The sequence below is a fragment of the Salmo salar genome, chromosome 10, assembly GCF_965601325.2.
Source record: "Salmo salar chromosome 10, fSalSal1, whole genome shotgun sequence".
Classification (NCBI taxonomy): Eukaryota; Metazoa; Chordata; class Actinopteri; order Salmoniformes; family Salmonidae; genus Salmo; species Salmo salar.
Window position 1 is genome coordinate 102,250,918 of NC_138300.1, and position 144,179 is coordinate 102,395,096.

The window sequence follows — 144,179 nt, forward strand, 5'->3', positions numbered from 1 at the left end:
TGTAACTCCCAAATTTACATCGATATGATTGTTATTATAGGCTATCAATAATTGCGCATAAAGGCGTTTCTACCGCCATTTCTCGCATAATTAATTTGACAACGCAAAAATATCCCACCATGTCGAAACCACAAAATATCTGTTAGCATTTATACAATTGTACCAAACCGCCATACAAAAACTCCGCACTTGGTTTTATTTTCGTAGACAGATTTTGGGCGGAGTAAAATCTCTCGCTTCGCCTCTTCCTTCCTTTCTGGTTTGGATCAACACTTCCGGAACATTTTCATATCAGTGGAGGCGAACTGAACAGGGCTCTGGGAGGCATAGCTTGACATAACCTTTGCCAAATTGACATCTCGACCTTGTTTCTGGCGGAATTGTCACTACACAAACGGAAAATAAATGAGTAAATGCACCCAGGATCACATTGAAAGTAAGTTGATATTTTCACAAACCTCGCAAGCTAACATTGACTAATAGCTAAAGCTAGCCGCTGCTATTCTGAACGACGCCGGCTAGGCTAGGTTTAGCAGCTAGCTTGTTAACAACTTAATGGCCTGAACTAAAGACAGTGTCTGGACAATTAGCTACCTTTAGCCAGCTAGCTAACGAACTACCTAGACAACATTTTGACCACACAGGGAGTGCATCTTGGTTTCACTGTTTTGTTTATGTTTGGTGCCGACAGTGCATTGGGATTGGGAGTGGTTGGTGTTTGTTGCCAGTCAAGTGCGAGTTTCCGTCATTAGTTAATTAACTAACTAGTTATATAGTTTATGGGCTAATAGTTAACATTAAGGATTCGTTTTATGTTCTAATAAGTAAAACGGAGAGTCGCTAGTTTATCATAAGTAACGTTAGCTAATGTAAGCTAGCTACAGTAAGTTAGGTCCAGTATCTGTCTCGTTACTCAAAACCTTGTCAGAACCAAAGTAGCCAGGTGTCTGAGTTGAGCATTTCAGCTAAACAATATTCGTCTTTCCAGCTAACTAATCGAACCCTTCCTGAAGTAGTATGCAACCTACGTTCGCTAACTGGCTATGCTATCTATATCATATTAACGGTATGGTCCTTGATCCTGTCCAGAAGTTAGGGGTCCAAGTAGTTGAGGCTCGTCATAAAATGTACAATAACTTTTCAATGGCTTGTCCAGGTGGCCTAGCCACATCCTCCTTCAAGATGTGACGCTTATAATAGAGGCTATCTCGTGAAATAACTTTAAGTAAGAATTTGGTAAAAAATAATTCTAGTTTAATCTACTCTACAGGTTCGTTGAGGTGTTGGTCCTGTTTGGGTTGGAATTTAAGACAATGTTAACAGGGAAGTATCAGGCTATAACAAGTTGACGATCTACGGAACCCAGGACTCCTTGGAAAACAGTGGCTGAATTGTTACTGAGTGGGCTATCCTGGCTAAATAAATAAAATGAAATTATGAAATGAGTCGAAAAAAGTCAGTCCCATCGCCTGCAGTACCTGCGGTGTGTTACAGGGACCCCCTGCCAGCAGTCTTAACCAATTCAACATGTAGAATCGTGGACGGTTGTCGTCAATAGTTTCACACCCTTCACCATGCCAATCCAAAACTAAACTAAAGCTTGGGCAGTATGTTCCAATGAGTCTTAAATATGAAGACAACCTAGTCAGCCCTACCCGATCAGATCGAACCTCCAGCAGCATAGTTAGCTAGCTTGCACTGGAGATTGATCAAATGATCCATTCAAAGCATGAAACTTTTTATTTTTTAACAACCTTTACTTGCTGATTCTTGACTTGGAAGGCACAGGTGTGGATTAACATTTTTTTTGTGGAATATTCTCTGGGTATCAGAGTTCCACCAACAACTGGAAACAGACATTTTATAAGACACCAGTTGCCTTCCACATCGAGAATGTAGAAAGTATCGACAAGTAGGCCAAAGGTTGGTTGAAAATAAATGTACCATGCGTTGAATGTACCATCGGATCTACCTTAAGTACATTGTACGCTAGTTAACTATGCTGCTTGGAGGTTTGATTCTGATCGGCTAGTCAGAGACCATCGGTGGCAGTCCTGCATCTTTCTGTAGCTTTGAAGAGATGATTTAACATTGCCAATTTTTTCCCCTGTTAATCTAGGCCTGTGGCCAGGTTGTTATATCCAGACAAAATTACTCCTGCTTTAAGTTTACTCTTGCAGACTTCCCAACCTTTCTGCCTGTGTTTCCAGTGTGTTAAACTTGGCGAGCAGGTGTTAATTTTTGTTTTTCTTCACTGCATGTTCTTGACTCCATGGTAACACAGGACTGTCCATGTTACATCACTGTGTAGCAGGGGTTTATCATAGCTGAATTTTTTTTGAAACGCTCTTTGTAACCCATAATGCTCTTTAGGCCTAACCTATATTCCAGAGCATACAGTAAGGTTTAAAATGACACCAAAACTTGCACTCTACCATCAGATACTGTCTTAAAGGAGCCCTGTGAAGGCTCAAATTGAACAGGACATTTCCATCTGTTAGAAAGGTATGAACAACCTGTTTGTATTTTTTATTATTAATTTGTCATAGTTTGAGCTGTCCATTGTGTAACGTTTGGCAACATAAGAACTTCACTCCATGACGGTGTGACATTGTTTCATTTGATTAAACACCGTGAATGGAAAGAATACACAGGTCTCTATAAAAATGAAGTTGTTAGCTATTCAGGTAGAGTGAGAATGCATTTGAAACACACACACATCAAACAACAACAGCAGTGTAGTGGCTACTGTGTCATTCCACACATTATAGTGTACCACATTATGATTCATAATACCCATAAAACCTAGCGGTCAAACAGGGAAATGGTTCTAATCGTTTTTTCACAATTCATGTTTCCCATAGGGGATTTTGGAAACACTTAAAATAAGGGCTGTGTTTTGTGTAGGCTTACCCTGGCGTAACGTTTTGATAACTGTGTAAATCTCTCTAGGACAAGGTGACTATTATCAATATATTTGCCTGTATTTACCTGCAATAAATGAAACGCTAATTAGCTGCTTATGTGGCTATCATAAAGAACTACAAATACCATGATGATCTGATCTAATGTTAGCTGAATGTAGTAATTAATAAATTGGTTAAGTCTCTTTAAATGGACAATTGACAATACCTGTTTGCAAAGGTGTCAGCTAGAGTTGATGTGCAGGACCTTGCAGGGATTTGTAGTCTTGCATCATGTCTACATTAATGCTAATTATCATTTTCGAATCAGAATAAAAAAGTTGAATATATTGATAAGTCACCATGTCCAAGAGGGATGAACATGGTTATCAAAATGTCATGCCAGGGTAAGCCTACATGAAACACCGCCCTTTAAGTTTTTGTAAAATCCCATATGGGAAAAATAAATGTTGGTTAAACGACTGGAACCATTTCCCTGTTTGACCTCTAGGTTTTATGCGTATTATGACACCTACACTGTGGGGCTCTATAGTAGGCTTAACCATGAAGTGGGCGAGGTGCACAGAGCTGGACTTCGCATAACAGCAGGAGCTATGCAGAACCGCTTCAAAAATGAGGAGAGATGGAGGGAGCGTTCCACTAGTTCTGAAGTGGGAATATGTGAGGGTGGTGTGACTGAGTCACTGCAGGCGTGAGACACACACAAACATTCTCTATTGAAACACCAGCCTTTGTCACAATGGCATGTAAAAGACCTGCCCCTGTACTTTTTTATTTGTCCTGCCTTAAGAAAAAACAGCCTATTTTCATTGGGCTGTAACTGGATTGAAGTGTAAAAACCCCTCTCCACAGCCTTGTCACTCCAAAGAACTAGTAAGGCATCAGTGAACCTGAAATTGAAATGAAATCCTAGAATGTCTTGAATTAGTGCACATGGAACATGACCACTCTGAAAACAATCCTTAAAGAAAAAGGCCTGTCAAACATACTGTAGGTCTAAATTCATTTTTTCCCATGATAATTTCCTCCAGTATTGGACTGTGTTCATGGCACTGCCTTTTTGCTAAAGTTCTCCTCCACATTACTGGCATTTCTTGTAGTGTAAATGGTCTGAAGTGTAGTAAACTGGAAGGAGAGGAGATATAATAGTGTCTTGTTCATCTCGTCTTTGTAACGGTTTATATCCGCCTCCCCTCACTTGACTGGTGAATCCCATCTCAAACTTTTACAGGTTTCAATTATTCATGAAGCCCCTCTATGCCGAGTGCCTTTGTCTGATATTACGTCCATTCTCTGTGACCCCAGGTCTGATTGGATGCTGCACGTCAAGGGTTATTTGCACTGATTTGATCGATGTGCCAGACTAACTCGTTTCCATCAATACTCTTCATGGACAATGGAGGGAAAATGCTTTGCTGGGCAGTCACTGTCAGATGCAGTCTGAGCACGCAGATAGGTTTAGCTTGAGAAAAGGGTCTCCTAACCAGCCTTGTAACAAACTATGGCCCTAGTGAAACAGTCAAATGTTTGAAGGTCTTGCATCTAGGGTGCAGGAAGCACAGAACTGTCTTTGTCTTTTGATAGCCATCTCACAGTGACTGCTCCCCCCCCCCCCCCCCCCCCCTTCTATCACTTCTCTGCAAATAGAAACGCTTTGATCCAAGCGCAGGACATCTCTCATAGGAAGCTGGCCTAATTTGTGAGATCCCATGTCACTCAGCTGAATAACAAAACCATATTGTGGTGTACATTGACATATCCCTAGCACCAAGGCCCTCTCCTGCCATTGTCAGAGGGAGATGGAGCAGACAATTGTAGGAAATGAAGGGGGATCTGAAGACATTGACTTTCTTCCATGACTTTCTTTAATTAATTATTAACCAAACGCTTAATGTTTTCTGCAGGTTAGTGAGACCTGTCCTGCTATGTTTCATTTCGGTCTAGTAGTGGCAAATATATCATATACCGTCATGATTACTGAGGCTAGGTCAATTCCCCAAAATGTGTGATGTAGTCTAATTTCTTAATGTATGGGAAATAATTGATTCACCTAGTATGTAGGCCTATCCACTATAATGGTTGTAGTTAATAGCCTAAACTCTCACTGTGTAGATAGTACAGTATATAGGTAGCCTACATATGCCTATTAGTTACAAATATGGTATATTTTCTAAAAGGTCACATTTTAATAATGTTTGTGACTATATTCATGGCAGTAATATCCCTCACATTAGTGCCAAGGTCCTGTAAGTTTGCCTCCACAGACCAAAAAAACACAGGGTCTGTGTCACTTTGACAAGGTCACTAGTGCATATATTTAGAACACAGTTCCTGGTTTGTAGCTTGTTGTCAAGGTGCACGATCTACAGTTGAATGCTAAGGCTAATGTTTACAGCATTAAAGAAATCCTATTCATTATGAGCCAAAGTGCAGTTTGAAACTGCACTTATCTCTGGAGAAGCAAGACTTAAATGGAAAATGAATAAGAACAGGAAACACAATGATTCGTAACAAATGTGAGATTTTCAGCTTAAACATTTTAAACTCTTCAAATCAAAATGTATTTGTCACATAAACATATTGAGCAGATGTTATTGCGGGTGTAGCGACACGCTTGTATTCCTAGCTCCAACAGTGCAGTAGTATCTAAAAACAATACACATGAATTAAGAAATATATAAATATTGGATTGAGCAAAGTCGGAGTGGCATTGACTAAAGTAGAATAGAATACAGTATATACATATGAGATGAGTAAAGCAGTATGTAAACATTATTGAAACATTAAAGTGACTAGTGTTCCCTTATTAAAGTGGCCAGTGATTCTAAGTCTGTATATAGGGCAGCAGCCTCTAAGGTGCAGGGTTGCGTAACCGGGTGGAAGCCGGCTAGTGATGGCTATTTAACAGTCTGATGGCCTTGAGATAGAAGCTGTTTTTCAGTCTCTCGGTCCCAACTTTGATGCACTTGTACTGACCTGTGATGTGTACGCCTAGGAACTTGAAGCTTTCCACCCTCTTCACTGCGTTCCCGTCAATGTGGATAGGGGCGTGCACCCTCTGCTCTTTCCTGAAGTCCACGATCAGCTCCTTTTGTTTTGAGTGAGAGGTTATTTTCCTGACACCACACTCTGAGAGCTCTCACCTCCTCCCGGTAGGCTGTCCTTGCCATTGTTAGTAATCAGGCCTACTACTGTTGCGTTGTCTGCAAACTTGATCAATGAGTTGAAGGCATGCGTGGCCACGCAGTCATGGGTGAATAGGGGGTACAGGAGGGGGCTGAGCACACACCCTTGTGGGGCCCCTGTGTTGAGGATCAGCGAAGTGGAGGTGTTGTTTCCTACCTTCACCACCTGGGGAAGGCCCATCAGGAAGTCCAGGACCCAGTTGCATACAGCGGGGTTCAGACCCGGGGCCTCAAGCTTAATGATGAGCTTTGGAGGGTACTATGGTTTTGAATGCTTAGCTCTATTCAATTAACAGCATTCTTACATAGGTATTCCTCTTGTCCAGATGAGATAGGGCAGTGTGATGGCAATTGCATCGTCTGTCGATCTATTGGGGCGGTAAGCAAATTGAAGTGGGTCTACGGTGTAAGGTAGAGCTGATATGATCCTTGACTAGCCTCTCAAAGCACTTCATGATGACAGAAGTGAGTGTTACGGGGCAATAGTCATTAGGTTCAGTTACCTTTCTTCCTGTACCCAAGAAAGCAATGGTGGACATCTTGAAGCAAGTGGGAACAGCAGACTGGGATAGGGAGTGATTGAATATGTCCGTAAACACTCCAGCCAGCTAGTCTGCGCATGCTCTGAGGACGCGGCTAGGGATGCCGTCTGGGCCGGCAGCCTTGCGAGGGTTAACACGCTTAAATGTCTTACTCACGTGGGCCACGGAGGAGAGCCCACAGCGGTGGCACTGTGTTATCCTCAATGCGGGCGAAATTGGTGTTTAGCTTGTCCGGAAGCAGACGTCGGTGTCCGACGTGGCTGGTTTCCCCTTTGTAGTCCGGGATTGTCTCTAGCCCCTGCCACATACGTCTCGTGTCTTAGCCGTTGAATTGCGACTCCACTTTGTCTCTATACTGACGTTTTGCCTGTTTGATTGCCTTACGGAGGGAATAACTACACTGTTTGTATTCGGCCATATTCCCAGTCACCTTTCCATGGTTAAATGCGGTGGTTCGCGCTTTCAGTTTTGTGCGAATGCTGCCGTCTATCTGCTGTTTCTGGTTTGGTTTGAGTAGGTTTTAAGTCACAGTGGGTACAACATCTCCTATATACTTCCTGATGAACTCCGTCACCATATCCGTGCATTCGTCAATGTTATTCTGAGGCTACCCGGAACATATCCCAGTCCGCGTGATCAAAACAGTCTTTACGCATGGATTCTGATTGGTCAGACCAGCGTTGAATAGACCTTAGCACAGGTACTTCCTGTTTGAATTTCTGCCGATAGGAAGGGAGTAGAAAAATAGAATCATGATGAGATTTGTAGAAGGGATGGCAGGGGAGGGCCTTGTAGGCATTTCGAAAAGTTGAGTAGCAGTGGTACAATATTTAACCAGCGTGAGTACAACAGTCAATGTGTTGGTTGAACTTCGGTAGCGTTTTCCTCAAAATTGCTTTGTTAAATCTGTTGTAATTGGCAACGACCACTGTTAATCGTGTTGCTGTTGCACAGTACCTCACCTCCCTGTCACTTCTGGCCAGTGTGTTACTGACATGCCAGTTTCACTGCTGCCAAATCAGTTAAGGTTTAATCATTTCAATTTTTAAGGGAGCTATTCATAAGGCCTGGTCTGCTGTGTTTGTGGTTCCCTGTGTTGTCATAAACCAACAGAGTCCCAAGCCACAGCCCTTGCATTGAATAGGGAGGTTAAGGGGACTGGCTACTAATGCTGCCACATCTCTCTCATTCCTCTTCATGACCTTGGCAAATTATCGCCAATCTGCACTGCCTCTGTACTTATGAGGTGGAATAAGATCAATTAAGCAAATACTGTCTTGGAGGAGGTTCCCCTAATAGCCACTACCAACAATCTCCTGGGGGGGCTGATAAAGTAGCCCCTGCATGTAATCTGAGATTTATGAGACTGATTTTGAATTTGGTAATATTTGTCTTGCGAGTTATATAATTCGTATCGAGATGGCTGTCAAACATGTTGTGAAGACAATTGATACTGTGGGAGTCATGACATTTATGGAGCCACTGCTTGAAATTTGCTAAATAAAGTATTACATTTTTGTGTGTGCAGAAAACAACAGGATAATAATATTGCAAACATGTAGCCCTAGGATAGGCCTAACACTTAGGCTACTTTACATGGGGCTATGTGAAAAACTTGTGGATAGTGCAGGATGGCACACATCTGAACTGTCCAGGAAGCTTGTCAGACTGGGGATTACCATGGGGCTCTGGGAAAAAGTATAAATTAAGGACTCCAGTGTAGATATACTCTGGTAAACAATATAGTTGAAGTGGTCAGAATGTTTTTTGTGGAGTTCTTTTATCCTGCAGTGGGGTTGTCATGGGTTATCAGTACCTAGTCATTGCATGGTTCATCTCAGCAGGACAATTAAATTAGACTATTTCTGACATTTCCTTTCCCCTCGTTTCCAGGATACCTGTGAAAGCTCTTGCTTCCCACCGAAATGTCAAGGTCACAGTGACAGGGGCGGGCGGTGGCAGAGCCCGTTGCCCCTTTGCCCAGCTGCAGAGCAGCCCCTGTCAGGGAGCACACCCTCCCATTCCAGTCCTCTGGGTGGCACCTTGAGCCATGGAGCACCCACGGGAGAAAGAGGGTGAGAGACCTGCACGCGGCAGCAAGGCAGGTCAGGGTCGCAGCGGGCATTCGCGCCCCTCGGGATCAGGCTCCTCCGGAGTGCTCATGGTGGGTCCCAACTTCCGTGTGGGCAAGAAGATCGGCTGTGGTAACTTTGGAGAGCTGAAGTTAGGTAAGAACAGCCTAACCCTTTAAATAATACATTTGGTATATTTTTAGGTGTTTGGAAATGATGATACAGTATATACTGGATGTATGAACATTTGTTTAAAGCTGAAAATATTGGGCCTTGACTATGTTCTACTCCTCTTGGAAATGTAAAACCTTGTTCACTGATATATTCCTAGTGCCCTCTTTTCACCCTCACTATCAAATTGTACATGGGGCTTAACTGTGTAAACTTTGTTAAACATACTGTTAATATTATCATATCTCGACATGATGATTCAAGTTGGATGCAATGACAGCATCATAATGAGTTCAGGCCCCAGCTAAACTGCCATGGCTGTAGACACCTGAATTGACACCCAGATTACATTGGCAGCGAATATGTATTTCATTTTCATTATGGATAATAACTTTGAGAGCTGAGTGTCTATCCCCCTGTACCTCCATCTAAGATATCTGGGTTGTCTAATGACTATCTTCTCCAGGTAGGACAGTGAGGAGCATTAAGCCATATGAAATGACTGAGCTATAGCCAGAGAACTCAAACTTTACTGTTTGTACTGAAATGGCTCTGTCCTGAAACTGGTTGAAAGACTAAGATTCTCCTTCCCTCTGCTCTGCTGCCGCCCACATGGAAAATAGTCCGGGAGGGGGTGGGCAAGAGAATGGCTCTTCTCTGGTATGCTCAAGGCATGTACTGCTGAAGTTCTGAGGCCTATTGTTTGCCTATGGCATTGTCACTCAGCATGAGTGTGGCTGGGTTCCATAGGCTCATCTACTCACTTTTGAGGGATTTAATAAAGGCCTTAACTCCTGACATTTAAAAAGCCTACTGGGTGCAAGACATCTTAACATTTTATGTAAATACTTAATGACTTAGGAGGGAGTTGTTATTCAGTCCTGTGTTGTCTTTTGACTAGATTTAATCACATTTTACTTTGTTATAGAACTGGGCGATATGGACAAAAATACATATTGTGAAACATTTCCTTAATTTATGTTATTATGATAAATGGAATGGTAAGTTTATAACATTAATGTGCACCAATTTTCTTTTTTTTAATGATCCTTTAAATTGCTACTACTAGTTTGATGGTTGTAACCATCAATTGTCCCTTTAACAATCACCCATATTAGCGAACTAATTTCAAACTTTGCATTTCACTAGTGTAGGCTACTTATCATAATGAACAATATCAGTTAATTTCCTGCGATAAGTGATCGGTATGGTCTGTGTCGATACATTTTTGGTTTATCGTCCTAACTCTACTTTGTTAATCAAGGGACCTCACAACAAATTGTTGGAATTTCAACAATGAACAATCTCAATGTTCAAATAGAGGATTGTATTTGTTATGAATAGAACATGTCACAAGGTGTCTTCATTGAGCTGGTGCTAACCATAAAATAAGCCTCCATGATGTGTATACTAAACCTTTGACATTTTTTTGTCAGGAATCTCAAAATATTAGTGGTCCATTTCACTTTATGTAGTATTTTAAGTAAAGTACTTGAATCCTACAATTATCAATGTTCTCCCACTGTCCTACGTATTCCCCCACACTTATACAAATATCATTGCACTGCTCTGCGCAGGATCATTGCATCCAAACACAAGCCTTGTTGTTCTCACTTTCCTACCTAGTGTCACACTGTTGGCGTCAGCACTTTCATTCTCAGCTTGCCCCGCAAACGTGCTGAATTTCACATGCCTGCAAGGGGATTTATGCTGCACTTCTCTCAGATGACACCTTTTGTATTGCAATATCACTTACAGCAGGGGTCGGCAAAAGGCAGCCCAGGGGAATTTTTTTGTGCCCCCCAAAGTAAAATAAATAGTTAAATTACGAAATCCCTCCTATTAATTTATCTAAAAATGAGTTTCATTCAGGAAATCTGTTGATGTATTCCCACGAATAAAAGAGACATACAGTGCCTTAAAGTATGCACCCCTTGACTTTTTCCACATTTAGTTGTTACAGCCTGAATTTAAAATGTATTAAATTGACTTATTTTTTTGTCACAGGCCTACACACAATACCCCATAATGTTAGTGGAATTGTTTTAAATGTTTTTATTATTAATTAACAAAGAAAAGCTGAAATGTCTTGTCAGTAAGTATTCAACCTCTTTGTTATGGCAAGCCTAAATAAGTTCAGGATTAAACATTTGCATAACAATTCACATAAGTTGCATGGACTCTGTATGCAATAATAGTTTTGAACGTGGTTTTTGAATGACTCATCTCTGTACCCCACACATACAATTATCTGTAAGGTCTCAGTTGAGCAGTACATTTCAAACACAGATTCAACCACAAAGACCAGGGAAGCAGACATTGAATATCCCTTTGAGCATGGTGAAGTTCTTAATTACACTTTGGATGATGTGTCAATACACCCAGTCACTACAAAGATACAGGTGTCCTTCCCAACTCAGTTGCAGGAGAGGAGGGAAAATGCTCAGGGATTTTCCCATGAGGCCAGTGGTGACTTTTAAACAGAGTTTAATGGCTGTGATGGGAGAGCTGAGGATGGCTCATCAACATTGTAGTTACTCCACAATACTAACCTAATTGACAGAGTTAAAAGGAAGACTGTACAGAATAACAATATTCTAAAACATGCATCCTGTTTGCAGTAAGGTATTGAAGTAAAACTGCAAAACATGTGGCAAAGAAATTAACTTTGTTCTGAATGCAAAGGGTTATGTTTGGGGCAAATCCAATACAACACATTACTGAGTACCACACTCCATATTTTCAAGCATACTGGTGGCTGCATCATGTTATGCTTTCCGTCAGACACTGGGAGATGAATTCAACTTTCAGCAGGACAATGACCTAAAACACAAGGCCAAATCTATACTGGAGTTGCTTTCCAAGAAGACAGTGAATGTTCCTGATTGACCGAGTTAGTTTTGACTTAAAGCTACTTGAAAATCTGTGGCAAGATCTGAAAATATTTGTTTTGCAATGATCAACAACCAATTTAACAGAGCTTGAATAATTTAGAAAATAATAATAATAGGGAAATGTCACACAGTCCAGGTGTCCAAAGCTCTTAGACTAACCCAGAAAGACTCACAGCTGTAATTGCTGCAAAAGGTGATTCTACAATTATTGACTCAGTGTGAATACTTATGTAAATTATATTTCTGCGTTTCAATTTCAGTAAATGTGAAAACTTTTCTAAATACATGTTTTCACTTTCATTGTGGGGTATTGTGATATTAAAAAATATTTAATCCTTTTTGAATTCAGGCAGTAACACAACAATGTGGAATAAGTCAGGGGGTATGAGTACTTAAGGCACTGTATGGGATCGTGTCTCAATGTAATCAAGGTATACAATTATGATTTTGATATACAATCTATTTTTGGGCTTAGTTGTGGTCCAATTTGCAGCCTGCAAATTGTTAGAATTATGTTCCTGCCCCCCGACCATCCTTTCAGCCAAAAATTGGCCCGCGGCTGAGTCTTGTTGCTTTCCCCTGACTTAGGAGAGAATGTATGCCTCGCTCACTCTATTACCATCAGAGACGGATCATTTGAGGAAAATAGAGGAAAAAATTACTTTGGCTTTGTTCATTCATTTGAAGTTGGTAGTTTTATGCAGGACATGCACCCAGTGGTAGGCTACACGTGATAGGGTTCACAAACTGCAATACATGGCATTGCACAATAGGCATATGCAGATGCCTAATGGTGCATTAGAGGCCCCTGGTTATTGTCCTCATTTCAACTGTCCAATTCGAACGTTGTATCGCCTCTGACTTTCCAGACGCTTTGTTCAGTCATCACTGTTATTTGTGAAGCATGTGTCTTCGAGACCTATGGGAGTTTAAATGGTTCCTTAAGACTCCTAAAATATTCCTTGGTGGCTGCACTGGATGGTGCCATCTCATCTGTTTCAAATAAGTTGTTTACCCAACCTTCTAATAACCTTTTTTTTGTTATCCAGGTAAAAACCTCTACACCAATGAGTATGTTGCAATAAAATTGGTAAGTATGGAGCCTTATTAGGGTTGGGCAGTATCCTGATTTTGATATTGTCCTTCTCTCACCACGGGATTTACGGTATTACTGGCTTAGTACACAAGGGAACTCCAAAAACACAAGATGAAGCCTATTGGGCATCTCTTACCAGAATGCTAACAAAATAAGCACAATAGCCAATTTCCACGTAGGCTGCTAGCTAAATATGCTAACGAGCGCAAACAAAAATAACTGAATTGCAAAGACAGGCAATCCAGCTCATAAAGTTATACATGTGTAGGTAGTAGCTACCGAATGTCTTTTTTGTTGAATTTGGACATTTGCAAGCCGATTTGAACGAGACATTGTGCAAATGAACATGCTTGTCTGAAGGAAGAACAGTACTGCCTCTGCATCAGCATGTCTACATGCTGTCTGAAGTCGCCAGAGTAATGGGCCTGTCTCCTCTGCTCGGAGAAGAAGGGGAGGAGCAGACGGGCCAAGAACGGACTGGAGAAAAAAAACAAGGAAATCAAGATGACAACAGTGGCAGCTGTACAATAACTTATCCAAAGGGCTTTGACTTTTCAAACATGGCAGAAAGCTAACACAATATGATGCCCCGTCACCTTATTAATTCAGTCACTTACTAAGATAACACGACCCCTGAGTTGAACTTGCTAACGCAGAGTTCTGCGTTTTTTCATGCAGGAAAAATATATAAAACGCATAACATATCTTGCTGCATTTTGTAAGCATAGACCTAAAATACTACTTGTAATTTCTGCTCGGCATCCGACTAATTCTGTGCTTCAGTTGCGCTTCTAAACTCTGAGAATTCACAAAATGGGCATTCTATCAGCAGACAGTGCTCTGACTGGTGTGTAGCTACTTTTCTCCAGTACTTTTCTCGTATTCTTCTCTGGTAAAAACAAAACATTAATGTAGCTGGCTACATTCTTTCTATGATAGGCCTAAACATTAGTAATATGATGTCCATGCATCGTTTTTGCAAAAAATACCTTGCATTTTCATTGTAACCTCATTTACTTGTGTGGCTGCCAATCAAATTGCGTTGCACTTCTGTAGTCATCTGATGAAAATGAAGCTGTTTTCTGCTGAATGAGTTGCACTAATGTATTTTCTGTGAAGGAAAACTATAATTGCATGACCCTGATCACTCTATTAAAGCAAAAAAACTGACTTTCAATATAAAACACGTCCCCTGTCAATACACTGCTGGACCTGCTCCCGCTTTTTCCCATTGTGCTATTTACAATCAAACGTGACTGGCTCAGCTGTTCTGGGGAGCTACTTAATTTTTGTTTAATTAACCGTTATTTTGCTAGGCAAGTCAGTTAAGAACAAATCATTATTTTACCATTTTTAAAAAATATATTTTTTTATATTTACATTTATTTGCTTTATCTTGGCCAGGTCGCAGTTGTAAATGAGAACTTGTTCTCAACTGGCCTACCTGGTGAAATAAAATGAATGTAAACTTTTTTTTATTTTTTTTAACAATGACGGCCTACCCCGGTCAAACCCTCCCCTAACCTGGACAACGCTGGGCCAATTGTGCGCCGCCCTATACTTAAGCTTCATAATGTGACCTGTGAAATGAAGATTGCAATCTGCTTCATCTCCTAATGCATTGCACAAGTTGACTGCAGGTATTTACTTAAAGAGATACAAATATTAAGATGTACTGAAAAACTAAAAAAATAGTTTCGACCGTATTGAAAATTCATCCCGTTGCTGTTTTCAAATACCCCGGTATACCACCCAAGCCTTATTTCTGATTATTTCCCTTATGAGATTATCCTCTTTCTAAAGTGTATTGGCCCAATGAGCAGCTATCAAAATCATGATAAATATTTATTTTAATAGTCAATTACATTCTAATTAATCAATTTCTGAACCTTAATTTGAAAGTGGTTTGTTTGAATGATAATTATTTAAATTAATTTTCATATTTATTGTAGGTGTAATTCATATTGTGCAGTGAATGAAAAGCCCACCTTTAACTGAAGTGTTTCCTTTTTGTGTTATTCTTCCAGGAACCAATCAAATCAAGGGCACCACAGCTGCATTTGGAGTACCGGTTTTACAAAACATTAGGCAGCACAGGTAAGACCTCCACTCTTCTATTCACCCTTTTACCTCCATCCTCTTTTCCGTCTCATTGATCACTCCTACTGACTTGAGGTCACCTCAGATTGGTGAGGTTCTGTATGAAGACTGTGCCTGTTCTTAAAGGGTAGGTAGCATAAACGTAACACATGGATTTGCATTAGTCATGGATTTGCATTAGTATACGCATCAGAAGGCCCAATGCAAAGTTACACCTCACTTTTCTTTTTTTTTTTTGTTATTACATGCAATAGATCAGAATGCCGAAGTCATGCCAGAAATGATTTTTGCTTGGTGTGATGCAGTTTAGAGTACTGGTCAAGCCAGCCTATTCCTTAAATTGTAAAAGCCAACAGAAATAACTTCAAATGTATAACTTTAGATGTGTAACTTAAAATAAAACCAAATCATTTGCAGTCATGACTACTGGTTTCAATTTAATTTTCAGCCAACTTGCATGCAAGTACTTTACAAATATTGTTACAAATCAGCTTGCAAGGTTGCTAGCCAACTAGCCTGCTAACATTAGCCCTACTAGCCTGCTAACGTTAGCCCTACCAGCCTTCTAGCGTTACATTAGCACTTCATGAGTCAGCCATTTGCTATCAACACCTAGCTTACAGCTACATTAAAGTAAGCCGACGCTTTGGAAATACATAACGCCATCAAACCAGTTATCAAATAATGTTACAGGTATATGCAGTTATCTTGGCCAGCCAGCAAAATTGAATTATTTTAGCCAGCCTAGCCAACCACCACGGTCGACATAGCTCAGTAGTAAGCCAGATAACAACATCAACTAGTCTAGCACAAGCCGGAACCCACAGAACACAACAACAAAAAAGTAAAGTGAGGCAAGACTTGACGGTTGCGTTAGCTGCCAAGGAAAGAGGCCCTACAGAGGGAGAGGCCGTTTCACCGACGGAGGGAGAGACCGCTAATCCAATATAGTGAGGAAAATTCCAGAGGCAATAGTCCAGAGACTGCATTGGGCATAGGGGAAGAGTCAACAACGACACTCTGCGCGGCTAACGTTAACCAGCTCGAGCTAGCTAACGCAGAGTAGATTTTCCATATTGCATTGTGGTTAGTTTAGAAGATATTCGGAAATAAGTTAAATATGTAAAACCCCCCAAAACATAACTGGTTGTAGTAACAATCTGGTTACTTAAGTTGCTAAGTATTTTACTACACTGTTAATTTGGTATGTAAAAACTCATGATTCCTACCCTTTAATTGTCGCACTAAAGAAGAATTACCAAGCTCTTCTGTTTTGGAAATTTCACCGTGCCTCAGTGTCTGACAGGTTGAAGGCCCTCAATAGTAATCAATGGCACTGTGTGTGTGTTAGGGCTGCACAATTAATCAAATTCACATCAAAATCTCAATATTGACGTGCAATATCCATTTTGCAAGAGATTCATATTGCATTAAATCGTTTTGAAACACCACAGTCGCATGTGTGACGTCCGATTTGATAATTTACTTTTTTTCTCCTCTTGCAACTGCTTCCCACATACAGCAAGCCTTGCCCCTCGTTCAAGCAGCACAGTTCCTCCTCCTTGCTGTTAGATCCATTTTAAAGTAGAAGTTCAATTAAAAAAAATACAACCAAATCAAACGTTTGGATGTAAATTGAATGTTATCAAAGGGTCCAGACACCTTTTCCGGTCACAACTTGCAGACTTGTTTACGTGCTGCTGTGTGATTTTGTTGCCAACCTTACTTTGCTACCTGACAACTTTACGGTTTTTACTTTTATTACTGTTTTATATTTTTCGTTTTTCCCTCACTCAACTCTTTTTCATTTAACTTTTTCACTCCGGACGTTTTATCTGGACATGGTTCGTCAGGACCTCCAACAGCCGAAGCTAAGTAACATTATATTGATGCCTTCTAATTGCAGTCGCTGTACTCATACAGGAGAAAGATCACCTTATAGCGAGGATAGCTGTGCTGCAAGCCCAGCTTCAGACGCAATTGTTAGGCAATGGTAATTTAAGTGTAGGAAAGGATGAAACGGCGTCTTAAGTACAGATAGTAACGTTAGTATAAATCCCCTCGCACGGTCCCCGCAGCCGGACAACTTTCTCATGGCTTCTGGAGGGAAATACTGTAGGAATGCTCAACCGGTGTCGCTCATTCAGCCGACAGAAACTTTCAACCGGTTCTCCCCATTAAGCATCGAGTCGGAGTCAGAGGCCGAGCCTTCTCTGGTCTCTACTCCTCCCGTTACGGGGTCTGAGATGCCGAAGCCTCCCACCATTAGCTCTGACAAATTGAAAACCCTAGTCATTGGCGACTCCATTACCCGCAGTATTGGACTTAAAACGAATCATCCAGCGATCATACACTGTTTACCAGGGGGCAGGGCTACCGACGTTAAGGCTAATCTGAAGATGGTGCTGGCTAAAGCTAAAACTGGCAAGTGTAGAGAGTATAGGGATATTGTTATCCACGTCGGCACCAACGATGTTAGGATGAAAGTCAGTCACCAAGCGCAACATAGCTTCAGCGTGTAAATCAGCTAGAAAGATGTGTCGGCATCGAGTAATTGTCTCTGGCCCCCTCCCAGTTAGGGGGAGTGATGAGCTCTACAGCAGAGTCTCACAATTCAATCGCTGGTTGAAAACTGTTTTCTGCCCCTCCCAAAAGATAGAATTTGTAGATAATTGGCCCTCTTTCTGGGACTCGCCCACAAACAGGACCAAGCCTGGCCTGTTGAGGAGTGACGGACTCCATTGTAGCTGGAGGGGTGCTCTCATCTTATCTACGAACATAGACAGGGCTCTAACTCCTCTAGCTCCACAATGAAATAGGGTGCAGGCCAGGCAGCAGGCTGTTAGCCAGCCTGCCAGCTTAGTGGAGTCTGCCACTAGCACAGTCAGTGTAGTCAGCTCAGCTATCCCCATTGAGACCGTGTCTGTGCCTCGACCTAGGTTGGGCAAAACTAAACATGGCGGTGTTCGCCTTAGCAATCTCACTGGAATAATGACCTCCTCCATTCCTGCCATTATTGAAAGAGATTGTGATACCTCACATCTCCAAATAGGGCTACTTAATGTTAGATCCCTCACTTCATAGGCAGTTATAGTCAATGAACTAATCACTGATCATAATCTTGATGTGATCGGCCTGACTGAAACATGGCTTAAGCCTGATGAATTTACTGTGTTAAATGAGGCCTCACCTCCTGGTTACACTAGTGACCATATCCCCCGTGCATCACGCAAAGGCGGAGGTGTTGCTAACATTTACGATAGCAAATTTCAATTTACAAAAAGAAAAACAACGTTTTTGTCTTGAGCTTCTAGTCATGAAATCTATGCAGCCTACTCAATCACTTTTTATAGCTACTGTTTACAGGCCTCCTGGGCCATATACATTTTAGTCATTTGGCAGACGCTCTTGTCCAGAGCGACTTACAGTAGTGAATGCATACATTTCATACATTTTTTTTTTATATATATACAGCGTTCCTCACTGAGTTCCCTGAATTCCTATCGGACATTGTAGTCACAGCAGATAATATTCACATTTTTGGTGACTTTAATATTCACATGGAAATGTCCACAGACCCACTCCAAAAGGCTTTCGGAGCCATCATCGACTCAGTGGGTTTTGTCCAACATGTCTCTGGACCTACTCACTGCCACAGTCATACTCTGGACCTAGTTTTGTCTCGTGGAATAAATGTTGTGGATCTTAATGTTTTTTTCCCCCTCATAATCCTGGACTATCGGACCACCATTTTATTACGTTTGCAATCGCAAAAAATACGGACCTGCATTGCTTGCTGTTTGGGGTTTTAGGCTGGGTTTCTGTACAGCACTTTGAGATATCAGCTGATGTAAGAAGGGCTATATAAATACATTTGATTTGATTTTTGTGTTATTACACATGTTTTTGAGAAATTTACCCCAAACAGCAAATCACTTCCTCATCCTTGTTGTGTAGTATGGAGGCCCCAAAAAAACATGAACAAAGGCTCCAAAAACACCCAAATATGTCCTTTTGGTAATAGTGATGCAGGTCTTTAGATGTTGTACACATTAAATTGTCATTTCAAACTTTATCCGCAACGTTATAAGCTATACTTCTCCGTACGTTCTACAGGTGACTGCCAAAATAAAGGAAACACTTGAGTAAATGAGGGATACAAAGTAGAATATATATATTTATATAAATATACACTGCTCAAAAAAATAAAGGGAACACTTAAACAACACAATGTAACTCCAAGTCAATCACACTTCTGTGAAATCAAACTGTTCACTTAGGAAGCAACACTGATTGACAATAAATTTCACATGCTATTGTGCAAATGGAATATATAACAGGTGGAAATTATAGGCAATTAGCAAGACACCCCCAATAAAGGAGTGGTTCTGCAGGTGGGGACCACGGACCACTTCTCAGTTCCTATGCTTCCTGGCTGATGTTTTGGTCACTTTTGAATGCTGGCGGCGCTTTCACTCTAGTGGTAGCATGAGACGGAGTCTACAACCCACACAAGTGGCTCAGGTAGTGCAGCTCATCCAGGATGGCACATCAAGGCGAGCTGTGGCAAGAAGGTTTGCTGTGTCTGTCAGCGTAGTGTCCAGAGCATGGAGGCGCTACCAGGAGACAGGCCAGTACATCAAGAGACGTGGAGGAGGCCGTTGGAGGGCAACAACCCAGCAGCAGGACCGCTACCTCCGCCTTTGTGCAAGGAGGAGCAGGAGGAGCACTGCCAGAGCCCTGCAAAATGACCTCCAGCAGGCCACAAATGTGCATGTGTCTGCTCAAACGGTCAGAAACAGACTCCATGAGGGTGGAATGAGGGCCCGACGTCCACAGGTGGGGGTTGTGCTTACAGCCCAACACCGTGCAGGACGTTTGGCATTTGCCAGAAAACATCAAGATTGGCAAATTCGCCACTGGCGCCCTGTGCTCTTCACAGATGAAAGCAGGTTCACACTGAGCACGTGACAGAGTCTGAAGACTGGAGAACGTTCTGCTGCCTGCAACATCCTCCAGCATGACCGGTTTGGCGGTGGGTCAGTCATGGTGTGGGGTGGCATTTCTTTGGGGGGGCCGCACAGCCCTCCATGTGCTCGCCAGAGGTAGCCTGACTGTCATTAGGTACCGAGATGAGATCCTCAGACCCCTTGTGAGACCATATGCTGGTGCGGTTGGCCCTGGGTTCCTCCTAATGCAAGACAATGCTAGACCTCATGTGGCTGGAGTGTGTCAGCAGTTCCTGCAAGAGGAAGGCATTGATGCTATGGACTGGCCCGCCCGTTCCCCAGACCTGAATCCAATTGAGCACATCTGGGACATCATGTCTCGCTCCATCCACCAATGCCACGTTGCACCACAGACTGTCCAGGAGTTGGTGGATGCTTTAGTCCAGGTCTGGGAGGAGATCCCTCAGGAGACCATCCGCCACCTCATCAGGAGCATGCCCAGGCATTGTAGGGAGGTCATAAAGGCACGTGGAGGCCACACAAACTACTGAGCCTCATTTTGACTTGTTTTAAGGACATTACATCAATGTTGGATCAGCCTGTAGTGTGGTTTTCCACTTTAATTTTGAGTGCGACTCCAAATCCAGACCTCCATGGGTTGATAAATTGGATTTCCATTGATTATTTTTGTGTGATTTTGTTGTCAGCACATTCAACTATGTAAAGGAAAAAAGTATTTAATAAGATTATTTCATTCATTCAGATCTAGGATGTGTTATTTTAGTGTTCCCTTTATTTTTTTGAGCAGTATATATATATATATATACGTAATGTAATCGCTGTTAGATTTTTTTCGGGGCCAATATCGTGCAGTCCTAGTGTGAGTGCTGTCCTCTTTCAGGTTGCTCACACAGAATACCTGAATCTCAGGCATTATATTGCTGCTCAATATTTCGGCTTGCAAGGACATGGTCATGTTTTGCAGGTGTAAAGTATTTTTGTGGTTGTCCGTGTTGTGTTTGGAATGGTTGCTTGGGAATGAGCTTGAGATCTTTCTCTCTCATACACACTTACATTAGTCTCTCCCTCACACAGACACCGCTGTCAATTTGCTACACACTTGTGTCACTCGACTCGTCTTTGAGTCTCAGGCTCAGATGCAGAAAGTAGCACTGGTCCTGTGGTGTTGATGAGACACCTGCAGAACCTCTGCGGGAGGCGACACGTTGCCATGACGTCTCCCTGAATACACTGCTGAGACTGCTGTCGCTTCACTTTAACAGTAATGGCTATTTTACAAACCACACCAAAAATGTTTTTAAGTCTGACATATAATTATATGGCTGTAGTTGTATGTGTTTTTTATTATATTTTTATAGGTCTGGTGATGGTGATCACCTTACTATTTTTCAGAATATTATTCCAGTTCTATATGGGATGAATGCTTTCTGTTTGACACCCACCACCCTACCCCATTCGCTGAAAACAGTTAGAGGGCAGGTTGACGTTTATTCTCATGAATCTTGCCCTGGAGGCAGAACTGAGCGGTTTCCGCTAGATGGGCCAGCTGCAAAGTCTAAACTGGCTATATTGTACAAATTCATGGAAACAAAAATGTGCTTTTTGCTCTTTAATCTAAGATTAGGGGTTAGGCATTCCGGTTAGCCGTGTGGTTCGTTTTAAGATCAGATTTTATGACTTTGGCTGTGCCAGCTAGTGCTCTGCAGACCTGCCTTCAGAACAAGATTCATGACTAAAAACGATAACCTGCTACAGGAAGTGCAGTCAGGTGTGACACAGCTTCCCATGTTACCTTTGCATGCAAGCCATTGAAAGAAGCAGTGTTTACACATAGTGTTACTGTAAGCACTGGGGGAAAGCAGATTTAGATCTCGAATATAAGGTCTTGCACAAGTGGGTTGAGGTAATTTCCTCTTGGATAGTGTTGGCTAAGCAAGTGTCATAAATCAATTAACTGATAAATCCATCAATGGGTACATCAGTCACATTTGTAATACAGAGTCAGCTAAGCAGTCGGGGAGAATTGAAAATTCCTAGGCGCAATATGCCAAAACTCTGGTATTGTTCATCCTATTACTTTTTCTCCATCTTCTTTATAAATAGTGAGCCAACATGTTTTCAGCACTTGTATTTCCTTGACTGATTTTTCTCATTGCTCTCTGTTGTCCCTCTGCAGCAGACATGGTGAGCAATATGTTTGGAACACTGAATTGCAATACATATCGTATCGGCACCTAAGTATTGCGATATCATGTTGTGAGGTCCCTGGCAATTGCCAGCCCTGGTTTGCACTGGGTTTTAATAGTCCCTACTACTGCCTACAATGGCATACACTTCAAACACAGTGCCTACATACAGATAACACTGCCTCTACTTTCTTTACGCAATAGTAAAGGTTTTGTATGTGAGCCTGTGAGGGTATTGTGTCGCTGTAAAAGCTGGTCTGCAACCCATTCTGCCACACTGATTTTTATTTAATTTTTTTGCCACATACTCCATTGATTTCCCGCTGTATCCCACTGCATGTGAAGTGAAAGTTGCATAACATGTCACTTGTTACTCATCTCCCGGCTTTGATCAGTAGCTTCGCCCGGGAGATCCTCTCAGCTCCAGTGTAAGTTTTCACGGCAGTGTTTTCCTCTCTGCTGTGCAGCATTATAAATCACAGATTTCCTCATCAAAGCCTAAATCACAGTAAAGCCTTTGCTTTTGAAAGCAATTTTGGAGTGAATAGTACATCTTGGAGATATTGGTAGAATGCTTGTGGCCTAAAAGTCCCACTGAGTGTTTTATAGGGCTGTGACGATACCAGCATTGCAACGTCAACAAAACAAAGGAGATGATCGTGGACTTCAGGAAACAGCAGGATAGGGAGCACCCCCCTATCCACATTGACGGGACAGTAGTGGAGAAGGTGGAACGTTTTAAGTTCCTCGGCATACACATCAATGACAAACTGAAATGGTCCACCCACACAGACAGCGTGGTGAAGAAGGCGCAACAGCGCCTCTTCAACCTCAGGAGGCTGAAGAAACTTGGCTTGTCACCAAAAACACTGACAAACTTTTACAGATGCACAATCGAGACCATTCTGTCGGGCTGTATCACCGCCTGGTACGGCAACTGCTCCGCCCACAACGGCAAGGCTCTCCAGAGGGTAGTGAGGTCTGCACAACGCATCACCGGGGGCAAACTACCTGCCCTCCAGGACACCTACACCACCTGATGTCACAGGAAGGCCAAAAAGATCATCAAGGACAACAACCACCTGAGCCACTGCCTGTTCACCCCGCTATCATCCAGAAGGCGATGTCAGTACAGGTGCATCAAAGCTGGGACCGAGAGACTGAAAAACAGCTTCTATCTCAAGGCCATCAGACTGTTAAACAGCCATCACTAACATTGAGTGGCTGCTGCCAACATACTGACTCAAATCTCTAGCCACTTTAATAATTAAAAATTAGATGTAATAAATGTATCACTAGTCATTTTAAACAATGCCACTTTATATAATGTTTACATACCCTACATTACTCATCTCATATGCATATAATGTACTCTATACCATCTACTGCATCATGCCTATGCCGTTCGGCCATCACTAATTTATATATTTATATGTACAGATTCTTATTCATTCCTTTACACTTGTGTGTGTATATATAAGGTAGTTGTTGTGAAATTGTTAGATTACTTGTTAGATATTACTGCACGGTTGAAACAAGAAGCACAAGCATTTCGCTACACTCGCATTAACCTCTGCTTACCATGTATATGTGACCAATAAAATTTGATTTGAGTTTTTTTATGGCAAAAGCAAAATACGAAGCAGACCAAACGCTTAGGTCCTTTAAAAACCTGCTGTATGTAAAATATTGTGTGCTATAGTATGGAGCGCTTTTCAGTGCCAACATAAATTGTATTTGAATTTGTATTAGGATATTACCGTTTAAATTTTATATTTTTTAATGTTTAATGCACAAATTGAAAAATGTAATTCATAAATTGAACTTGTTTCATGATTTGATTTGAATGAGCTTACAATTGGCTCATTCATCCCCCTCTCCCCTGAAACGATTCCCCAGGTCGTTGCTGTAAATGAGAATGTGTTCTCAGTCAACTTACCTGGTAAAATAATGATAAATAAATTTGAATCTGAATTGAATATTGTGTTCAGTTTTCAAATAAAATATTAATATAATTTTATATTCAAATTAAATATTTATATTAAGTTTCAATATGGTAGATATTGAATTCATTATTTATGAAGTTTACCAACCATTTCAAGGTAATTATTTATATATATATATATATATATATATATATATATATAGTTGAAGTTGGAAGTTTAAATATATTTGGCTAAGGTATATGTAAACTCAGTTTTTCACAATTCCTGACATTTATTCCAAGTAAAAATTACCAGTTTTAGCTCAATTACCATCACCACTTCATTTTAAGAATGTGAAATCTCAGAATGATAGTAGAGAGAGTGATTTATTTCTTTCATCACATTTCCAGTGGGTCAGAAGTTTACATACACTCAATTAGTATTTGGTAGCATTGCCTTAAAATTGTTTAACTTGGGTCGACCGTTTAGGGTAGCCTTCATCAAGCTTCCCACAATAAGTTGGGTGGATTTTGGCCCACTCCTCCTGACAGAGCTGGTGTAACTGAGTAGGGTTTGTTGGCCTCCTTGCTCGCACACGCTTTTTCAGTTCTGCCCACAAATTTTCTATAGGATTGAGGTCAGGGCTTTGTGATGGCCACTCCAATACCTTGACTTTGTTGTCCCTAAGCCATTTTGCCCCAACTTTGGAAGTATGCTTTGGGTCATTGTCCATTTGGAAGACCCGTTTGCGACCAAGCTTTAACTTCCTGACTGATGTCTTGAGATGTTGCTTCGATGTATCTACATCATTTTCCGCCCTCATGATGCCATCTATTTTGTGAAGTGCACCAGTCCCTCCTGCAGCAAAGCACCCCCACAACATGATGCTGCCACCCCGTGCTTCACGGTTGGGATGGTGTTCTTCGGCTTGCAAGCATCCCCCTTTTTCCTCCAAACATAACGATGGTCATTATGGCCAAACAGTTCTATTTTTGTTTCATCAGACCAGAGGACATTTCTCCAAAAAGTACGATCTTTGTCCCCATGTGCAGTTGCAAACCGTAGTCTGGCTTTTTTATCGCAGATTTGGAGCAGTGGCTGCTTCCTTGCTGAGCGGCCATTCAGGTTATGTCGATATAGGACTCGTTTTACTGTGGATATAGATACTTTTGTACCTGTTTCCTCCAGCATCTTCACAAGTTCCTTTGCTGTTGTTTTGGGATTGATTTGCACTTTTCGCACCAAAGAACGTTCATCTCTAGGAGACGGAACGCGTCTCCATCATGAGCGGTATGACGGCTGCGTTGTCCCATGGTGTTTATACTTGCGTACTATTGTTTGTACAGATGAACGTGGTACCTTAAGGCGTTTGGAAATTTCTCCCAAGGATGAACCAGACTTGTGGTCTACAATTTTGTTTCTGAGGTCTTGGCTGATTTTCTTTTGAATTTTCCATGATGTCAAGCAAAGAGGCACTGAGTTTGAAGGTAGGCCTTGAAATACATCCACAGGTAGACCTCCAATTGACTCAAATGATGTCAATTAGCCTATCAGAATCTTCTAAAGCCATGACATAATTTTCTGGAATTTTCCACGCTGTTTAAAGGCACAGTCAACTTAGTGTATAAACTTCTGACCCACTGGAATTGTGATACAGTGAAATAATCTGTCTGTAAACAATTGTTGGAAAAATGACTTGTGTCATGCACAAAGTAGATATCCTAACCGACTTGGCAAAACTATAGTTTAACAAGAAATTTGTGGAGTGGTTGAAAAACAAGTTTTAATTACTCCAACCTAAGTGTATTTAATCTTCCGATTTCTAGAGTGTGTGTGTGTGTGTATATATATATATATATTTCAACTTATTAGATGCATTGCTTCAAAACCAGAGACAACATCCTGGTGCTTTGTCACCCAGGAAAGGTAGAGGAGAAATGATAGAATCAAATGCTCACTGTAGTAAACACAAACTTATGTCTGTGTAATGAGGGGAACAAATTGATACTGTTATATATTGGGATTAGTGATGGGCCGATATCCGATATTTTCCTTGCCCCAAAAAATATATTAAAAATTTTAGCAGCCTTTTTAAGTGTTCTAGTACAGTTAAATCGTTATCACAAACATGGAGGAAGTGGTCTAACGCACTGCATCTCAGTGCAAGAGTCACCACTACAGTCCCTGGTTCAAATCCAGGCTGTATCACATCCGGCCGTGATTGGGAGCTGTAGTTGGCTAGCTAACTACACTGCTCAAAAAAATAAAGGGAACACTTAAACAACACAATGTAACTCCAAGTCAATCACACTTCTGTGAAATCAAACTGTCCACTTAGGAAGCAACACTGATTGACAAATGTCACATGCTGTTGTGCAAATGGAATAGACAACATGTGGAAATTATAGGCAATTAGCAAGACACCCCCAATAAAGGAGTGGTTCTGCAGGTGGGGACCACAGACCACTTCTCAGTTCCTATGCTTCCTGGCTGATGTTTTGGTCACTTTTGAATGCTGGCGGTGCTTTCACTCTAGTGGTAGCATGAGACGTAGTCTACAACTCACACAAGTGGCTCAGGTAGTGCAGCTCATCCAGGATGGCACATCAATGCGGGCTGTGGCAAGAAGGTTTGCTGTGTCTGTCAGCGTAGTGTCCAGAGCATGGAGGCGCTACCAGGAGACAAGCCAGTACATCAGGAGATGTGGAGGACGCCGTAGGAGGGCAACAACCCAGCAGCAGGTTCGCTACCTCCGCCTTTGTGCAAGGAGGAGCAGGAGAAGCACTGCCAGAGCCCTGCAAAATGACCTCCAGCAGGCCACAAATGTGCATGTGTCTGCTCAAATGGTCAGAAACAGACTCCATGAGGGCCCGAAGTCCACAGGTGGGGGTTGTGCTTACAGCCCAACACCGTGCAGGACGTTTGGCATTTGCCAGAGAACACCAAGATTGGCAAATTCGCCACTGGCGCCCTGTGCTCTTCACAGATGAAAGCAGGTTCACACTGAGCACGTGACAGAGTCTGTAGACGCTGTGGAGAACGTTCTGCTGCCTGCAACATCCTCCAGCATGACCGGTTTGGCGGCAGGTCAGTCATGGTGTGGGGTGGCATTTCTTTGGGGGGCCGCACAGCCCTCCATGTGCTCGCCAGTGGTAGCCTGACTGCCATTAGGTACCGAGATGAGATCCTCAGACCCCTTGTGAGACCATATGCTGGTGCGGTTGGCCCTGGGTTCCTCCTAATGCAAGACAATGCTAGACCTCATGTGGCTGGAGTGTGTCAGCAGTTCCTGCAAGAGGAAGGCATTGATGCTATGGACTGGCCCGCCCGTTCCCCAGACCTGAATCCAATTGAGCACATCTGGGACATCATGTCTCGCTCCATCCACCAACGCCACGTTGCACCACAGACTGTCCAGGAGTTGGCGGATGCTTTAGTCCAGGTCTGGGAGGAGATCCCTCAGGAGACCATCCGCCACCTCATCAGGAGCATGCCCAGGCGTTGTAGGGAGGTCATACAGGCACGTGGAGGCCACACACACTACTGAGCCTCATTTTGACTTGTTTTAAGGACGTTACATCAAAGTTGGATCAGCCTGTAGTGTGGTTTTCCACTTTAATTTTGAGTGTGACTCCAATTCCAGACCTCCATGGGTTGATAAATTGGATTTCCATTGATTATTTTTGTGTGATTTTGTTGTCAGCACATTCAACTATGTAAAGAAAAAAAGTATTTAATAAGATTATTTCTTTCATTCAGATCTAGGATGTGTTGTTTAAGTGTTCCCTTTATTTTTTTGAGCAGTATATATATCTAGGTGCCATCTAAAATAACCCTAATTTATAAGACCGTTCTTATTTGATTAATGGTGGTCGGACCATCCTATGTGAAGCTGACCACAATAAGGATCAGCCACAATAGTGGACTTTGCTGTTAGCCTTCAAAATAAACGTTTGTTATTCTATTTGTATTAATTTGCATCACTGTCAATGACGTACTTTTATTTTTAAGGCAAACCGTAAATTCCACTACTGTGCCTAATCCTTATTATGGCTAGCTTCACAACACAACCTCACTAGCAAGATGAAGCTAGCTGGCTGCTTATAATGTTAGCTTTGGGCAACAGGGTTAAGTAGCTGGCTAGCTATTTACTTTAATGAACTGAAGATCAATTTCAATAGGTGAACAACAATACTTACAAGGATTCCTAAATCATTGCTAAGAGTAATGAAAATGACTCCAATTTTTACTGGTCATTGTTTTCAGGTTGGTTGTATTGGTGCTAGTTAGGTACCAAGCTAAAGCTAGCTACCCCAGAAGTTGCGGTCGACCAAATGTGTTTACAATACCGCGTTGGTAATAAAGCATTGTTTGTGGCCGGTGTTTGCGGACTTTTGTTGTACAGTTTTGACAGTCCTACTGTATCTTTTTTTGACACGCAAAGACCCAAACGGCATTCCATAGTATGTATGTCGCGAAGCTAATAGCAGTGACGCTATTACTGTGTAACTGTCTGGTTCATCCTTGGGAGCAATTTCCAAATGCCCGAAGGTACCACGTTCATCTGTACAAACAATAGTACGCAAGTATTAATACCATGGGACCATGCAGCCGTCATACCGCTCAGGAAGGAGACGCGTTCTGTCTCCTAGAGATGAACGTACTTCGGTGCGAAAAATGCAAATCAATCCCAGAACAACAGCAAAGGACCTTGTGAAGATGCTGGAGGAAACAGTTACAAAAGTATCTATATCCACAGTAAAACGAGTCCTATATCGACATAACCTGAAAGGCCGCTCAGCAAGGAAGAAGCCAATGCTTCAAAACCGCCATAAAAAAGCCAGACTACGGTTTGCAACTGCACATGGGGACAGAGATCGTACTTTTTGAAGAAATGTCCTCTGGTCTGATGAATCAAAAATAGAACTGTTTGGCCATAATGACCATCGCTATGTTTGGAGGAAATAGGGGGAAGCTTGCAAGCCGAAGAACACCATCCCAACCGTGAAGCACGGGGGTGGCAGCATCATGTTGTGGGGTGCTTTTCTGCAGGAGGGACTGGTGCACTTCACAAAATAGATGGCATCATGAGGGAGGAAAATTATGTGGATATATTGAAACAACATCTCAAGACATCAGTCAGGAAGTTAAAGCTTGGTCTCAAATGAGTCTTCCAAATGGACAACGACCCCAAGTATACTTCCAAAGTTGTGGCAAAATGGCTTAACGACAACAAAGTCAAGGTATTGGAGTGGCTTTCACAAAGCCCTGACCTCAATCCTATAGAAAATGTGTGGGCAGAACTGAAAAATCATGTGTGAGCAAGGAGGCCTACAAACCTGACTCAGTTACACCAGCTCTGTCAGGAGGAATGGGCCAAAATTCACCCAACTTATTGTGGGAAGCTTGTGGAAGGCTACTGTAAACGGTCAACCCAAGTTAAATAATTTAAAGGCAATGCTACCAAATACTAATTGAGTGTATGTAAACGTCTGACCCACTGGGAATGTGATGAAAGAAATAAAAGCTTAAAGAAATCATTCTCTCTACTATTATTCTGACATTTTACATTCTTAAAATAAATCGGTGATCCTAACTGACCCGAAGACGCAATTTTTACTAGGATTAAATGTCAGGAATTGTGAAACTGAGTTTAAATGTATTTGGCTACGGTGTATGTAAACTTCCGACTTCAACTGTATGTTCTGAGCAAGGAACTTAAACGTTAGCTTTTTTACATGGTACATATTGCTCTTTTACTTTATTCTCCAACACAATTTTTTGCATTATTTAAACCAAATTGAGCATGTTTCATATTTTATTTGAGACTAAATTGATTTTCTTTAGGTATTATATTAAGTTAAATGTTAAGTGTTCATTGTTCATTTAGTATTGATGTAATTGTCATTATTACATATGTAATAATAAGTAAAAATCGACCTATTTAATTTGGTATCGGCTTTTTTTGGTCCTCCAATAATCGCTATCGGCGTTGAAAAATCATAAGCGATTGACCTCTAATCTGAACCAGTATCTGTGCATTAGAGACCTCGTAAAGGGTCTTGTTACCTCCTTATTAGTATGTAGCTGTGCGGTAGGATTCGTTGATCAGTTGATTGACAGGTGTAGGACTGTAAAACGATCAACTTTCCTCTAGTGTGGGTGCTCACCAACGCTTTAGAGTTATGTAGCCTATAGTTTATCATTCTAGTTATCATAGAAGTTATTGGCTTGGTGGATAGACAGGGCTTTAAATTTGACACAACTAACGTTATCAACAGAACTAGCCTACTAGTAAGCCTAGCAAACTTGAATGAAATAAATATAAAATTTCACTTACTTATACTCTTATACTTGTTTTCTTGACTTTTATATTGTATTAATTGACTTTTTTTATTTTTTATTCTCTGGCAAGTTTTTCACCTGCGCGCTGCAGTAGGGAAGTAAAGCGGACGGAAGTGAATCTGTCACTTCCGTTGTTTTGGCTGTGCCCATTGCAACGTTCGAAATGAGGTGGATCTGAAATCTGATTTAAAAAAATTGTAAAAAAACATTTTTTTTTTTTATGTGGGTGAAACTGAAATGGAATTCTTACCTTGAATAGTTCATTTGGAATTTGAAATATGAACATGCTTTCAAGCCACGAGAGGTTCCATGTCTCTGACATGCGTTGAGCCATGGCGTGTTGTTGTTGGGAACAGTGTATTTTCTGTGTGGGTGTTAAGTATGTTATATGTACAAACCTTTGCTTGAGATGCATACAGGCAGAGCTATCATTATTGATGCTATCATTATTGATGACTAGCTAGGTGACTGAAGCCTGTGATTTTTAGTGTGGGGGTGGATTCATGGTTTGATTGGTTGCGTGTCTCTGGGGAAGCTGACATTTTCTCCTGTATGACTGAATTTATTTTCCCCACACATTTCAAAAGATTAAGAACTCTCATGGCATTAGCAGATTTATATCCCGCCTCTGCTTAAAGTTAATGGACTCTGAGTCCTGTTGCTGTTTTCACCCTTGCAAAACTTGGTGAAACATGGTTAAAAAATGAATTGGTTTAGGGAGAGGAAGGGGTAAGGTAAAATCGCACTTGTGTTAATAGTGTATAGAGTGGAACTGCCGTTAGCCTATGCTTTGACATGTAGAAGTCAGGAGAACATGTGGCCATTTGCTATTGTGACGTCGTCCTTTCCCAAACATGACATGGAGAGAGGGCGTTCAGTACCACCAGGCTTTTCTCAGGTCATAATAGAGAGTGACCCACTCTTTCTAAAACTTTTCAGCTTTTGAATTTCTCACTTTCTTTCTCTGAAGGTGAATATTATTAATACTTACGCCACCATGCTGTCTCGTTTTGTTTGGTGCTGGGAATAAAAGCCCTGTTCAGCTCATTGTAAAAGTTCATTTTGGCATTAGGCGGCAGGTAGCCTAGCAGTTAAGAGCTTTGGTCCAGTAACCGAAAGGTTGCTGCTTCGAATCCCAGAGCCGACTAGGTGAAAAATCTGTCGACGTGCCCTTGAGCAAGGCATTTAACCCTAATCGCTTCTAAGTCGCTCTGTATAAGAGCATCTGCTAAAGTACTAAAATGTGAATGTTAAAAATGCAGTACTTTTTTTCTCTTGCACACTCACCCCAATAAAGTCACTGATGCACCTAGCACTGTATCATTCCCGGAACCCCAATGTCTAGGATACTGCTGCACTACTCCAGTCAGTCCAGAATAACGTAGTTGTGCTGTACAGATAAGTGTTCCCTCTTCTCCTGAGACCCAGCAATTCATTTTTGTCCTCTCAAGTGGACATCAGTTCTTGGTCCGTATCGATGAGGCCATACAAGCCACTGTATTAAGTCCTGTTGTCCATTTGAGAGGACATTCTGGGCTTTTCAATGATATCACGTTTGGGGGTGTGACCTTGACAATTTTATCTTCCTGGTTCTTAAAAAAATGGTTGCCTTCAAAATTAGCACATTTTATGGAAATTTGAAAAAGGGTTTGTGCAATTATTAAAACCTGTTAGGGCTAGGGGGCAGTATTGACACGGCTGGATAAAAAACGTACCCGATTTAATCTGGTTACTACTCCTGCCCAGTAACTAGAATATGCATATAATTATTGGCTTTGGATAGAAAACACTCCAAAGTTTCTAAAATAGTTTGAATGGTGTCTGTGAGTATAACAGAACTCAAATGGCAGGTCAAAACCTGAGAGATTCCTTTACAGGAAGTGGCCTGTCTGACCATTTATTGTCTTTCTTTGACATCTCTTTCCAAAACTTAGGATCTCTGCGGTAATGTGACACTTCCCACGGCTCCAATAGGCTCTCAGAGCCCGGGAAAAACCTGAATGTCGTCATTCCAGCCCCAGGCTGAAACACATTATCGCCTTTCTCAAGTGGCCGATCAAGGGACAGTGGGCTTCGTCGCGTGCACTGGCCGCCCCCGTCTTTGTGTTTTTTCCTCTGTTTACCGAAAAGGAGATTCCCGGTCGGAATATTATCGCTTTTTTACGAGATAAATTGCATAAAAATTGATTTTAAACAGCGGTTGACATGCTTCGAAGTACGGTAATGGAATATTTAGATTTTTTTTGTCACGAATTGCGCCATGCTCGTATCCCTGATTTACCATTTCGGATAGTGTCTGGAACACACAAACAAAACGCCGCTATTTGGATATAACGATGGATTATTTGGGACCAAACCAACATTTGTTATTGAAGTAGAAGTCCTGGGAGTGCATTCTGACGAAGACAACAAAGGTAATAACATTTTTGTTATAGTAAATCTGATTTTGGTGAAGGCTAAACTTGCCGGGTGTCTAAATAGCTAGCCCGTGATGGCTGGGCTTTGTACTTAGAATATTGCAAAATGTGCTTTCACCAAAAAGCTATTTTAAAATCGGACATATCGAGTGCATAGAGGAGTTCTGTATCTATAATTCTTAAAATAATTGTTATGCTTTTTGTGAACGTTTATCGTGAGTAATTTAGTAAATTGTTAGTAAATTCACCGGAAGTTTGCGGGGGTATGCTAGTTCTGAACGTCACATGCTAATGTAAAAAGCTGTTTTTTTATATAAATATGAACTTGATTGAACAAAACATGCATGTATTGTATAACATAATGTCCTAGGGTTGTCATCTGATGAAGATCATCAAAGGTTAGTGCTGCATTTAGCTGTCTTCTGGGTTTTTGTGACATTATATGCTAGCTTGAAAAATGGGTGTCTGATTATTTCTGGCTGGGTAGTCTGCTGACATAATCTAATGTTTTGCTTTCGTTGTAAAGCCTTTTTGAAATCGGACAGTGTGGTTAGATTAACGAGAGTCTTGTCTTTAAATAGCTGTAAAATAGTCATATGTTTGAGAAATAGAAGTAATAGGATTTTTAAGGTATTTGAAAATCGCGCCACTGGATTACACTGGCTGTTGCGTAGGTGGGACGAATTCGTCCCGCCTAGCCCAGAGAGGTTTTAATTACAATTTTTGTGAGTTTGATATTAAAATTATTTCTAGGAAGTGAATATTTCTTGAATGGTTAAGTGAGTTGTCACCTACTGTACTCATTGTTTGTAATGTAATTTGTTTTGGACAATTTTGCACTGAAAGTGTGTATGCATACATACAGTTGAAGTTGGAAGTTTACATACACTTAGGTTGGAGTCATTAACACTCGTTTTACCATTCATACATACATATTTCACATTCTTAAAATAAAGTGGTGATCCTAACTGACTTAAGATGGAATTTTTACTAGGATTAAATGTCAGGAATTGTGAAAAACTGAGTTTAAATGTATTTTGCTTAGGTGTATGTAAAACATCTGACTTCAACTGTACATACATACAGTTGAAGTCGAAGTTTACATACACCTTAGCCAAATACATTTAAACTCAGTTTTAGCACATCCCCCTTTTTTCCTCCAAACATAACGATGGTCATTATGGCCAAACGGTTCTATTTTTGATTCATCAGACCAGAGGACATTTCTCCAAAAAGTACGATCTTTGTCCCCATGTGCAGTTGCAAACCGTAGTCTGGCTTTTTTATGGCGGTTTTGGAGCAGTGGCTTCTTTGCTGAGCGGCCTTTCAGGTTATGTTGAAATAGGACTCGTTTTACTGTGGATATAGATACTTTTGTAACTGTTTTCTCCAGCATCTTCACAAGGTCCTTTGCTGTTGTTCTGGGATTGATTTGCACTTTTCGCACCAAAGTACGTTAATCTCTAGGAGACAGAACGCGTCTCCTTCCTGAGCGGTATGACGGCTGCGTAGTCCCATGGTGTTAATACTTGCGTACTATTGTTTGTACAGATGAACGTGGTTCCTTCAGGCATTTGGAAATTGCTTCCAAGGATGAACCAGACTTGTGGAGGTCTACAATTTTTTTTCTGAGGTCTTTCTTTTGATTTTCCCATGATGTCAAGTAATGAGGCACTGCGTTTGAAGGTAGGCCTTGAAATGCATCCACAGGTACACCTCCAATTGACTCAAATGATGTCAATTAGCCCATCAGAAGCTTCTAAAGAGATGACATCATTTTCTGGAGTTTTCCATGCTGTTGAAAGGCACAGTCAACTTTGTGTATGTCAACATCTGACCCACTGGAATTGTGATACAGTGAAATAATCTGTCTGTAAACAATTGTTGGAGAAATGACTTGTCATGCACAAAGTAAATGTACTAACCGACTTGCTATAGTTTGTTAACAAGAAATTTGTTGAGTGGTTGAAAAATTTGTTTTGATGACTCCATCCGAAGTGTATGTAAACTTTCGACTTCAACTGTACATACGTACATACATGCATGCATACATACATTACCAGTCAAAAGTTTTGACACGCCTACTCATTCAACGATTTTTATTTATTTTTTACTGTTTTCTACATTGTAGAATAATAGTGCAGTCATCAAAACTCTAAAATAACACACATGGAATCATGTAGTAACCAATTAAGTGTTAAACAAATCTAAATATTTTTCAGATTCTTCAAAGTAACCACCCTTGTCTTGATGACAGCTTTGCACACACTTGGCATTCTCTCAACCAGCTTCACCTGGAATGCTTTCCTAACCGTCTTAAAGGAATTCCCACATATGCTGAGTACTTGTTGACTGCTTTTCCTTCACACTGCGGTCCAACTCATCCCAAACCATCTCAACTAGGTTGAGGTCGGGCGATTGTGGAGGTCAGGTCATCTGATGCAGCACTCCATCACTCTCCTCCTTGGTCAAATAACCCTGATACAGCCTGGAGGTGTGTTGGGTCATTGTCCTGTTGAAAAACAAATAATAGTCACGCTAAGCGCAAACCAGATGGGATGGCGTGTCGCTGCCGAATGCTGTGGTAGCCATGGTGGTTAAGTGTGTCTTGAATTTGAAATGAATCACTGACAGTGTCACCAGTAAAGCACCCCCACATCACACCACCTCCATGCTTCACGGTGGGAACCACACATGCAGAGATCATTCGTTCACCTACTCTGCTTCTCACAAAGACATGGCGGTTGGAACCAAAAATCTCAAATTTGGACTCAACAAACCAAAGAGCCAGTTTCATCATAGCGCTTGATGGTTTTTGCGACTGCACTTGAAGAAACTTTCAAAGTTCTTGAAATTTTCTGGATTGGCTGACCGTGTCTTAAAGTAATGATGGACTGTCGTTTCTCTTTGCTTATTTGAGCTGCTCTTGCCATAATATGGACTTAGCCCTATTTGGTAAAAGACCCTCTTCTGTGTACATGAGAGAATCGAGAGGCTGTGTTCTGACTTATGTTTTTGACTGATAATTTGTGTTTTTGTTTGGGCTGTCAGACTTCAGTTCACTTTGTGTAATGTTAGTGCACTTTTTTTTAATTGCGATTAACCCATTGTCTGAAAGGGTTAAAAACACACTGAAAACATCCAAATTACATCCTATATACCGCTAACATCTACAATGCCATGTAAAAACAAGATGACATTGAGGTTAAATAAAGTGTGCTTTATTTGTCACAGCAACTGATTGGCTCAAACGCATTAAGAAGGAAATCCCACAAATTAACAAGACACACATGTTAATTGAAATGCATTCCAGGTGACTACCACATGAAGCTGGTTGTGAGAATGCCAAGAGTGTGCAAAGCTGTCATCAAGGCAAAGGGTGGCTACTTGAAGAATCAAAAATATATTTTGATTTAACACTTTTTTTGGTTACTACATGATTCCATATGTGTTATTTCATAGTTTTGATGTCTTCACTATTATTCTACAATGTAGAAAATAGTAAAAAGTAACCCTTGAGTGAGTAGGTGTGTCAACTTTTGACTGGTACTAATATAATTATTTTTTTTGTACACTTTGTAATGTTTTTTTTCTTCACCCCAAACATTTTTGGGGTTTCGTATCTCAGGAGGCTATGGCATCTTTTTGGTGCTCTTATGCTATCTAGTTAGCTAGCCTCTATTGTCCAAAAAACTTCCAATCTTTTTTGTGACCAGGATGCAAAATAGGTTAACAATGGCAGTCATTTAGTTTGCTGGATCAACCTAAGCCCAGTGTCAACAGAGCTGCCATGTTTTTTTTCCGAATGGATGACCTCACCTTGAAGTGTATCAGAATTCACAACCGCATGAGGAATCATTCATTTTCCTGGTGTTTGAAGCATTTCAGTGATGTCCTCCTGAAGCACTCTTTTAAGTAACATTTAAGTTATAAGGAACTTTTAGCCTAGACACAACGATTTGTGACTAAAATGTGCTAGGTCGGGGATATATCTGAAATCCACCCTCGCTCCTGTACTACTGATAAACGCACAAGCTCATCCACTGTACTCGTCCAGAGGCTTTTTTGAGAGGGCAAAGCGCTCATTTTGTTGCTGGGCTCAGCTCGTTCAAGAAACCTCACACCATTGATGTTATTGTCAGGTTGTAATCCCAACAGATTTATCCACTCTAGAATTCCCAAATTGTATCCCTCCACCCCATGCATTTATCAGCTTGCCGCAAGCTTCTGTGTTATTAATCGGTTTTAGCAGAAATTCTCCTCTACTGTCGAATTGTTTTGCGCTACTGGCTATGGAAAATGGAGGCTCTCGTTGAGTTTCATGACCCTTGTTATTAGCTTCCCCAGGTTCCTCTGGGCAGCATCCCTCTCTGTTCCTCCTGAGATGGATTCAGCAGATGGCCTCCAATGGCTGCAACATACAATTCAGTACAACACTCTGCGACATGACAAACCCCAACCAAACAGCTTGGGCCTTCTTTAGATGCCACCTGTGAAGTGCTGAGACGAGCAGTAGTTGTCACATGCAGGACTTGTGCAAATTATTAGGACAAACTACATTTAATAAATATATAAACGCAACATGTGAAGTGTTGGTCCCGTGTTTCATGAGCCAAAATAAAACATACCAAAGATTTTTCATATGCACAAAAAGCGTTTTCCTCTCAAATGTTCTGTAGAAATTTGTTTACATCCCTATTAGTGAGCATTTCTCCTTTGCCAAGACGTGTGTGGCATATCAAGAAGCTGATTAAACAGCATGATCATTACACAGGTGCACTTTGTGCTGGGGACAATACAAGGCTACTCAAAAATGTGTAGTTTTGTCACACAACACAATGCCACAGATGTCTCATTTTAAGGGAGTGCACAATTGGCATGCTGACTGCAGGAATGTCCACCAGAGCTGTTGCCAGAGAATTTAATGTTATATTCTCTACCATAACCCGTTTCCAATGTTTTAGAGAATTTGGCAGTACATCCAACCGGCCTCACAACCGCAGACCATGTGTATGGCATCGTGTGGGCGAGCGGTTTGCTGATATCAACTTTGTAAACAGAGTGCCCCGTGGTGGCAGTGGGGTTATGGTATGGGTAGGCATAAGCTACCAGCAACGAACACAATTGCATTTTATCTATGCCAATTTGAATGCACAAAAATTCCATGACGAGATCCTGAGGTCCATTTGTGAGGACCATTTTTTGTTTTTTAAGCCATCTTTGACCAACAGATGCATATCTGTATTCCCAGTCATGTGAAATCCATTGATTAGGGCCTAATGAATTTATTTGACAGATTTTCCTCATATGAACTGTAACTCAGTAAAATCTTTGAAATTGTTGCCTGTTGTGTATTATATTTTTGTTCAGTATAATTACAGGTAGAGCGTCAAATGGGCATGTGAAGTCTACTGCCACGCCCTCACGCATATCCCCCCAAAAATATGGAACATCCTGCATAATCTGAACTCCAAATTATGCTTATCATATGATTATCAACTGATAAGTGGATTCAGTTTAAATGAACTTCTCTCTAAAAAAAATTCCCTCATTCCATCTATCGTTCTTTCTCAGCGGAGGGTCTTCCTCAGGTCTTCTACTTTGGGCCTTGTGGGAAATACAATGCCATGGTGTTAGAGCTGCTGGGTCCCAGTCTAGAAGACCTCTTTGACCTCTGTGACAGGACCTTCTCTCTTAAGACCGTTTTGATGATGGCTATTCAGCTGGTAAGTTCAGTTAGCATCCAAATGACGAAGAATCTTGTTTTCATTAATTATGTGTCTGTTCTGATTGTATTTGCCAGTGTGTCCACTTGTGCATCTGTTTGACTGTCACACACTTCTCCACTCCTCAGCTCTCCCGGATTGAGTACGTCCACTCCAAGAACCTCATCTACCGAGACGTGAAGCCAGAGAACTTCCTCATCGGGCGGCAGGGGCACAAGCAGGAGCACATCATCCACATAATCGACTTTGGCCTGGCCAAAGAGTACATCGACCCCGAGACCAAAAAACACATCCCCTACAGGGAACACAAGAGCCTCACAGGGACCGCCCGCTACATGTCTATCAACACCCACTTAGGAAAAGGTAGGGCTACAGTACTACTCCCCTCTACCACACAACTTAACTTGTCGCCTCAACTTCCCAGAGTGGTACTTACATGGATACAGTATAGGCTGCTCTTTCATATTTTATTGGTTGAACTCTCCAATTTGAAAGGCATTGCCTTTTGAGATTTTTGTGACCTGTGTACATACAGTGCATACGGAAAGCATTCAGACCCCTGGACTTTTCCCACATTTTGTTACATTATAGCTTTATTCTAAAATTGGTGAGATTTTTTTTTTATTTAATCAATCTACACACAATACCCCATAATGATAAAGTAAAAACTGTTTTTTAGGAATGTGTGCAAATGAATTACAAATAAAAAAACAGATTATTTTTACTTAAGTATTCAGACCCTTTGCTATGAGACTCGAAATTGAGCTCAAGTGCATCCTGTTTCCATTGATCATCCTTGAGATGTTTCTACAACTTGATTGGTCCACCTGTGGTAAATTCAATTGATTGGTCATGATTTGGAAAGGCACACACCTGTCTATATAAGGTCCAACAGTTGACAGTGCATGTCAGAGCAAAAACCAAGCCATGAGGTTGAAGGAATTGTCAGTAGAGCGCCGAGACAGGATTGTGTCGAGGCACAGACCTGGGGAGGGTACCAAAACATTTCTGCAGCATTGAAGATCCCCAAGAACAAAGTGGCCTCCAGCATTCTTAAATTGGAGAAGTTTGGAACCACCAAGACTCTTCTTAGACCTGGCCAAACCTGAGAAATCAGGGGAGAAGGGCCTTGGTCAGAGAGGTGACCAAGAACACAATGGTCACTCTGACAGAGCTCCAGAGTTCCTCTGTGGAGATGGGAGAACCTTCCAGAAGGGCAACGATCTCTGCAGCACTCCACCAATCAGGCCTTTTTGGTAGATCGGAAGCCACTCCTCAGTAAAAGGCACATGACGGCCCGCTTGGACTTTGCCAAAAGGCACCTGAAGGACTCTGACTATGAGAAACAAGTTTCTCTGGTCTGATGAAACCAAGACTGAACTCTCTGGCCTGAATGCCAAGTGTTACGTCTGGAGGAAACCTGGCACAATCCCTACGGTGAATCGTGGTGGTGACAGCATCATGCTGTGGGGATGTGTTTCAGCGGCAGGAACTGGGAGGCTAGTCAGGATCGAGGGAAAGATGAACTGAGCAAAGTGCAGAGGTCCTTGATGAAAACCTGCTCCAGAGCGCTCAGGACTTCAGTCTGGGGCGAAGGTTCACCTTCCAATAGGACAATGACCCTAAGCACACAGCCGAGACAACACAGGAGTGGCTTCCCGATCAAACATCTCTGGAGAGACCTGAAAATAGCTGTACAGCGATGCTCCCCATCCAACATGACAGAGCTTAAGAGGATCTGCAGAGAAGAATGGGAGAAACTCCCCAAATACAGGTTTGCCAAGCTTGTAGTGTCATACCTAGGGTTGCAATATTCCAGGAACTTAAATAAATTACATTGTTTTCCTGAAATCCTGGTTGGCGGTTTCCCGGTATCAGGAAGGAGTGAGGAAATCTGAAATCCTCCGACCAGGATTTTTGGAAAACCAGAGAATTTATTGAAAGTTCCTGGAATTTTGCAACCCATGTCATACCCAAGAAGACTCGAGGCTGTAATCACTGCCAAAGGTGCTTCAACAAAGTATTCTGTAAAGGGTCTGAATATTTGTTTTTCATTTATTTTTATTTTATTTGCACACAAACTGTTTTTGCTTTGTCATTATGGGGTATTGTGTGTAGATTGATGCGGGATGAAAAAAAATAAATTTGCATAATAATATTGAATACATAAAAACTAAGAAATTACAGCTATGGAATCATGTAGTAACCAAAAAAGTGTTCAACAAATCAAAATATATTTTATTTTTGAGATTCTTTAAAGTAGCCACCCTTTGCCTTGATGACAGCTCTGATATTTTGAAATGGCGTCCACTTCTAGGCCGAGTTACTGTCATGTTAAATGTTCTCCATTCGTCAATTATTGGCCTCACAGTGGACTGATGGAGCTCAAATCTTTTTTAGATTATTTTATGGCCTTTCCCAGACTGATGTGCTCTCACTATCCTTGTCCTGATGTCCTCTGAGATCTCCTTTCCTCTCGGGATGGTGTGCTTTGAATTCACCTGGATGGGTAACACCAAGCTGACCAGGTTTCTTATCTCTATTTATCCGAGTCCCACTCAAACTCTTTCCTAACGATCTCTCCTTTGATTGGTTCATTTGGTACCCAATTATTTACCCAACTTCTTCTGTTTAAGAATGATGGAGGCTACTGTGTTCTTGGGGACCTTCAATGCTGCAAACAGTTTTTGGTAACCTTCCCCAGATCTATGCCTTCACACAATCCTGTCTCGGAGCTCTACGGGCAATTCCTTCGACCTCATGGCTTGGTTGTTGCTCTGACAAGCACTGTCAACTGTGGGACCTTATATAGACAGATGTGTGCCTTTCCAAATCATGTCCAATCAGTCGAATTTAACAAAGGTGAACTCCAAGTTGTAGAAACATCTCTCAAGGATGATCAATGGAAACAGGTTGTACCTGAGCTCAATTTTGAGTCTCATAGCAAAGGGTCTGAATACTTATGTAAATAAGGTATTTCTTTTTTTATCTTTAATACATTTGGAAACATTTCTAAAAACCTGTTTTCTTTATGGGGTATTGTGTGTAGATTAAGGATTTTTTTTATTTAATCGATTTTAGAATAAGGCTGTATCGTAACAATGTGGGAAAAGTCAAGGGGTCTGAGTACTTTCCGAATGGCACTGTGTATATAAACTCAAAACGCAAAAAAAGTAACGTCCCTTTTTCAGGACCCTGTCTTTCGAAGATAATTCGTAAAAATACAAATATCTTCACAGATCTTCATTGTAAAGGGTTTAAACACTGTTTCCCATGCTTGTTCAATGAACCATGAACATGCACCTGTGGAACAGTCGTTAAGACACTAAAAGCTTACAGACAGTAGGCAATTATGGTCACAGTTATGAAAATTTAGGACACTAAAAGAGGCCTTTCTACTGACTCTGAAAAACACCAAAAGAAAGATGCCCAGGGTCCCTGCTCATCTGCATGAACGCGCCATGGGCATGCTGCAAGGAGGAATGAGGACTGCAGATGTGGCCAGGGCAATAAATTGTATTGTCCGTACTGTGAGACCCCTAAGACAGCGCTACAGGGAGACCAGATGGACAGCTGATCGTCCTCGCAGTGGAAGACCACGTGTAATAACACCTGCACAGGATCGGTACATCCGAACATCACACCTGCGGAACAGGTACAGGATGGTAACAACAACTGCCCGAGTTGCATAAGGAATGCACAATCCCTCCATCAGTGCTCAGACTGTCCGCAATAGGCTGAGAGAGGCTGGACTGAGGGCTTGTAGGCCTGTTGTAAGGCAGGTCCTCATCAGACATCACTGGAAACAATGTCGCCTATGGGCACAAGCCCACTGTCGCTGGACCAGACAGGACTGGCAAAAAGTGCTCTTCACTGACGAGTCGAGGTTTTGTCTCACCAGGGGTGATGGTCGGATTTGCATTTATCATCGAGGGAATGAGCGTTACACCGAGGCCTGTACTCTGGAGCGGGATCGATTTGGAGATGGAGGGTCCGTCATGGTCTGGGGCGGTGTGTCACAGCATCATCGGACTGAGCTTTTTGTCATTGCTGGCAATCTCAACGCTATGCGTTACAGGGAAGACATCGTCCTCCCTCATGTGGTACTCATCCTGACATGACCCTCCAGCATGACAATGCCACCAGCCATACTGCTTGTTCTGTGCGTGATTTCCTGCAAGACAGGAATGTCAGTGTTCTGCCATGGCCAGCGAAGAGCCCGGCTCTCAATCCCTTTGTGCACGTCTGGGACCTGTTGGATCGGAGGGTGAGGGCTAGGGCCATTCACCCCAGAAATGTCTGGGATCTTGCAGGTGCCTCGGAGGAAGAGTGGGGTAACATCACGCAGCAAGAACTGGCAAATCTGGTGCAGTCCATGAGGAGGAAATGCACTGCAGTACTTAATGCAGCTGGTGGCCACACCAGATAGTGACTGTTACTTTTGATTTTTGACCCCGCCCCCCCTCCCCTTTTGTTCAGGAACACATTATTCAATTTATGTTAGTCACATGTCTGTGGAACTTGTTCAGTGTGTCTGTTGAATCTTATGTTCATACAAATATTTACACATGTTAAGTTTGTTGAAAATAAACGCAGTTGACTGTGAGAGGATGTTTCTTTTTTTGCTGAGTTTTAGATAGATATACAGTACCTGTCAAAAGTTTGGGCACACCTACTCAGACATAAAGACACAAACTATGAAATAACACACATGGAATCATGTAGTAACCAAAAAAGTGTATATTTTATATTTCAGATTCTTCAAAGTAGGCACTCTTTGCCTTGATGACAGTTTTGCACACTTGGCATTTTCTCAACCAGCTTCATGCATTTCAATTAACTGGTGTGCCTTGTTAAAAGTACATTTTGGGGAATTTATTTTCTTAATGCGTTTGAGCCACTTGTCCTGTGACAAGGTAGGGGTGGTATACAGAAGATGGCCCTATTTAGTAAAATAACAAGTCCATATTATTGCATGAACAGCTCAGATAAGCCAAGAATAAAGACAGTCCATTACTTTTAAGACATGAAGGTCAGTCATCTGGAAAATTGCAAGAACTTTGAAAGATTCTTCCTGCAGTTGCAAAAACCATCAAGCGCCATGATGAAACTGGCTCATGAGGACCGCCACAGGAAAGGAAGATGCAGCGTTACCTCTGCTGCAGAGGATAAGTTCATTAGAGTTACCAGCCTCAGAAATGGCTGCCCAAATAAATGCTTCAGAGTTTAAGTAACAGACACATCTCAACATCAACTGTTCAGAGGGGACTGCGGGAATCAGGCCTTCATGGTTGAATTGCTGCCAAGAAACCACTACTAAAGGACACCAATAAGAAGAAGAGACTTGCTTGAGCCAAGGAACACGAGCAATGGACAGTAGACCGGTGGAAATCTGTCCTTTGGTCTGATGAGTCCAAATTTGAGATTTTTGGTTCCAACCGCTGTGTTTTTGTGAGACGCAGTGTAGGTGAACGGATGATCTCTGCATGTGTGGTTCCAACCGTTAAGCATGGAGATGTCATGGTGTGGGGATACTTTGCTGGTGACACTGTCAATGATTTATTTATAATTCAAGGCACACTTAACCACCATGGTTACCACAGCTTTCAGCAGCAATACGCCATCCCTTCTGGTTTGTGCTTAGTGGCACTATAATTTGTTTTTCAATAGGACAATGACCTATCACACCTCCAGGCTGTGGAAGGGCTATTTGACCAAGATGGAGTGCTGCATCAGATGACCTGGCCTCCACAATCACCCGACCTCAACCCAATTGAGATAGTTTGGGATGAGTTGGACTGCAGAGTGAAGGAAAAGCAGCCAACAAGTGATCAGCATATGTGGGAAATCCTTCAAGACTGTTGGAAAAGCATTCCAGGTGAAGATGGTTGAGAGAATGCCAAGTGTGTGCAAAGCTGTCAAGGCAAAGAGTGGCTACTTTGAAGAATCTTAAATATACTAAATGATTCCATGTGTGTTATTTCCTAGTTTTGATGTCTTCACTATTATTCTTCATTTGTAGAAAATGGTACAAATAAACTTTTGACTTGTGGAGGGGTGTGTGTGGAGCGAGCCCTCCAACACAGGAGTATGGTAGATGGGCTATATATCGGTCACAGCTGAAAACGGACACCCCTCCCTTTTTGTTTCAGAGCAAAGTCGACGGGATGACCTGGAAGCCCTGGGCCACATGTTCATGTATTTCCTACGAGGGAGTCTGCCGTGGCAAGGACTCAAGGTAGGGGAGCTAGGCATGATGTCAGCTGGGTCATGTTCAGTAGGCACAAAATGGGGAAGTACAAAATGGATAGGTACTATCTGAGCTCGTCCAATAAGAAATGCTTGTTTTTGGTTTTTTGTTGCGAAGCATTTTGCTATGTTGTGACCTTATAATGAACTTTACCCAGATGTTAGGAGTGTGATGCGCTACTATTTGTGATTCAAGGAGGGAGAGAGAGAAGGAATGTTTACCTAAAGGAAGCACAGGAGCAATAAAGTGGGTGAATGAAAGACTGGCTAGGAGGAGGGAAAGCGAAATGTAACATTGGGGTGAAGGGAGAAAATATGGCAAAAGTGTGTTTGGACTCAATTTGTGCCTTCTACCTACAGGCTGACACCCTGAAAGAGCGATACCAGAAGATTGGCGACACCAAGCGCAACACTCCCATCGAGGTCCTCTGTGAAAGCTTTCCAGGTATTGTGCCAATCTTCCACTCTGACGCTAGTGCATGCCTTTTGAAATGGTTACATTTCCTAGAACACACACTTTGCACTGCATGTTATGGCAGTTAATAATCGCAATAGAATAATCAAGAGCGAGCTGGACTTAGAAATGGGCTTAAGTTAGCAGAAGATGCTTCTTGAAGGACAGACGCATTGGAGAGTAAATGAAAGAGCATGTATTTGCAAGACACCACGTTTCCATCCAACCTTTTCATACGGATGAATTTAGCTGTCGCATGAAAAAAGTCACAACTGGGCTGATGGAAACAGGAACTGCCGGTTCAATTTTAGAAATGCCAACAGACAATTTGTTCGTTTTACATGGTGGTATCTTTTTGGGGCGGTAAAAATTAATTATACGAGAAATGTGCAAATATTGATATAATAACCATCATATCGAAGTAGTCACACAATATGTTGTGTGGTCCTCCCACTACGACTCGGGAAAGCAGTTTATTAGGCTACAGATGAGAACTTTGAGAATACGTTATGAGAACTTCACAGGGTGTGAATGTGTAAGGTGATGAGCTTGATGCTCATTTTCCAATAAATAGCGAGGGTCTTATTCTGGTGACATGATGATTGATGCTTGGCTGCCGTTTGACAGATACAAATAATATTGCTCTGATTCATAATAATCTCATAATGTAGGTAGCCTACCTGCACTGTATCTGCGAGCTGTTGGCTAAAGAGCATGTGCCAAAACCAGAGTCGGCACATTTGCTATATAAATCCAATTTGATTTGTCACATGCGCCGAATACAACAGGTGTAGACCTTACAGTGAAATGCTTACTTACAAGCCCTTAACCAACAATGCAGTTTTAAGAAAATAACAAAAAAAAGTAATAGATAAGAATAACAAATAATTAAAGAGCAGCAGTAAATAACAATAGCGGGGCTATATACAGGGGGTACCGGTACAGAGTCAATGTGCGGGGACACCAGTGTCAAGGTAATATGTACATGAAGGTAGAGTTATTAAAATGACTATGCATAGATAATAAACCGAGAGTAACAGCAGTGTAAAAGAGGGGAGGGGGCAATGCAAATAGTCTGGGTAGCCATTTGTTTAATTGTTCAGCAGTCTTATGGCTTGGGGGTAGAAGCTGTTTAGAAGCTTCTGGGACCTATACTTGGCAGTATAGGTCCCAGGGTGAGAACAGTCTATGAATCGGGTGGCTGGAGTCTTGGACTATTTTTACGGCTTGGCCCCGGTGATGTACTGGGCCGTACGCACTACCCTCTGTAATGCCTTGCGGTCGGAGGCCGAGCAGTTGCTTTACCAGGCAGTGATGCAACCCGTTAGGATGCTCTCGATGGTGCAGCTGTAAAACCTTTTGAGGATCTGAGGACCCAGGCCAAATCTTTTCAGTCTCCTGAGGGGGAATAGGTTTTGTCGTGCCCTCTTCACAACTGTCTTGGTGTGCTTGGATCATGTTAGTTTGTTGGTGACATGAATGTCAAGGAACTTGAAGCTCTCAACCTGCTCCACTACAGCCCCGTCGATGAGAATGGGGACGTGCTCGGTCCTCCTTTTCCTGTAGTCAGCAATCATCACCTTTTGTCTTGGTCACGTTGAGGGAGAGATTGTTGTCCTTGCACCACACGGTCAGATCTCTGACCTCCTCCCTATAGGTGGTCTCAACGGTGATCAGGCCTAGCATTGCTGTGTCATCGGCAAAGTTAATTCTGGTGTTGGAGTCGTCCCTGGCCATGGAGTAATGCGTGAACAGGGAGTACAGGAGGGGACTGAGCATGCACTCCTGAGGGGCCCCTGAGTTGAGGATCAGTGTTGCGGATGTGGTGTTACCTACCCATTCCACCTGGGGGCAGCCCGTCAGGAAGTCCAGGATCCAGTTGCAGAGGGAGGTGTTTAGTCCCAGGGTCCTTAGCTTAGTGATGCGCTATGAGGGCACTATGGTGTTGAACACTGAGCTGTAATCAATGAATAGCATTCTCACATAGGTGTTCCTTTTGTCTAGGTGTGAATGGGCAGTGTGGAGTGCAATAGAGATTGCATGATCTGTTGGGGCGGTATGCAAATGTTGGGTCTAGTGTTTCTGGGATAATGGTGTTGATGTGAACCAGTGTTTTAAAGCATTTCATGGTTACAGGCGTGAGTGCTACAGGTCGGTAGTCATTTAGGCACGTTACCTTAGTGTTCTTGGGCACAGGGACTATGGTGGTCTGCTTGAAACATGTTGGTATTACAGACTCAGACAGGGAGAGGTTGAAAATGTCAGTGAAGACACTTGCATGCTGGGAGTACACGTCCTGGTAATCCGTCTGGCCCTGTGGCCTTGTGAATGTTGACCTGTTTAAAGGTCTTACTCACATCGGCTGCAGAAAGCGTGATCACACAGTCGCCCAGAACAGCTGATGCTCTCACGCATGTTTCAGTGTTACTTGCCTTGAAGCAAGCATAGAAGTTGTTTAGCTTGTGTTACTGGTCAGCTCTTGGCTGTGCTTCCCTTTTGTAGTCTGTAATAATTTGCAAGCCCTGCCACATCCGACGTGCGTTGGCTCCGATGTAGTACGATTCGATCTTAGTCCTGTACTGACGCTTTGCCTGTTTGATGGTTCGTCGGAGGGCGCAGCGGGATTTCTTATAAGCTTCCGGGTTAGAGTCCTGCTCCTTGAAAGTGGCAGCGCTAACCTTCAGCTCAGTCCGAATGTTGCCTGTAATCCATGGCTTCTGGTTGGGGTATGTACGTACAGTCACTGTGGGGACAACGTCATCGATGCACTTATTGATAAAGCCAGTGACTGATGTGGTCTACTCCTCAATGCCATTGTAAGAATCCCGGAACATATTCCAGTCTGTGCTAGAAAAACAGTCCTGTAGTTTAGCATCTGCTTCATCTGACCACTTTTTTATAGGCCGAGTTACTGGTGCATCCTGCTTTAATTTTTGCTTGTAAGCAGGAATCAGGAGGATCAAATTATGGTCAGATTTGCCAAATGGAGGGTGAGGGAGAGCTTTGTACGCTTCTCTGTGTGGAGTAAGGTGGTCTAGGATTTTTTCCCTCTGGTTGCACATTTAACGTGCCGATAGAAATGAGGTAAAACTGATTTAAATTTCCCTGAATTAAAGTCCCCGGCCACTAGGAGCGCCGCCTCTGGATGAGCATTTTCCTGTTTGCTTATGGCGGTATACAGCTTATTGAGTGCGGTTTTTGTGCCAGCATCGGTCTGTGGTGGTATGTAGACAGCTATGAAAAATACAGATGAAAACTAAGTAGATAGTGTGTTCTACAGTTTATCATGAGATACTTTACCTCAGGCGAGCAAAACCTCGAGACTTCCTTAGATAACGTGCACAAGCTGTTTACAAATAAAGCAGCAGTTTTTGTGACAAACCATCAGTAGAGGGGAAAATGCGGCCTTAGTGCACTCAATTGTCAGGTATGACTAGATGGACCTCTTGTTTTGCCTGAACCATGTTGACTGTGTTGTCCCATTGTAGAAGAGATGGCCACCTACCTGCGCTACGTGCGGCGGTTGGACTTCTTTGAGAAGCCCGACTACGAGTATTTGAGGACTCTGTTCACCGAGCTGCTTGAGCGCAAAGGATACACCTTTGACTACACCTACGACTGGGATGGCAGACCGATTGTGAGTAGCTAGCGTTCACGTGCTAAATAGCATAAGTGTAGTCTCACGTACAATAGTCATATAGCAGCTGTTGAAAGACTGGAGTAAATGTGCTGATTAGCAGCAGCTTGTTAACTGTTCAGTCCTGTATGTTTTTGTATAATAACATTTTGTGTATTATACATATTGTGTGACTACCATAGTTGGGAAATCAAAAGTAGAAAGTAAATTTAACACAAGTGAAAGAATTATTTTTTTTTAAATTCCTTGAGCCTTTTTGTCACTCTCTCTTTCTCTCGCTTTCACTCTCTCTCAGCCTACTCCGGTGGGGGCTGTCAACGTGGACTCGGGTGCATCTGCCATCACGAGAGAGAGCAACGCTAACAGAGACAGGCCCTCTCAGCAACAACCCCTACGGAACCAGGTAAACACAGTAGTATCACTCAGCAGTTCACTTCAGCTCTGCCTGTTTATCTGAAAAAGCTAATAATTTCCAGAAAATCTACTGGAATCAACAAATTCATGAATATACAAATCCTCATGAAAAGTCAATACTATTTCCACTCCTGTCAGTTGTTTTGGACATGGAATTTCTCAATAGGAGAGCCAATTCCTAAATTGAAGAAGATTTAAATGGTTTTGGTCCCCACCTTGCCAGCCACATGGACAATGAATAAGTATAGCTTGCTTGAACACCTTATATTTGTATAAGTGACCTACTGTAGAATTAGTTTCAACGCTATGGAGTTGCATGACTTATGATTATGGGTTTGGGATTGTCTAAATACATCACCTTAGCTCTCAACAAGCTTTACAGTTTACACTACAGTAAATCCAACACCATTTAAATTTGTGCAATTTTAAGTAGAACGAGTAGTAGTGCATATATTTTTTTTCCAACTGGGTGGCTTTGCTTATGCTTCACACACTTCGAGCTTTCCTCTCAAATCTTTTTTCGGTTGGTTTGGTGCCATATGGCTTGATTTTCTAACAGTTCTAGTAAAAATAATATTTCTCCGCTTTTGGAAAAGACCGAAGCAAAAGGAGCTTTCAGCTCGAAGTTAGCACTTAGCACCTAGCACCTAACAAGCTGATCTTTTAGATGAGTTGCTGTTGGCACCAAAATACCTCATCCATCTCCGGCTCTGCCTGGCTGTGTTCAACCGGAAAGAGGCATGGAGAGACGCAAAAGGAATTTCACAACTGGAAGTCCTCCAGCTATTGCTCCCAACAGGCAGTGAAGCTTGTCTCAAATTTGATTGGCTGCAGCTAGAGTAGTTGTGAGTGTGTGTGGCGCTGCGGCGCTGTGCCCAGGAGTCCCAGACTTATCTCTAATCATTGCTTCAGCACTGAACAACAACCCACCTGTTTCTCCATTGGTGCTCCAGTATGTGCCAAAAGGGATTGTAAGAGCAAGATGGAGAGACAGAGGGACGAGGAAGGAATTGAGATGGATGGGGGATTTAGGTAGAGGGCGAAAGAGGAAAGCGATGGAAGGTGAATATGGCAGAGTGGACTTAAAGAAGAGAACTAGAGGTAGAAAAAAGGAGAAATGAGAGGGGGAGACAAAGGAAACATCCTTGGTTTTGAGTAAGTCGACGCATATCACCCCATCAGTCTCTCCAAGCATGAGTCGTTTTATTGAGCTAGGACCCGCAATACAGGACATGACAACCAGTCTGAAATGAACTCGCAGTAATTACCAGTTGAAAGCTCCCAGACTGCGTAAGACCCCTACCAAATCCCCCTGCAACAACTTTATTAGTAGCTAATCCCTCAATGTCCTGTCCCGTGCAACCTGTCCTGTCCAGGGGAACAGTGATGAACGAGATACATGGGGGGATAAAGCAGTGCTTGCTGGCCCAGACTTCTCAATCAATGCAGCCAGGACAAAGAAACAATGCAAGTCTCTTAGGAAAGCCACCAGGGTTATAAAATATGGTAATACAGAAAAAGATGTCAAAGATACATACAGGGTTTCTTATAACTGTCTAAAAACGTTTTGCTTTAAAATCACAAATCAAATTGTTAAGGTAGACTCAGCCATATGAAGTAGATTGTGGGTCAATTTCTGCAACAACTTAGTGTTGAAACGTGAGGCTCTTCTCCGCTGTTTTGGTCCCGTGGCTACTACGCGGCCCCTGCGTGAAGCGAACCCGTGCACATGCGCAGATACTGTATGAGAGTGAAGTGTTGCATGTCGCTCATCTCGATATCGGCGATGCTGCTCGTGGCAACGTCATTTTGCTGAGTCTACCTTTAAATTTCAAATTTTTAAGCTATTGATTTTGCCATACTTTTTTTGGTTTTGACCTGGTTGTTTTCAATTACTTACACGTATTCCCAGCTTCGCCACGCGTCTCACCTCTGTTTTTCTTTGTTTTCCTGCGTTGCATGGCCTGTTGGCACCTGCTGCTCTCACTCACTTGCACCGCCCACCCACATCTTGCTCTGCCCATCCGCCTCCCCAACCAACCAGACGGCAGCATCAGACCGCAGAGGGGCATGGGATGCACAGCCCCACCGGCAGACAAACTCCTCCTACCTGAGCAGCTCCCATCTGGCCGCAGACAGGCATGGGGGCTCTGTGCAGGTATACACCAACCACTGAGATACCGACTACTACTTAGTGGCTGGCTTCCAAACCAAAAAACCTGCTTCGTTGCCTATGTCCTTGATAGCCCTCTAGCCCACAGATCCGAAGGGACGTAAAAGATGAAAGCAATATGGCAGAAACTCTTCATAGGTGGGGCCCTCTCCACATTGCTTTCACCCGCTCTTTGCTCTTAAGATAGATGTTGTACTGTGTGTTCGAAGGTGTTCCACATGCTGTTATGATGATCAACAGCAAAGGCTGTTCAACATGTGTTCAGGAGCAAGACAGGGCGGGACCAGCTTTTTCATAGCAGCATGCAGACATTTAGTCTGAGAAGGAGGCAGACAGGGAGAGACCGGTTCACAAGGCCCACCAGACACATGTTCACTCACACACTCGAGCAAGATCCTTTCCCATTAAGGGAGACCTGGAGTAGAGGTAAAGGCTAATGAGCCACATAAATGATGCCACACATGGATGTCTGGAAGTGGCTAAGCTATATGGAGGGAAATCAGTAACTTCACTTTAGTTTATATTTCTGTCATGAGGGCCTACGTATTACTGTCATGTTTGTGACTGAACGGGCAAGATGCCGTAAGCAGTCATTACAGAGCTGATGTCATAACAGCTTATGACAACTGGTATTACGCTTACTTGAAACTATTAGTTGTAGTTAAGATAGATGGCTAGCATAGCTTTTCAGAATTCACCGATAAATTGGTCCACATGGATAAACTAAAGGCATAGAAACCGTAAATGACTTGGTAACAGGAAATACATTCATTTCCATGACAGAATTAAAAAGTCATTTTGGACTTTGAAATACATTCAACTTAAGTTACATATCACACAATATTTTGAACATCAGAGTGACCTTGAGGGAATTTTATATGAGTCAGAAAATAATGTTCATATGATAGGTTAGATATTCAGTGAGGGAAGAAAGTATTTGATCCCCTGCTGATTTTGTACGTTTGCCCACTGACAAAGAAATGATCAGTCTATAATTTTAATGGTAGGTTTATTTGAACAGTGAGAGACAGAATAACAACAAAAAAATCCAGAAAAAAACGCATGTCAAAAATGTTATAAATTGATTTGCATTTTAATGAGGGAAATAAGTATTTGACCCCCTTTCAATCAGAAAGATTTCTGGCTCCCAGGTGTCTTTTATACAGGTAACGAGCTGAGATTAGGAGCACACTCTTAAAGGGAGTGCTCCTAATCTCAGCTTGTTACCTGTATAAAAGACACCTGTCCACAGAAGCAATCAATCAATCAGATTCCAAACTCTCCACCATGGCCAAGACCAAAGAGCTCTCCAAAGATGTCAGGGACAAGATTGTAGACCTACACAAGGCTGGAATGGGCTACAAGACCATCGCCAAGCAGCTTGGTGAAAAGGTGACAACAGTTGGTGCGAATATTTGCAAATGGAAGAAACACAAAGGAACTGTCAATCTCCCTCGGCCTGGGGCTCCATGCAAGATCTCACCTCGTGGAGTTGCAATGATCATGAGAACGGTGAGGAATCAGCCCAGAACTACACGGGAGGATCTTGTCAATGATCTCAAGGCAGCTGGGACCATAGTCACCAAGAAAACAATTGGTAACACACTACGCCGTGAAGGACTGAAATCCTGCAGCGCCCGCAAGATCCCCCTGCTCAAGAAAGCACATATACATGCCCGTCTGAAGTTTGCCAATGAACATCTGAATGATTCAGAGGACAACTGGGGGAAAGTGTTGTGGTCAGATGAGACCAAAATGGAGCTCTTTGGCGTCAACTCAACTCGCCGTGTTTGGAGGAGGAGGAATGCTGCCTATGACCCCAAGAACACCATCCCCACCGTCAAACGTGGAAACATTATGCTTTGGGGGTTGTTTTTCTGCTAAGGGGACAGGACAACTTCACCGCATCAAAGGGACGATGGACGGGGCCATGTACCGTCAAATCTTGGGTGAGAACCTCCTTCCCTCAGCCAGGGCATTGAAAATGGGTCGTGGATGGGTATTCCAGCATGACAATGACCTAAAACAAGGCAACAAAGAAGTGGCTCAAGAAGAAGCACATTAAGGTCCTGGAGTGGCCTAGCCAGTCTCCAAACCTTAATCCCATAGAAAATCTGTGGAAGGAGCTGAAGGTTCGAGTTGCCAAACGTCAGCCTCAATGACTTGGAAAATATCTGCAAAGAGGAGTGGGACAAAATCTCTCCTGAGATGTGTGCAAACCTGGTGGCCAACTACAAGAAACGTCTGACCTCTGATTGCCAACAAGGGTTTTGCCACCAAGTACTAAGTCATGTTTTGCAGAGGTGTCAAATACTTATTTCCCTCATTAAAATGCAAATCATTTTATAACATTTTGACATGGGTTTTTCTGGATTTTTGTTGTTGTTATTCTGTCTCTCACTGTTCAAATAAACCTACCATTAAAATTATAGACTGATAATTTCTTTGTCAGTGGTCAAATGTACAAAATCAGCAGGGGATCAAATACTTTTTTCCCTCACTGTATGTTTGTATTTGGAGTAGGGGAAAAACATTATTTTAAAAATGTATTAATACAAAATTGAGTTAGCTAGCAGTAGACCTAGCCAACATGCATACATGAGTAACAGTTTTATGTGACTCGTGACAGTCTTAAGTTGGTTGTCACAAGATGTTATCATGACACTTTGGGCTATTGTATGATCATGACAGTGTTTTGTTAACCTTACGACGCAATGACAATGTTGGCATTTGGTATTTTTCTGTTTTAGTCATCCTAGCAGAATTATCTTTATTTTTGCATGACTGATATTACTTTTTTCCCATGTGCCTCAGGTGGTCAGCTCCACCAATGGGGAGCTGAATGCCGATGACCCAATGACGGCCCACTCCAACGCACCTATCGCAGCGCAGGCCGAAGTGGATGTGGTGGAAGAGGCCAAGTACGTTTCTGCCGCTTTTTATTCTGTCGTAGCTAGCTCGCTCTCTCTCCCCGTTTTTGTTTGGTCATCTGTCCCTTTCGATCGCACTTCGTTTTTTAGTTGTAATCAAATCAAATTTTATTTGTCACATGCTTCGTAAACAAGAGCGGACTAACAGTGAAATACTTACTTTCGGGCTGTTCGCAACAATGCAGAGAAAGAAAAGAGAAATAATAGAAAAGTAAAACACTGAATAATATGCTGAACGGAAATATACACATGCAATGATTTATGATTTTACTGAGACACAATTCATATAAGGAAAACAGTAAATTGAAATAAATGTATTCGGCCCTGATCTATGGATTTCACATGAATGGGAATACAGATATGCATCTGTTGGTCACAGATACCTTTAAAAAAAAAAAAGTAGCTGCGTGGATCAGGAAAGTAGTCAATATCCGGTGTGACCACCATTTGCCTCATGCAGCACGACATATCTCTTTCGCATAGAGTTGATCAGGCTGTTGATTGTGGCCTGTGGAATGTTGTCCCACTCCTCTATTGGCAGGAAACATATTGGCAGAAACATGCTCAACATGTCTGGTGAGTATGCAAGCCATGAAAGAACAGGGACTTTTTCAGGTTCCAGTAATTGTGTACAGATCCTTGCAACATGGGGCCGTGCATTATCATGCTAAAACATGAGGTGATGGAGGTGGATGAATGGGACGACAACGAGCCTCAGGATCTCGTCACGGTTTCTCTGTGCATTCAAATTGCCATTGATAAAATGCAAGTTTGTTTGTTGTCCATAGCTTATGCCTGCCCATACCATAACCCCACCGCCACCATGGGTTCCTCTGTTCACAACGTTGACATCAGCAAACCGCTCACCCACACGACGCCGTATACGTGGTCTGTATACGTGGTCTGCAGTTGAGGCCGGTTGGATGTAACAGCAGCATATGTGATGAGTAAAAAAAGTTAGTGCAATGCTGATAGTCCAGTTAGCTATTTGGTTAACTATTTAACTAACTATTTAGCTGTCTTATGGCTTGGGGGTAAAAGCTATTCAGGGTCCTGTTGGTTCCAGACTTTGTGCATCGTTACCGCTTACCGTGTGGTAGCAGAGAGAACAGTCTATTACGGGTGGCTGAAGTCTTCAACAATTTTTAGGGCCTTCCTCTGTCACCGCCTGTTGTAGAGGTCCTGGATAGCAGGGAGCTCTGCCCCAGTGATGTACTGGGCCGTACGCAGTACCCTCTGCGCAGCGCCTTCCGGTCGGATGCCAAGTAATTGACATACCAAGTGGTGATGCAGCCAGTCAAGATGCTCTCAATGTAGACATTGTTGAGAATCTGAGGGCCCATGCCAAATCTTTTCAGCCTCCTAAGGGGGAAGAGGCATTATTGTGCACTCTTCACGACTGCGTTTGTGTGTTTGGACCGTAATAGATCCTTAGAGATGTGGAAACTGAGGAACTTGAAGCTCTCAACTCTCTTCACTCCAGCCCTGTCCGTGTGAATGGGGGCATGCTCGGCCCTCCATTTCCTGTAATCCATGATCAGCTCCTTTGTCTTGCTGACGTTGAGGAAGAGGTTGTCCTGGCACCACACTGCCAGGTCTCTGACATCCCTATAGGCTGTCTCGTGGTCGTAGGTGATCAGGCCTACCACTGTCGACAATCTTAATGATGGTAATGGAGTCGTGCGTGGCCACGCAGTCGTGGGTGAACAGGGAGTACAGGAGGGAACTAAGCACACAACCCTGAGGGGCTCCTATGTTGAGTGTCAATGTGATCGATGTGTTGTTGCCTACCCTCACCACCTAGGTGCGTCCCGTCAGGCAGTCCAGGATCCAGTTGCAGATGAAGGCCATGTCCAGGCTTTCAAAGCATTTCATGGCTACAGATGAATGTTACGGGTCAATAGCCATTTAGACAGGTTACCTTGGCGTTCTTGGGCACAGGGACTATAGTGGTCTGCTTGAAACGTGTAGGTATTACAGACTGGGTTAGGGACAGGTTAAACATTTCAGTGAAGACATTGAAGAAATGTATTGGAAGACGATTTATGACAGTGGTATTTTGGGTAATTTCTTTACTATAACTCTTGCTCAGTCCATGAGATTGACTAACTGTCCAATTCCAACCAGTTTGAAGTACCGTGAAAGCGTATGAGATACAAGAAATCAAACTGCCTGAGCTGGGATAAAATCATGTCCAAACAAGTTCTCTTGTGGCAGGAACCTGTCGGGACTGGGTGGTAAACTGATAATCTGCAACAAACCATCTTTTGGTTGTTAGTTTCAATTATGATACATGGGGAAAAATGCTTAACATTTCTGATTATCTGAATTATTTTAATCATAAAATATACTTTCTACCTAAAACAAAAAATAACAAAATTCCCCTCGTATACTTTCACCTTTCTCTTTGTTTTAGTTTCCCTTGCATGAACTGTGATGATTGTCCTTTCCCCCACTTTGCCCAGCCACACTCTTACGTGTGTGTGTGTGTGTGTGTGTGTGTGTGTGTGTGTGTGTGTGTGTGTGTGTGTGTGTGTGTGTGTGTGTGTGTGTGTGTGTGTGTGTGTGTGTGTGTGTGTGTGTGTGTGTGTGTGTGTGTGTGTGTGTGTGTGTGTGTGTGTGTGTGTGTGTGTGTGGCGCGCGCGCGCGCGCGCGCATATGTGGTTCTACCTTGCACAAGGACTATTCTGCATCGTTGTCTCGATCTCTGTACAGTATTAATCTGTCTTTTCTCCTCACACTCTCTCTGTAGCTGCGTGAAAATGCTCAACCTGTGGTGAGTCCCACTCCCATACACATCAGCCATTCAAAGGGAGTGGACCAGACTAGCACTAAACCAATACCACCAGACTAGCGCCAGACAACATATCCAGCACTGTGTTGGTTTCTTGGCTTCACCCTTGACATTCCATTAAACAAATAACAATGTTGCTTTCATATTGGATTTGAGGCTTCTCACATGGAGTGACTAATATCCTTTTCACACTACTAAGAGGAGCTGAAGTATGATTATGTAGCTCAACTGGAAAGACTCAGGCCAAAGCCACACAGTGCTTGTCTCCGTCAAGAACAGATTTGTGATGGCATTCGTATGGGGTTCACAAAGAACTGCAACGTTGGTTATACAGTTACCTGCCTGCAACCTTGTTCGATCTAATTGTAGAGCATTACGGAAACGTTTTGTGCCAGCTGGGTAGCATACAGTCTGGGTTTATTCCCTCCCCATCACATGCTCGCTCTCTTCTCACGTCACACTCTCGCACTCCATTTTTATAACTGTTAAATGTTGACATTAATTACATATTTGAAGTTGAGTAAGTTTGGAGTGATTGCAGCATAATATTGAGAGCTATAGATTGTCAAGTAACTTTCCTCTTCTGTCTCTTAATCCTTTCTCTTCAGGTGTTGTTGCTTCTTCAAGCGAAAACGGAAGAAGAACACTCCACGGCAGAAATGATCTCCTGCTACCCTGTCCGGTGTCGCTGAGCGAGTTTGGTTTTAAGGAAACTAATGAAGGGACATTTCTGGGAGGGAGTTGGGAGAGAGACTTGTTATATCAAGAGAATGGGATTCTTACTGACCTGGACCTACTGAATGGAACTACTATACACATGAAGACCTTGGCCACAAAGTCCTTTCTTTTCTTTCCTTCTCGGTGGCTGAATGGATGAATGACTAAATTTGACTTTTGACCTTTCCTCTGGATACTGGAGGACGCCTGAGGACATCTCTTCATCTGCCCCAGTTTTTTTTCTTTCTTTTGCTCAAGCGGAGATCAAAAGTCAAGTCTTCCCCTCCATTTCTCTTTTCGGGCGTGAGGAGACCAGTCTATAGACCTCTACCACCTTTTTCTTTCTCGTGTGTCTCTCCTCTTTCTCTCACCAAACCCACACACATCCACAGTAAAAGCCGGTCTTAAGCTGTCCCTTTTGCTTTTTGTTCATGCATATTTATGTCTGTACATACGTAGGTGTGGATGTTTGTTTGAATGTGTGAATGTGCCCTAATGGCTAATTGGTTCATATGCCACGAAGCTCCTCCCACTCAGCCCTGTTTGACTGTCTTGTGAAGAAGGCATTATAGATGATGCTTCCTAGTCCTGAAGTAACCTTGCTCCAACCCTAGACACCTCCATGGTCCCTTGTAGATCTGCAAAGATGCCACAGATTCTTTTGAATCTATCAAGAAGGGTCTGCAGGTTGATTTGGGATTGGCATAAGTAGTCAAAGCAGAAAGAAACTGTAGAAAAGGAGCGAACACCAAAAGAAGCACTTTTCTAATGCATCCTTACCAGAAAAAATCCTGATGTGTACCAATTCACCTCTCAACAATCACTAAATTTACCTGCTGCCTCCATATTTGTGTTAAAAACAATTGTGCTAATTTCAATGATATGCAAGAAAAATGTTAGACCGCAGCGAGTGACCAAAGGGATGTGTGTGGACAGAGGCACTATTATATTACCAGATTTAGATTGAACTGAAAATGATTTGTATTCTAGATCCACATTTGATGCACTGGTCATTATTACCCACCCACTCCTTTTCAGCTTTTCAATTTCAGGCCAATTGTAAAAAATGTTGGGGGGGGGGGGGGAGTGTGTGTATCACCAATAGATCTGTTATGAGTTGCATTTTGCATTGCTTTTGGTAACATTGCCGGTACCTGTAAACTGGTCCCTGTTATCCACAAACACCTATCTTTGTGTCTGTGTGGATTTAGGTAAAGTTGCTTCCAAATGCTGATCTAAGGTCAGTTGTCGATTTTTCATTTATTTTATTTTTTTACCTCCCAATGTTTAAAGCTAGGATTGGGCTAGAGTGAACTGACACCAGATGTACACTTTAGGGTGGCTTCTACCTCCAGTCTGTCTGTTTGTGTACTGAATCTAGGACAAGGAGAACAGACTTGGCTCTCCTATTGATTTAGATGCTACTGCTCCTCCTGCTGGCCTTATCATGTAATGCCTTAATCAGACCACCTCTCTTCAGAGCCTTTCAGGATAGGCATCTGTTCACTGCAACAACACACCAGCCAATAAGAAGACATGTTGACAAGTCTGGTTCCTATATAGCAGTGTTGCTCAACTGGATTCCTGGGGTACCGTATGGTGTTGCATATTTTTGTTCTAGCCCAGCCCGAACACCTGAATCAACTAATTACAGGTTTAATTATTAGTTGAGTCTTATTTTTGAATCAGGTGTGTTTGCTGGGCTAGAACAGAAAATGGAGCTGTGCTGCGGTGTGGACGATCAAGACCTGGACTTAAGAAATGGAAGCTGTAGAGAGGGAGACTATACAGCTGCCTCAATGCCCCTTAGAGGTCAAAATGATTTAGCCTGTGGAAATGGTTGAGTTTTAGGAGATGACACTGGTCTCACTTTAAATCAATTTTAGCGCAGACAAGGTTGAGAAAGCAGAATTTGAAGATTTCAAATACAGGAACCTCAATTTTTTTCCCTCTAAGGTCATCAGAGTGAAAGGAAGTGAAGGGCCTTTTTTTATTCTTCAGATATGCTTATTTGTGTTCCTCTGCAGTCAAAACATTTGAGGTTGTGAAATGCTACATTTTACAATAATATTCTACCCTCTTGGTAAACCTCAGTGTTTACTCCTGAGTGGTTATCTTGTCTGTTTTCAATTTATTTTCTTTTGTGTTGTCAATGTGAACTGAAAATGTATGATGTCCTGTAATTTGTATTTTTTTAATCATTGAATGATCTTGCTTTTTCATGGGGGGAAAGTATTTAAACAGCGATTGAGTGCACTACTTATTTTGTACCTACTGTTGACTGTAGTTAGAATGCCAGTCTCGCTCTCTACCATCTAGATACTATCCACTGTTTCACTTGTGTATTATGGAAATGGTGGAAAGAACTCTGTGGCTTTGAGTCAAGGCTGGAGGAATTGTCAATTTCCTTATGCTTCTATTGAAGAACTCCCTAGTACACAGACAGACACACAGGCTTGTGTGATACGTTCCTATGATACGTTTTTATCTTTGGAGTCAGTTCCCTGGTTGTCTTTTATAGGGACAAACAAAAGCTATGTATATTTTTGAGTAAGTTTATTTTTATTATTTTTTTGTGCTGTGTGCAAATGTCGTATTCTTCCTTGAAAGTGTATGTCTTGAGTAAGTATCTCTGCAGTTTAAATTATTTCAAATGTACTTGAATTGAAAGATGTGGGACGAGTCTTAGTCAAGTAGTGGAATGTCAGGATTTACTCAAATGCCATTGTCTGACTAAATTATGTGCTTGTGAGTGATCTTAATTCATGGATTGGTCAGTTGATTCACCCACCTATCATTCAGACTTTTACACATTGCTGCTGACCACACCAGGATAATTCTGAACTAGGTAAAAGGCTTAAGCTGTGGTGTCGCTCTCCTTCTCTTGCTCTCTCCATTTCTCTCTCCTTCACCTTGTTGTTTTTGCTGGCTTCCTCCCTTCCTTGAAGTAATAAGTGATATAATGTGACAGTTGAAAGAAATGGCTTTTCCCTTACGGATTTCACCTGTCTAGTCATGTCCAATCAGTGATTACTTGAAGGAAGAGAGAAAGGACTGTATTTATCCCAGGCCTTTTGACTTTCTATGACCCTGGTGCAGCATGGAGGTGCTGACCCCAGGGTTTCTTGAGAGGACAGAGGATGTATTTTCCGCGAGTTACCACAGCCATATTGTCAAAATTGGCTATATTGTAAAAATGCATGACACTTTTTGGTCTTAATTTAAGATTAGTGTTAGGTATAATATTAGCAGTGTGGTTAGAGATAGGTTTAAAATTACATTTTTAAGAACATAAATCGTAGAAGTAGGGGTGTTTATGACTTTGTGGCTAGGGTAACTAGTGAAGAACAGTGGCTTATTCACCGGAGTCCTACACGCCCCTTGATGGCAGTATATATTTGCCCATGCAGCCTTCTGATCCCACTGTGGGTAATTTTGACGCTGCACATTCCTATTGCTCCATGACATGTTAACACAACCTCCTCCGATGGCAGGGTTTGTTTGAGATGTCACTCACTGTATCAGGATGCGCTGACTATGAATATGTATACCTCAAGAGAAAAGCCATTACTGTCTCTAGTACACACACACACTTTTTGTTCTTTCATCTCAGTCTTTGCTCCCCAGTGCCAGCTTCATGACCTCTAACCTTCCTCTGGTGCCAAGGGTGCTGAAATGTTAACATGTTGTAGACATGAGCCCTATTCTCTGCTCTTAAGATGGTGCCATTTTAGGCACTGGCATTTGGTGGGTTAGCTGTATCATTGCAAGTGCTTTTGGAGAAAACATTCAGAAATATTTTGTTTTTTGCCATGTTATTGCTTACCTGCTGTCTTCCCAGGCTGTGCTTGTGTAACAACCATACCATCACAGAATTGGTATGGTTGCGCATTTCTGACATTCCATAAAAGGTCTTATTTTGCTTTAGATAATTTACGTGACTAAGAATTCATGAGGCTTCTACTACAGTAATATTGCTTATGATTACAGATTATAATTTCTTTCATTAAGTATTCTTGACCTGCTTTTCTTGCTTGATCCCAACAACCAAAGTTATTGTTTTGGCATCCTTGTTTTCTTGTCATTGTACTTCCTTTTTATTAATGGAACCACTTACTTTAATACATACTTGAAATGTTTTGCCACAGTTTGTGCAACATGTACATATGTACAGTCACCTCTAAATGATCTAGATGCTACAGGGGGGGCATGACTTTGTACCCTCTCCATCAGCAACTAGAAGACGACACTGAGTCAGATGGCTTTGACCAGTTGTATCCTCGTCATGCCTTCTCCATCTAGGGGTAGATTAATTCAACCTGAGGTTTTCTCATTGGCTTTAAGCACAATGTTATTGTACTGGTATGCTTTGTGTATTTAAAGAATACTATCTTGCTTGAATGAAACGGGTCCATCAGGGCCTTAACGACCATTTTCATCGTTGCTGGTTCCTTTTTCATTCTCACTGTCATTCCAGACAATCTCTCCACTTCCTCAGTGTTGGAGAGACCATTTATCGATGGTTGCTTGCAGTTGTCCACAGAAATGTGTAGGGCACGAGCTGCAAAGACTGCTCAAGTGAGGTAGACTTTTTCCGACATTACGTTCAGAGTTGCTTAAACTGTAGACCTCCAGTGGTTAGAGACAAGACTGCAATATTGTACTGATTATTTTCAATTGTAAAGTTAATTATGTTCAAATGGGAGTCTATTTTCTTGATCCGTTTTTCTTTTCTCCCTCTTCAAAGCTGTCTCCTGTTCTGGTAATAGTTTCAAAGCTATGAATATGAGTCAAGTATTAAAATTGTATTATGAATATTACTGTGTTGAAACATGAATGTTACTTCAAAATGTATTTGAATGCTTTAATCTGGTTAAGGGCTCCAATTGTGAAAAAAAACTTTTTTTTCAGGTTTTTGAATTCCTTTTCTTTTTTTCTTTTTACGGAAAGAAACAAGGTCTAGACTCTTTCTGTCTTAAAATGCCTACCCCCCCTTGCCCCCAGAAGCCTCAAGTGAAATGTGTCTTGGGACCTTTCCAAAATCTTACTTTTTATTCCCTCCTAACTTAAAGGGAAAACCAAGTTTGCACCCTTTTTTATGTAAAATAAATCTCTCTTAACCTTTACTCTTGGCCCTGTGTTTCCTTCAAAGTTTGAGGTCTATTTGGATTCTTAAATAAACTTTGTAGTTTCATTTGATGAGGACACAATGTGTTATGAAATTGTATATAGCTGCCTTAATTTTATTTAACTAGGCAAGTCAGTTAAGAACAAATTCTTATTTTCAATGACGGCCTAGGAACAGTGGGTTAACTGCCTGTTCAGGGGCAGAATGACAGATTTGTACCTTGTCAGCTCGGGGATTTGAACTTGCAACCTTTCGGTTATTAGTCCAAAGCTCTAACCACTAGGCTACCCTGTTGCTGGACCCAGGAAGAGTGCTAATTGGGATTCTTAATAAATACACATTTCCTGACAGGCCGCCAGTTGGTGAGGTTAGGCAATAACGCTTTCTCCACACGGGTGCCCCCCAGGGGTGTGTGCTCAGCCCCTCCTATACTCCCTGTTCACCCATGACTGCGTGGCCACGCATGACTCTAACTCAATCATCAAGTTGGCTGACATGACAGTGGTAGGTCTGATTACAAACAATGACTAGATGGCCTACAGGGAGGAAGTTAGAGCCCTTGCGGAGTGTTGCCAGGAAAACAACCTATCCCTCAACAAAACAATGGAGCTGATCATGGACAACAGGGAGCACCATCCTCATCAACGGAGCCGCAGTGGATAGGGTCAAAAGCTTCAACTTCCTTGGCCTGCACGTCACTAAGGACCTGAAATGGTCTCACCACACTGACACAGTGTTGCCTGTTTTGCATGTTATTTTGGAATTAATGTGTCACATATCAGTTTGCAAACGAAATAAAGACAAATGTATTGAGTGAATAAAGTCGCATACAAACATGGTCTCTTGCTTTCTAAAGGCAGGTGTTTCAGCCTAGCTCAGTGCTTTCTGTGGTGGACGGGCAGACAGTGGAAAATACAGAGCGTAGGCATTGGTAATCTTCTCTAGTTGCGCCGTGATTGGCTCAGTGTTCTATCACTCATGGGGACACTAGGTCATCGCAGAATCTGCAGGGAGAGCTTGAAAATTCAAGCCCCTTGGGTGCTGCTATAGATTTACATTAGAAGTACCTGTCCAAGAAGGGTCAAGGTCATTGGCCACAGATAAAATCACATTATAGCTACCATAGCTAGACAAGCAGTCATCATTGTGAATCACATCGACAATCTACTGGCAAAGCAATCACTATTTTGCTTCCCCTGCATGCTATTTGGTGGAGAGGATTTGTGGCTCAAGTCTGGGTTTAAGAATTTAAAACATCTGTCTGAAAGGGTCTCTTCCAAGCTTAAAATGATAAACATTCACACGCAACACCATGGGACAGAAAAGGTTGAATACATTGGCCATGCTGTCAATCCAGCATGACTTCTGCCGAGTTCAAGACAACTTGGAAGTCGGGGAAAAAACTTTGAACTGTCATCCAACTCAGAATACAAGTCGGGAACTCTGGCCTTTTTCTAGAGCTCTGACCTGAAGATCACCGATGTCATGATTCGACCTTGTTTGTCTTGAAAACACCATAAATCCAGAGAATGACAGACTTTGATCACAGTATTTGCCCACGAAGGACCGCAACACCACCTTCCTGTTCAAGTGAGCACAGCACAACAACGCTGAGTCCAAAAATGTCTTGCATGCTGCTGCATAAATGATGTAATATGCCAGGGAGATATGTATACTGTAGCTAAGAAAATAATACTAAGTGAATGTTGTGTAGTAAGATGCTAGTAGCCCATGTGCCTCACCCTAATAATTTGGTCTATTTACCCCTCTTAATTTCGCCTACTGTTCTAACTTGGTGGTGCACATGTAGTCTATAACCTGTTTTAGAGAAATGTAATCATTGAATATTGTAAGAGCTTTCCTTGTCTGCTTATATGCCCCATTTATTTATCCTTGGTGTACAGGGAGAACACTGTAAGAACGGCCCATGTTTTGATTTCTGTTGCTGTACATTTCAAAAGTGCCCAACAAGTAGTTATATTGACTAACGTTATGTCCGTCCTAGCTGCTCAATGTCTTAATCGAAATTATGGATTGCCTCTTATCCGCTTGTTGTCCCCTTATGCCATAGTTTGTACATCTCAATTGTCATTAGAAACCACATTTGTTCAAGCAAGTCAGCCATATCAGCTATGTTTTTCTTAAAGGCAGTAAATGAGAATGAATTAACTGTTTCACTGCCAGACAAGGCTCCGTTGATAGCCAGGTGTAGCAGTGGTAAGGTGTTGGGACAGCTTTATGAAGGCCCTAACAGTTTGTGGGCACCTTTTATATATATATATATACACACAGGGGGTAACGGCACAGAGTCAATGTCAATGTGCGGGGGCACAGGTGTTGAGGTAATTGAGTTAATATGTACATGTGGGTAGAGTTATTAAAGTGACTATGCTTGGCCCCTGTGATGCACTGGGCCGTACGCACTACCCTCTGTAGTGCCTTGCGGTCGGAGGCCGAGCAGTTGCCATACCAGGCAGTGATGCAACCCGTCAGGATGCTCTTGATGGTGCAGCTGTAAAACCTTTTGAGGATCTGAGGACCATTGCTAAATCTTTTCAATCTCCAGAGGGGGGAGTAGGTTTTGTTGTGACCTCTTCACGACTGTCTTGGTGTGCTTGGACAATGTTAGTTTGTTGGTGATGTGGACGCCAAGCTCTCAACCTGCTCCACTACAGCCCCGTCGATGAGAATGGGGGCGTGCTCGGCCTTCCTTTTCCTGTAGTCCACAATCATCTCCTTTGTCTTGATCACATTGAGAGAGAGAGGGGGTTGTCCTTGAACCACACGGTCAGGTCTCTGACCTCCTCCCTATAGGCTGTCTCATCGTTGTCGGTGATCAGGCCTACCACTGATGTGTCATCAGGAGTCGTGCCTGGCTATCAGTCATGAGTGAACAGGGAGTACAGGAGGAGGCTGAACACGCATCCCTGAGGGGCCCCCGTGTTGAGGATCAGCATGGCGGATGTGTTGTTACCTACCCTTACCACCCGGGGGCGGCCCGTCAGGAAGTCCAGGATCCAGTTGCAGAGGGAGGTGTTTAGTCCCAGGGTCCTTCGCTTAGTGATGAGCTTTGAGGGCACTATGGTGTTGAACTTTGAGCTTGAATAGCATTCTCATATAGGTGTTCCTTTTGTCCAGGTGTGAAAGGGCAGTGTGGAGTGCAATAGAGATTGCATCATCTGTGGATCTGTTGGTGCAGTATGCAAATTGGAGTGTGTCTAGGGTTTCTGGGATAATGGTGTTGATGTGAGCCATGATCAGCTTTTCAAAGCATTTCATGGCTACAGACGTGAGTGCTACGGGTCGGTAGTCATTTAGGCACGTTACCTCAGTGTTCTTGGGCACAGGGACTATGGTGGTCTGCTTGAAACATGTTGGTTTTACAGACTCAGACAGGGAGAGGTTGAAAATGTCAGTGAAGACACTTGCCAGTTGTTCAGCGCATGCTTGGAGTACACGTCCTGGTAATCCGTCTGGCTCTGCGGCCTTGTGAATGTTGACCTGTTTGAAGGTCTTACTCACCTCGGCTGCGGAGAGTGTGATCATACAGTCGTCCGGGAACAGCTGATGCTCTCATGCATGTTTCAGTGTTACTTGCCTCGAAGCGAGCATAGAAGTTATTTAGCTTGTCTGGTAGGTTCGTGTCACTTGGCAACTCTCGGCTGTGCTTCCCTTTGTTGTTTGTAATAGTTTGCAAGCCCTGCAAAGCGTTGGAGCCGGTGTAGTACGATTCAATCTTAGTCCTGTATTGATGCTTTGCCTGTTTGCTAGTTCGTCGGAGGGCATAGCGGGATTTCTTATAAGCTTCCGGGTTAGAGTCCCGCTCCTTGAAAGCGGCAGCTCTACCCTATAGCTCAGTCCGAATGTTGCCTGTAATCCATGGCTTCTGGTTGGGTTATGTACTGTACGTACAGTCACCGTGGGGACGAAGTCCTCGATGCACTTTTTGATAAAGCCAGTGACTGATGTGGTGTACTCCTCAATGCCATCGGAAGAGTCCCGGAACATATTCTAGTCTGTGCTAGCAAAGCAGTCCTGTAGTTTAGCATCTGCTTCATCTGACCACTTTTTTATATACCGAGTCACTGGTGCTTCATGCTTTAATTTCTGCTTGTAAGCAGGAATCAGGAGGATGAAATTATGGTCAGATTTGTCAAAATGGAGGGCGAAGGAGAGCTTTGTAAGCATCTCTGTGTGTGGAGTAAAGGTGGTCTATTAACATTTTCCTCTGGTTGCACATTTAATGTTCTGATAGAAATGAGGTAAAACTGATTTTAGTTTCCCTGAATTAAATTCCCTGGCCACTAGGAGTGCCGCTTCTGGATGAGCATTTTCCTTTGCTCATGGCGGTATACAGCTCATTGAGCGCGGTTTTAGTGCCAGAATCGGTCTGTGGTGGTATGTAGACAGCTATGAAAAATACATATAAACTCTCTAGGTAGATAGTGTGGTCTACAGCTTATCATGAGATACTCTACCTCAGGCAAGCAAAACCTTGAGACTTCCTTAGATATCATGCACCAGCTGTTATTCACATATATGCCCTGTGTTTTACCAGAGGCTGCTGTTCTGTCCTGCTGATGGAGTGTATAACCCGCCAGCTGTATGTTCTTAATGTCGTCGTTCAGCCACGACTCTGTGAAACATAACATATTACAGTTTTTAATGTCCTGTTGGTAGGATATACGTACTTTCAGCTTCATCCCATTTATTTTCCAGCGATTGAACATTAGCTAGCAGGACGGAAGGCAAGTGCAGATTAGCCACTCGTCGCCTGATCTTCACAAGGCACCCTGATCTTTTTCCACTAAATCTCTGTTTCCTTCTCCAGCGAATCACGGGGATCTGTTGCCTGGTCCGGTTTCTGTAGTAGTATATTCCTCCCATCTGACTCATTGAAGAAGAACTCTTCGTACAGTTTGAGGTGAGCAATCGCAGTTCTGATGTCCAGAAGCTATTTTCGGTCATAAGAGACGGAGGGCAGCAACATTATGTACAAAACAAGTTACGAATATCACCCAAAAAAATTAAAATAGCATGGTTGGTTAAGGCCGATAAGACGGCAGCCCTCCTCTTCGGCGCCATGGTAACAATGCTCGATCGGGTTGAAGTCCGGGATCTGGCTGGGCCACTAAAGGACATTCAGAGACTTGTCCCGAAGCCAATCCTGCTTTGTCTTGGCTGTGTGGTCGTTGTCCTGTTGGAAGGTGAACCTTCACCCCAGTCTGAGGTCCTGAGTGATCTGTAGCAGGTTTTCATCAAGGATCTCTCTGTACTTTGCTCCGTTGATCTTTGCCTCAACCCTGACTAGTCTCCCAGTCCCTGCTGCTGAAAGATATCCCCACAGCATGATGCTGCCACCACCATGCTTCACCGTAGGGATGCTGCCATGTTTCCCCCAGACGTGACGCTGGTTTTTGCTCAGACATGCACTGTCAACTGTGGGATCTTATATAGACAGGTTTGTGCCTTTGCAAATCATGTCCAATCAATTGAATTTACCACAGGTGGACTCCAATCAAGTTGTAGAAACATTTCAAGGATGATCAATGGAAACAGGATGCACCTGAGCTCAATTTCGAGTCTCATAGCAAAGTGTCTGAATACTTATGTAAATAAGATATGTTTTTTATTTGTAATACATTTGCACAAATTTCTAAAATCCTGTTTTTGCTTTGTCATTATGGGGTATTGTGTGTAGATGAGTATTTTTTATTTTTTAATCCATTTTAGAATAAGGCTGTAACGTAACAAAACAATACTTTCCGAAGGCACAGTATACTGAAGAATAATATAAACGCAACATGCAACAATTTAAAAGATTTTACTGAGTTACAGTTCATAGAAGGGAATCAATCAATTAAAAATAAATTGTTTAGGCCCTAATCTATAGATTTCACATAACTGGGCAGGGGCCGGCCACCCACTTGGGAGCCAGGTCCACCCACTGGAGAGCCAGGCCCAGCCAATCAGAATTTGTTTTTCCCCACAAAAGGGCTTAATTCCAGACAGAAATACTCCTGAGCAACACAATTTTGTTGGAGGCGGTTTATGGTAGAGGAATTAACATTAAATACTCTGGCAACAGCTCTGTTGGACATTCCTGCAGTCATCATGTCAATCAAAACTTGAGACATATATGGCATTGCATTGTGTGATAAAACTGCACATTTTGGTGGCCTTTTGTTGTCCCCAGCATAAGGTGCACCTGTGTAATGATCATGCTGTTTAATCAGCTTCTTGATATGCCACACCTGTCAGGTGGATGGATTATCTTGGCAAATGAGAAATGCTCACAAACAGGGATGTAAACAAATTTCTGCTCAACATTTTAGAGAAATATGTTTTTTGTGCGTATGGAACATTTCTGGGATCTTTTATTTGAACTCATAAAAAAATTGACCAACACTTTAAATGTTGCATTTATATTTTTGTTCAGTATAGATAGTAATTAGGTGCTTACAGTTGTCTTATTTCACACACAGGCTACAAGTGTTTATTGGATGTTTTTTTGCATATCCCATTCCCACTGAGAGTGGAGTCATGGCCTGGGGTCAGCCATTATTGACAGCGACCCTGGAGCAATTCGGGTTAAGTGGACTCCCGAGCGGCGCAACGGTCTAAGGCACTGCATCTTAGTGCTAGAGGCGTCACTAGAGACCCTGGTTTGATTCCAGGCTGTACCACAACCTCTCGTGATTGGGAGTCCCATAGGGCGGCGCACAATTGGCCCAGCGTTGGTTAGGGTTTGGCCGGGGTAGGGCGTCATTGTAAATAAGAATTTGTTCTTAACTGACTTGCCTAGTTAAATAAAGGTTAAATAAAATACAAATAAAAAAGTGAAGAGCACATCGACACTTTTTTCCCCTAGTCAGCTCGGTGATAGAACCAGCGGCCTTTCGGTTACTTGGCCAACGCTCTTAACCGCTAGACTAACTGCCGCACTTATGCGCAAAAATTTCACTCAACTGTGGAAACCAAATGTACAGTAATATAGCTGTAATGAACTGCAAGTCTGGTTATATTTTTTTACGAATTCGTCTACCACTAGGGGGCGGCACCCTTTTCCCCTTGGTTTCCCACATCTGCGTGCCCTCTTATTATACTTCCGCTGAAGCGCTTGTAAAGTCCTCTTCTACCAGCCCGATTCAACATGGTGGGTACTTCAACATTTACAACCCCTCTAAATCTATCGTAATCCTCTGTTTTTTACTAGCCATAATCGTATTTATCTCTAGAATAGTGAAATGTTGTATGTATTACTCAATCCCAGTGACATATTGCGTTAGGATGCCCTTCCTAGCGGATTTTATGAACAATATGAGGATGCTTCTCCGAGATGCTAACGGAAGAAGCATTATGCTAGCATTTGGCTGTACATGAACAACCACGTTTTCCATGTTTTGATTTGATTACAATCAGTAGAGAACTGGCCATGCCTTTAATATTGTACACATTATCCGCAGTGTGGTTAGTGGTCTTGCACGTTGGTTTCAGCTGTTTGTAAGAAATACATTTTGTTCCGTGATACTGATTAGCATAGCTAACTATCTGATTGCGAAATCATCCTACTAGCTAGATAACCATAGGTAGTCTGTTTTCCCAATGTAGGGTACCTATTGTTTCTGACTTACTCACCGGTGTAGTTATTCGTGAGATCCATTTACTAGCAGGTAGGTATTTGGTTGGTAGCCAGTCTGCACAAAGTTGCTAGCTCGTTAGTATTAGGTACGACCTTGTATGTTAGATCCAAATGTAGCTTGCCTGGTCATGCCAGCCGTTGGCGTACTTATACCTCCTAGAATATCAACCGCTTTTGAAATGTAATTTACGTTGAACCCTGTATCGAAAGTGGCTATGGCATTGATTTAAGTGGCCAGGTCATTGATAGTACAGGAAAAGTGAATTGAGGGGCTTTCCCGTGTTCGATGGGTCCTAAGTCCCTACCGAACCCTGGTTCTCTCAGATATTTTAAATTCATAAAATGTAAGCCCATTGTCATCATTCAGGAGATGAGGATAACCTAGTCATTTGCACAAATCCTTTGTTCCACAGGGACGAGTCAGGACCAAGACGGTGAAAAAAGCCGCCCGGGTCATCATTGAGAAGTACTACACCCGGCTGGGAAATGACTTCCACACCAACAAGAGGGTGTGTGAAGAGATCGCTATCATCCCCAGCAAGAAGCTGCGCAACAAGATCGCTGGGTGAGTCTGGTTTCTTTAGCTTTATTGTCTCTAATAGCCAAGTGGACTCGAACCTCAGCGGCATATATAAAGCTTGTCTGAGGTCAAGCAGCAGATGTTGGGTTGACGACCCTGTACAGCAACGTCCAACCAACCGTGGTGCTATTTTCTTCGTTTTCAATTTGGAAGTCACCCGTGTCTTAACTCCTGGGTCTAGTTTCAGGTGTAGCCAGCAGATCTGACACCTTACGCTTGCTCACAGCTGCACTACAGGGTTGGACAGGCAGTTTTCTTAAATTAAGTCACCACGGAGCCAGCACGAGATATGGCTCGGAAAACGTACTGCAATCGTGGATGAGAAATGCTTTGTACTCTGAATTGTCCCATTATTCCAACTGTGATACTGATTAGATGAAATGACTGCTCGTTTTTCTGGAAACGGCCCTTTTCGTCCTCATGATAGGTAGCAGAAGCCACTGCAGCCATTTTGGGTTGTCGGTGTCAGCTAATTGGATCCTTTGCTTTTTTTCAATGCTGAAGTATCTCACTAATTTCATGTTTCATCAATCAAATGTATTTATAAAGCCCTTCTTACATCAGCTGATGCCACAAAATGCTGTACAGAAACCTAGCCTAAACCCCCAAACAGCAAGTAATGCAGGTGTAGAAGCACGGTGGCTAGGAAAAACTCCCTATAAAGGCCGGAACCTAGAGAGGAACCAGGCCATGAGGGGCGGCCAGTCCTCTTCTGGCTGTGCCGGGTGGAAATTATAACCGCATGGCCAAGATGTTCAAATGTTCATAGATGACCAGCAGGGTCATATAATAATAATCACAGTGGTTGTAGAGGGTGTAACAGGTCAGCACCTCAGGAGTAAATGTCAGTAGGCTTTTCATAGCTGATCATTCAGAGTATCTCTACCGCTCCTGCTGTCTCTAGAGAGTTGAAAACAGCAGGTCTGGGACAGGTAGCACGTCCGGTGAACAGGTCAGGGTTCCATAGCTGCAGGCAGAACAGTTGAAACCGGAGCAGCAGCACGGCGAGGTGGACTGGGGACAGCAAGGAGTCATCAAGCCAGGTAGTCCTGAGGCATGGTCCTAGGGCTCAGGTCTTCTGTGAGAAAGATGTTTCATATAACATGTACTATGCTGCACTTCAATCAGGTTAGATTTCAAAACACTACTTCTAATAGCATGGCTTGGAGGGCGTTATTGATTCTATCATATCCCTGACCTGGCTGATTATTGCTAGTTTGCCACCTAAAACCCTGTATCGAAAGTGACTATGGCACAACTGTTGCCATAGTCATTGATGTTACGGGAGTTGACTGAAATATTTTCCCATGTTTGTTGGAATACCTTTTCCTGTCAAACCCTGTCTTTCAAACATATTCCTCATCCGCAACAACCTAAATGTGAATGAAACCTAATTCTCATGGTAGACTAGTTTTCAGTGATCTAGCATAAATATTTTAGTTTGAACCCATTGTCTGATCTAATGCTGTTACAATTGTGATGTTGTACATGAATTAACTGAATTCTGGTTTGTGCTCTTAGGTATGTGACCCATCTGATGAAGCGCATCCAGAGGGGTCCCGTCAGAGGCATCTCCATCAAGCTGCAGGAGGAGGAGAGGGAGAGGAGGGACAACTACGTCCCAGAGGTAAGTGTCCCCACCCACACTTCTGAGCATCAGAGCACAGTGCATCTATACTTGCTGGCACCGCAAAGGTTGTGGGTTCAATTCCCACAGGCATCACATACAAAAAAAGGTATTCATTAACTGAACTATAGGTTGGTTTGGTTAATCAGTGACATATGTTTCTTGATGAGTCTTGATGGCAATGGACTAAACACATTATTTATTGATGCTTGTGATGTATAGCTGGGTGGTGTGCTTATCAATTTAATGGGCTCTATAGGCATGTCGTGATGATGTGTGCATGTTTGATTTGCTGTCCAGTAAGGAGTTGTATTGCTGTGTCCATACCTGCGAACAGTCATGATTATAGCTATGCATGTTTCTACTTTGCCTAGGCACGTAAAGATGCATCCATAAACTGCTTTGGGTCATCGTTTATCTCCTTTATTTGCTGCCATTGGTTATCTTCAGTGTCTAGTTGGGATGTGAAATACCTTTGAGTCAGTCAAATTCTTTGATTTGCCCTGTATCGAAAGTGACTATGGCATGACTGTTGCCATAGTCATTGATAGTACAGGAATAGTAATCTTGAAAGCTTTTCCCGTGTTTGTTGGAATTCTAGTTCCTGTCAAACCCTGTATCTTTCAAACAATGTGGTAACATCGTAAACCCAGACCTGCCAACATGCACGCATTTTGCGTTCCAACTACGCAATTCTCTGTCCAGGTACGAGATCCGAGTTAAAAGTACGCAGAAATGAATAGGGCCTGATTTTATTTATTTTTATATATATTTTAATCAAATATTTACTCAGTGGATTTAACATCCCGATTCTCGAGCTGCAACACAGACATGTACGGAGTTGTCAACGGACATGTAGATTAATATATCATTATTCAACGTAGCTACGCCATGTCTGCCCCTCCTGTTTGTTGTGATGCTGAGTTTGCCAACTGTCAGCTGTACGTAAAGACATGGACAAATCCCTTTGACTATGTGTGTTGTGGAAAGGTAAACACTAATTATTTCAAGCTAACGTTAGAGAACATAAGATGGACATTCAGTGGGCTCTAAAGTGCCAGCAGTTCACTCGCATTTGCTAGTGAAAGAAAATAAATGCAAATATGAAAAATAACTGGTCGCATTTGTGCGAGTGTGATATATACATTTAATTCTGCGTCCCATTAGTTGTGTTTTCGACGTAACATTACGAGGATCACGCAACCTGATAGATTGTAATTATGAGCCACGTCACAAAAAGCATTACAAAAGTATAATATAAACATCTTGGCATTAAATGGCGTCTGAGTGCAGACTGTGAATTAATATTCAGTCTCGTTTCCAAGAACAAAACCCAGTGCAGAGCCTCCCTCAGTACAGACATGCTGAGTGTCCTCATTACCAAGAAGGTTTCAATGGTTGCCAGAGGAACTGTTTGCCACAGAGAAGTCTACCCTGATATCCTGTTACAGAAGGCTAAATCTGCTAGCTACCAGGCAAATGTGTTGAGGAAATCATTTCCTGAACATTTGAAGGTCTCTAGAAGATTTGTTCTCACCCACTGTTTCCTATCATAGCTTTTTCGTTTTTATGAATAACATGTTTATTTGCTCTGCTTCAAACATTTGTCATATCAGAGTAAAAAAAAAAAATGTGGAAAAGACATTTGTACATTTTGAAACCTAAACAAATAACTTATTTGTTTTAATTAATAAAATAAAACTCAAAGAATAAAGGCCCTTGGTGTGTTCTTTCTAATTAGAACTTGTTAGTGACTTTTACATATGTGTGAATGGAATGCGGTCAAGAAAGTATTCCAACCTTTATATAGACTTGATTTGATACAATTTTATGATTGCGATCAGACTCATGAACAGCGAGCGTGCGGGGGAAAGAAAATCCCAATTTGGCGCGTGCGAGTTGAATCTCCAATTTACCGCGCACGTCTGGTACTCTAAAAAGTTGTCAGGCCTGTAAACATTGCCCCAGGCAGCCAGTAACTGCTGTAAGCTCTTGAATTTATGTATTTAACTGTTGCCAGTTTACTATGCACACTATTACTGTGTTTGGACAGTGTTGACATGATGCATTACCACTCCATCTTTTCTGTTACCAGGTTTCTGCTCTTGACCAGGAAATCATAGAGGTGGACCCTGACACCAAGGAGATGCTCAAACTACTGGTAAGTCCCTCACAGGCAGTTACGTTTGGTGTCTTCATGATGAATAACCACTACCTGATCCAAAGTATGTGGACACCTGCTTGTGTATGGAACTAGCTTTGTCATGCTGAAACAGAAAAGGGCCTTCCCCAAACGGTTGCCACAAAGTTCGAAGCACAGAATCGTCTAGGATGTCATCGTTTGCTGTAGTGTTAAGATTTCCCTTCACTGGAACTAAGGGGCCTAGCCCAAACCATGAAAAACAGCCCCAGACCATTATTCCTCTTCCACCAAACTTTACAGTTGGCACAATGCATTCGGGCTGTTAGCCTTCTCCTGGCATCCGCCAAAGCCAGATTCGTCCATCGGACTGCCAGATGGTGAAGCATGATTCATCACTCCAGAGAACGCTTTTCCACTGCTCCAAGGTCAAATTGGCGGCGAGCTTTACACCACTCAAGTCGATGCTAGGCATTGTGCAAGGTGATTTTAGGCTTTGTGCGGCTGCTCCGGCCATGGAAACCCATTTCATGAAGCTCCCGACGAACAGTTATTGTGCTGATGTTGCTTCCAGAGGCAGTTTGGAATTCTGTAGTGAGTGTTGCAACCGAGGACAGGAGATTTTTTTTAAATATTTTTTTAACAAGCTTCGGCAGTCCTGTTCTGTGAGCTTGTGTGGCCTACCACTTCGCGACTGAGCCGTTTTTGCTCTTATACGTTTCCACTTCACAATAACAGCACTTACACTTGACCAGGGTAGCTTTAGCAGGGCAGAAATTTGACAAACTGACTTGTTGGAAAGGTGGCATCCAATGATGGTGCCATGTTGAATGTCACTGAGCTCTGTTCAGTAAGGCCATTCTACTGCCGATGTTTGTCTATGGAGATTGCATGGCTGTGTACTCAATTTTATACACCAGTCAGCAAAGGGTCTGGCTGAAATAGCCAAATCAACTCATTTGAAGGGGTATCCACATACTTTTGTGTATGTTTAGCCTTAAGATAACACCATGGCTTAAACCCTGTATTGAAAGTGACTACTATGGCATGACTTGCCATAGTCATTGATAGTACAGGAACAGTGACTTTGAAAAATGTTCCTGTGTTTGTTGGAATACCGTTTCCTGTCAAACCCTGTATCTTTCAAACATATTCTACATCCTCCACAATCTTAACTTCAGGGTGAAACTACTCACCGATATGAGACCAGGCTTTCTGTGATTTACATCGTTAGCATGAACTTGTGGTGTATTCTGGTGGTTACTTGGTGGTGAAATTGAATTTGGTCTTTCTCTTTCCTCTAGGACTTCGGCAGTCTGTCCAACCTGCAGGTCACCCAGCCAACTGTCGGAATGAACTTCAAGACACCCAGAGGAGTCTAGGCATTTGTAATATATCTCTAAATAAATACAAAATGTACAAAAAAAGCAATGAGTCTCCTAGTGGTCTTGCTGTTTAGAACAAGTAGATACGTATGAGTGATTCTTAATTGGGTATGCTAGGTTGATGGAAATTTGAGTTGGATAAGCACCTGGTCCTCAAGTCCTTGACTCAGTTATACTGTAATTTCAGGCTTTGTGCAATAAAGTTTGGTTCCTATACTATAGAGCATTCGGAAAGTATTCAGACACCACAACTTTTCCCACATTTTGTTACATTACAGACTTATTCTAAAGTGGATTCAATTGTTTTTTTCCCCCTCTTCAGTCTACACACAATACCCACATAATGACAAAGCAAAAACAGGTTTTTATAAGTGTTTGCAAATGTATTAAAATATCACATTTACATAAGTATTCAGACCCTTTACTCAGTACTTTGTTGAAGCCTTTGGCAGTGATTACAGCCTCAAGCCTTTGGTATGACGCTACAAGCTTGGCACACCTGTATGGGAGAAACTCCCAATACCTCTGCAAGCTCTGTCAGGTTGGATGGGGAGCTTTGCTGCAGAGCTATTTGCAGGTCTTGAGATGTTCGATCAGGTTCAAGTCTGGGCCATGCAAGGACATTGACACTTGTCCAGGGTTCCCACGGGTCCTTGAAAGTTTGTGAATTTGAAAGAAAAAATCAAGGCCTTAAGTTTTTAAAAATAGACATGGGTCATTGAAAGTGCTTGAAATTATACATTTTGTGCAAGAATAGAAGTTGCAGTTATTACATTTTTTTTGTTTTTTTACGTCAGTAATAGGCTACGTTCCGCTGTCTGTATGTGTCTCTTTCGCGGTTTGTGTTCTTGTTTCACGCGCCACCTGCCCGGAGAAAGTGCGACGGTCACGTGCATGATTGATTGAAGTTGAATGACACAGGTTAAACAGCGGCAAGTAAGTGAGAAAGCTAACGTTAAGCGAACCTTAAGCTATGCTTGGAAAATGTCAATTCCTGGACTCGTGGCTCTCCAAAGACATTTACAAAGACTGGCTTGTTAAAGATCCGCGGGACATCCATATGGCCCGATGCAGAGCCTGCAGCAAATCAAAAGGTCACGCCATGGGCGAAGCAGCTGCGACGAGCCATGCTGCTGGAGCGTCACATGACGGCACTCCACAAGTTAAAAGTGGTTATGTCCTACCCCTAGTAACATGTAGAAAGGAATATAACAACCACACTTAGTTACTAACGTTAATTAGTTAGCTAGATTATTCCGCCTCTTCGTGGTTGGGTAAATTAACTTTTAACGTTACAGAATTATTCGGTCGAATTAACGTTTGCTATGTTAGCTAACGTTATCTTGAAGTCTCAATTCTCCAACAATCACACCTATCGTGCTAGCTAGCTAACGTTAGCTAAGTTGTTAACGTTACGTTAGCCAACTTGCGGCAAGCAGAGCTGGACAGTGAACATTTGAAATAAATGACAGTTTGCTAACGTTAGCTGAAACGTTAGCATTGTTTAAACTGTCACCTGTAACATTACATTATTTTTATGAACATGTTATGTTTTTCATATTTCATATTCTCTCTCTGTAACACACATTCACACACAGGCTAGAAACAGAAATAAGTGTTTGTTTGATTTAAAATTATTATTATTATTTTTTTACTCCTTAGGTGTGCTGTTCTCAGATGTTCCCAGACAGTGCAATAGCCAAGACCTCAGCATGTGGTGCAACAATGTCCAGCTATATGTGCACACATGGCTTGGCTCCTGATTTCAAGCACTTGTCTAAAAAACTGTTTGCTGGGGAGGAGGACTATGTACTTCTCTTTGATGAGAGCCTTAACAGAAAAACTCAGTCAAAGCAGTGTGACTTTCATGTCCGTTTATGGGATGAGGACAAAGTTGTGACGAGATTTTAGGATTCTACATTTGTGCATTTGTGTGTCCGACTGCGTTGGACCTTAAAGCTGTCTATGAGAAGAGCACCGAAGATCTACCAAAGAAAAACATGGTTCAGATCTCCATGGATGGACCAAATGTAAATTGGTCATTTTACTTAAAGGTTGAGAAGTCCCTCCTAGATTTTGATGTACACCTTATAAACATTGGCAGTTACGGTCTCCATATTGTACATGGAGCATTTCGGAAGGGAGTGGAAGAGACAGAGTGGAAAGTCGACAGTGTACTGCATGCTATGTACCAACTTCTGAAGGATACTCCAGCCCGCAGGGAGGACTACTTTAACATCATTGGTTCATCAGATTCCCCCAATACCACGTAAGTTTTGCAAGACACGGTGGGTTGAAAATGGGCCCGTGCTTGAAAGAGATTTAGAGTTTTTACCCCATATGGCAACATATGTGAAGGCTGTAGAGAAGAGAGGTTCAAATACAGGCACAAAGTCCTTTGAGGTGATTCAGGAGGCTGTTAAGGACCCTCTCATGACAGCAAAACTGAATTTCATCTTGTCAGTGAGCAAAGAAGTGACACCATTCCTCACACGCTACCAGACCGATAAGCCCATGGTGCCATTTCTCTCTACAGACTTGTTCAAGCTGCTTAAGAGCTTGATGAGCAGATTAATTAAGCCAGACCTCATGAAAGAAGCGAAGACCCCTCAAAAACGTATTGATGTCGAGGTGAGACAGTCATCCAATCACATCGACTCCTCACATGTCGACTTCGTCTTTGTTACTCAAAGAATTGTGAGAGACTTGTCCGCAGGGAAGAGAATTGGACAGAAAGCATTGCTGGACTTCAAAATCGCTTGCAAGAAGTGTATGCTCAACTGTTTACAAACTCATTGAGAAATTTCCATTGAAGTACTCTGTTCTCACATCTTTCTTTCTTGGATCCAAGAGAAATGGCAGGCACAAATGGAAAGATGCTGTGTACAGCAAAACTGAAGAAGGCCCTGACCTACCTTGTAAATAGTCATCGGGTGAAGGAAGAAGATTGTGATGACATCATTCGGCAATACTCACATTTTATTGATGACATTGTCCAGGCCCAACACTCAAGAGTTTGTCAACTTTGATCCTGTCCAAGACAGCTTGGACACATTTTTACATGAGTATATGTCAAAGGACAAAGAGCTCATAAATCTATGGAGACTTTGCCTCCCACTCCTCTTACTGTCACACAGGCAAGCCTCAGTAGAGCGCGGATTCTCCATCAATCAGTAGATTGAAGTGGAGAACTTGAAAGAAGATTCATATGTAGCACAGAGATGTATAGTTGACCACATAAGAGCTGTGGGTGGCATACATAATGTGTGCATTGACAGACCGCCGCTTATGTCAGTGGCATCTGCAAGGCAGAGGTATGTGACACATCAAGAAGAACAGAGACGGAGAAGAATGGATGAGCAAAAAAACAGAAAGAGAAAAGACCTTATAGATGAAATAGGTTAACTTAAAGGGAAGAAAAGAAGACTGACAGATGACATAAATGCTCTCGAGACCTCAGCAGACAAATTTGCACTCAAAGAGGCGAGCACAGGCAACCTCACTCTTATTGCCGCTGAAATAGAAACACTAGTCAACGAAAAATGTAATGACCTGAAAAGCAAATGAAGGGGCATAGCAGCAAAAAGCAAGGATGGGCACTGTTTTAACAGTTTGAGAAAGGGCAAAACACTACTCAATGAGTAAGCAATAAAAAATAAATGAAAGCAATTGAACCAAAAAGGCTAACAACCCCAGAACACAATGGTTGGAGAAATGTTATATTTATTTTGATTTTCATCTAATCTTTTATTGTTGCAAATAATTTTATTTATGGCCATGTGTTTTTTATTTCCCTATTTATTTAGTCATGTTCATGGAAAAACAAGGTCATGTTTTTGCTCTGCGACATGTTTTGTGTTAAGCTGGTGCTAATTAAATAAACGAGGAGTTACTTAGCTCTTCAACTCGTAAATAAGTCTCTATCGCTCAACTTAAACAATATATTGTTTTGCTGTGTTAGAGAAGGCAAGAGACCACGTAGTCTGCCATCATTGTAACAGCACAATTGAGAAGTGTTCACACATTCAAGCCTCTTTCTCTTTTTAATTGTTGTCTGTGAGCTTCTGTAAAGCCTGCTAGTTCTCATTATAAAAATGATCAGTGTTGTAACAGTAATTAACCTTGATCCGTGTCTCAAACTATGCCATGTTGGGTCCTTGAATTTGAGGGAATTGGGCCTGGAAAGTCCTTGAAAAGTCCTTGAATTTGATGTTTAAGAAGGTGTTGGAACCCTGGACTTGTCCTGAAGTCACTGCTGTGTTGTCTTGGCTGTGGGCTTAGGGTTGTTGTCCTGTTGGAAGGTGAACCTTCGCCCCAATCAGGTCCTGAGCGCTCTGGAACAGTTTTTCATCAAGGATCTCTGTACTTTCCCTCGATCCTGACTAGTCTTCCAGTCCACAGGAACTCTGGAGCTCTGTAAATGACCATTGGGTTCTTGTTCACCACCCTGACCAAGGCCCTTCTCCTCTGATTGCTCAGTTTGGCCGGGCGGCCAGCTCTTGGAAGGGTTGGTGGTTCCAAACTTATTCCATTTGAGAATGATTGAGGCCACTGTGTTCTTGGACCTTCAATGCTGCAGAAATGTTTTGGTACACTTTACTGTGCCTTGACACAATCCTGTCTCGGAGCTCTACGGACAATTCCTTCGACCTCATGGCTTGGTTTTTGCTCTGACATGCACTGTCAACTGTGGGACCTTATATAGACAGGTGTGTGCCTTTCCAAATCACGTCCAATCACTTGAATTTACCACAGTTGGACTCCAATCAAGTTGTAGAAATATCAAGGATGATCAATGGAAACAGGATGTACCTGAGCTCAATTTCAAGTCTCATAGCAAAGGGTCTGAATACTTATAAATTTGCCAATTTCTAAAAACCTGTTTTTGGTATTATGGGGGTATTGTGTGTAGATGGATGAAACAAATTCAATATTTAATCTATTTTAGAATAAGGCTATAACGTAATGAAATGTGGAAAAAGTAAAGGTTTTTGAATACTTTCTGAATGCACTATACTTCTAGTATTACACACTCACGACTACAGCACCATTGTGAGTCCGGTGTGCGATTTACATGACTTAACATTTTAGAGATCTTGAGTGTTGATTGAGTCTATTAGAACAAACATTCCCTTTGACCCATTCAGTCAAATTTGAAACTGTCAGTTCCCTCTGAGATCAAATGGCATCTTTATATTTTGTTTTCCTACTTATGTGAAGATGGAATTACTTAACTGTTTGGAACAAGTTACATTTGTAATATAGTTTATGGAAAAACATGACTATAATTAAAGTATGTAATTGAAGTACAGTTTTAGATCCAACCAAGTGTGATCCTGACTAATTTTCACTAAATTAGTTCTCCAGCTTGCACCCTGGCTGAAGACTGCTTTAATACGCCTTAATTCCCTAATTCATCACCTCTAACATGTACGTTTTTGTTATACTGTGAAAAGAAACGTGTCATGAAATTTAAGTTCGAGTGGTTTTGAGGTACAGTTGTTGAAATTCTCAAGAGGATCTTTGTATCATGAGAACAGCATATTAACACATTTACTAATCCTAACTAACATTTTAATAAGAGGCTTCATCATGCATTTATTAATACATTCTATTGCACAAATATTTAACTAGAAAAAGAGAATTCCGAGACCAAAAATACTGATTACGAAAGAAGTTGTGACACACTTTATTGCACAATATAGAGAGCTCAGTAACACTTAGGTGACACAAATGTTTAATCTAACTCCAGGAAACGATAGGATGTACCATTATCTAATTGGTGGTCCCACCATAACATTGACAATTATAGCCCGCCTGTATTTGAAAAATATTCATAAAAATAATGACATATGTTACATTATTATCCCTCTTTTAAATAACACAATGATAGGGGATTGAATCCAATAAACCTCCATTCACAAGCACTTCAACAGAAAGAAGTTGCAGAACGCTCCCCGTGGACAGTCGCACATTTTGCCGATTCGAGCGCCTTTCCTCACTGCGCAATGGTCCCCCACGTCGCACTGAAAAAGATTAATGAAAACAATGAGGATACTGTAGGTTACAATCCTGTAAATCGTTTCGAAACACCACGCATGTATTAAATAATCCAACGACATGTTTGAGGAACTTACAATAGCCTAGTTAAGACTACTTACATTAAGAACACTGGACCATAATAAAATAAAACTGTCTTGTCATTCTGCATTTGGTAATTAATCGTCATTTAAAAAAAGTAATACCTTCTCTGAACAGAGAAAGAGTAAAATCTTACAGTGGGAACTTGTCCAAATTTCTTTTCCCATGGATTAATTCTTTTGGTCTGCAGTTTTTTGAGAACTTCGTGTAGAGCTCCAAGCTATGGAAACAGTAGGAAATACACAATTAAAATATACTGTCAGAGCTTGAAGTGCTCTCTTGTCATTGTGTAGCGTTACTACAGTTCCTTGAGTCAATATTCACATTTTGACCAACAAACCTAAAACACCTAAAACACACGTTCTCAAGAACAATGTGCTTTTTATTTTGTATATAGCATAATTTAGCCTACTCTTCATTTATCGAGGTAGTCGAATGTAAATTCCAACAGCTACCCGCGTACATAAGCATTCATGCATACAGTTTACAGACAATATAGCTAGACTTACAAGACGTTTTTCGTTCGTTAGATTCGGATTTTGTGGATAGAAGTCGTGAATGTTTCTCGTTTCCAAATCCACTTCCATTTCTGAGTCGCTCGTTTCAGCACCACATAGGATGGACAGCAGCGCTGTACAAACTACCGCTCTCGTCCACAGTTTAGAGCTCTCCATGGTCCTGATCTGGAGAAGTGCTTTACGAGCGCGCGAAGTTGTTTCCTATTTCAACTCAATTGACCAATCCCTGCAGTTTTGCCTCCTTTCGTTTGCTCGTCAGTGTTTGTATTCTCATTGATATTGAATTGCTCCGCCTTGAGCATTGATCTCCTTATATACGTAAGAGAAATAATAACCTACGTAAGAAGCCCATTACGCTGTCAAAATTGTCTCAGCAAATGCCCTTCAGAATTATTTTTGCTCTTGTGGTCTTTGCTAGTGCACAGAGTACAGCCATGGGCAGTTTAATATTTTATTATATTATCTGATTACATTTTTTTATTACAATTAACAAAACGTAATCTGATGGTCAAGAAAGTTAGTTATATTTTCAGAGGTTCTTCAGTAAATAGCCCACCATGAACAGTAAGTTGTGCTACATTTTGTACAGAATTTAGGGCTGGTTTGCTGGACACAGATTAAGCCTAGTCCTAGACTAAAATGCTTGTTCAATGGATATTCGCCATTAAAAGTGCTTCTTAGTCCATTACTAGGCTTAATATGTGTGTGGGAAACCGCCCCTTTGAGTTTAAAACATGTTCTCGCTGGCTTATTTTTGAATTAATCTCTTTGAGGAGATGGGTTCTGAATGATAAAAGGAGGATCATCCAATGATGATCCCTGAAGCTCTGAGATTAGCTTGATTATGGATATTTGTTTGTGACGCACTTCTATACCCAGGGGAACAGTGCACAGATAAGGTGTCATGTTTTCAGTTTAAATAAACCATATGCCAATTTCTACTAGTATAGCCTATATACAGCTAAAGTTTCTTTAGTTTGTGACATAACTAATGTGAATAATATTTCTGACAAATACTTGCAAAAGGCATAATATATAATACACCACAGGTTAAAAACGTCACTGCCATGTATCAAGAAATCTGAAGTTACCAAGGCCTTGTAAACAGTGCTGTTTGTGTGCATCAGATGCAGCAGGCACATAATAGGAGCAAACTCCTGTTGCTATGTTAATTGTGTGGTGACACTCCTTTTGCCAAAGCCCCCAAATCAATATTTTCACGAATACTCTTCTTTGCATGAGCTTTTCTTCTTCTAATGTCATGTTGAACATATTATTTTGAGAAGTGAATTAGGTTTGCAACATAATATGTTATTATTATGTTGTGAAATAAATTGTGCATTGAACTTCTAAAAGTAGGACTGGATTATCATCTCATGACTTTACTATATTGAGGTCAACAGTATGTGCCCTCTGGACATTTTTCAGCCCCTATATGGTATCTACACTGAGTCTAATATTGAGTGGTAGCCCCTATTGCCCTCAGAACAGCCTCAATTCATCGGGGCATGGACTTTACAAGGTGTCGAAAGTGTTCCACAGGGATTCTGGCCCATGTTGACTCCAATGCTTCCCACAGTTGTGTAAAGTTGGCTGGATGTCCTTCGGTGGTGAACCATTCTTGATACACACGGGAAACTGTTGAACGTGGAAAAACCCAGCAGCGTTGCAGTTCTTGAAACACACAAACCGGTGTGCCTGGCACCTACTACCTTACCCCGTTCAAAGGCACTTAAACCTTTTGTCTTGTCCGTTTACCTTCTGAATGGCACACATATACAAACCATGTCTCAAGGCTTAAAAATCCTTCTTTATCCTGTCTCCTTCCATTCAGGTACACTGACTGGATTTAACAAGTGACATCAATAAGGGATCATAGCTTTCCCCTGGATTCACCTGGTCAGTCTGTCATGGAAATAGCAGGTGTTCCTACTGTTTTGTACACTCAGTGTATGTCTTAATAAGTGAATCCCCCCCCCCCCCCCCCCCCAAACACACACACACACACACACAATATAAATATCGAAATTGCCATGTCATGTCGCCAATACAGATACAGTAAAGTGCAAAGTCCTGCTTTATGCTGATGACTCAGCCTTACTGGTATCAGGAAGGATATGGCTTACATAGAAGAGACCCTGGGTAAGAAATTGCATTCTGTTAGACATTGGTTGACTGACAACAAATTGTCGCTACATTTGGGAAAAACAGAATCAATTTCGTTTGGAACAAAACTTAGTTTGCTTAGGCTGACAAGATAAAGGTAAACTGTGCAGGCAAAGAGATTGAATCAAAGACAAGTGTAACATATCTTGGTGTATTCCTAGATCAATCCCTTTCTGGTGACCTGATTGCTGTTAAAATTATTTGTAAAATTTTAACAAATGTAAATGTTTATATAAGCTTGTCTCAACCTTGATTCAGTGTCATTTTTATTATGCCTGCTCTGCTTGGTATATTGGGCTATCAAAACAACTGGAAATGAAAATGCAGGTCATGCAAAATAATGTTATCAGGTATATGCTGAATGTCCCCCTATGTCCCACATACAGTTGAAGTCTGAAGTTTACATACACCTTAGCCAAATACATTTAAACTCAGTTTTTCACAATTCCTGACATGTAATCCTAGTAAAAATTCCCTGTCTCATGTCAGTTAGGATCACCACTTTATTTTAAAACCTGTTAGGGATCGGGGGCAGTATTTTCACGTTCGGATGAAAAGCGTGCCCAAAGTAAACTGCCTGCTACTCGGGCCCAGAGTCAAATATTTGCATATTATTAGTAGATTTGGATAGAAAACACTCTGAAGTATCTAAAACTGTTTGAATGATGTCTGTGAGTATAACAGAACTCATATGGCAGGCAAAAACCTGAGAAAAATCCAACCAGGAAGTGGGAAATCTGAGGGTTGTAGTTTTTCTATCTAATCCCTATCCAAACTACAGTGTCTGTGGGGTCATATTGCACTTCCTAAGGCTTCCACTAGATGTCAACAGTCTTTAGAACCTTGTTTCATGCTTCTATTGTTACTGGGCAGAGAATAAGAGCCCAGTCAATCAGTGGACTGCCTGAGACCAAGGAGTTGTTTACTGAGCGAGCATGCAGGCACGCCACTCCTTCTTTTTCCTCTGTAATCATCAAATCAAATTTATTTATATAGCCCTTCGTACATCAGCTGATATTCTCAAAGTGCTGTACAGAAACCCAGCCTAAAACCCCAAACAGCAAGCAAAGCATGTGAAAGAAGCACGGTGGCTAGGAAAAACTCCCTAGGAAAAACTCCCTAGAAAGGCCAAAAACCTAGGAAGAAACCTAGAGAGGAACCAGGCTATGAGGGGTGGCCAGTCCTCTTCTGGCTGTGCAGGGTGGATATTATAACAGAACATAGTCAAGATGTTAAAATGTTAAAATGTTCATAAATGACCAGCATGGTCAAATAATAATAATCATAGTAGTTGTCGAGGGTGCAACAAGCACGTCCGGTGAACAGGTCAGGGTTCCATAGCCGCAGGCAGAACAGTTGAAACTGGAGCAGCAGCACGGCCAGGTAGACTGGGGACAGCAAGGAGTCATCATACCAGGTAGTCCTGAGGCATGGTCCTAGGGCTCAGGTCCTCCGAGAGAAAGACAGAAAGAGAGAAAGAGAGAATTAGAGAGAGCATATTTAAATACACACAGGACACCGGATAAGACAAGAGAAATACTCCAGATGTAACAGACTGACCCTAGCCCCCCGACACATAAACTACTGCAGCATAAATACTGGAGGCTGAGACAGGAGGGATCAGAAGACACTGTAGCCCCATCCGATGAATACGCTATTGTCCGGTTGGAATATTATCGAATATTTATGTTAAAAAGACCCTAAGGATTGATTGTAAACATCGTTTGACATGTTTCTACGGACGGTAATGGAACATTTTGACTTTTCGTCTCTGGATTTGCGCTCGCGCATTTTGCCTTTGGATAGTGATCTGAACGCGCGAACAAAGTGAGGTATTTGGACATAAATATGGAGTTTATCGAACAAAAATAACATTTCTTGTGGAAGTGGGATAACTGGGAGTGCATTCCGACGAAGATCAGCAAAGGTATAGTGGGGGAAAAAAGTATTTGATCCCCTGCTGATTTTGTACATTTGCCCACTTACAAAGAAAAGATCAGTCTATAATTTTAATGTTAGGTTTATTTGAATAGTGAGAGACAGAATAACAACAAAAAAATCCAGAAAAACGCATGTCAAAAATGTTATAAAATGATTTGCATTTTAATGAGGGAAATAAGTATTTGACCCCTCTGCAAAACATGACTTAGTACTTGGTGGCAAAACCCTTGTTGGCAATCACAGAGGTCAGACGTTTCTTGTAGTTGGCCACCAGGTTTGCACACATCTCAGGAGGGATTTTTTTCCCACTCCTCTTTGCAGATCTTCTCCAAGTCATTAAGGTTTCGAGGCTGACGTTTGGCAACTCGAACCTTCAGCTCCCTCCACAGATTTTCTATGGGATTAAGGTCTGGAGACTGGCTAGGCCACTCCAGGACCTTAATGTGCTTCTTCTTGAGCCACTCCTTTGTTGCCTTGGCCGTGTGTTTTGGGTCATTGTCATGCTGGAATACCCATCCACGACCCATTTTCAATGCCCTGGCTGAGGGAAGGATGTTTTCACCCAAGATTTGACGGTACATGGACCCGTCCATCGTCCCTTTGATGCGGTGAAGTTGTCCTGTCCCCTTAGCAGAAAAACAACCCCCAAAGCATAATGTTTCCACCTCCATGTTGGATGGTGGAGATGGTGTTCTTGGGGTCATAGGCAGCATTCCTCCTCCTCCAAACATGGCGAGTTGAGTTAATGCCAAAGAGCTCCATTTTGGTCTCATCTGACCACAACACCTTCACCCAGTTGTCCTCTGAATCATTCAGATGTTCATTGGCAAACTTCAGACGGGCATGTATATGTATTCTTGAGCAGGGGGACCTTGCGGGCGCTGCAGGATTTCAGTCCTTCACAGCTTAGTGTGTTACCAATTGTTTTCTTGGTGACTATGGTCCCAGCTGCCTTGAGATCATTGACAAGATCCTCCCGTGTAGTTCTGGGCTGATTCCTCACCGTTCTCATGATCATTGCAACCCCACGAGGTGAGATCTTGCATGGAGGGATATTGACAGTTCTTTTGTGTTTCTTCCATTTGCGAATAATCGCACCAAATGTTGTCACCTTTTCACCAAGCTGCTTGGCGATGGTCTTGTAGCCCATTCCAGCCTTGTGTAGGTCTACAATCTTGTCCCTGACATCCTTGGAGAGCTCTTTGGTCTTGGCCATGGTGGAGAGTTTGGAATCTGATTGATTGATTGCTTCTGTGGACAGGTGTCTTTTTTACAGGTAACAAGCTGTGATTAGGGGCGCTCCCTTTAAGAGTGTGCTCCTAATCTCAGCTCATTACCTGTATAAAAAACACCTGGGAGCCAGAAATCTTTCTGATTGAGAGGGGGTCAAATACTTATTTCCCTCATTAAAATGCAAATCAATTTATAACATTTTTGAAATGCATTTTTCTGGATATTTTTGTTGTTATTCTGTCTGTCACTGTTCAAATAAACATACCATTAAAATTATAGACTGATCCTTTCTTTATCAGTTTGCAAACGTACAAAATCAGCAGGGATCAAATACTTTTCCCCCCCACTGTAAGTGAAGATTTATAATACTATTTCTGAGTTTAATTGACTCCAGAACATGGCGGGTAACTGTATAGCTTGCTTTGACGGCTGAGCTCTGTACTCAGAATATTGAACAATGTGCTTTTGCCGTAAAGCTATTTTGAAATCTGAAGCAGCGGTTGCATTAAGGAGAAGTGTATCTATAATTCTTTCAATAACTGTTGTAAAGTTTATCAACGTTTATGATGAGTATTTTTGTAAATTGATGTGCTCATTCATCGGAAGTTTTGGGAGGCAATACATTTTCTGAACATCACGCGCCAATGTAAAATGTGGTTTTTGGATATAAATATGAACTTTATCGAACAAAACATACATGTATTGTGTAACATTGAGTCCTGGGAGTGTCATCTGATGAAGATCATCAAAGGTTAGTGATTAATTCTACCTGTATTTCTGGTTTTTGTGATGCCTCTCCTTGCTTGGAAAATGGCTGTGTGGTTTTTCTTGTGAAGTTGATGTCCTAACATAATCTAATGTTATGCTTTCGACGTAAAGCCTTTTTGAAATCGGACAATGTGGTTGGATTAACGAAAAGATTATCTTTAAAATGGTGTATAATAGTTGTATGTTTGAGAAAATTGAATTATGAGATTTTTGCTGTTTTGTATTTCGCGCCCTGCTATTACATTGGCTGTTGGCGAGGGGTTCCGCTAGTTAGTTTTAAGAATGTGAAATGTCAGAATAATAGTTGAGAAAATTTCAGCTTTTATTTCTTTCATCTCATTCCCAGTGGGTCAGAAGTTTACATACACTCAATTAGTATTTGGTAGCATTGCCTTTAAATTGTTTAACTTGGGTCAAACGTTTCGGGTAGCCTTCCACAAGCTTCCCACAATAAGTTGGGTACATTTTGGCCCATTCCTCCTGACAGAGCTGGTGTAACTGAGAAAGGTTTGTAGGCCTCCTTGCTCGCACATGCTTTTTCAGTTCTGCCCACAAATCGTCTATAGGGTTGAGGTCAGGGCTTTGTGATGGCCACTCCAATACCTTGACTTTGTTGTGCTTAAGCCATTTTGCCACAACTCTGGAAGTATGCTTTGGGTCATTGTCCATTTGGAAGACCCATTTGCGACCAAGGTTTAACTTCCTGACTGATGTCTTGAGATGTTGCTTCAATATATCCACATAATTTTGTGCACCAGTCCCTCCTGCAGCAAAGCACCCCCACAACATGATGCTGCCACCCCTGTGCTTCACGGTTGGGATGGTGTTCTTCGGCTTGCAAGCTTCGCCCTTTTTCCTCCAAACATAACGATGGCCAAACAGTTCTATTTTTGTTTTATCAGACCAAAGGATATTTCTCCAAAAAGTAGGATCTTTGTCCCCATGTGCAGTTGCAAACCGTAGTACTGTCTTTTTTCTGGCGGTTTTGGAGCAGTGACTTCTTCCTTGCTTAGCGGCCATTCAGGTTATGTCGATATAGGACTCGTTTTACTGTGGATACAGATACTTTTGTACCTATTTCCTCCATCATCTTCACAAGGTCCTTCGCTGTTGTTCTGGGATTGATTTGCACTTTTCGCACCAAAGTATGTTAATCTCTAGGAGACAGAACGTGTCTCCTTCCTGAGCGGTATGACGGCTGCGTGGTCCCATGGTGTTTATACTGGCATACTATTATTTGTACAGATGAACGTGGTACCTTCAGGCATTTGGAAATTGCTCCCAAGGATGAACCAGACTTGTGGAGGTCTACAATTTTTTTCTGAGGTCCTGGCTGATTTCTTTTGATTTTCTCATGATGTCAAGCAAAGAGGCACTGAGTTTGAAGGTAGGCTTTGAAATACATCCACAGGTACACCTCCAATTGACTCAAATTATGTAAATTAGCCTATCAGAAGCTTCTAAAGCCATGACATAATTTTCTTGAATTTTCCAAGCTGTTTAAAGGCACAGTCAACTTAGTGTATGTAAACTTATAATTCACTGTATCATAATTCCAGTGGATCAGAAGTGAAATAATCTGTCTGTAAACAATTGTTGGAAAAATTTGTTGTGTCATGCACAAAGTAGATGTCCTAACCGACTTGCCAAAACTATCATTTGTTAACAAGAATTTTGTGGAGTGGTTGAAAAACGAGTTTTAATGACTCCAACCTAAGTTTATATAAACTTTCGACTTCAACTGTAAGAGTACAGGAGTTCCGGGAGGTGGGCTTGTTGCCTTTGTAGTCCAGTGGACCAACTTAAACTTAATCATATGTTCGACATCTTAAATGATTGTGCCCCAGGTTATATGAAAAACCACATTGATATGGTCTACTACCATCCCAGTTACAATACCAGAGGTCGTGTTATGTCTTGTAAAATCCCAAGGATAAACAGTACCGCGTGGAGCATGTTTTTTTATACAGTTATTTGTCTGTGGAATAGTCTCCCCTTGGAAAAATTTGAAATCGCTTTAAAAAGCAGGCGAATGTTTTCTTTTTGGGCAAGGTTGTCTAAGAGGCACCATTCCAGTGCCGCTTGTGCCCCCTAGTGCTGGCTGGTCAGGTGTATTTATTTGAGTGATTGCTGTCGTGCAATCAATAGATTGTTTTTTAAGGTCGAAATGTGAAATTAATATGGTCGATTTTTAAGGTTAGGGAAAAGTGCAGTGAATAGTGCCACTTTCTAGGATGTCAATGTAAATGAATGTATTTATGGTTCTTTGTAATTTTGACTTTCCTTTTAATCATTATATGTGTTATTGATTTTTACCATTGAGGACCACTTTGGAAACAACCGTTTAAATTCATATCCTTTGAAGTTATATTGTCGTGGTTCACATTGTACATTTTGTTGTATATGTCTGTTACCCAAATAAATTGAAATTAATTAAATAAAGTGACAACTGTGCGTCTGTATTTGGAGGATAACATTTTGGTTTGGTTAATATGTCATAGCTCCTGCCTGGGCCAATCAACATTTCATGTAATGTTCAGAATCATTGTTTGGCAGTGAGAGCAGCGTGCTAGACAAATCACAAAATATCCACACAAATACACATCAGCCTGGGTAAGTTTGGTTTTCAATTTACAATCCAGAAAAATCTATTAAACTGAGCAAAATGGGAAGCGCACTTCAATCGGCACCCAAGGAGTTCATTCATGTCCACTTGGCGGGAGCATATGCCACACAGACAAAGAGGTATAATTTTTCCAGGCTCTTACGCAAGCAGAGGCAAGTCAGCTCTCCACATGAGTTCCAGCCAGCTCACTCCAGCTCACTTTCATTGACTTTAAAATGCTCAGATTGATTCAGCCTTTACGCTATCAACATTCAATATGTGACATGGAATCGTGGCATTTGCAATAAAAATAGATCTTCCATGAAGACATGGTAGCTCATGAGTTGTGGCATCTGTCAGGGCACAAAATTATTCAGCCCCTCTGCATTTTATTCAGCGTTTGATACCACAGAGGCCAGAGGAAACTGTGATTCAGTCAAAACCATTACTCTTAAGCTAATTATAAAGAAGACCTATTGTAAAACCACTCTATAATTCAATGACCCCTGAAGATAAGGCTAGGTAAACATATTGCACTTAGCAAACAGCATAATGGGAAATTAGGGTGACATCTGCACACTTCAATCAACGATCGGGAGAAAATCTCACAGAAAAACATGTCAATTAATACTTGAGAAGATACACAACAACAACAAACTAGCAGCCATACCACCTTGCATCCCACTGCTGTTGGGATGAGTTAGGATTGGTCAGTCCTTGGATGAGAGATCAGATTCTGGATGTGGTGTTAGAGAGGGCCAGTAGAGGGTGACTCTTTCCTCTGGTGTCTTATTGTGGGGTTTATTTTTCCAGACACTTCTATATGACAGTCTTTAAGTTCACATCTGTTTGTTCTATGGGCTGTGGCTGTGATGAATAGCATACGCTGGTGTCCAGTGACAGGTTATGAGAGATTGAGATGGGGGGCTGGGGGGCGGTTACTGTGAGATTAAGCAGTTTCTACTTACCCAGAGTCAGATGAACTTGTGGATAACATTTTTATGGCTCTGCGTGCAGTATAAAGGAAGTTAGAGGTAGTTTGGCAAGCCAATGCTAACAAGCGTTACCCAAGATTAGCTGTACCTGTAGACTTCCAGTCATTGGCTAGCAAAACTACCTCTAACTTCCTTCATACTGCATGACTTAAAACCTGAAATATTACATTTACATAAGTATTCAGAACCTTTACTCAGTAATATGTTAAAGCACGTTTGTCAGCGATTACAGCCTCAAGTTTTCTTGGGTATGACGCTACAAGCTTGGCACACCTGTATTTGGGGAGTTTCTCCCATTCTTCTCAGTGTCGCTGTGCAGCTATTTTCAGATCTCTCCAGAGATGTTAGATCGGGTTCATGTCTGGGCTCTGGCTCATGTCGTTGTCCTGTTGGAAAGGGAACCTTGGCCCCAGTCTGAGGTCCTGAACACACTGGAGCAGGTTTTCATCAAGGATCTCTCTGTACTTTGCTCCGTTCATCTTTCCCTCGATCCTGACTAGTCTCCCAGTCCCTGCCGCTGAAAAACATCCATATGCTTCACCATAGGGGTGGTGCCAGGTTTCCTCCAGATGTGACGCTTGGCATTCAGGCCAAAGAGTTCAATCTTGGTTTCATCAGACCAGAAACTTGTTTCTCATGGTCTGAGAGTTCTTTAGGTGCCTTCTGGCAAACTCCAAGCGGGCTGTCATGTGCCTTTTACTGAGGAGTGGCTTCCGTCTGGCCACTCTACCATAAAGGCCTGATTGGTGGGGTGCTGCAGAGATTGTTGCCCTTCTGGAAGGTTCTCCCATCTCCACAGAGGAACTCTGGAGCTCTGTCAGAGTGACCCTCTGGTTTTTGGTCACCTCCCTGACCAGGGCTCTGCTACCCCGTTTGCTCAGTTTGGCCGGGCGGCCAGCTCTAGGAAGAATCTTGGTGGTTCCAAACTTCTTCATTTAAGAATGATGGAGGCCACTGTGTTCTTGGGGACCTTCAATGCCGCAGATATTTTTTGCTACCCTTCCACAGATCTGTGTCTCGACACAATCCTGTCTCGGAGCTCTACCGGACAAATAATTTCGACCTCATGGCTTGGTTTGTTACGCCCTGACCTGAGAGAGACGGTTTATTTCTCTATTTTGTTAGGTCAGGGTGTGGGGTGGGCATTCTATGTTTTGTATTTCTTTGTGTTGGGCCGAGTATGGTTCCTAATCAGAGGCAGCTGTCTGTTGTTGTCTCTGATCAGGAATCATACTTAGGCAGCCTTGTCCCACCTGTGTTTTGTGGGTAGTTATTTTCTGTTTTGTATTCGTTACCTGACGGAACTGTTTGGCTTTTCGGTTTGTTTCTTTGTTCTAGTGTTTTCATTGTTAAATAAATATAATGAACACTTACCACGCTGCGCTTTGGTCCCCTCTCTACGACAGCCATAACAGAACTACCCACCACCAAAGGACCAAGCAGCGTGGTCAGGAGGACTGGACCTGGGAGGAAATCCTGGATGGGGCAGGACCCTGGATAAGGCCTGGGGAGTATCACCGTCCGCAAGAGGAGATAGAGGCAGCGAAAGCGGAATGGCGATACTATGAGGAACAAGCACGGCAACAACGGAAGCCCGAGAGGCAGCGGCAAAAATCTTTTGGGGGGGGCCCTCGGGGAGATTGGCGAAGTCGGGGTTGAGACCTGAGCCAACTCCCCTGCTTACCGTGGGGAGCGAGTGACCGAGAAAGCACTGTGTTATGCGGTGATGCGCACTGTGTTGCCAGTGCGCACTCACAGCCCGGTGCGCTCGGTGCAAGCTCCTCACAGTTGCCGTGCTAGAGTTGGCTGTCAGCCAGGAAGAAGTGTGCCAGCTCAGCGTTCCTGGTCTCCAGTGCGTCTCTTCGGCCCAGGTTATCCTGCGCCAGCTCTATGCACGGTACCCCCCGTTCACCAGCACAAACCAGTTCGTCCTGTGCCAGCGCTCCACCCTTGCTGGGCTAAAATAAACATCCAGCCAGGACGGGGTGTGCCAGCCCTAAGCCCCAGACCTCCAGTGCGCCTCCACGGCCCAGTATACCCTGTGCCTGCTCTGCGCACCCAGTCCGGAGCCTCCAGCAACACTCCCCAGTCCGGAGCCTCCAGCGACGCTCCCCAGTCCGGAGCCTCCAGCGACGCTCCCCAGTCCGGAGCCTCCTGAGACGCTCCCCAGTCCGGAGCCTCCTGAGACGGCCTGCAGCCCAGAGTCTTCAGCGGCGGTCTGCAGCCCAGAGTCTTCAGCGGCGGTCTGCAGCCCAGAGTCTTCAGCGGCGGTCGGCAGTTCAGAGCCTCCGGCGATGATCCACGGTCTGGTTCCTCCGGCGACACAGAAGCGGGGGGATCAGCGGGCGGTGTGGGGGCTACGCCCCGAACCAGAGCCACCGCCAAGTATAGATGCACCCCCGGACCCTCCCCTATAGGTTCAGGTTTGCGCACCTTTGGGGGGGGGGGGGTGGGGGGGGGGGGTGGGGGGGGGTGGTGGTACTGTCACGCCCTGACCTGAGAGAGACGGTTTATTTCTCTATTTTGTTTGTTTGGTCAGGGTGTATTCTATGGATGCATTCTATGTTTTGTATTTCTTTGTGTTGGGCCGAGTATGGTTCCTAATCAGAGGCAGCTGTCTATCGTTGTCTCTGATTAGGAATCATACTTAGGCAGCCTTGTCCCACCTGTGTTTTGTGGGTAGTTATTTTCTGTTTTGTATTTGTTACCTGATGGAACTGTTTGGCTTTTCGGTTTGTTTCTTTGTTCTAGTGTTTTCATTGTTTAATAAATATAACGAACACTTACCACGCTGCGCTTTGATCCCCTCTCTATGACAGCCGTAACATGGTTTTGCTCTGACATGCACTGTCAACTGTTGGACCTTATATGCACAGGTGTGTGCCTTTCCAAATCATGTCCAATCAATTGAATTTACCACAGATGGACCAATCATGTTATAGAAACATCTCAAGGATGATCAATGGAAACAGGATGCACCTGAGCTCAATTTAGAGTCTCATAGCAAATGGTCTGAATAAATAAGGTTTTTCTGTTTTGTATTTTTAATACATTTGCTAAAATTACTAAAAACCTGTTTTTGCTTTGTCATTATGGAGTATTGTGTGTAGCTTGATGAGGATTTTATTTTATTTTATCAATTTTAGAAAAAGTCTGTAACAAAACAAAATCTGGAAAAAGTCAAGGGGTCTGAATACTTTCTGAATGCACTATATGTGTTTGTAGGCTATTTCTCATCAGATTACCAACTTGAATCACAAGTATGTCACTCAAACTTTCACTTAAATCTTGCATTGATATTCACAGTTTTTACCCCAAAATATGAGTTTATTTAAATCAGGGTTCGGCATCATGTACTCTCGTCTTAAGCAAAAGCATCAGAGATGAAAGCCAAATCTTATTTGCCAGTTCCTTGTGCCAGGGGCACAGTAAAAATGGCTTTTGCACTTTCAGTGCTGTAAAACCTGCTATAAATAACCATCCAGAGAGGGGTGAGTAAAGGGGTTTAAAATCCTCCCCTTGTTCCTCTGCCACTTTCCGCCTGGCTACGAGGCACGATTTGGTTCCCCACGATCGGCTTAGCTCTGCCCTCATAGCCCGTCTTCAAAACTCACTGAGCTCACATCCCATCACCGCATCTATCCCTCCACCCCTTTCTCTAACAAACCCACAACCCTGAGACAGCTTCCCTCTTCAATCCCTTATGCGAAGAAACAACTATTTAAAAGGAGCAAGACTACCAGGGAAATCTCATAGAGATTAGTTTACCTATTCAGAATTAGTCATGTATTCCTAGTAGTGATAGAGGAAAACCTACTTCACTACCAGATGAGAGGACTGAAAAAACACAGACTGATGCAATCCATCTCAATTCACCCCCAGAGACAGAAATAGCAATTCACCTCCGTAACAACAAAATCAATCACATTGACTTCCTCCATTGATCAAAGGGAAAGTTCACAGACCAATGTGTTCATGAACAAGTCAGGGTCTCTTATCAGTTAGCACACTCATTCAGTGTTTCACTTCTAATTGCTTTTTGGTATTGCTTTAATTTAGCATTTAGTTTGCTATAGAGTTTTCTACAAAGTTGACCTCACCTCACCCATCCTAATAAAATTATTGACGTGTCTCAAGAACACTTGTCTGTTCCACTGCATGTTGAACATCATTCTTTGGCAGTTTGAAAATAGCAGCGTCATGTGATGTTCTAGGCCCAGAGGAGGCTCTCTGACAGGATCTGTCACTGTAATTGAGAGGTTTGTGAAATTGTGCCAGATGAAAACTCACTAACAAGAAAAACACACAATTAAACATGTTATAATTGTCAGTGGAACTTGTAAACTGTCAGGTCACATCAATGTTCATCTAAACTTACTCTGTTAAATTGAGATGAGTGAGATGATGACTCAGGTCAAAGGGCACACAGTCCTCAGAAGGCCCAGGGGGACATTTTGTTTTGTCTTTCTTCCCCAGACAGGCCTGTCTACATGGCTGAAACTGTCACGTCTCTTTATCCACTTGTCCATATTGGCTGTTTATTATACACAAGAGGTGCTTTTTATGTCTAAAATATTTCCCCAGACACCACAGAGAAGACGCCGGGCACAGAACAGGCTCCTGGTGTTCCCACGGCCTGAAATTTAAAGTCCATGTCACTCGCAGCTCTTCACGGTGTCTGCACTATCCCTCATCCTGACAAGCAGCTCAAGGCCAAAGGCAGGGGCCTCCAAAGAAACAGTTAACACAGCCACCCGAGGGAGAGACCAGTTATTTTATGTGTCATTCATTGCAGTTTTAGTGGAACATTATGTGGAAAGTACACTGAACATAAACATAAACACAACATGCAACAATCTCAAAGATTTTACTGAGTTACAGTTCATATAAGGAAATCAGTCCTTGAAATTGAAATGAATTGAAATAAATTCATTAGGCCCTGATCTATCAATTTCACATGACTGGGAATACAGATATGCTTCTGTTGGTCACAGATACCTTAAAAAAAAGGTAGGGGCGTGGGTCAGAAAACCAGTCAGTATCTGGTGTGACCACCATTTGCCTCATGCAGCGCGACACATCTCCTTCGCATAGAGTTGATCAGGCTGTTGATTGTGGCTTGTGGAATGTTGTCCCACTCCTCTTCAATGGCTGTGTGAAGTTGCTGGATATTGGCGGGAACTGGAACACGCTGTCGACCACATCGTCAATCCAGAGCATCCCAAAAATGTTCAGTGGGTGATGTGTCTGGTGAGTATGCAGGCCATGGAAGAACTGGGACATTTTCAGCTTCCAGGAATTGTGTGAAGATCCTTGCGACATGGGGTGTGCATTATCATGCTGAAACATGAGGTGATGGCGGCGGATGAATGGCACGACAATGGGCCTCAGGATCTCGTCACGGTATCTCTGTGCATTCAAATTGCCATCGATAAAATGTAATTGTGTTTGTTATCCGTAGCTTATGCCTGCCCATACCATAACCCCATAACCATGGGGCACTCTGTTCGCAAAATTGACATCAGCAAACTGCTCGCCCACACGACGCCATACACGCTGTCTATTGCAACAGCTCTGGTGGACATTCTTGCAGTCAGCATGCCAATTGCACGTTCCCTCAAAACTTGAGACATCTGTGGCATTGTGTTGTGTGACAAAACTGCATATTTTAGAGTGGCCTTTTATTGTCCCCAGCACAACGTGCACCTGTGTAATGATCATGCTGTTACATCAGCTTCTTGATATGCCAAACCTGTCAGGTGGGTGGATTATCTTGGCAAAGGAGAAATGCTCACTAACATGGATGTAAACTCATTTGTGGACAAACTCTGGGAGAAATAAGCTTTTTATGCATATGGAACGATCCATGATATCACAATTATAGTTTTAGGCTTTACAGTGTTTGTTTACATTTACTTTGTTTACAAACATTGGAGTAAAACAAGCTTATATTTTAGGTTCTGACGGGGAACGACAGTTGAACTAAGCTCATGAGGTATTTATATGTTTTATTCTTCAAGAATCAATGTGTACATCTAATTAAGTCCAAAAATTGATGTAGCAACTGCTGATTGCCCCTAGATGAACCACCTTGTTGAAAATTCTCCTTCTCTCCAAAGTTGTCAAAGTTTTATCTGATATCCCAGTGCTTTCTAAGTTGAGGGTCAGGCCAGCAGTTTGATGTTCCTTCCGGTCAAGCAGAACTGTAAAGTAGTCTGAATGGAGACCAAATAAAATCTCTCTCTGCTGTGCTTTCATCAAATCGTCGGTCTTCTTTCCACCAGTGTGTGTGCATAGCCCTTTGAAGCTAATTCCCAGTTGAAACCGCTTTCTCTGAGTGGGAGACTTGCCTCATTATTTCCTCACTGATTCATTAGCTTCTGCTTGATCTTACAGATATATTTAATCTTTGACTTTCTGAGTACCCTTCCGTTATGCAGAACCCTCACACCACACCCTCTACACCCACACGCTTACTCTCATATCCTGCACGTGTAGCCCCATGGGAAGTTTTGTTTCACGTGCTGTGCTGCCCTAATGCCAATATTGATTTTGCGAGGGCATGAGATTTAAACCATGATGTCCCGTTTGATATTTACATATAGACATATATATTTACATATATTCCTCCAAGTGGGTGAAAATATCATACAATGGTACACAAAGACAGAGTTTGTCTTTGCATTATGTGTTTGCAATGGTTATTAGGAAAAAAGGAATGGGGCATCTGAACAAACATTAAATTACCTAGTAGTAGATTTCAATCTATGAGTTCCAGCATGGTTACTCATCATGTAAGGCTGACTCGTTGCATGATGTAACATATCTCTCGCACATTAATAACTTTTTAAAAGATCCAGCACATGATTTTAGGACTAAAATATATACATCTCACCACTCACCTAGCTCTCCTCTCTCCAGTCATGCATTAGTCACGTTAGTCAAATTTGCTTTGCTCACTGTCTGGACAGAGCAAGCATTCTGTCTCATGCAGAGCCGGTCCTGGCTGTTCTGCGCCCTAGGCAAGACAAAAAAAAATGATGCCCCTGCTAATATAGAAAAGTCCCAGTAAGTAAAATGATGTTGGAAAGATGTCTAAAATACGTTTTATAGATGTTGAAGTTAGGTTAAATTTAGGTTTTGAATGAAAGGTGAAAAGACGTCCTTTCCGGACGTTGAAATCAGGTTAATTTTCGGTTCTGAATGAGCATTTTTAGACATATATGTTTGGGCCAAATCAAGGCTGGTCCAGACCGGACAAAATATGAACCAAACATAGACGTCTATGATTAGTTCAGATTTGGTCCAGACCTGACCAAAAACCAATGTCCGTGGACGTCCAGTCCGGACAGGACCAAAAAAAGACGTCCAAAAGCCATCAGCGTCGGTCCATGCTTACTGAGATATAGCCTACAGTGTCAGCTGAAATGTAATTTTAGGAATGCCCATTTTTGTGGTATGCCTACCATTTGTAAAACACCAAAAAAAGACGGACGGTCAGGACAGGACCAAAGAAAGACGTCCAAAAGACGTCGGTGTCGGTCCGTGCTTACTGGGGTGTAGCCTACCATTTAGGCTGCAATGGAATCTTATGAATGCCCATCCATATGGTAGGTCCACCGTTTGTAAAACAGGCCGTTGCATTGGCTTTATTAGTCCTCATTCCTGTGACTAATTAAATGGCTATTTAACCTCTGCATATCAGCTATCCAACTTTATCAGAAGGAGTTATCCTGAGCTTATTTGCAATGTGTTTACACAGTGGGAAATGCAGAAGTATTTTCTTTTTCGCTATGATCAACTTGTCAAAAATTGACGGACGCAAACTTGAAACCACTGATCATGACAATTTAGCCAATGGGATGAAACTCATAGACATCCGTTGTGAGTGGCCTGATTGTCCATTCCATATTGTTCCATTTACTTTGACCTGTACTGTTTTTAGGATATGTTGTTTGTTAACATGTCAGCGCATTTCTTTTTTGATTGGGCGCAATTTAGGTTAGGTAATTTGATCGGAGAAACGAGCATGATGTAGAAAGTTTCTGTCTCATTACATTGTCACACATTTTATCTCCAGCCTGTATGCTACAGAAAATACCACATACTCTTTCAACCATATGCTATATCTGCTACATGATTTATGTTAGATAATTCTTTTTACGGAATGTTGGTGGAGTGCTGCGGTGATGCATCTCTCCAACAGCACACTGGAGAGGCGCCAGGGGAATGGACAAGATATTATAAGGGTAAATTTGACAAAGTGGGCACTGCTTATTACAGGGCAGCATCGGCGCACACATAAAAAGCCCATATGCCACTGGCTGAGAGAAAATGTCATTATTTTGGGGCAGAATTATGTGATGTTTTATGTGTTGTTGGAGGTGCATCTTGGTCAGTTTAGATCAGAAAACGCTGCCCTTGTCAATCTGTCGCCATAGGCGGCCGCTTAACCCTGCCTAATGAGCGGGCCGGCCCTGGGCTTAATGCTGAAGCACATCTCCCCCTTCAGATGCAGCATTACTTTCCAGATTACATAGTCCTGACAGCACCAGCAATGAAAAGTATTTCATCACTTTTCACAGTCAGAGGTCTTGGTATCAGGCATTAACATAGCACTCTGCATTGGTTGAATTCATCCTGCTAAGTAGCGGTGCAGGTCATTAAGGTCAAATAGTAAAGTTTGGGAACAGTTGGCAGGTTTTTAGCTACTTACATGGGATGGCTCACTGATAGTATGACAGGGCGCCTTAAGAGGCTAAAGGACTCGAGAGTTCTGGAGACGAAGAATATTACAATTATTTATTTGCCTGGTGCTTCAAACCAGTGCATTTGGAAAGTATTCAGACCCCTTGACTTTTTCCAGATTTTGTCACGCTACAGCCTTATTCTAAAATTGATTAAATAAATAAAAAACTCATCAATCTACACACAATACCACATAATGACCAAGCAAAAACAGGTTTTTAGAAATGTTTGTATTAAAAATAAGAAAACAGAAATACCTTGTTTACATAAGTATTCAGACCCTTTGCTATGAGACTAGAAATTGAGCAAAGGTCCATCCTGTTTCCATTGATCATCATTGATATGTTTCTACAACTTGATTTACTACACCTGTAGTAAATTCAATTGATTGGACATGATTTGGAACGGCACACACCTGTCTATAAAAGGTTCCACAGTTGACAATGCATTTCAGAGCAAAAACCAAGCCATGAGGTCGAAGGAATTGTTCATAGTGCTTTGAGACAGGATTGTGTTGAGGCACAGATCTGGGGAAGGGTAGAAAATAATAACTGCGGCATTGAAGGTACTCAAGAGCACAGTGGCCTCCATTATTCTTAGTAAATGGAAGAAGTTTGGAACCACCAAGACTCTTCCTAGAACTGGCCGCACGGACAAATTGAGCAATCAGGGGAGAAGGGCTTTGGTCAGGGAGGTGACCAAGAACCCGAGGGCCACTCTGACAGAGCTCCAGAGTTCCTCTGTGGAGATGGGAGAACCTTCCAGAAGGGCAACAATCTCTGCAGCACTCCAACAATCAGGCCATTATGATAGAGTGGCCAGATGGAAGACACTTCTCAGTAAAAGGCTCATGACAGCCTGCTTGGAGTTTGTCAAAAGGCACCTAAAGAACTCTCAGACCATGAGAAACAAGTTTCTCTGGTCTGATGAAACCAAGATTGAACTCTTTGGCCTGAATGCCAAGCGTCACGTCTGGAGGAAATCTGGCACCATCCCTACGGTGAAGCATGGGGTTGTTTTTCAGCGGCAGGGACTGGGAGACTAGTCAGGATCAAGGGAAAGATAAATGGAGCAAAGTACATAGAGATCCTTGATGAAAACCTGCTCCAGAGTGTTCAGGACCTCAGACTAGGGCAAAGGTCAGAGACCTGGGCGTGTGGTGCCAGGATAACAACCTCTCCCTCAACGTGATCAAGACAAAGGAGATGATTGTGGACTACAGGAAAAGGAGGACCGAGCACGCCCCCATTCTCATCAACGGGGCTGTAGTTGAACAGGTTGAGAGCTTCAAGTTCCTTGGTGTCCACATCACCAACAAACTATCATGGTCCAAACACACCAAGACAGTCGTGAAGAGGGCACAACAAAGCCTATTCCCCCTCAGGAGACTGAAAAGATTTGGCATGGGTCCTCAGATCCTCAAAAAGTTCTACAGCTGCACCATCGAGAACATCCTGACTGGTTGCATCACTGCCTGGTATGGCAACTGCTCGGCCTCAACAGCAAGGCACTACACAGGGTAGTGCGTATGGCCCAGTACATCACTGGGGCCAAGCTTCCTGCCATCCAGGACCTCTCCAGCCACCCTAGTCATAGACTGTTCTCTCAGCTACCACATGGCAAGCGGTACCAGAGTGCCAAGTCTAGGTCCAAAAGGCTTCTTAACAGCTTCTACCCCCAAGCCATAAGACTCCTGAACAGCTATTCAAATGGCTACCCAGACTATTTGCAGTGAATTTCAAAAACAGATTCAACTACAAAGACCAGAGAGGTTGTACAATGCCTAGCAAAGAAGGGCACCTATTGTTAGATGGGCAAAAACAAAAAAGCAGACTTTGAATATCCCTTTGAGTATGGTGAAGTTATTAATTACACTTTGGATGGTGTATCAATACACCCAGTCACTACAAAGATACAGGCGTCCTTCCTAACTCAGTTGTCGGAGAGGAAGGAAACCGCTCAGAGATTTCACCATTAGGTCAATGGTGACTTTAAAACAGTGAACGGAGTTTAATGGCTGTGATATGAGAAAACTGAAGATGGATCAACAACATTATAGTTACTCCACAATACTAACCTAATTGACAGAGTGGAAAGAAGGAAGCCTGTACAGACTAAAAGTATTCCAAAACGTGCATCCTGTTTGCAACAAGGCACTTAAGTAATACAACATATTATTGAGTACCACTCTCCATATGTTCAAGTGTAGTGGTGGCTGCATCATGTTATGGGTATGCTTGTAATCGTGAAGGACTGGGGAGTTATTCAGGTTAAAAAATAAACGGAATGGAGCTAAGCACATGCAAAAACTCGATAGGAAACCTTGGTTCAGTCTGCTTTCCACCAGACACTGGGAGATTAATTCACCTTTCAGCAGGGCAACAATGTAAAACACAAGGCCAAATCTACACTGGAGTTGCTTACCAAGAAGACAGTGAATGTTCCTGAGTGGCCGAGTTACAGTTTTGACTTAAATCTACTTGAAAATCTATGGCAAGACCTGAAAATGGTTGTCTAGCAATGATCAATAACCAATTTGACAGAGCTTGAAGAATTTTGAAAAGAATAATAGGCAAATGTTGCACAATCCAGGTGTGGAAAGCTCTTTGAGACTTACTCAGAAAGACAGCTATAATCGCTGGCAAAGGTGCTTCAAAGTAGGGTGTGAATACTTATGTAAATGAGATATACGGTATATATATTATTTTTTGAAAATGTTTCAAAAAACATATTTTCACTTTTTCATTATGGAATATGGAATATGGAATATTGTGTGTAGATGGGTGAGAAAATAAATATATTTAATCAATTTTGAATTCAGGCTGAAACACAACAAAATGGGGAATAAGCCAAGGGGAATGAATACTTTCTGAAGGCACTGTGTGCGTTGTAGATACCATTAATGATTGACAAAGCATTGCTGAGTGTGTTGTTTATCTACAGTGTAGGGCTACATAGGTATTTAAAATTTCAAAGGTTACAAGGAAATGGGGCTGGGAAAGCTGTTGTTTAATCATTTGCTAACCTTCCTGAACATTCCACTTCCTCCAATTGCAAAAATGAACATGGACACTAGCAAACTACACTGGGGACGTCAAGAATACAATCTTGGAGAGTTTGCTGAAAAATTCAAGGACTCCTTTCCTAAGATCATCAATGTGACGGTGGGCTTTCTTGGACAACAGGAACTGGACAGTGTCAGCTCAAGCACAGTGAGTGGGATTTCTTTCCTTTGATACCTAGTGATATTATCAACTGCCTGAAGCTATTTTAGCACAGTGGTTAGAGGTTCAAATAATGAATGTCTCTTAATACTTTATCGTTCTAAAAATGGACTGTATTGTAGTACTGCGCTGTAGGTTTGTAAACTTTGAAAAGAAGCCTGTCTTTTATCGACCGAATCAGTATTTTTCAAGTGTTCTGATTTGCAAAGCCTTTTCTTATGAGAGTATATGAAAGAATCTCTCCACTCACTCAGTCATGTATTTTGTAATTGTATTTGTATTTATTATGGTTCCCCATTAGCTGCTGTCTTGGCAGCAGCTACTGTTCCTGGGGTCCGGGAAAATGTAGGCAGTTACACAATTTTAAAAACATTACAATACATTCATTACAAAATTCAGGCCTCAGGCCCATACTCCACTACCACATATCTACAACACAAAATCCATGTGTACGTGTGTGTATGGTGCGTATGTTATCATGTGTGTTTATGCATGTGTCTGTGCCTATGTTTGTGTTGCTTCACGGCCCCCGCTGTTCAATGTGTATTTTTATCTTTTTATTTTATTTTTCTGATTCTATTTCTTTCATTAGTTACCCTATGTGGAATTGAGTTCCATACAGTCATGGCTCTATGTAGTACTGTGCGCCTCCCATAGTCTGTTCTGGACTTGGGGACTGTGAAGAGACCTCTGGTGGCATGTCTTGTGGGGTATGCATGGGTGTCTGAGCTGTGTGCTAGTCGTTTAAACAGACAGCTTGGTGCTTTCAACATGTCATGTATTATTACCGCTTGAAATTAAGTGCAGCTCTTATGTGGTTCATGTTTATGTTTTTATCACCTCCCACCCCAACTTTCCAAAGCACATCATGGTCCACTCCCTGCTCTGCCAGCAGAGAGCAGTGTTTGAGAGCAAACATGGGAAAGTCCTGTCCCTACCTGTCACCATCTCCACTGTAGGCTTCTACATAATCCGAAATGATAGACGAGAAGGTGAGTTGCACAGTTAAGTGAGGTGAATCTACAACCTCTTTTCAAACACTCTGCTTAGTCACCATTGCAAAATGGGTCTTTTTGGCAATCACCCATAGGACCACCAATCAGTCTTCAGGCTATTTTGGAGTCCAACCCACTGCCAGTCATCATCCAACCAATAATGCCACTCGTCCTGCCGTGGCTATCAGGTCATAGGCTGGACACACTGACAATCACACGCACCTATGAGGAGCAGTTCTTAATTGGGTTTCCTTTCAGCAGCAAAGGTATTCATGGATTGCATTATTTTTCAAGAAATCGGATTTATCATTAATTGAAACCTGCTCTGAATGTTACAGTAGGTAATTTGTATGGTGACCTCAAATATGTGTTTGTCATATAGCCTTTTACCACAAATAGTGAGAACTTTGCATTTGAAAATATGTAACCTTTTCATCTATTCAGTTTATTCATTATGTGTTGTTGTTATGCAGGATTTCTCTCCAGACACACTCCTCTGGTGCTGCCCATGTATATGAAGGAGGTGCGTATTGCACTGGCAGAGGGGATGGAGGGACTCGATCAGGGCCAGTTCGAGGACGCCTGTGCTACATTGGGGGGGCAGATCGATGAACTGGCCCTCAGGAACCTTTTCATCTTTCAAGGTACACCGCAGCACTCTGCATGAAAAAAGTATTGTCACATTACACCTCCCTTTGGTGAGTGACCACATACCTCACCTTAGAACGTTTATAGTGGTTGACAATTTACTAAGTGTGGATCAGCAATACACCACACTACAGCAGACCCAGAGGAGTCACACAGGAATTTGTACTCAGTCCTCTTTAATTTTGTTCTGATTTCCAATATAATGTACAAGGAGACTTCTATGCCTGTTTGGTGTGAGCGTGGCACAGTTGAAGAGGCAGGGATTAAACTGGTTTTCTCAGTTTTAGAGAAATTTAGTTTGCCACATAGTCAACATACACTATCAATGAAGCAAGAATTGATGCAGGATGCTGCACGTCTCCTTGCATTTGAGAAATCAGAAATGTAAAATGGAGGGGACCAGGTACAAATCCCTGTGGGACTCCTGTATTGTGCTATCAGAACATAGATTTTTGTGACCTCACTATTCCTTTTAGAGATGTTGTAGCACATAAATATCCTAATTGGCATTGATAGATATAAATGTTCAAAATAACTAAAACCTAGTCTGCCTCTTCAGATATCACCATTTTGAATAAGCAACAGTTGATTGAAAAGGGTCACGAATACATGGAGGTGAAGCCAATCTACATGAGCCTGAAGAACCAGGGTGATGAAATCTACCTCTACCAGCACCTTGACTTTGAGACAACCGAGCCTCCTACTTTACAGAGAAAAGCAGCAAGACCCCCACCTCTACCCCCTAAACCACAATATTTACAAATAGCTAGACACAAACTTCCACCCCTTTCTCCATCATTGGAGAACAATTCCCAGTCCTACTCTGGCGGCTCATGGCACCCACTCTTCTGCTCCTTAGCAGAGGTGCCCTCTAATCTACGGGACCTGAGTGTGGCACAGGTGTGCTCCTGCCTGCGACTGCTCAACTTGGACCAGTACTGCCAGGCCTTCGAGAGGGAGCAGATTGACGGGGATCTGTTGTACACAGTTGAGCCCAGCATGATGACGGAGACCCTGGGTATGGAGAGCCTGCACGTGGGCAAGCTTCTCCGCTTCCGAGAGGGCTGGAGGCCCTTACTTGGGTCTTCTGGAGCTGAGCAGGTCGGGTAGTAATGGATTACCTGTAATGGGGATTATAATCAGATTATTCAAATTTCATTGCCAATTTGGGATCAAAACAACACTAAACACTAGAAGTGACATTTTGTACTCTTGTGCTGGATGGTAAATTATTTACATATTTTATGTTAGGCTAAGTACCATTTACATTAGTAATGGCTAAAGAGTCATTCAGAATAAAGGCTACTTTTGGAGTAATTCCTGCTGGGAAGCAAACATTCATCCACACAGCATGATTAAAAGCACAGGTTTCAGGCCAATAGCCTTGTCTTGCTGTCACACCACAGGGTCGGTGGAGTCACAGACGTCATTGACATTTTCATTTACATTGTCAAAATGTAATTGACTTTCAGTCACTTAATTTACCACAACTACAGCAATAAGATACAGAAATAAATACCTACATGAGGTCCAAGAAAATAAACATAACATTCCTGACATTTAATCCTAGTAAAAATGCCCTGTCTTAGGTCAGTTAGGATCATCACTTTATTTTAAGAATGTGAAATGTCAGAATAATAGTAGAGAGAATGACTTATTTCCGCTTTTCTTTCTTTCATCACATTCCCAGTGAGTCACAAGTTTACATACATTCAATTAGTATTTGGTAGCATTGCCTTTAAATTGTTTAACTTGGGTCAAACATTTCAGGTTGCCTTCCACAAGCTTCCCACAATAAGTTAGGTGAATTTTGCCCCATTCCTCCTGACAGAGCTGGTGTAACTGGCCCTCCTTGCTCGCACACACTTTTTCAGTTCTGCCCACACATTTTCTATAGGCTTGAGGTCAGGGCTTTGTGATGGCCACTCCAATACCTTGACTTTGTTGTCCTTAAGCCATTTTGCCCCAACTTTGGATGTATGCTTGGGGTCATTGTCCATTTGGAAGACCCATTTGCGACCAAGTGTCACGTCCTGACCAGTGAAAGAGGTCGTTTGCCATAGTAGAATGGTCAGGGCGTGGCAGGGGGTTTTGTTTTGTATGTATTTTGGGTTTTCTGTTTCTATGTGGGTTTGTTCTAGTTATCTATTTCTATGTGTTGGTTTTCATGTTCGGCCAGGCATGGTTTCCAATCAGAGGCAGGTGTCTTTCGTTGTCTCTGATTGGAAGCCATACTTAGGCAGCCTGTTTTTCCTTTGGGGTTGTGGGTAGTTGTTTTCCGTGTTGTTCATGTACCTGACGGAACTGTTGGCTGTCGTTTTTGTTATTTTTGTTTAAGTGTCGTCATTAAAAGAAATATGAGCACTTTACACGCTGCGCCTTGGTCCCCTTCATACGACCCTAGTTACACCAAGCTTTAACTTCCTGACTGATGTCTTGAGATGTTGCTTCAATATATCCACATAACTTTCCTCCCTCATGATGCCATCTATTTTGTGAAGTGTACCAGTCCATCTTGCAGCAATGCACCCCCACAACATGATGCTGCCACCCCCGTGCTTCACGGTTGGGATGGTGTACTTCGGCTTGCAAGCCTCCCCCTTTTTACTCCAAACATAACGATGGTCATTATGGCCAAACAGTTCTATTTTTGTTTCATCAGACCAGAGGACATTTCTCCAAAAAGTACGATCTTTGTCCCCATGTGCAGTTGCAAACCGTAGTCTGGCTTTTTTACGGCGGTTTTGGAGCAGTGGCTTCTTCCTTGCTAAGTGGCCTTTCAGGTTAGGACATGTTTTACTGCGGATACAGATACTTTTGTACCTGTTTCCTCAAGCATCTTCACAAGGTCCTATCCTGTTGTTCTGGGATTGATTTGCACTTTTCGCACCAAAGTACGTTCATCTCAGAGACAGAACGCGTCTCCTTCCTGAGCGGTATTGACGGCTGTGTGGTCCCATGGTGTTTATACTTGCATACTATTGTTTGTACAGATGAATGTGGGACCTTCAGGCATTTGGAAATTGCTCCCAAGGATGAACCAGACTTGTGGAGGTCTACAATTTCTTTTCTGGGGTCTTGGCTGATTTCTTTTGATTTTCCCATGATGTCAAGCAAAGAGGCACTGAGTTTGAAGGTAGGCCTTGAAATACATCCACAGGTACACCTCCAATTGACTCAAATGATGTCAATTAGCGTATCAGAAGCTTCTAAAGCCATGACATAATTTTCTTGAATTTTCCAAGCTGTTTAAAGGCACAGTCAACTTAGTGTACAGTGGGGGAAAAAAGTATTTGATCCCCTGCTGATTTTGTACGTTTGCCCACTGACTAAAAAAGGATCAGTCTATAATTTTAATGGTAGGTTTATTTGAACAGTGAGAGACAGAATAACAACAACAATATCCAGAAAAACGCATGCCAGAAATGTTATAAATTGATTAGCATTTTAATGAGGGAAATAAGTATTTGACCCCCTCTCAATCAGAAAGATTTCTGGCTGCCAGGTGTCTTTTATACAGGTAACTAGCTGAGATTAGGAGCACACTCTTAAAGGGAGTTCTCCTAACCGCAGCTTGTTACCTGTAAAAAAGACACCTGGCCACAGAAGCAATCAATCAATCAGATTCCAAACTCTCCACCATGGCCAAGACCAAAGAGCTCTCCAAGGATGTCAGGGACAAGATTGTAGATCTACACAAGGCTGGAATGGGCTACAAGACCATCGCCAAGCAGCTTGGTGAGAAGGTGACAACATTTGGTGCGATTATTCGCAAATGGAAGAAACACAAAAGAACTGTCAATATCCCTCGGCCTGGGGCTCCATGCAAGATCTCACCTCGTGGAGTTGCAATGATCATGAGAACGGTGAGGAATCAGCCCAGAACTACACGGGAGGATCTTGTCAATGATCTCAAGGCAGCTGGGACCATAGTCACCAAGAAAACAATTGGTAACACACTATGCCGTGAAGGACTGAAATCCTGCAGCACCCGCGAGGTCCCCCTGCTCAAGAATACATATCCCTGCCCGTCTGAAGTTTGCCAATGAACATCTGAATTACTCAGAGGACAACTGGTAAAAGTGTTGTGGTCAGATGAGACCAAAATGGAGCTCTTTGACATCAACTCAACTCGCCGTGTTTGGAGGAGGAGGAATGCTGCCTATGACCCCAAGAATACCATCTCCACCGTCAAACATGGAGGTGGAAACATTATGCTTTGGGGGTGATTTTCTGCTAATGGGACAGGACAACTTCACCGCATCAAAGGGACGATGGACGGGGCCATGTACCGTCAAATCTTGGGTGAGAACCTCCTTCCCTCATCCAGGGAATTGAAAATGGGTCGTGGATGGGTATTCCAGCATTACAATGACCCAAAAACATGGCCAAGGCAACAAAGAAGTGGCTCAAGAAGAAGCACATTAAGGTCCTGGAGTGGCCTAGCCAGTCTCCAGACCTTAATTAATCCCATAGAACATCTGTGGAGGGAGCTGAAGGTTCGAGTTGCCAAACGTCAGCCTCGAAACCTTAATGACTTGGAGAAGATCTGCAAAGAGGAGTGGGACAAAATCCCTCCTGAGATGTGTGCAATCCTGGTGGCCAACTACAAGAAGCGTCTGACCTCTGTGATTGCCAACAAGGGTTTTGCCACCAAGTACTAAGTCATGTTTTGCAGAGGGGTCAAATACTTATTTCCCTCATTAAAATGTAAATCATTTTATAACATTTTTGACATGTTAGACAAAAAGTTAGAGGGTATGGGATATTTGTTTACTTCTCTGCTATTCATAGCTGTGCGCAGAATGTTTTTCAAACTCTCCCAAACAGCTGCCGTTTTGGCCACTAACACTATTACATACCACAACTACACATCTTCTACACATCTTCTGACAGCAACCACACAACTGCTTACCATATCTAGTGACAACCACACAATTATATACCACAACCACACAACTTCTGATCACACATTTAACTACTGACCATATCCAAACTACTACTGACCACAACTACTGAACCACATACAGTAACTACTCACCACAACTTCTGACCTCAACTGCACGACTTCTGACCACATCTAGTATCCACAACCACACAATTATATACCACAACTGCACAACTTCTGACAGCAACCACGCAACTTCTGACCTCAACCGCACAACTTCTGAACACAACCACATAATTACATACCTCAACCACATAACCTCTGACCGCAACCGCACAACTTCTGACTACACAACTTCTGATCACATATTTATCTACTAATCATATCCAAACAACATTTGACCACAACTACTTAACCACATAACTACTGACCCCTACTACCACAACTTCTGACCAAATCTATTGACCCCAACCACACAACTTCTGACCATATCTATTGACCCCAACCACACAACTTCTGATCACATATTTAACTACTAATCATATCCAAACAACATTTGACCACAACTACTTAACCACATAACTACTGACCACTACTACCACAACTTCTGACCAAATCTACTGACTTTTAATGGGAAATAAAAATGACATTCTTACACTTTCACTATCACAAACGTTTAAAGAGCTTTAGCTAGCCCCACCAACTTCACTTGTAAAGTTACCATCTAGTTTTATACAGTATCTATATACAAAATACTCAGTCTTTACTAGCGGAACTTCTTTTGCCATTAGTTTGGCTCATACACGATGTGTGCAGCTGTAAGCGCGTTCTGTTCAGATCCAGGCTTCACGTGCACTGAAATTGTCACCACTCCGTCTTGTCTCGAGCTACCTAGAAGATGGGCTTCTGTAGGCCTACAGTTTTATTCTGAAGAAAGGAGAGGGGCACAAAATGTTTAGAACGTATGTGTTAGTAAGTAGCCATGTGTCTGCATGACAATTATTTTATTCAATTAACATAACCAAACTTCTCTGGCTTGCAAAGCTATAGCCAACACGGTGCTTGTTTTTGCACAGCCTTACAGTTTTGTACTTTTTGGGCATTTTATGCTTTCCAGAGTCATTTTTTCTCGCTGCATAATGTCCCTCAAACTCATGTAATGTGGGGACAGTCTCTGATGAAGGTTAGCAAACATTTTACACCTGAAATAATGGTGTCCTGGTTAAACAATGAGGATGGATTTGGGTGAACAGAGCAGAGCATGTGGACTGTTGTAGGGCCGACAACATGTGAGGGAAAGAAGGAGGCAAAATCAAGTCCAGATGAGTTGATGTGGATCTGGTTGTTTATCTGACAAAACAGTAAAATAATTGCCACACAAAAGCCAGTCGAAGTCCATGAGTGTATTTATTAGAACTTGTCTTATTAAAGAAATGAACATGCAACAGTGTATTTAACCTTTATATGCGTGCATGACAGGGATATTTTCACAACCCACGTGTTATACAGATGGTTGTAATAGTGTTCTCAGACAGGCTACTCCTCTCTTTACCCCATTCTTGGCTCAGGGGAAATGCTGTCTGCATTCCTCTGTCTGGAATGTTCCAGTCAAACAGTGTAGACATCAACTCCAGCAAACAAGATACTGAAGACTCAAGCATTGAAGTACAAAAACTACAAATATGTTTATTCAAAGGTTGTGTGTAGTTTTTGTTGCTCACTTTTCGATGAGCATTAGCCAATGTCCAGCGAATGTTCACAAACGCTGTGTTAAGACATGAATTGTACTAGATAGGTCAGAATTGCTGATGTCAAACAGTATACTTGGAAGGGAATCGCATGTATACTGCTCTTGTCTGTGTGGTAACAATGAGTGTTTCACTTCTCTTCTCAAGAGTAAAAGTAAAAAATAAAACCATTAAACCCTGTGCAGATTTACCATGGAATCTACTGGTGTTTGTATGGGGAGTGTGGTTCTGGGGTTTTGGGGGGTGGGTTGGGAGTTATTTCAGACAGGGAAGTGAAGTATTGTTTTATTTTTTATATTTTCAACTTCTGTAAGCAAGAACTAATAGTGAGTCAGGAAAATGCTGCTGTTTGTATCTGAAAGTTGACTCTGACAGTAAACAACTTTATAGCGTCACATGACTTTCAGGGCTGTTTGAATGTAGACATTTTACACAATGCACATCTAATCATAATGTTGGGATACTATTATCATCGTCTTTGTTACAAAAGTCTCCTCAAATCTTGTTGTGATAATAATAGACTATTCTGTGTTGTGCAAACTTTTTTTGGAACCATAAAAACATGGCTGATAGACCAACAAATTACATTCGTAGTCAGAATTTGAAAAAAAAATCCACATAAAGATGAAAAGACTAAATTAAACTAAAAAGCCGGATTTTGTCATTCAGATCCTTTCCTTTAGAGAATGGCGTGATGACAGAGGCCCATGAAGAGAGGAGAGCAAGTTACGTGCTGTGTCCTGCCTGAATCTGACACACAAACAACACGCCGATATCACTCTTTCACACAACACACCCCTGCGTCACTCCAACACACCCACCTCACTAGATCCCTAGAACCCTCTCCGAGTTGGGCATCTCCGGCGCGGCCCACGCTTGGATTGCGTCCTACCTGACAGGTCGCTCCTACCAGGTGGCGTGGCGAGAATCTGTCTCCGCACCATGCGCTCTCACCACTGGTGCCCCCCAGGGCTCTGTTCTAGGCCCTCTCCTATTCTCGCTATACACCAAGTCACTTGGCTCTGTCATATCCTCACATGGTCTCTCCTATCATTGCTATGCAGACGACACACTATTAATCTTCTCCTTTCCCCCTTCTGATAACCAGGCGGCGAATCGCATCTCTGCATGTCTGTCAGACATATCAGTGTGGATGACGGATCACCAGCTCAAGCTGAACCTCGGCAAGACGGAGCTGCTCTTCCTCCCGGGGAAGGACTGCCCGTTCCATGATCTCACCATCACGGTTGACAACTCCCTTGTGTCCTCCTCCCAGAGTGCTAAGAACCTTGGCGTGATCCTGGACAACACCCTGTCGTTCTCCACTAACATCAAGGCGGTGACCCGATCCTGTAGGTTCATGCTCTACAACATTCGCAGAGTACGACCCTGCCTCACACAGGAAGCGGCGCAGGTCCTAATCCAGGCACTTGTCATCTCCCGTCTGGATTACTGCAACTCGCTGTTGGCTGGGCTCCCTGCCTGTGCCATTAAACCCCTACAACTCATCCAGAACGCCGCAGCCCGTCTGGTGTTCAACCTTCCCAAGTTCTCTCACGTCACCCCGCTCCTCCGCTCTCTCCACTGGCTTCCAGTTGAAGCTCGCATCCGCTACAAGACCATGGTGATTGCCTACGGAGCTGTGAAGGGAACGGCACCTCCATACCTTCAGGCTCTGATCAGGCCCTACACCCAAACAAGGGCACTGCGTTCATCCACCTCTGGCCTGCTGGCCCCCCTACCTCTGAGGAAGCACAGTTCCCGCTCAGCCCAGTCAAAACTGTTCGCTGCTCTGGCACCCCAATGGTGGAACAAGCTCCCTCACGACGCCAGGACAGCGGAGTCAATCACCACCTTCCGGAGACACCTGAAACCCCACCTCTTTAAGGAATACCTAGGATAGGATAAAGTAATCCTTCTAACCCCCCCTTAAAAGATTTAGATGCACTATTGTAAAGTGGTTGTTCCACTGGATATCATAAGGTGAATGCACCAATTTGTAAGTCGCTCTGGATAAGAGCGTCTGCTAAATGACTTAAATGTAATGTAAATGTAGATCGAAGTGGGAGAGTTACCCAGCACTTTTGTCATAAAGGCCTAAGCAGCAATATTTCTACATTGTCAGGGTCTTATTGGAAGGTGGCCAGCTAAGGCATGAAATAAATCAAAGCAGAGGTTATTCAGAATCAAATTACAGTCTTTAATCTGAACAGTAAAATAAAGGGAGGATGAAGTGCCGCTTTCAGGAAAAAGTACAGTAGATGGATGTCTTTTCAGCTTCTAAATAGAGTGAATGTTGGTGCAGAAGCAGAGGCCATTTAGAAACCCCAGTAGTAGTAAAAAGTAATCGCTCCATGCTTTGTCACTGCTGAAGCCCCCACATTGCCTTGTAAAGGTAACAATTAAACTTTACTTCACTAAAGAGAACCTGTGATTACTGAAAACATTAAAGGGATGTCTGGGGTCAGTCAAATGAGGCTCAAAATGTCCATCCGATATGTGTGAATTTGAATATAGTAAAATGTAGATATTATATGTTGACTCACTGATTAAGACTTTGAAATTCTTACCTTGACACAGTTTGGCATGGATCATGTCTTATAGCTTTGATTGAGGGTAAAATGGCTTATTTTGTGGCTAAACTCAAATATAACCAGTCTATAACTGCAGAATGCCTCTTCCTGCTCTCTCAAAATCTGTCTGTGCATTTGTTTGTTTGTTGTTTTTCATTTCCTAATGATATGGCTTCATCAGGGAATGTTCCATGTCCCATGCCAAGAAATTCCTTTCAGTCCCAGTCTCAGAGACCTGTCAACTTAGTGAGCCCTGGATCAACAGGTAAGGATAGTGATGAAGGTGTGAGGAGAAAAGTAGGTTTCCACTTCACATGTGAAGTGGAAATACAAGAGACTATGCAGTTGTCTGCATTTCTTAGCATAAGAAATAGCATAGTCAAATCCTCAAATACACAATACTTTCAATTTTATTTATCTCTTAAACTGATAGTGTCTATAGAAAATCAAAGGTATTAATCTCACATTTGTAACCCCCACCCGAACCACCCCAACCACTCACCTCATTTGTACTCTTTTGTACCTACCTCTACAGGCCTGCCATCATTGGTCATTAATGGAGCTCTGAAGCCCCCTCTGCCCCAGGCAGAGCAGGAGAGGCCTGTCACCACATCTCCCCAGCCCTGGCTCACTGTGGGCAGGACAGGGACCATGGACACTCAAAGAGGAAGGTGTGAATATCTAAAAAATGATCCTGTACTCATACATTATCTTTACCAGTTATGTTCTTATTGCTTAACCATGCCATCCTGTGGTGGATGAAATATATTCTCTTCCTCCAGGGCTGCTGATGTTCTCTTTGACAGCTTTGCCTCTGATGAGAGAGTCGGCATGAACCAGTTTTTTGAGGTAGCTAGTAATTGCTATTGCTAGAGAGACCTGAACAAGAAGCAGAATCCACACAGATAAACTACAATGACAAACAGACAATATATTTATACTACATTCTCTTTCTCCTTAGACAGTGTGGAGCTCAGGCCTACACAGATCCGACCCCAGAATCAAGAACTGCTACGTCCGTATGAAGAAACTGAAGGATCATATACTGCACGTGTAGCCCCATGGGAAGTCTTGTTTCACGTGCTGAGCTACCCTAATGCCACCATTGATTCTGTGTTGGCGTGAGACTTAAACCATGACGTCCTCTTTCATATTTACATATAGATTCCTCCAAGTGGGGGAATATATCATACAACAGTACACAAAGACAGAATTTGTCTTTGCATTATGTGTTTGCAATGGTTATTAGGAAAAAAGGAATGGGGCATCTGAACAAACATTAAATTACCTAGTAGTAGATTTCAATCTATGAGTTGCAGTAGATCTCAAGCATGGTTACTCATCATGTAAGGCTGACTCGTTGCATGATGTAACATATCTCTCGCACATGAATAACTTTTTAAAAGTTCCAGCACATGATTTTAGGACTAAAATATGAAATTCATCTCACCCCATGTCAATCTCTCTCTTCCACTCACCTAGCTCTCCTCTTTCCTGTCATGCATTAGTCACGTTAAATTTGCTTGGCTCTCTGTTTGGACAGGGCAAAGCGTTCTGTCTCAAGGCTTATTGCTGACACACATCTCCCCCTTCAGTTGCAGCAATGCTTTCCAGACAACACAATCCTGACAGCAACAGCAATGAAAATGTTTCACAGTCAGAGGTCTTGATATCAGGCATTAACATAGCACTCTGCATTGGTTGAATTCATCCTGCTAAGTAGTGGTGCAGCTCATTAAGGTCAAATAGTAAAGTTTGGGACCAGTTGCCAGGTTTTTAGCTACTTACATGGGATGGCTCACTGATAGTAATCCACGATAATCGACAATTTCAATAAGCATTTCTCTACGGCTGGCCATGCTTTCCACCTGGCTACCCCAACCCCATGTCAAGCCTGCTCCCGCTCTTCACCCCTGGCGCTCGTGGGCGCCAGGTTGCCATGCATTACTCACTCCTGCCACCATAATTTACGCACACCTTCCTTCCCTCGTCACGCGCTTCAGCAATATTGGACTCACTCAATCACCTGTTTATTACCTCCCCTATATTTGTCAGTTCCCCAGCTCTGTTCCCCGCGGCTGCATTGTTTGTCATATGTCCGTGTTACTGTGTTGACGCTGTTCCTGTCTTGTTCTATGTCGTTTCCCGAATAAATGTCAGACTCCCCGTACCTGCTTCTCCTGTCCGGCGTCAATCCTTACAGAATGCAGCAGCCATCACACAAAGCATTGGGGAGTACTGTTGTTCCAGTTGGTGGTGACATCAGTCCTGGGTCGCCGCCGATGGAACCGGTGGTGCCTAGCCAGCTTCCACGCCCTAGCTGGCTCGAGAGGTTTCCTTGCCCCGGTTGGCTCGGAAGGCGCCCATCCCACGTCGGGCTTCAGCCGGATCGTCAGGTCTTGTTCGCCCAGCCGGCCCATGAGTTTTCTTGTTTTGTTGGTGACGTCGGGCTTGGATTCCACCGCCAATGAAACCAGGGGTGCCTACGCCAGCTCGTCGGGCTTCCACGTCCTAGCTGGCTTGAGAGGTTTCCTTGTCTCAGTTGGCTCGGCAGGTTCCCATCCCATGTCATGCTCCGCCGGATCGAGCTTCCACGCCGCAGCGGGATCGACAGGCGTTCATGCCTCAGCCGGATCGTCAGGCTCCTATGCCTCATCCGGCTCACCAGGCTCCCACGCCCCTGCCTGTTCGTGGGGAGTTTACCCCCAGCCGGCTTGCCCAGCGCCCATATCTCGGCCGGCTCACCCTGGTGGGACGCCAGGTGGCGGTACTGCCACGCCTGCTCCCACTCTTCCCGGCTGCCCTGCATTATGCACTCCTGCCATCATAATTTATTTACGAAAATTGGAAGCAGTCTATCACAGTGCCATCTGTTTTGTCAGCAAAGCCCCATATACTACCCACCACTGCAACCTGTATGCTCTCGTTGGCTGGTCCTCGCTACATATTAGTCGCCAAACCCACTGGCTCCAGGTCATCTATAAGTCTTTGCTAGGTAAAGCTCCACCTTATCTCAGCTCACTGGTCACCATAGCAACACCCACCCGTTGCAGGCACTCCAGTAGGTATATTTCACTGGTCATCCCCAAAGCCAACACCTCTTTGGCTGCCTTTCCTTCCAGTTCTCTGCTACCAATGACTGGAACGAATTGCAAAAATCACTGAAGTTGGCGACTTATATCTCCCTCACTAACTTTAAGCATCAGCTGTCAGAGCAGCTTACCGATCACTACAGATGTACACAGCCCATCTGTAAATAGCCCATCCAACCAACTACCTACCTCATCCTATATTTGTTTTAGTTTTTCTGCTCTTTTGCACACCAGTATTTCGACTTGCACATCCTCATCTGCACATCTATCACTTGAGTGATAATTGCTAAATTGTAATTACTTCGCCACTATGGCCTATTTATTGCCTTACCTCCTTACTTAATTTGCACACACTGTATACAGATTTTTCTATTGTGTTATTGACTGTACGTTTGTTTATCCCATGTGTAGCTCTATGTTGTTGTTTGTGTCGTACTGCTTTGCTTTATCTTGGCCAGGTCGCAGTTGTAAATGAGAACTTGTTCTCAACTGGCCTACCTGGTTAAATAAAGGTGAAATAAAAAAATTGTATGACAGGGCGACTTAATAAGAGGCTAGAGGACTGGAGAGTTCTGGAGATGAAGGAATATTGAAATTATACAATACAACACAATACTGAGTACCACTCTCCATATTTTCAAGCAAAGTGGTGGCTGCATCATGTTATGGGTATGCTTGTAATCGTGAAGGACAGGGGAGTTTTTCATGTTAAAACAGAAACGGAATGGAGCTAAGAACAGGCAAAATCTTAGAGGACAACCTGGCTCAGTCTGCTTTCCACCAGACACTGTCAGATTAATTCACCTTTCAGCAGAACAGTAACCTAAAACACAATCCAGGTGTGGAAAACTTTTAGAGACATACTCAGATAGACTCACAGCTGTAATCTCTGCCAAAGTTCTACAAAGTATTGACTCAAGGGTGTGAATACTTATGTAAATTAGATATTTATACTATATATTTTATTTCTAAAAACATGTTTCCACTTTGTCATTATGGGGTATTGTGTGTAGATGGGTGAGAAAAAACATGTTTAATATATGTTTAATATATTTTGAATCCAACCTGTAACACAACAAAATGTGGAATAAGTCAAACTCGATACCATTACAGAGTCACAGAGCATTGCTGCGATAGCTGAGTGTGATGTTTACCTATAGTGCAGGGCTACACAGGTATTTAGAGTTTCAAATGTTACAAGGAAATGGAGCAGGGAAATCTGTTAAGTCGCTTAATCATTGATTAACCTTCCTGAACATTCCAAATCCCTCAATTGTTTTTGCCCAGTGAATGCTAAAATGAACATGGACACTAGCAAATTACACTGGGGACATCAAGAATATAATCTTGGACAGTATCAGCTCAAGCACAGTGAGTGGGATTTCTTTCCTTTGATACCTAGTGATATTATCAACTGCCTGAAGCTATTTTAGCACAGTGGTTAGAGGTTCAAATAATGAATGTCTCTTAATACTTTATCTTTCTAAAAATGGACTGTATTGTAATACTGTACTGTAGGTTTGTAAACTTTGCAAATAGACGACCTGTCTTTTATCAACCGAATCAGACTTTTTCAAGTGTTCTGATTTGCAATGCCTTTTCTACTGAGAGTATATGAAAGAATCTCGCCACTCACGTACTAATACCACTTGAAACGAAGTGCAGCTCTTATGTAGTTTATGTTTTTTACCACCTCCCACCCCAACGTCCCAAAGCACGGCCTGGTCCACCTCCTGCTCTGCCAGCAGAGAGCAGTGTTTGAGAGCAAACACAGGAAAGTCCCTACCAGTCACCATCTCCACTGTAGCCTTCTACATAATCAGAAATTATAGAAGAGAAGGTGAGTCGCACAGTTAAGTGATGTGAATCTACAACCTCTTAGTTTAGGGACCATTCCAAACTGGGTCTTTTTGACAATCACTCATACAGTAGGACAACCAATCAGTCTTCAGGCTATTTTGGAGTCCAACCCACTGCCAGTCATCATCCAACAAATAACGCCACTCGTTCTGCCGTGGCTGTCAGGAGGTCATAGGCTGGACACTGACAATCACACGCACCTATGAGGAGCAGCTCTTAATGGGCTTTCCTTTCAGCAGCAAAGGTATTCATGGCTTGAATTCATTTTAAAGAAATCTGATCTATCATTAGTTGAAACCTGCTCTGAATGTAACAGCAGGTCATTTGTATGGTGACCTCAAATATGTATACGTTTGTCATATAGCCTTTTACCACAAATAGTGAGAACTTTGCATTTGAGTCCAAAAGAATGCAGATTTAGTCTCCGAGAACTTATTATGTGTTGTTGTTATGCAGGAATCCTCTCCAGACACACTCCTCTGGTGCTGCCCATGTATATGAAGGAGGTGCATAGTGCACTGGCAGAGGGGTTGGAGAGATCGATGAGCTGGGCCACAGGAACATTTTATCTTTCAAGGTAAACAGCAGCCCTCTGCATGAAAAAAGTATTGTTACATTACACCTCCCTTTGGTGAGTGACCACATACCTCACCTTAGAACGTGATGGTGGGTGACAATTTACTAAGTGTGGATCAGCAATAGCATCAGTACACCACACTACAGCAGACCCAGAGGAGTCCCACAGGGATTTGTACTCGGTCCTCTTGAAAAAAAATCTGATTTCCCATATAATGTACAAGAAGAGTTCGATTCAGGTTCGGTGTGAGTGTGGCACAGTTGAAGAGCCAGGGCCTAAACTGGTTAACTCAGTTTTAGAGAAATTGAGTTTGCCATTTAGCCAACATACAGTATTAATGAAGCAAGAATTGATGCAGGATGCTGCATAGGAGTCTATCTTCTTGCATTTGAGAAATCTGAAATTAAATATGGAGGGGACCAAGTACAAATCCCTGTGGGACTCCAGTAGTGTGGTATCAGAACATACATTGTTTGTGACCTCACCATTCTTTTTAGCGATGTTGTAGCACATAAATATCCTAATTGGCAAATGACAGATGTAAATGTTCAAAATAACTAAAACCTAGTCTGCCTCTGCAGATATCACCGTTTTCAATTAGAGTTGATTGAAAAGGGTCACAAATAAATGGAGGGGAAGCCAATCTACATGTACATGAGCCTGAAGATCCAGGGTGATGAAATCAACCTCTACCAGCACCTTGACTATGAGACAACGAGCCTCCTGCTTTACAGAGAAAAGCAGCAAGACCCCCACCTCTACCGCCTAAACCACAATATTTACAAATAGCTAGACACAAACTTCCAACCCTTTCTTCATCATTGGAGAACAATTCCCAGTCCTACTCTGGTGGCTCTTGGCACCCACTCTTCTGCTCCTTAGCAGAGGTGCCCTCTAATCTAGTGTGTGGCACAGGTGTGCTCCAGCCTGCGACTGCTCAACTTGGGCTAGTAATGCCAGGCCTTTGAGAGGGAGAAGATTGATGGGGACGTGTTGAACACAGTGGAGCCCAGCATGATGAGGAAGACCCTGGGTATGGGGTACCTGCACGTGGAGAAGCTGCTCCGCTTCCAACATGGCTGGAGGCCCTTACTTAGGTCCTTTGGAGCTGAGCAGGTTGGGTAGTAACGGATTACCTGTAATGGGGATATGCAATCAGATTATAAAAATTACAGGGGCAATCTGGGAACCAAAAACCAATAAAGTGGTCATCCTGCCACTTTTTTGGTAACCAGCTGCATTTTTTGGTAACCAGCTGCATACATAAAAGGACATTTTGGAAAAATGTATTGCATATTTTATGTTAGGCTAAGTACCATTTACATTGGTAATGGTTGAAGTGTCATTCAAAATAAAGGTTACTTTTGAAGCAATTCCTGCTGGGAAGCAAACATTCATCCACACAGCATGATAAAAAGCACAGGTTTCAGGCTTACTGCCTTGTCCCGCTGTCACACCACAGGGCCGGTGGAGTCACAGACATCATTGACATTTTTATTTCCATTGCAAAATCTCTCATTTCATTTACCACAACTACAGCAATTCAATACAGAAATAAATACCCACATGCTGTCCAAGAAAATAAACATAACATACGTTTTAGGGGCAACAAAAGCATGAAAAAAAGGCTAAATGATCTAAGATATTTGCTAAAAAATATACCTCAGATACCTCATGAGTTGAAGGTAGATGGCCTGAAAAGGTGGGAACTTGTGAGAACTTTTTCAGTATCAATAACAATCATATCAGTAACCATGCCTGAGGCAAGACTTATTGTGATTGATATTTTACTTCAAAAAAATAATGTCACAGATGATAAGACAGCAAATTATTTCTGAGGAAGCCTCAGTAAACAAGGGTTCTTTCAACAGTTTGGGGAAAGAAAAAAATTCAGACGCCTATACAGTTAAAATCCTTGTAGAATGCTTGACTATAGTGCATGTCACAAATTGTGCATTCATTGGTGTATGTATCAGCTGATGCAAACAAATGTCCCCTTTGGGGATTAATAAAGTAGGCTACTATATTATCTGAGCTGTTTTCCATAGATGTCTAAAATCAGCCAATACTGTAAAGGTACATACGACCTGAACTAAAAAGTCCTCCATGATGTCATAGAGAAGCCTCTTGCTTTAACCTGTCTAACCCCTGCTCTGGAGTTAGTGTCACCTTGACAATATTCTCAGTATCTTGAGCCCTACAGAGGCATAAGGACATGATGAAACATTTTAGTTTAAATTCCTGAAACTGTTCTGTTATTGGCAACACAGTATATAAACATGCATCATGAAGCATCCAGAGATGTCCATTCACAGCTCTCAAACCTTGTCCAAAACGACTTCGCTTCTCTTCAACTCCAGCACCTTGGAGAGATACCGAACAAGCTCCGCATTGGCCTGCACATCAGTTGGCGGTGTGGCAATAGCGACACCTACTGCCACTATAGACACAACTAGGAAGGAACATATTGTACATTAGCTACGTAAAATACATACTTTTTTTGTGTGTGTGTGGGGGGGGGGGGGGGGGGGGGGGGGGGGGGGGTAAAAAAACAACAACTAAATACTCAATTAGTCATTACTTTATTTTGCCATCAGTGTTCCGCATACAAAAAAGTGTACACCTGTAATCGCGTTCAGTTCAGATTCAGGCTTCGCGTGCAATGAAATTGTCACCACCTTGTTCTTGTCTCGAGCTACTTGCCTAGAAGACGAAGGTGTCTGCGACGGCTTCTATAGGCCTACAGTTTAATTTTGCGGAAAGGAGAGGAGCACAACATGTTTAGAACGTACAGTAGTACGTTGTTGTGCATGAAAATGATTTGAGTAAATTATCTTAACTAAACCTCTGGCTGGCTAGTAAAGCTATAGCCTACATGGTGCTTGTTTTAGGACAGCCCTACCGTTTTTGTCTTTTCGGGCATTGTATGCTTTCCAGCGTATTTTCTTGCTGCAAAAGGTCCCTCAAACTGATGTGATGATGGGGACAGTCTCCGACAGAAGGTGAGAGACAGATGGTTTTGGATAATAAATAATAATATAATATATAATAAATAATGGTGTCCAGGTTTAACAAAGAGAACGGGGTTGTCCGTGACTATTGAAAATACACTGCATTCTTTGATTAATCTCCTGTAACTTCAAGGCACAGTTGGTCAAAAAATGTAAACACAGCTAACGTTGCAACACTTGTCTCATTCGGTGTCAACTCTGCGCCTTATCTGCGCATGTTTTCAAATCATGAACTGCATCAGCTGTATCAGCCTCCATTCAAGTTGCTCGTAATTATTTTGCTTGAGTTGGGTAGTTCATTTCGGGTAATTTATTTTAAAGTGCAAACTAACTAAATGGTTTCTTGTTTTTTGTAAGACATTCAGAAAATTAATTACACAATTATCCCAGATAACATATGCTTACTTGTTATGTTTAGTGTACTTCAACATGTTCTGTATCACTTTAGTTGAAGAGCAGCTACATAATAACTTCATTCATAAGCCACAACACATTCATGAGCAGTACACAACACAAGAATTTATGAAATAGGCTACCTATAAACAGCTGCAGTATAATAACATACTGTGACATAACTTTAACAGAAACTTGCAGGTTCTGAAGTAAGCATTTTGTAAATGCTTATGGATTGCTTATGAATGTGTAATGCAGTCCTTATGTGCCCCTTAAATTTCAAGGTGTTTCAGCATGTTCAAACTCTATAATGTTAACCCATCCCACCCCCCACAAAACCTATGACAGCCTTTCCTTGCAGTTGAGTGGCTCAGAATTCCTTCTGAATTAAGATATCCCACCCACTTTCTCAGTGGGTCCCCTTTCAGTTCTTCCCATTCATTCAGAAACTTCAGAGCAAGCAGCATAACACACAGCACACACACTCACACACAGAGCTTAGAGCTGGAGCAGGGAGAATCTCAAATGTGTTTTATCCCTACATGGGCTACCCTGTTGCATTCGTCTCAGAAGTTGACAAAAGACATTGACAAAATAATTGTGGACCAAGTATCCAGTGAAAGTCTCATCCCTCAATGGAAAAAACTCCAAGCCAAGACACAGAGGATAATCCTTATCTATGGTAAGAATAACTCATATTTCACCACTTTGGGATTCTATATAGTCAGATGTTAGGAAAGGCAGAAGGGTCTTTCAACCAATTCGGTGCCTTTTGAGAAATGGAACTTGGTCTCCCAAAAATGTTTGATTTAACGTAATTAACCTAATTCTAACATTCTGTCATAAAGGCACATGTTCAAAATCGTCAAAATACATGTTTCCAAGTCATTTGAATGAAATGATGTTGAACCAACGTGAAATAGATGTTGAATTGGCGTCTGTGCCCAGTGGGTATTAAGTGCCAAAGAAAGTAACAGGGTTGACCTTAACAGGGTTGACGATTTCATCTTAAATCAGCCCTAAATCCCCTTGTGACAGGGGGAATGGAAGATTGTTGTGCGCAACAGCGAGTGGCAATTAAATCCAAGCTTCACCAAATTTTTTTATTGTTAAAACATTTGTAGCCTGTCTATCTATGTTATGGTCGACCCGTTCAGTTTTCCAACCCAAAACACCAAAAATGTCCAAAAAGAGGAGAACCAGTTCACCTTCACTATGATTTGACTATTAGCTGTTCAATGTTTCTTTATTCAGATTCTCCATGTGGTTTATATTAAAGGGCACTTTTTAAAAAATATCACAAATATCGAAGGGATGCAAAAGGCACCCATTTTGTGGAACGACCCAATAGCTTACATATTTACCATTTATACATTTGCCAGTCATAGGAAAACTGGTACATTTTCATGTCTCATCTGAGCATCTTGTTTGCTGCACGTTCCATGAATGTTATCATGAGACGTGGCATTGCAGTGGAGTTAACAGAAGTCCAGGCTGCCCACACCAAAGACAACCTGCAGCCCAGGTGCTGCTTTAAGTGGAGATGCTGATGATAGCTCACCATGTCATAACTCCCCTACATAGAGACGAACATTCCACTTATTCCCCACATCATGACTAGACTTGTCTTAGTGGAGTTCTAAGGACCTAATGCATTTAGAACAGGGTTAGTCAGGCACAACATTTGTTTAAAACTTGGTTTTGAACCAAGTTAATGGTATGATTTGATTTTCATATTTATTTTGATCACCATTAGCTGTTCTGTTACAATCACTTCTACTCTTCCTGGGGTCCACAAACTGTGTGCTATTCAAGGGTTTTCATTGTCCTTCACTTGATCCATGTTTCATTTGGTTGTGACACTTTGTTGTCTTACCTATTGAGAGAGACCATGTAATTTGGTTGCCAAGATTATATTGTTTGACAAAAATGTACAACGTTATATGACCATCTATTCTGAAATCTTTTGTTTTTCCAGTTTCCAAAGAACTCCTTCCCTAAGACGCAAATGGAGGAAACGGTATGGAGGTTTGGACGGCAACAAATTACTGGAGCCAAATAAGGAGGAGGACGTGAGAGGTAGGCTACATTGCAGGAACGTCTAATTGTGTGTATGAGACTGTTTCAGCGATGTTAACGATGTGGGTTTTTTCCCCCTGTGATTTTTGGCCTATGGGACTTTTTATTGTGGGTGTTGCCTCAAAGTGCTATAATAAGGAGCTGAGTGGGATGGTGAAACTGAGGAAGATCTACTCTAACCAGACGTCGGTCAGTCAAACGGAGTATGTGGACTGTTGTAGGGCCGACAACATGTGAGGGAAAGAAGGAGGCAAAATCAAGTCCAGATGTGTTGATGTGGATCTGGTTGTTTATCTGACAAAACAGTAAAATAATTGCCACACAAAAGCCAGTCGAAGTCTATGAGTGTATTTATTACAACTTGTCTTATTAAAGAAATGAACATGCAACAGTGTATTTAACCTTTATATGCGTGCATGACAGGGATATTTTCACAACCCACATGTTATACAGATGGTTGTAATAGTGTTCTCAGACAGGCTACTCCTCTCTTTACCCCATTCTTGGCTCAGGGGAAATGCTGTCTGCATTCCTCTGTCTGGAATGTTCCAGTCAAACAGTGTAGACATCAACTCCAGTAAACAAGATACTGAAGACTCAAGCATTGAAGTACAAAAACAACAAATATGTTTATTTAAAGTTTGTGTGTAGTTTTTATTGCTCACGTTTTGATGAGCAATAGCCAATGTTCACAAACACTGTGTTTAGACATGATGACATTGTACTAGATATGTCAGAATTGCTGATGTCAAACAGTATACTTGGAAGGGAATGGCATTTATACTGCTCTTGTCTGTGTGGTAACATAATGAGTGTTTCACTTCTCTTCTCAAGAGTAAAAGTAAAAAATAAAACCATTTAACCCTGTGCAGATTTCCATTTTATCTACTGTTGTTGGTATGTGCGGTGTGGTTAAGTTTTAAAAAAATGTTGTGGTTTTGAGAGTTATTTCAGAAAGTGACTTGACCGGGATGTGAAATATTGTTTTATTTTTTATTATTGTCAACTTCTGTGAGCAAGAACTAATAGTGAGTCAGGAAAATGCTGCTGTTTGTATCTTAAAGTGGACTCTGACAGTAAACAACTTTATAGTATCAAATTACATTCAAGGCTGTTTGCATTTACACATTTTACACAATGCACATTTAATCATAATTTTGGGATACTATTATCATTGTCTATCTTACAAAATTCTCCTAAACTCTTGTTGTGATAATAATAGACTATTCTGTGCTTTGTAAACTTTTTTTGGAACCCTAGAAACATGGCTGATAAGACCAACAAATGTAATTTGGATTAAACTACACATGGATTAAACTAAAAACCCTTGATTTTGTCATTCATGTCCTTTTCTTTGTAATTTGTTTTGCTTTAGAAAATGACGTGATAACAGAGGCCCATGAAGAGAGGAATCCTTTGCCAGTGAAAGGGGCTGAGATCCAGGTACGTGCTGTGTCCTGCCTGAATCTGACACACAAACAACATGCCGATATCACTCTTTCACACAACACACCCCTGAGTCACCCTAATACACCCACCTCACTAGATCAAAGTGGGGGAGTTACCCGCACTTTTGTCATAAGTCAAAGCAGCAATATTTCTACATTGTCAGGGTCTTATTGGAAGGTGGCCAGCTAAGGCATGAAATAAATCAAAGCAGAGGTTATTCAGAATTAAATTACAGTCTTTAATCTGAACAGTAAAATAAAGGGAGGATGAAGTGCCGCTTTCATGAAAAAGTACAGTAGATGGATGTCTTTTCAGCTTCTAAATAGAGTGAATGTTGGTGCAGAAGCAGAGGCCATTTAGAAACCCCAGTAGTAGTAAAAAGTAATCGCTCCATGCTTTGTCACTGCTGAAGCCCCCACATTGCCTTGTAAAGGTAACAATGAAACTTTACTTCACTAAAGAGAACCTGTGATTACTGAAAACATTAAAGGGATGTCTGGGGACAGTCAAATGAGGCTCAAAATGTCCATCCGATATGTGTGAATTTGAATATAGTAAAATGTAGATATTATATGTTGACTCACTGATTAAGACTTTGAAATTCTTACCTTGTCACAGTTTGGCATGGATCATGTCTTATAGCTTTGATTGAGGGTAAAATGGCTTATTTTGTGGCTAAACTCAATTATAACCAGTCTATAACTGCAGAATGCCTCTTCCTGCTCTCTCAAAATCTGTCTGTGCATTTGTTTGTTTGTTGTTTTTCATTTCCTAAGGATATGGCTTCATCAGGGAATGTTCCATGTCCCATGCCAAGAAATTCCTTTCAGTCCCAGTCTCAGAGACCTGTCAACTTAGTGAGCCCTGGATCAACAGGTAAGGATAGTGATGAAGGTGTGAGGAGAAAAGTAGGTTTCCACTTCACATGTGAAGTGGAAATACAAGAGACTATGCAGTTGTCTGCATTTCTTAGCATAACCCGCATAGTCAAATCCTCAAATACACAATACAGTCCATTTTATGTATCTCTTAAACTGATAGTGTCTATAGAAAATCAAAGGTATTAATCTCACATTTGTAACCCCCACCCGAACCACCCAACCACTCACCTCATTTGTACTCTTTTGTACCTATCTCTACAGGCCTGCCATCATTGGTCATTAATGGAGCTCTGAAGCCCCCTCTGCCCCAGGCAGAGCAGGAGAGGCCTGTCACCACATCTCCCCAGCCCTGGCTCAGTGTGGGCAGGACAGAGACCACACAGGGACACTCAAAGAGGAGGGCGTGAGTATCTCACAAATGATCCTGTACTCATACATTATCTTTACCAGTTATGTTCTTATTGCTTAACCATGCCCTCCTGTGGTGGATGAAATACATTATTTTCTTCCAGGGCTGCTGATGTTCTCTTTGACAGCTTTGCCTCTGATGAGAGAGTCGGCATGAACCAGTTTTTTGAGGTAGCTAGTAATTGCTATTGCTAGAGAGACCTGAACAAGAAGCAGCATCCACACATATAAACTAGTGACAAACAAAGAAAAAGATGTATACTAAATTCTCTTCCTCCATAGACAGTGTGGAGCTCAGGCCTACACAGATCTGACCCCAGAATCAAGGACTGCTACTTCCATATGAGGAAACTGCAGGATGAGGATGGAACAGTAGACAGGAACACCTTTCAGAGGTGAGGTTAGAACTGCATTGCAATCATAGTTACTGGCCTACCGTGACAGAAAAGGATGGTTCTTCCACACAGAAAAACCCTTTTTAACACTGGTTAAGATACTATGGGTCCAATTGCAACAAAACTCACATTCACAATTTAAAACAAAACAGTATGTGCAGAGTTGGGCAAATAGTTTAAATAATTTAAACTTTTTCAGCGTGGACCCCATTTCCTTCGCTAGCATTTCTGGGGACTCATTTTCTTTCCCATCAGAAATTCTGCCGACCCTGTCCCACCCCAAATCTAATGACACCACCTTAAAATCATTACATTTTGATTTTCACATCAACAAATAACTTTAAATTCTGTAAGGGTGTTTAACTGGCGGCAGAGAAGTCAGACGCAGGAGAGAAATAACTGTGTTTCCAACGGCGCAGTTTATTTACAAAAAACCCACCGGAAAACATAATAATAAAAAATCAGTGGGTAACATAACCCGACGCACACCAGTACAGACGTACACTTACAATAAACAATCACCGACAAGGACATGAGGGGAAACAGGGTTAAATACACAACATGTAATTGATGGGATTGGAACCAGGTGTGATGGAAGACAAGACAAAACCAATGGAAAATGAAAAATGGATCAGCGATGGCTAGAAGGTCGGTGACGTCGACCGCCGAACACTGCCCGAACAAGGAGAGGGAACAACTTCGGCGGAAGTCGTGACAAATTCATTATATTTTCATCTCTTATCAAAATTAAGAAAACCAATAAATACATTTAGTCAATAAAAAATGTTTTCTTCAAATGATCTTTCTCAAAAACGTTTCTATATTGTCTCATAAAATAATCTGTACTCTTAATATTTGGTTCCCCACTTAAAAAATTAAATAAATATACACTGCTCAAAAAAAATAAAGGGAACACTTAAACAACACAATGTAACTCCAAGTCACTTCTGTGAAATCAAACTGTCCACTTAGGAAGCAACACTGATTGACAATAAATTTCACATGCTGTTGTGCAAATTGAATAAACAACAGGTGGAAATTATAGGCAATTAGCAAGACACCCCCAATAAAGGAGTGGTTTTGCAGGTGGTGACCACAGACCACTTCTCAGTTCCTATGCTTCCTGGCTGATGTTTTGGTCACTTTTGAATGCTGGCGGTGCTTTCACTCTAGTGGTAGCATGAGACGTAGTCTACAACCCACACAAGTGGCTCAGGTAGTGCAGCTCATCCAGGATGGCACATCAACGCGAGCTGTGGCAAGGTTTGCTGTGTCTGTCAGCGTAGTGTCCAGAGCATGGAGGCGCTACCAGGAGACAGGCCAGTACCTCAGGAGACGTGGAGGAGGCCGTAGGAGGGCAACAACCCAGCAGCAGGACCGCTACCTCCGCCTTTGTGCAAGGAGGAGCAGGAGGAACACTGCCAGAGCCCTGCAAAATGACCTCCAGCAGGCCACAAATTTGCATGTGTCTGCTCAAACGGTCAGAAACAGACTCCATGAGGGTGGTATGAGGGCCCGACGTCCACAGGTGGGGGTTGTGCTTACAGCCCAACACCGTGCAGGACGTTTGGCATTTGCCAGAGAACACCAAGATTGGCAAATTCGCCACTGGCGCCCTGTGCTCTTCACAGATGAAAGCAGGTTCACACTGAGCACATGTGGCAGACGTGACAGTCTGGAGACGCCATGGAGAACGTTCTGCTGCCTGCAACATCCTCCAGCATGATCGGTTTGGCGGTGGGTCAGTCATGGTGTGGGGTGGCATTTCTTTGGGGGGCCGCACAGCCCTCCATGTGCTCGCCAGAGGTAGCCTGACTGCCATTAGGTACCGAGATGAGATCCTCAGACCCCTTGTGAGACCATATGCTTGTGCGGTTGACCCTGGGTTCCTCCTAATGCAAGACAATGCTAGACCTCATGTGGCTGGAGTGTGTCAGCAGTTCCTGCAAGAGGAAGGCATTGATGCTATGGACTGGCCCGCCCGTTCCCCAGACCTGAATCCAATTGAGCACATCTGGGACATCATGTCTCGCTCCATCCACCAATGCCACGTTGCACCACAGACTGTCCAGGAGTTGGCGGATGCTTTAGTCCAGGTCTGGGAGGAGATCCCTCAGGAGACCATCCGCCACCTCATTAGGAGCATGCCCAGGCGTTGTAGGGAGGTCATACAGGCACGTGGAGGCCACACACACTACTGAGCCTCATTTTTACTTGTTTTAAGGACATTACATCAAAGTTGGATCAGCCTGTAGTGTGGTTTTCCACTTTAATTTTGAGTGTGACTCCAAATCCAGACCTCCATGGGTTGATAAATTGGATTTCCATTGATTATTTTTGTGTGATTTTGTTGTCAGCACATTCAACTATGTAAAGAAAAAAGTATTTAATAAGATTATTTCATTCATTCAGATCTAGGATGTGTTATTTTAGTGTTCCCTTTATTTTTTTGAGCAGTGTATATATTCGATTTTTGTTTTATTTGCCAGCCCCACTGCAATTTGCCCCTGACTTTGAATACCCCCTGATATAGATAATAGAGACGTACACTTATGTTCAAAATACATACATTAGTCCAATCATGGACAGAACCAAAATATATAATCAACTACATTAGAGAAGCTGTTAGTCAGACCAATTAAACTGGTTGTGTTCCTTGATCACGTTATGAAAGTGACTCTGATAAACAAGGTGTTATTTGAATTTCCCCCTAAGGTGTGTTACAGGCTTTGTGTCCCTCATTCTGAAAGCTCTACAGGGAAGGTTTGTCATCCCCGACTTTGCCACCTTCACCGACGAAACTCAAAAGTTGTTCATGAAATGTAAACAGCTGTCTTCAGTCAAGGTAAGGTACAATTTCATCTGGTGTTTTGAAGCCATGCATCAAGAATATGCCCCAAATTACTTTAGTCATGCAATAAAATGCTACCTTTGATATTGTAGGAAATTAAAACTTCTCTTGGCGTGGGTATGTGCTAAAACAATGCCTAAAAAACCTAATTGTTTGTCTCAGCAGGAGAAGGATAGTAGAGACAGTGCAAAATGGGGAGTCTCAGTCTGTACGGTCGATGGTCAGAGGTATCGTAAAATCAATGTCACTATGTTTTATGTCATCAACATCACTGGGGACTATATAGAGCAGTCCTTTTAATTTGATTAACAAGACCATCGGAGAATCCTTTTTTTGGAAGTTAATCCTCTTGTCCTGCCTTGTCTGTGGTCTTTTAGGCTGTCTTTAGGCGACTGGGCCGAATCCTGTGTTCTGGGGGAAGTATCCTGGCCTCTGGTTTATGGCATTGCAATAGACCAGCTTGGAGTGGACAACGTGCACAGATATGTGGGCATGGAGGAGTTCTCAAAATATGACTCTCCTTTCACCCTCACCAAACAAGGTACAGTAAAACACTTATCTACTTATCTGCTTGCAAGACTTTGGGTATTACAGCCATGGAGCCATGAAGTACACTTATATGCAATCCAGTAAGCAAAGTATTTTGTATTATTATTTTATTTAACCTTTATTTAAGTATGCATGGCTTGTGATGTTAATAGAGTCCTTGGGATGCGGTTTTTAATCATGTAAAAACAAATATTTTACACAGGAGTTCCTCACAGTCCGCTCATTGAGACAGGCGCAATTATTACCGCATCTTTGTTACAGGTAATATACACACACTCCCTCACCAATGGCTATTTGTATTCAAATATAATGCCAATACATTTTCAAGTGATGTTATATGTAATTTTATGTTTTTGTGCAGTTGGCTGCCAGTCTTGGTGCAGAGGAGGAGGAAAAGTATGAATCTGTAAGTAAGGCAGAAGGCAACAAAAACTATGTTTTTAATCGTTATGTTTATGTTTACAATAAAAATAAAAAAAACTTTCAAGTCACAAGTACAATGCCATCTTTATGTCATCTCCGCAGGTCTTGAATGCTGTCAAAAGACTTTGCAATAAGGAACATGCAAACTTAAACTGCACAAGGTATTTAGCAATTTATGGAATTTATTTATATATCTATATATATTTTACAAACAAACTAACTTGTTAACAATAGATTGATTATTACCAAAGTTTGATATCTCTCATTCTTAGCAATTTGCTACGTTTTTTGTATTGGTGTCTTTTTTTGTCCCTGCTGACCTGTCATGTCTGTCTGTCATACAGTTACCAGAGCTTGAGAAAGGACAGCATCAGACTTCATGCCTTATCTTTTTACCTTCAAGAAAAGAAAGTAAGTAATTCCACGTCAAACTTTTAAAATACAGTAATAGGTAGTAATAAAAAAAAAAATTTGTGAACACTTGATAGATGTAATTCTCTATTTTTACTGTTTTAGCCCTGAAAATGTTCACTATCTAATTTTGGCAGTGCTTTCCGGAGACCGTTGACATAAATGCCACGTTGGATTTAATGCTGCAGGTAAATGTTTGACCATTTCATTTCCATAGCTAGATACTTTGAAATAGATTGAAATGTTTCTGATGCATTTTTATTGTGTGTCAGTGTGCCTCCACCGAGGTCACGTGCGAATCAGGAGCAGCCATGGCAGCCTCGTTAGCCAATGGTGGACTCTGTCCTCTGTCAGGTGACCAGGTGCTGTCGCCCTCGGCTACAAAGAGTATGCTCTCCATGATGCAAGTGGCGGGAATGAATGACTACTCCAGAATATTCAATTTTAAGGTTGGTTTGTTTGCATTCTCAAAACAATCATTGAAATTACATGTGGTGGGTACATCACCGGGGCCAAGCTTCCTGCCATCCAGGACCTATATACTAGGCGCTGTCAGAGGAAGGCACAAAACATTGTCAAAGACTCCAGTCACCCAAGTTATAGACTGTTCTATCTGGTACCGCACGGCAAGCGGTACCAGAGCGCCAAGTCTAGGTCCAAAAGGCTCCTTAACAGCTTACCCCAAGCCATAAGACTGCTGAACAATTAATCAAATGACCACCCGGACTATTTACATTGACCCCCCCCCCGACTAACCTGTACCCCGGCACTTTGACTCGGTACGGGTACCCCCTGTATATAGCCTCGTTATTGTTATTTTATTGTGTTACTTTTTATTACAGTTTTTACTTTAGTTTATTTTGTAAATATTTTATTAACTATTTTTCTTGAACTGCATTGTTGGTTAAGGGCTTGTAAGTAAGGATTTCACGGTAAGGTCTACTACACCTGTTGTATTCGGTGCATGTGACAAATACAATTTGATTTGGTGCTAGGGTCTGGTGTAGTGGTAACATAAATTCCCCGGTCCCACTACTCAGTTTTTGTGCTGTATCTTTCTTTGCTGTACATTTATGTTTACTTCTGTCACGAGAGTATTAGATGAGAAAATGCACTACACGTGTCATAGGCTTGAAGCAGTGAGATGAAAGAGCATTTTTGGGCAAGTAAAGCAAATTAAGCCATTCATTGAATCTCATACTTTCTTCTTGTCTTACTTATGTATTTGAATTAATGCTTTGAAACCTCCCATTGGCAGGAGCTTACCGGAGCTGAGTACCGGCACCTCAAATGTTCTCCTGCTTGAGCTCCTGCACCTCTTAACAAATATTAGTTCAAAAGTATTGTGGCACTCATGCACCTAAATATAAACAGTACCGGCACCCAAAATGAGTACCGGTACCTATTTCAGTCTAAGTTAAGCATTGGTTAATGATAATCAATGTTATGTTTTGCAGACGTCTGCACCGGCCAAGTCCAGTAAATCAGGAGTTATGCTGGCAGTTGTCCCAGGAGTTCTAGGCCTGCTGTGCTGGTCACCTGACCTAGACTCTTTTGGAAACTGCTGGAAGGCTGTGCACTTCTGTGAGGTTGTGAAACCATCACAATTCTCTAATTAACAATTTCCTTTTATAGCATAATTGTGGTTTGTTTTTCCTTGCTTTTCATTGATTTATTTCATTTTTTGTTTGTTTTTAAGGAACTCATATCAACATTCCAGCTACACAGTTTTGACATTCGAACACCATTCAGACAGGTGCTTACATACAGACAATGGAAAGCAGAGTCTGAGGTCAGTATTTGAGGCCATCTACACAACACTTTGCATCTGTAAGAGCTGTTTGAAAAGAAAGCATGAAATGTAGCCTGTTTTTGTGGGATGGAGCTTTGGCATTTCCATGGTGAGGTAACCATACGGCAGATTTGTTAATATACCAATAAAAAAGAGAGTTCCAAACCTCTCTGTCAATAACAGCTAGTTTTCATTTTCCCCATCTCCAGTTAGACCACTCCCAGCCAGTCCTAGCAAAATTCTTGCTTGAGAAATTGCTCTTTGCTAAAAAGCTATTTTTGTATATTTTTTACCATTTTAATTGAAAACAATCACAGTAAGGTAATTAATTGTTACGTATACATTTTTTGATATTGAGATAAAAATGCCTGCATTGGACCTTTTAACGATGAATCAAACTCACTGTCAAGGTCTATTCCAGGGATATTGAGAAATAAAGTGTTTTTCTTTTTTTCTTTCTACATCCTTCTTATTTGACAGGGTTATCAGATCATGAACATCTTACTGGCTGCCTTCAAAGGTGACATACAATCCTTGCGAAGGTAGGGTTGCCCTAACTAGAATGTCTGTCTTTTCTCGCATACATTAGAACAGAAAAAAATAAAAGACACTATTTTTTAAAAACATTATAATCTTCTAAATGTACACACTTGATCATCTGTCCCTCGCCAGGTACTTCCTGTCTGGGGCTGACGTGAATGCCGTGGACTACGACGGGAGGTCCGCTCTGCATGTGGCTGCCTCCGAGGGTCACTCTGAGGTCATCCGGTTCCTGGTGGAGAACACAGGCACCAACTACTCCCTCAAGGACAGGTAAAAACTAAGAAGGCTGCATCTCAATAGTTGAATTGCTTCCTTCCTATGTCTTCTGCCGTGAGCTGAAAAGGCAGGACAGGTGAAAGCTAGAGTGCTACACGATGGACCTATACTAGGAATCTGGTTTTACCTGTCCAATTCTTTCACCAGTGCAGATGAGGGAAAGGACACAAGGAGTGAAAGCTCCCATAGGCTATTGAGGCTTTAAGTTTATACAGCAGACTTATAACCTCACACTTTTGTGGCATGTTCTCTTTCTTGACAGATGGGGTAACACACCCATGCAGGAGGCTATGAGACACAGCCATGGACCTGCAGCCCAACTACTCAAGAAATATGAAGAGCAGCCAGTGATTCTGTGAGCAGTAAAGGCACATACAGGATCAACGGTTGGCGCTAAACAGAAATTTCTGTCAATTATTTTCCAATACATGTGGAAATGTGTTGTAATTCCTATACGTTAATAAACTTTCTATGTTGTAAAACAGGTGCAGCCTTTAGGGTGTTTGGTTTTGTTTTCCTTTTTCCTGGTAGTTAATTTATGTAATTAATTGACTAGATAATCCACATTAATTCGTTTTAATCGTTTTTTATACAGTAGCATCCTATAGGCCTACCTTTTTATAGGCTGATTAGGCCACCTGACATGCACCACAAATAGCATATTTTGTAAAACAATTAAATGTACTGATAGGCTTTAACAGTAATTTTGTCCCACTTGATTTTTTGTGTAAATGTTACTGTTTTGTAATATGCCTTATGCAACGTAAACGTCGGCACTTTAATGTACATCAACCAGAAGCTCTCAACCAATCGTGTTCGAGGACTCAACAGACCGGGTGAAGTGATTTAGCGCATTGATACATTGCGACGATGGAGGGCAATCTGGACACAATGTAGCTAACCAACGGGTCAACTATTAGAGCACGGTTGGCATCCATTATTTCTTTCCATATATTATTTAGGCATTTTGATTCTTGAAGGATGTCGGTAGCCGGGTTTAAGAAGCAATTTCACAAAGCAAGTCAGGTAAGGAGACGACACAGTGCATTGTGTTTTGTTAGCATGGCGCCATGTGGATAAAGCCCATACACTTCAGCAAGCAACCGTTGCCTCAGCGATAATAAGTATGACGTTTTGTGGCAACGCGCCAAGAAGGGCAATGAATTCATGTCTTTATTTTAGGGCAGTATAGGCCTACCAACCAATATCAACTGTAAAGACCTACAGATAGGAATAATAAAGACACAATGCGTAAAGTATCATATGTTTTTTACAGAAATTGCGATTATGTGTAGGCTTTTGTGCTGGTGGATTCTGGACTTTGTTTTCTAAAGTGGTTTTAATAAGAGATTACTCTAGCTGTAAAGGCGTGATTGAACACACCTTCAGTAAACAATGCCAGTGCCAGGGATACTAACTGGGTCACCACTAAAATGACTGTCCCAAATAGCATAGGCCTATCAAGAGCAACTATCTACACAGCAATGCCAATAAACTGGGGATCTACAGGCATTTACATTTTTTGTTTTTTGTTATTTCACCTTTATTTAACCATGTAGGCCAGTTGAGAACAAGTTCTCATTTACAACTGCGACCTGGCCAACATAAAGCAAAGCAGTGCGACACAAACAACAGAGTTACACATGGGATAAACAAACGTACAGTCAATAACAATATAAAAATATATACAGTGTGTGCAAATGTAGTAAGATTAGGGAGGTAAGGCAATAAATAGGCCATAGTGGTGAAATAATTACAATTTAGCATTAACGCTGGAGTGAGATGTGCATGACTGACCTACAGCTTCAGTCAGTTAACTGCATAACATACAATTGATGTATACTGAACAAAAATATGAATGGAATAATTTAAAAGATTTGACTGAGTTACAATTCATATCAGAAATCAATTCTTAGGTTCATTTAGGGGCTCCCCCAGACGATCCCGCAGGTGAAGAAGCCGGCTGTGGAAGACTTGTGCAGGCTGGTCCTGGTTAGCGGTTGTGAGGCTGGTTGGTCGTACTGCCAAGTACTCGAAAATGACATTGGTGGTGGCTTATGGTAGAGAAATTTACATTCAATTCTCTGGCGAAAGCTCTAGTGGACATTTCTGCAGTCAGCATGCCAATTGCACGCTCCCTCAACTTGAGACATCTGTGGCATTGTGTGACAACTGCACATTTTAGAGTGGCCTTTTATTGTCCCCAGCACAAGGTGCACCTGTGTAATGATCATGCTATTTAATCAGCTTCTTGATATACCACACCTGTCAGGTGGATGTATTATCTTGGCAAAGGAGAAATGCTCACTAAGAGGCATATAAACAAATTTCTGCACAAAATTTGAGAGAAATACGCTTTCTGTGTGTATGGAAAACTTCAGGTATTTTTTTTTTTCATTTCATGAAACATGGGACCAACACTTTACATGTTGCATTTTTATATTTTTGTTCAGTGTTAACAAGGATATACCAAATGTCTTTAATCTCTGATATTGACATTGTTGGAAAGGGCAGGTCAGATCAAATTGTATTTGTCACATGCGCCAAAATGCTTACTTACAAGCCCTTAACCAACAATGCCGTTTTAAATAAGTGTTTACTAAATAAACTTAAGTAAAAAAGAAATAACAAAAAATTAAGGAGCAGCAATAAAATAACAGTAGCGAGGCTATATACGGGGGTACCGGTACAAAGTCAATGCGTGGGGGCACCGGTTAGTCGAGGTAATATGTACAGGTGGGTAGAGTTAAAGTGACTATGCATGGATAATAAACAGAGAGTAGCAGCAGTGTAAAAATGTGGGGTGGGAACAATGCAAATAGTCTGGGTAGCCATTTGATTAGCTGTTCAGGAGTCTTATGGCTTGGGGGTAGAAGCTGTTAAGAAGCCTTTTGGACCTAGACTTGGCGCTCCGGTACCGCTTGCCGTGCGGTAGCAGAGAGAATAGTCTATGACTAGGGTGGCTGGAGTCTTGGCAATTGTTAGGGCCTTCCTCTGACACCACCTGGTATAGAGGTCCTGGATGGCAGGAATCTTGGCCCTGGTGATGTACTGGGCCATACGAGCTACCCTCTGTAGTGCCTTGCAGTTGGAGGCTGAGCAGTGGCCATACCAGGTGGTGATGCAACCAGTCAGGATGTTCTCGATGGTGCAGCTGTAGAACTTTTTGAGGAGCTGAGGACCCATGCCAAATCTTTTCAGTCTCCTGAGGGGGAATAGGCTTTGTCGTGCCCTCTTCACGACTGTCTTGGTGTGTTTGGACCATGATAGTTTGTTGGTGATGTGGACACCAAGGAACTTGAAGCTCTCAACCTGCTCTACTACAGCCCCGTCGATGAGAATAGGGGCGTGCTCGGTCCTCCTTTTCCTGTAGTCCACAATCATCTCCTTTGTCTTGATCACATTGAGGGAGAGATTGTCATCTTGGCACAAGACAGGTATCAGTGTGGTAATGCTTGGTTTCTATAGAGGAGGAACAGTTAGGCTAACTTTTACAACTCAAGTGTGAAAATGAAGCATGAATCATGCATAAGTGATAGTAATGCCTACAGCACAGGTATGAATGTGTAGGAGATTTTAAATCCTAATTGCCTTCACATTGGGAGCCCATTTTCAACACCATTTCCATGCTGTTGCCCATATTATTCTACTATTATGGAGCTGCCCAGATTTCGTTTGAGTGCCAACCAGACACCCATGTAATTTAGAACCCTGCATTTAATGGCTTAGGCTTACCATGCATGCAATACTGGACTTACTATAAGCCTTATGTTTCTAAATGTATTCAGTTATGATTGGCCAATGGAGAGACTGCTTGATAACATGCATACAAATCACACAATTACCTTCCAGGCATAACATTTAGTTCGGTTTTATGCTAGTGAGTGTTCATGTTTGTCCTGGACAACACCCTGTCGTTCTCCACTAACATCAAGGCGGTGACCCGATCCTGTAGGTTCATGCTCTACAACATTCGCAGAGTACGACCCTGCCTCACACAGGAAGCGGCGCAGGTCCTAATCCAGGCACTTGTCATCTCCCGTCTGGATTACTGCAACTCGCTGTTGGCTGGGTTCCCTGCCTGTGCCATTAAACCCCTACAACTCATCCAGAACGCCGCAGCCCGTCTGGTGTTCAACCTTCCCAAGTTCTCTCACGTCACCCCGCTCCTCCGCTCTCTCCACTGGCTTCCAGTTGAAGCTCGCATCCGCTACAAGACCATGGTGATTGCCTACGGAGCTGTGAAGGGAACGGCACCTCCATACCTTCAGGCTCTGATAAGGCCCTACACCCAAACAAGGGCACTGCGTTCATCCACCACTGGCCTGCTGGCCCCCCTACCTCTGAGGAAGCACAGTTCCCACTCAGCCCAGTCAAAACTGTTCGCTGCTCTGGCACCCCAATGGTGGAACAAGCTCCCTCACGACGCCAGGACAGCGGAGTCAATCACCACCTTCCGGAGACACCTGAAACCCCACCTCTTTAAGGAATACCTAGGATAGGATAAAGTAATCCTTCTAACCCCCCCCCCCCTTAAAAGATTTAGATGCACTATTGTAAAGTGGTTGTTCCACTGGATATCATAAGGTGAATGCACCATTTTGTAAGTCGCTCTGGATAAGAGCGTCTGCTAAATGACTTAAATGTAAATGTAATGTAAATGTATATGCTGACACTTTATGTTCCTTGTAATGTGCATGCCAGCACTGACAGTGAGTGCTCTTCGAATGACCGCCAAAGGACTAAACATGCTGACAGTAAGAGTGGTTTGAAATTGTGCAGGCTTTGTTATAACCTAGTGGAAAACCTTTACACTAGTTGTGTACATCCGTGTAAGAGTTCACACCAGTTTTTGGATGTAGCCTAGGCTACTTTCACTTTACTAGTTACTTATTAGCAATATTTGGTTTTGCCAGTACAGGGCCCCATTCATTCTGGAGAGGGAAAAAAACATATATTTTTTTTAAAGTCGCGTCATTACGATAGTCCTCCTTTTAATTTCAATGTTTTGATGCATACATATAAATAAACTTGTTTTCGTGTGAGGAGAGCGAGCACGTTACCATACAAATTGTATACCAACTTATTTACTGAAAGAGTAAGGTTTTTGCTTTGTCTTTTGCCATTATACACTCTTTCCTCATATTTTAATCTCTTATCTTGCCACAGCTATTGAGTGAGAAGATAATTGGGGCTGAGGGAACAAAGCTGGATGAAGAGTTTCAAAAAATGGAAAGGGTGAGGCAGGGCTTTATTACATTTCTATTATTACCTTTTTACACAATAATTTGTCAAATTAGGTAGAACAATGTCGAATACTGTTCAGAATTATGTGGAGGGGACAAAAACACTGATACAGAATTTTCCCCTGCTCTGTCATTGATTATTCTATTTTAGAGAATTGATGTGACCCACAAAATGGTTCTTGAACTTGTGCCCAAAACCACAGAGTACCTCCAACCAAACCCAGGTATGGTATCACTTGATATATTGGCCCAGTATAGGATTTCATTGTACAACAAAATGTATATGTGATATATTTTATGCCAATATTGATCCATAGCATATAGAGCCAAACTGGGCATGCTCAACACAGTGTCCAGGATCCGTGGGCAGGTGAAGGCTGTGGGGTACCCCCAGACTGAGGGAATGCTGGGAGACTGCATGTTGCACTACGGCAGAGAACTGGGAGTCGGCTCTGCCTTTGGTACGTCAACAATTGTAACCCACATGGAGCGAACTGCCTCTGCTTACAGTCGACACATATCATACCATATTCTACTACCACATATTTTATACACATTCAGATCAGGTTATGGTCCAGTTAGGCATAGCGAGAGTTCATTTTTTTGGTCCGCCAACTAGGTTTGTAACCCAGTATCTAATGCTTTACATCCAAACACATACTCCAGCAGTTACCAGTGAGATACTTGAGGAGTCTCACCTCTGAAAGCTTTTAACCCAGCACTCAGCAGTTAAATCAATATCGTTCTAATGTAAGGTTCTACGCTTCAGTAAGTTTTGCCTCTTCCAAAAAAAAGTACAGGCCTAGAGATGTACAAACACTTAGTACACTAATATCCTCCCTGACCAAAAATCTAGAGGTCTATCATATGACCTGGAATGTATTTTAATTATTGAATAGCTCAGTTTATTCCTTTTTACATGATGTGCTCAATAGAATCAAAAGTTGTTTTTAGATGTGTCTTCATGTCTGTGAATTCCATGTAGGATGTGCACTGGCGGACATTGGGGAAGCCTTGAAACAGATGGCCGTAGCCAGAGATTCCCTGGACATCAGTGTGAAGAACAACTTCATCGACCCACTGCAGGCACTCCAGGACAGAGAGTTGAGGGAAATAGGGGTGAGTCTCATCTCCACTCAGAATAGTCAAAATGATTAATGCTTCAGCAAAGGGAACAGACTGAACAGGTATCAGATTAGTAGTCTTTGACCCATGTGCTCTAGGCCACTAGGCTTTGGATTTACGGCTTGTAGGCTTAAGGTTTAAGGTCCTTTGATGTCTACCTATCATTGTAAATGAAGATCAAGTGCATTTTACGGCTGTATGTGTCATAAATGAATAATGTTGATTATGACAGTATGGATCAAATGCTTGTTCACAAGCAAAAGAGTGTTTTCGGATCCATATGTACTTATCATTCATTCTTCAGTACCACCTAAGAAAACTTGAAGGACGTCGGCTAGACTTTGACTACAAGAAACGACGCAAAGGAAAGATACCTGACGAGGAGATCATGCAGGCGTGGGAGAAGTTTTCGGACTCCAAAGAGCTGGCAGAGAGAAGCATGTTCGACCTCTTAGAAAGTGATGTGAGCAAAAATAAAAATACTGCAGTTCTACAACACACTCCCTTTATGGTCACGGAAATACCATAGTAATTGTGTAAACATATTTTTCTATTCAGGATTAGTGTTATCAACCTATTATAATCCTGTAACAACTTGGGAGAAGTGTATGGGTTGGAAATATCCACAAGTTTATTTTTCTTTATAAACAAGGAGATGCAAATTTCTCTAAACATGTTCATGAAAGTTAGCTTGTTGGCTCATTATCATGTATACCGGCCACTGGCCATGTGAGATTGACAATCCTGTGCTGATATCTATTGTGGTCGGGTCTTGCAGGCGGAGCATGTGACTCACCTATCAGCTTTGATTGGGGCCGCTCTGGACTATCACCGCCAGTCTTGCCAAATCCTGGACAGCCTCAATCGAAGTCTGCAGGGCAGGTGATTTGTATCAACCAAATTAATAAATACACTTCAGACAGGGACTTAATCATGAGCTACATGTACTCAAGGCACATGTCATACTGCCTGGGTTTGGTTCATTGTTGATGGTTGTGAACTTGTGACCTTGTCTCTCCCGTTCTTTCTAGGCTAGCCATTGCAAGCAACCGACCAAAGAGGGAGCCCAGGCCCAAATCTATTAAGGTTAACACAATCAACACACAACAAAATGGATCTTCCCACAGATCATCAGTCAAATCAGTTATATCTTCAGGTGATTGGCTCAATTGTTGAGCAATTTTAATTTGTTCAATTCATTTCC

At 42.2% G+C, this 144,179-nt stretch overlaps 6 protein-coding genes, 1 long non-coding RNA gene and 4 other non-coding genes across 21 annotated transcripts in view; 10 read left to right on the forward strand and 1 right to left on the reverse strand.

Annotated features, from left to right (window-relative positions):
* Window positions 1–251: 251 nt before the first annotated feature.
* On the forward strand, window positions 252–63,047 carry LOC106561286 (casein kinase I). Of its 6 annotated transcripts, XM_014125068.3 has the most exons (14): window positions 253–436; window positions 8,545–8,879; window positions 12,838–12,878; window positions 14,912–14,981; window positions 38,402–38,553; window positions 38,682–38,916; window positions 44,706–44,791; window positions 45,163–45,247; window positions 48,745–48,893; window positions 49,189–49,296; window positions 51,352–51,465; window positions 54,295–54,401; window positions 57,163–57,186; window positions 57,813–63,047. In XM_014125068.3, the coding sequence occupies exons 2-14, from the start codon at window positions 8,702–8,704 to the stop codon at window positions 57,865–57,867; spliced, it is 1,404 nt and encodes a 467-aa protein (XP_013980543.1). In that variant the 5' UTR covers window positions 253–436; window positions 8,545–8,701; the 3' UTR covers window positions 57,868–63,047. The 6 variants fall into 6 exon arrangements, with proteins under 6 accessions (XP_013980547.1, XP_013980548.1, XP_013980542.1 ...); XM_014125072.3 differs by lacking the exon at window positions 51,352–51,465 and having other exon boundaries at window positions 252–436; XM_014125070.3 differs by lacking the exon at window positions 57,163–57,186.
* A 7,134-nt stretch (window positions 63,048–70,181) lies between these two features.
* On the forward strand, window positions 70,182–76,458 carry rs17 (40S ribosomal protein S17; the record flags this gene model as incomplete). Its single annotated transcript, NM_001146494.1, is given in 5 exon segments — window positions 70,182–70,205; window positions 71,105–71,256; window positions 72,793–72,898; window positions 74,994–75,059; window positions 76,343–76,458. Coding segments are annotated over 5 exon segments (405 nt in total). The 3' UTR covers window positions 76,421–76,458.
* LOC123724966 (small nucleolar RNA SNORA71) lies at window positions 70,888–71,018 on the forward strand. Its single transcript, XR_006757443.1, has one exon. It is a non-coding gene; the product is annotated as a small nucleolar RNA SNORA71 (small nucleolar RNA).
* On the forward strand, window positions 72,502–72,624 carry LOC123724968 (small nucleolar RNA SNORA71). Its single transcript, XR_006757445.1, has one exon. It is a non-coding gene; the product is annotated as a small nucleolar RNA SNORA71 (small nucleolar RNA).
* Window positions 73,400–73,528, forward strand: LOC123724962 (small nucleolar RNA SNORA71). The gene has a single exon (XR_006757439.1). It is a non-coding gene; the product is annotated as a small nucleolar RNA SNORA71 (small nucleolar RNA).
* On the forward strand, window positions 76,059–76,188 carry LOC123724963 (small nucleolar RNA SNORA71). Its single transcript, XR_006757440.1, has one exon. It is a non-coding gene; the product is annotated as a small nucleolar RNA SNORA71 (small nucleolar RNA).
* Window positions 76,459–82,093: 5,635 nt separating the features above from the next.
* cart2 (cocaine- and amphetamine-regulated transcript 2) lies at window positions 82,094–83,307 on the reverse strand. The gene is made up of 3 exons (XM_045688783.2): window positions 83,074–83,307; window positions 82,701–82,784; window positions 82,094–82,449 (listed from the first exon to the last, which is right to left on the reverse strand). Exons 1-3 carry the CDS (start codon window positions 83,236–83,238, stop codon window positions 82,342–82,344), a joined length of 357 nt encoding a protein of 118 aa, XP_045544739.1. The 5' UTR covers window positions 83,239–83,307; the 3' UTR covers window positions 82,094–82,341.
* A 21,197-nt stretch (window positions 83,308–104,504) lies between these two features.
* On the forward strand, window positions 104,505–108,774 carry LOC106561288 (uncharacterized). Of its 2 annotated transcripts, XM_014125074.3 has the most exons (5): window positions 104,505–104,750; window positions 105,625–105,754; window positions 105,853–106,023; window positions 106,231–106,401; window positions 106,965–108,774. In XM_014125074.3, exons 1-5 carry the CDS (start codon window positions 104,526–104,528, stop codon window positions 107,513–107,515), a joined length of 1,248 nt encoding a protein of 415 aa, XP_013980549.1. In that variant the 5' UTR covers window positions 104,505–104,525; the 3' UTR covers window positions 107,516–108,774. The 2 variants fall into 2 exon arrangements, with proteins under 2 accessions (XP_013980549.1, XP_013980550.1); XM_014125075.3 differs by lacking the exon at window positions 105,853–106,023.
* A 7,600-nt stretch (window positions 108,775–116,374) lies between these two features.
* Window positions 116,375–122,516, forward strand: LOC106561295 (uncharacterized). Its single transcript, XR_006757059.2, has 3 exons — window positions 116,375–116,463; window positions 116,576–121,143; window positions 121,725–122,516. It is a non-coding gene; the product is annotated as an uncharacterized LOC106561295 (long non-coding RNA).
* Window positions 122,517–123,726: 1,210 nt separating this feature from the next.
* glsl (glutaminase like) lies at window positions 123,727–137,088 on the forward strand. Of its 4 annotated transcripts, XM_014125063.3 has the most exons (22): window positions 123,728–124,145; window positions 125,118–125,229; window positions 126,526–126,626; window positions 128,002–128,069; window positions 128,852–128,951; window positions 129,218–129,359; window positions 129,469–129,535; window positions 129,647–129,759; window positions 132,475–132,604; window positions 132,773–132,837; window positions 132,988–133,151; window positions 133,362–133,420; window positions 133,521–133,565; window positions 133,685–133,743; window positions 133,927–133,993; window positions 134,131–134,181; window positions 134,266–134,442; window positions 135,451–135,582; window positions 135,693–135,785; window positions 136,266–136,327; window positions 136,458–136,598; window positions 136,867–137,088. In XM_014125063.3, exons 2-22 carry the CDS (start codon window positions 125,183–125,185, stop codon window positions 136,961–136,963), a joined length of 1,980 nt encoding a protein of 659 aa, XP_013980538.1. In that variant the 5' UTR covers window positions 123,728–124,145; window positions 125,118–125,182; the 3' UTR covers window positions 136,964–137,088. The 4 variants fall into 4 exon arrangements, with proteins under 4 accessions (XP_013980540.1, XP_013980538.1, XP_082813427.1 ...); XM_014125065.3 differs by lacking the exon at window positions 125,118–125,229 and having other exon boundaries at window positions 123,727–124,145; XM_082957301.1 differs by lacking the exon at window positions 123,728–124,145 and having other exon boundaries at window positions 124,999–125,229.
* A 333-nt stretch (window positions 137,089–137,421) lies between these two features.
* Window positions 137,422–144,179, forward strand: part of sh3gl3b (SH3-domain GRB2-like 3b) — a 9,613-nt gene continuing 2,855 nt past the window's right edge. The window contains exons 1-8 of one of the 2 annotated variants that reach the window (XM_014125079.3): window positions 137,422–137,630; window positions 141,774–141,842; window positions 142,002–142,074; window positions 142,168–142,311; window positions 142,836–142,969; window positions 143,280–143,438; window positions 143,754–143,857; window positions 144,007–144,131. In XM_014125079.3, the coding sequence (XP_013980554.1) occupies window positions 137,586–137,630; window positions 141,774–141,842; window positions 142,002–142,074; window positions 142,168–142,311; window positions 142,836–142,969; window positions 143,280–143,438; window positions 143,754–143,857; window positions 144,007–144,131 (853 nt within the window). In that variant the 5' untranslated portion in view covers window positions 137,422–137,585. The remainder of the gene's footprint in view (window positions 137,631–141,773; window positions 141,843–142,001; window positions 142,075–142,167; window positions 142,312–142,835; window positions 142,970–143,279; window positions 143,439–143,753; window positions 143,858–144,006; window positions 144,132–144,179) is intronic. The other variant, XM_014125080.3, reaches the window with a different exon arrangement.

Coding starts and splice junctions, on each gene's coding strand:
- LOC106561286 (XM_014125067.3), top strand. CDS start 8,702: ATGGAGCACCCACGGGAGAAAGAGGGTGAGAGACCTGCACGCGGCAGC. Junction 8,880..12,837: donor CTTTGGAGAGCTGAAGTTAG/GTAAGAACAGCC, acceptor TTTGTTATCCAG/GTAAAAACCTCTACACCAAT. Junction 12,879..14,911: donor AGTATGTTGCAATAAAATTG/GTAAGTATGGAG, acceptor TTATTCTTCCAG/GAACCAATCAAATCAAGGGC.
- cart2 (XM_045688783.2), bottom strand. CDS start 83,238: ATGGAGAGCTCTAAACTGTGGACGAGAGCGGTAGTTTGTACAGCGCTG. Junction 82,785..83,073: donor TAACGAACGAAAAACGTCTT/GTAAGTCTAGCT, acceptor CTGTTTCCATAG/CTTGGAGCTCTACACGAAGT. Junction 82,450..82,700: donor AATTTGGACAAGTTCCCACT/GTAAGATTTTAC, acceptor AATCTTTTTCAG/TGCGACGTGGGGGACCATTG.
- LOC106561288 (XM_014125074.3), top strand. CDS start 104,526: ATGGGGCTGGGAAAGCTGTTGTTTAATCATTTGCTAACCTTCCTGAAC. Junction 105,755..105,852: donor CCGAAATGATAGACGAGAAG/GTGAGTTGCACA, acceptor AATCACCCATAG/GACCACCAATCAGTCTTCAG. Junction 106,024..106,230: donor GTTTCCTTTCAGCAGCAAAG/GTATTCATGGAT, acceptor GTTGTTATGCAG/GATTTCTCTCCAGACACACT.
- glsl (XM_014125063.3), top strand. CDS start 125,183: ATGGAAAAAACTCCAAGCCAAGACACAGAGGATAATCCTTATCTATG. Junction 133,421..133,520: donor TTACCGCATCTTTGTTACAG/GTAATATACACA, acceptor GTTTTTGTGCAG/TTGGCTGCCAGTCTTGGTGC. Junction 134,182..134,265: donor CGTTGGATTTAATGCTGCAG/GTAAATGTTTGA, acceptor ATTGTGTGTCAG/TGTGCCTCCACCGAGGTCAC.